We start from the raw sequence: 144,179 nt of genomic DNA on the forward strand, positions 1-144,179 counted from the left end.
CTACCAGTTAGGCATGTCAGGTGATAAACTTACCTGCTCGTTTTAGTCATTTTAAAAATACTTGAAATTTTTAGCAATTTTGAGAAATTACTTGTTTTGCTATATCAACTATGTGAATTTCTGTGAGCTGTAAATCTACATAGGTCATCTTTTAAACATGTATTGCTTTAAGTGGTACAGCATTCTTGAACTCACTACTGAAATAATGGGAAAGCATGGGAAAGTCTCATTCTCTTGCTGAAAACAAAGGCTAAAGCTCCCTCTCTTTTCATTAGTGGCAATGACTCATGGGGTGAGAAAATCTAGAGTGAGAGAAGGAGGGTGCCTTTTTTTAATGATCTTCTGGCATTTTTGCTCTTCCCAAATTACCGCAGTAGTACCATGACATAATGATATTGAGAACATGTCTCTACTACAGCATTCTGTGAGGTGACTTCTACAATGCTTCCTTTTTCTTTCTGCCACTCCTTTCGGGGGGGGGGGGGGGGGGGGGGGAGGGGAATCACAATACACAAATAAAATTATTCCTATGTGGAAAATATAATTTATAAATTTAATTTAGATGTCTTGAAGGAAGAAGAATTCCTCATATCCTGTTTCCTTCATCCTACCTTCACCAGTAGCCTCTCTGAAGTCAAACTAGTACCCATTGATATGTCCTGCATCAAATCTTAACATTTTAAAAACTTACTCAACTCCACTGACATATACTTTGTCTGTATCTGTTCTTGCTTGGGGAGAGATGTATTTTCATTTTCCTCTGTCCTGCCATTCTGCATCACTGTGTGATATTCAGATTTCAGATGACAACTTACAAGATTGCTAAAAGCTCTCCTCTTAGTCCAATCTACTGTGTTTGTCACTGGAGATGAAGTTTGGGTGTACAGTTGTTTCTGTAAGTCAATGAAGTTTTTCCTATATTCTTGTTTTGTTTCTCCTTTCCCCCCCTCCCCGCCCCCCCCAGTCACTTCTCTTCAGGGACATAGTTGTTTTATCGTCCATTTTTTTCCTCCTATCCCATCTTAAGACAGTGCCTTAAAGTTATGAAAATTGTATTGAAAGACTAATGCATTGCTGCGTACTTTCATTTTGCCAGCAACGCTGTTGAGAACATACTTTCCATCAGTCTTTTGCTTTTACTGTCAAAAGACACAAAAAAGAAATATGCATTCTTACGGCATCAACCCATACGCTGGTGTCTTGTTACTACATCACACCCGTGTACATGGCTGCCACATGGTTGCAGGTTATTTTGACTTTTTTGCATCACTAAAGTTTTTTGCTCACAACATAGCATTGCAAACCTGACGTACAGCTCACAGTGAGCTGTTCAGGTGCTTGTTTGGACCCCTCACACACACACACACACAGAGTTCAGTGTCAGAAAACTTGAGGTGCATCCTTGGGCCCAGCAGAATAATATGGTAGACGGATAAAATAAATAATAGCAAAGAGATCTTTTTCAGAAATAATCTGAAAGACAATATAGTAGAGAAGAAAATATTAGGCAGGAGTGTGTTCCTATGTCAGGGTGAAGTGACCTTGTGTGTAGCCTCTTTATTATCTTTTTGGTAAGTGCCTCAGTAGTCCACATAACATTGCCAATGTGTATCTTAAGTTTCTTTCTGAAAAAGCCTGAAAAATAACTAAAAGTAATCTAGAGAAAACCTTAAAAAAACCCATGATTAGTTTGGACATCTCTATGCACTTGGTTTTCCCAAAGTCAATATTAGAAATGGAAATCCTATGTATAATGTACATCCTATATTGTTGACATCGTTGATTCTTTTTCACACATTTGGGGGTGTGTGGTATTTTTCTTATTTTTTAAACAAATGTGGATAAACCATGCAACGTTCAGTTAGATCACATGTCATCCAGGCAAATTGCTCCTATACTGCGTTGTGAAAAAAATGTGCATTGCATAAAAGCACAAATGCATAATTGCATTTGATCCAGCAAATAGAGTTTAAACAGAAATATATACTTGAAGATTGTCATTAGCACTTTAGGAAATACATAGATGTGTATACTTCTTTGAAGGAAGAGCATACTAACATCTTTAATAAAATGTTAGTTGGACTTTGTTTTTATTGCCTATCTCACTTAGATTTAAAAAAGAAACTATTAGTAATATGTCTGATTTGCCTAATTGCCTCAAAACCCAAAACCAAGATTATAATACAAAAGCCTTCCTTTCATTATTGGTTTGCTTAATTATTCCAATTTTTTAAAAGGCATATTATAAAATTGTTTTCATATCTACCCAAATAAACCTTCATGGTTCCTTAAATCCCCAGGCATATATCTGTTAAATCCTCTCACTGGTCACCTGTTCATATAAGAACATACTTGGGGGCGAGTTTCACAATGAAACTATATTATCATGCCATATAGTAATACACATTGCAAGTCAGACTGCATTTATTTATAAGCACTTTTTCAAAATAATTTTTCTTTTTTCTACACTGCATTTCCATTACAGAGCACTCTCTCCATATTGTTCTTGCACAGTACATTTCAACCACTAATCCAATATAAGAAGATGCATTCAAAAATTAAGTATTGCACAATACGCAGTTTCCTTTGTTCAGAAAGATTGGACAGTTCCTTATGATTAACAAAGTACATGATTAAGTAGTGTTTTTATAAATACTAATTTATTTAATAAAAATACAAAAATATAAATATACATATATAAAAATATCATGATGAATCGACACACAGACATTCTTTAAATCAATAAATATGGCAGTAATATTAATCTTTTTTAAAGTATATTTTTGAGATTATGTTACAATGTGGGTGCACACTGTCCCAGCTAGTAGGAAAGATAATGCAAAGCAATTAAAAAAAATTAAGTTCCCATCTCACTATTAAAGGCACAAAAAGCCTTTTATTGTCTTTTCATTGTCAATGAAAACCTTTCATCAGAGGTTTCTAGGCAGAGAGGGTGAATTATAGATTTTTAAAAATCTAAATCAATTGTATTCATTCACGTTGACTTATTGATTAAGCAAACCCTTACTAAGACAACATCTATTTTTTGTAAATTTTTTATTCCCAAGTAAGAGAGAGTAGGCCACTTTCTCTAGTAACATAGACATGAATTCCACTAACACTGACCAGGTCACAGATTACTTTCTCAATCTCGATCGCTGTCCTCTCCGCCATACATATCTGCTAGTTTTTTAAACCGAGGTCCCCAGTCACTGAGGTAATCATAGTCTTGGTTGCCCTCCGTGGTAAGCGATTCCAGGGAGCTGAGTGAATTCGCTATGGAATCATTTCCCTCGTAGGCGTATGTTGCTAGTGAATCATAAGGAGGGGCAGCTGGGTCTAAATCATTTTCCTTTAACCTTCTGTGAATAAAATCTTGGACATCGATGTTTTCCCAGAGAGGTGCAGTCCGTCGTATCTGAAATATAGTTTCTGGGATAACATCTCTTCTCATCTTACTTTCCTCCCTTGCTTCTGGATTTCTCAGTGTGCCAATGTCAAATGCCTGGGTGTCTTCTTCCCCACCTCCTTCATCATTGTAGGTCACAATGTTGTCCCGAACATCATCCTTTGAGATGATCAAAGGTTCTTTCTTCCTTTGTCTCTTGAGAGCCGTAAACAAGACAACTAATACTGAAAGGAAATAAATGATGAATGAAGAAATGGATAGTTAGAAATTAAATATTTTGCATTATCTGTTGAACTGGAAAAGTTTTAAGGCTGGAATGGGATTTTTAGTAGGACAATAGTGATAAAAACTATCTCCAAGTTGAAGTTAAGAAGGAAAAATATTAATGATTTTACAGCAGTCAAAAACTTATGTTTTTTTAAACCTATGGGAGCAATTATTAAAATATTATATATTTGAAATAGATCTACAGTTAATCTGAAGTTGAAGAGCAGGCAGTCTTAAAATATATCATCCTACTATAGTTTGATTTTGATTTTAGTTTTGTGAAATATTGCCTTCCTGGAAGTCACTAAGGGTGATTTCACCAAAAGTAGGTGAATCTCCTGGGCAAAAGTAATTCACACTCTGGAAAGCTAGTGATTTAGGTATTCCTAAGTGCGTAATTCGCTTTTGCAAACGGGATCTACAGGTCCTTATGAAAAGAAGAACCTGAAGACCTTCGGCTATCAATATTATTGACAAACTGTTTTTGGCTTCAATGACTGCAAGAACTGAAATCCAATCTTTGCTACTAAATGTTTCTTTTTAAAAACATGATCCTCCTAGTTTAAGGAATATTAGTTGAATAACTTTCTTTTGAAGAAGTAAGGATTGACACGAAAGTGAACCGCTACAGAGGGAGATGAAAAACTGGTTAGATTTCTAAATACATTCTGGTGTCTAAATGCTATTGATTTCAGTAGGAATTCAATGCTTAAATGCATTTAAAAATCTGACCTTAGCTCCAGCAGCTGGAGTAAACAGGAGAGGCCAGCAAGACCATCTGTCAATGAGGCATAAGAGTGGTTGCTGACCACTTTTGTTGAGGCTTAGGAGCAAAGTTTTTACTCTGAGTGACTTAAGTATTGGTGAATAAAAGGGAACGCTGGACATGCTGCAGGTAGGGAGAGGGGCACTGAGGTCTTCCACATGCCATGGTACAATGCTATGAATGTAAAGGCTGTTTTGTTCTGTTAGTGGTTTTGTATCTGCACAGGAGCCATTCTTTTCAAGTTTTCCTAATGCTAGACAAGTAATAGCCCACTTAGGTAAGTCCAAGAACTTCATATACAAGAGTAGGGCAGATCACTAAAAGGTTATTATGAAGTGTCTTTCACAGCCAGGTATTTAATATGTCTCCCTTATTTTGGGCACAATGGTACCAGTCTACTATCCTAACACACTACATCTTGCTGAACAATTAAATAAGGTGCCAAGAACCACACCAGCTGTGGACCAACAATTATGTTTAGATGCTCTTCAGTCTTATGCTACTCTGGCTTCAGCTATGTCGCACTAAGTAGAGCAGGGTTCCTGACCCTGGGGCCAAGAGACGAAAAGTGGTCACACTTGTTTTGCGCAGCACTGGTCCCTGAGCCTGTTCTGAGTCTCATGTGCTATCACTGTGGTCCTAAGGCACACTTCGATTAATTTTTTTAGTTCAATGTTTCTGTATTAAAGTATTGCAACCGATCAGTGATGTTTTCATAGTGAACGAGTAAGGGCATGTGTTTCATGGCATATATTTCATGCTCTATGTTGGGGCATAAGGGTGGCTTTGAAGGTGCGGAGCCTGTTGACATGGTGTTAAGAACTATGCAAGGTGGAGAGCCAGATCCGGCAGAGTTTGAACAATAATTGTCTGCTGCAAGTGGTGCCCTGCAAGTTCTGCTGTTCAGACTATGCCTGGGCAATGTCCTGAGAATCCAAGATGGCTCGTGCTGAAACCAGGCCAGTGGCGATGCTTGAACCTAAGCACTGGACAATCAGTTTTTCAGAGTTCAAGTACCCTCCCTTCCCTATGCCCAACAGTACAGATACAGTTCCTACGTATTGTCCCTCTCCTAACAGCCTCTGTGGTCCTCTCAATATTTACTCGAGGTAGCTTGAACCCAGTCTAAAATCTGATAAAATACTGATCTCCCTAGAAATATGTAAACTGACATCTGTAAGCTTGTCACTGACCCCTTGGCAAGCTGTGTTTGCTAGGACAGGGAGAAAGGGAAAGAAGTTTTCCACAGAGCTTGACTGGAAAGTACAGATGTTGGCACTTTTAAGGAGGCACTTCTCTGTTAAGCAAAACACGCAAGTTGCAGTTTTGATGTTCCTGACACCAGATTATGAGCTAACATTTATTCTAGTTCCTTCATATATCACCTCATCTTTCTAATGCGTCTGCTCTCCTACCACCCATCTAATTTCTGTGCTCACACTTTATTTAATCAGCTGCTCTTGCTACTGCTTGCAAGCAATTGAACATTTCTTTTCTATGCTTTTGAGCTAAATATTTCCTGAGTATAAAAATTACAAATCATTCATGATTAAATAGCTAGTATAACTGATAATTTTTTAATCACTGAGAAACTTATCACTCAGCTTCAGGAGTATGATTTTAAAGCCCTAAATCTAAATGAAAATCTGTTTATAACATAAAACTACTCAAATGAGCAAGATATCTAAAACTGACCCTAGATTTTCAAGTTTATTTCATCCAAATAACATTGATAGTCTCATTCCTTTTGCACATTCTTCTGAACAGAAATGATGACAAACAGCCCATAGTAGTTCCCTCTCCCACTCTCCTAGCTCATTTTCCATCTTAGAAAACAGTTGTTAAAAACAATATAAAATAATAAAAAGACCACATCAGGTATGAAATATTGTTCTGCAGAGACATGTGAACAAGGGGTTGAAGAATATCAGGGGTCTAGCAGTGACCCAGACCTTTACCTAGTCAATTAAACATGTCATCACAGGTACTTGCCTAGCAGGATGATGATGCAGAGGAGAATGGCCACCAGTGCCCCCGTGCTGAGGCCAGCAGGGAGGAGCAAGGCCTCCGCGTTGCAGGACTGCATGTTGCCCCGGCTGTCACAGGCACACACGCGAATGGTTAGCGTGCCAGTGCTGCTCTGGATCGGGTAGTCATTGTCAAATATTATGATTGGCAGGAGATAAGTACTCGTCTTACTACGGCTGTATCCATTTCTTCTAGTCATAATTCCTGCTGTGTTATCTAGAATGGAGAAGCAGAATAAATAAATGTTGCTCGATGAAGTTTTATGTGGTATGGGGGTGGGGAGGGGATGGTGCCAGTCAGAAGTTACCTTTGTTGTCTACAATGGAGAAGTTTGGATGAACAGCAAATTCTGGCACCAACTCAAAGAAAAATTTGTGTCCTCGAGGAGGCTCATCTTTGTCAACTGCGCTCACAGTCTGTATCAGCTATAAAGAAAATAGTATTTCATGCTATTTTAGAAATACTGTGTTTGAAATAAGGTCTCTGCTTTTCATGTCCAGTAAAAATCCAACAAATCTCTACCTGAAGACACAAAGTCATGTCCTAAGCCTAATGTTCCCCACATAAACACAGGAGAGGTTACAGTAAGCGAATTGTTGTTTTATTGTTTAAACACATAATGGAGGATGAAAAAGGGGCCAGTTCTCACTGCGAGACAGCCATGTGCTTTGATTTGTACTCAATATTTTGCAGTGGTACAGAAACAGTTGCCCTTCTGAATAAGCCATAAACCTCCTGTGGCCTCATGTAGCAATGACACAGAGTAGCGTGTAAACCAGTTGTTAAGTGGATCTAATTCCCAGACCACCTCATCTGCTCCTGGCGATAAATTGGAGTACTGCACTGGCAGGATGCTCAGTTCTCTCAAGGTAATAAAAAGAGATGCTTTACTCCCTCCTAAATTGAAACCTCTGGCTGTGGAGCTTTATAGCTGCCCTAACAAGGCCACTCAAGCCCAGCTGGGAAGGGGTGAAAACAGTGCCAGCATAGGGTCAGAGTAGAGTCGACCTAAAAAGAGGCTTCAGCAGTACCTCTGGATTGCATAGGCATTACATGTGCAAATATGTGTACTCACGTGTATTTAGACACACGTATACACTAGCAATTTGGCTCTTTTTCTATCTATCTACTGCTAGACTGATAGAGACGAAGGAAATCAGCTGCGGAACTGAGGAAGGAAAAGCTACCTGGGAACAGCTGTGGTTTGTGAAATGAGTTAACACCATGCCGGGTTGCACGAGTCATGGTAACCCCAGTAAGCTGTACGGATGGCTGCTACGTCCTTTGCCCTCCCTAGCGGGTATCGCACTGGAGAGCGACCCATACTCCACCTTGGCTTGCACGGGCGCGTTTGAGTTCAATCACAAGATGAGGAAGCTTGGTGGCATGAGAATGGGAGTAGGCTTCAACTGAGGATGCTGCAGCTCAGCACAGGTAAGTTTCTACAGCACCTAAACGTACAGGCAGGAAGAGCTCAGCAGTCAGACTTGTTTCTTTCAAAGCCATGAGAGATCCAATGCCTGTCTTGAGGTTTTCAAGTGTTTCCAGTGTGTAGGGTGTCCTGAAATCCCACAGACATCAAAGCCACTTGCTATCAAAGACTTACTTTGCTGCTTGTTTTTCTGATATTTCCAGGGAAAGTACAGCATGACTTCTTCAAGAGATACAGTAATCGACAAGTAACACCAATACAATTTTTAATCTTTGCAGCAATCAAATAAGGAATAGCTTTTTCTTATGTATTTTCTCTGAACATCAGCTTGAGTGGGACTTGAGCGCACAGTTAAATTTTGGAGGGTATTTAACATGTCTTAGGATGGAACACTGTATTAGACAAACATAGGGTTACCATAAATACTAAATTTTTTTGCTTACTGTATCATTCAGAAGCCTGCTGCTGCTAGTCCTATACTGCACAATGAGTATTTGGCCCATTTTTTTCTAGTTAATTTTGGGATACTTTTATTACAGCTAATAATATTAAATTGTTATTAAAAAAAAACAATAGAGAAGGTCTGAGTTTGGCTCATTCACTTCCTAGCAGATCCTTCTAAAACAACCACAAGACTATTTTTTTTAACATTTTCTTTTTATTTTTGAGGCATGTTGAGGAACTTGAAAGGTAATTTGTGATCAGCCTTGTACAAAATGATATGACTATGCTGAAGGCAGGATTATACAGTTTTTCTAAGTGCGATTAGAATAAGAACTACATATTAAGGTCTCCACAGATTTTTTTTATTTTTTATTTTTTTTTTTTTTAGTTTTAGCTGTTCCCCAAGATTAACCAAATCCCTGTTTATGGCAAAGTAGCCTGTTCAATATGTTGCCAAGTCTCTGATTATGCCAACATTTTTCCGATGTCCCATTGCTTTTCTCTTTGCCATAATCTGCCTCTGAGTGTGGCGATACAGAGAGCAAGGCCAGGATGGTGCTTAATTTTAGTTCTGCATTACTTAATGCAAAACTATAATATTGCTACCAAAAAAAATTTTTCTTCTGACAGCACTGAAATACCGAACTGAAATGAGAAAATTTTCCTCTCATATTTTTACAAGTTTGAAAAGAGAGAAAAAGGGTAAAAGTACCAGGGAGAAGAGAGAGAATTAGAATAAGTGATAATATTTGTGCAATTACTTGCTGAAAAACTCAAGGAGAAAATATCCTGATACAATAGCTACCAGAAATTGCAGTTGAGTATCTTGGGGCTTTTTGAGATGTAATCAGTGGGATGTTTGTAGGATCTGGATTTGATTCCCTTCATGTGTAAATCACATGGAGTAGGACAATTGTGCCAGGCATAGAGGAACCTAATTACACTGAAAACTTATTGTTGAGGGTAAGGCTGAAAAAAGAAAAAAAAGAAAAAAAAAACCCACCCAGAACTTATTACCTGCTCTAACTGTTGGCTGCATAAATTGAGAACCAGCTGTTCTTCCACCAGGAAAGATGGGAGAATAAAAGAACAATGAGAAAGAATGATTGCAGGTGAATTTTTTCAAATGATGAATAGGTGAGAGGAAATTAGAAATGTTATCTAATTAAGGGTTTGGGGTTTTTTTTCAGTTATACAGCTGTAAATAAAAGAGAATTATGTTAATGATAATCACTGCAGAAATGGGAGAGAGGTGGCTACTTTAAAGTATCACAGCTATATGAAAAAAATTAGTACTGTTTCATGTATATTTTGTAATTTCATGTTGGAAATGTATTCTTCTGTTTTGAAGTAGCTATGGGCGTTGACTTATAATCACTCTTCACCAGGAGTTCAGAGAAAGATCTCTGACACTGTAAGATTTATGAGGGAAGAGTTATTTCAAGAAAATGACTTTTACTCAAATATGTTTCAAGCATATCAGGCTTAGAGAAGATAAAAAGCATTCACCTTTTTTTTCTTTCACCCATAGTTTCCCATGCAAATGAGTACAATCTGGAAAATACAGCATTATTGTCATTATTTTGAGGGCTGCACGTGTATGTGCACTTCTGTCTGTTTAAAGAAACAGTCTCATACTCTTGAGTTGATCTTACTGGGTAAATTTAATTTTTTAGGGGTTACTTGTCTTTGAGGGTACTGAAAATTTAAACTTAGGCATTGAGATAGTTTTCTCTTTTACACTCAGGACAAAGTGGTTGCAGCAGCTTGACAATGTAAGATGAGTAATGAATGAGGAATTATTCCCACTGGAAAAATTTCTTGAAGAATTACTTTCATGATGAAGCCAGAGATTCTGTTAAAGGGTTTGGACCTATTTCCCATTGGCATATTTTTTCAAATGCAGAAATGGATCGATTATAATACTGTTTTGTGGTTTGTGGTTTTGGTTTTTTTTTTGTTTTGGTTTTTTTTTTTATCCTGGATACTGTATTTTTAAGGCCATGACTTACACCACAGTCAAGACTGTGATTATAGTTTATATTCAGGCTATTTTATAGCTATTCATACTCATCTGTGAAAAAGTGATTGGGGATGAATAGACTGCCTAGCATCAGATTCCTGATATATATCTGGTACATCCTTAGATGTAACCTGCTCTCCAGTTTTCTTCAAGCTCTTTTAAAGACAGTAAAAGCTAGGTGGGGGGCATTCTGAAATAACAAGGGTCCCTGTGCACTTCAGAGCATGCCCTTACTGTTCCTGAGGCTGCATTTGTGGACATGGACAGCTGCACAAGTAGGAGAATTGGATCATGGACTCAGCCTTGGGGCTGCCTTTAAAAGGAATACAGGAACCACTAAAGCAAACGTTAAGCTAGTAGTGCATCTTTAACAGAAGAGAGGTCAGCGCCAGCTAGCCACTTTTTAGATGGACTTTTCAACCTGGGCTGGCTTGGCATGTCATGCAAATAAACCACAGTTGCACATTGACTCCAGGGTACACTCTTTAAAAATGCAGCAACATACTTCAGACAGATTCTTGAAAGGTTCATTGAAGAAAGCTGAACAAGATGAGGTCTATGGGTGGACGGATGTAATATATTTTCAGGTTAAAAATTTCTATTAGTAAAACAAAATTTGAGACAAAAATTGAGCCTGCAATGTAATCTGCTGCTGCTTCTTTTCAAACAAGCTGCATATCGGCGTTTACTATCGTATTTTAAACTTTTTTTTCCAAAATTCCTTCTTTTAAAATTCACTATAAATATGACAGTAAAAAATAATGTCACTTTCACTGGAATTTAAAGATGGTCTGCTGTTGTAGACAGTGCCTTTCTGAAGTTTTAAAAGAATGTAATTGTCATATAGCATGAAAATTGTAGTTCCAGTCTCAGAGAAATAAGACCACTGGAGACAGACATTGTTAAGCTAGAGACAGAGTAACAGCTGCTGAATTTTGTTGTTTCTTGTTTGCAGTTATAGATATGCAGAGGAGTAGGCCTTCAATCCACTTGAATCATTTGGGCTTTTGTTCTTGTTACGCTCTTAGTTAAACCTGGATATTGTACAACAGAGAAATTTCTCAAATCTCATTTATCTACTTTCAGCTGCTTCTGAGATAAGACTTAAAAAATATCATTAGGCATTTGAGAAAGGAATGTTTGGACACTTTACTGTTTGTTTTTGTCTGACACTTTTTTCAGAAGTGGTATAGGAGAAAACAGAACAAATCCTAGATCTTGGAGCACTGGCTTTGTCATTCTTGAAATTTATTAAACTTATTTTATGCTGCAAATGTCTCTCAAGGAATCTGGAAAGATCTCACCATTTTGCCTGAAATAAACTACAAAAAACCACGTGGGCGAGACTGCACTTTTGACAATCATCAGAACATAGCAGTGTGCAAATGCTGTGGGGGAACGGTGGAAGAGCAGCTTTGTGTTTCTCCTGTTCTTTCTTTCTCTTGCCCCTTTGCCTGCCTGTACGATCTGGTAGGGCAAATCATTAACTACTCTTGAAGGTATTAATAACATAGCACAGTGTAAGTGGATAGGATGAAGATTTTCTAGAAGATTTCAAAGTGGCTACATTTCTCTAGGAGTAAAGTAATAATATAGTTCAAGCGTCCCCAGACAGAAATGTTTCGAAATCAGTCCAGCTGTCAGTGGACGCCCCTCTGGTCATTCTGCGGCTTGAGTGGTCACACGCTTTCAGGCACGGTTCCAGCCCGTACACCTGTACGGCGCTAGCCGCAGAAAGCAGCCTCCATCACGTGTGTGTAAACTCGAATACACCTTTGATCTTGATGCTTTATGTCTTAAGAAGTGTTCTAATACGCCTGCCACTTAACAAAGCCTCACGTTTGGTAATGCAAAACAGTTTGGTTTTCAAGTCTTGGCTCTGTTCCACAAATGTGTTGGCAGTTTTAAAGCAGGACTGAATGCTTATCAGAAGTTGGAAAATTCTCCCTTGAACTCTAATTCTTACTTCAAAAGAGAGACAGGCTGCTAGCATTGGTCTCTCGCTAAATTAAGCCAATAGGCGTCTACCTAGAAAAGGCTGCTACAATGTATAAACAACTCATGACTGATAATTAGCGGTGGCCACATGAAAAATGTGATCTCTGTCTGCTCCATCTGAAAAAGGGAGGGTGAGTATGGTGACTAATGAAAAGAAAAATCTGCCGGCTTTCTGAAAGAGGAAACAAACTCTCTGTTCTGATGTCTGAGAGCCCCTGAATGGCAGGAAAGAATATAGCATCAGTGCAAAAAAAAAAAAGCCACCTAGGTTATTTTCTTAAATATTATTATTGATGGGTGTTGAAATTAGCTAAATTATTACTAGCAAATTGTTCAGTGAAATCAGTCTCCTTTTCAAGTAAATCTTCCTGGTTTCCATGGAGAGGACTCATCCTCTAATCCAGCTAAAAAGACCCAATTAATTCCCGCAACAAGGGCATGAGAGAACTTGTACCAGAGCCTTCCTCACAACAGTCCCTGGGGCTCTAGCACGCCATCAAAGGATTAGGGATTTCTAAATTTTGCGAGAGGAAGGCTGCGTCATACTTTTCGTTATCCCATCTATTAGCCGGTGAAATGGGACTCGCATGGTGACAAATCTGTTCCAGCCTAATGAATGTAGTTGTTTATGCACCTCTAGTGATAATATTTCTTCCCAGTCATACCACTGTGGTTTGGAGAGAAAAGAGTGGCACGAGAGGAGGAGAGACTCTGTAGGGTTTTCTTTCCTGTGACCCTCCTAAGGCTATCTGAAAAAACACAATGAATGCAGCCCCTAATATCTGCTGATGTTGAGAATGAGTATTGTCACTTGGCAGCAGAGAGCAATATTTGATCATTCTGACTGCTTCCTGATGCACCTGAGATTTAGAGAGCGGTGTGATTAATAGCTGGGTCCAATTAACAAAAAAAAAACAAATTCAAAAATTAACTAAATGTATTTATTTTCTCAGTCTGGCTCTCCTGCTATGGGCACCAGATGTAGAAGCACTGCTGTGAAGTGTCAAGAAGCAATAATGATTCTAATAAGACAGCTGCTTTAGGGGAACTCTAAAATAAGGTGGAGTAGTACTAAATGAATACAACATGATTCTATATCTTGTATTATAGGAGGACTGCTAAAGATGAACAATACAGGCTATCTGGAACTTGGACAAAATGTTCAAGTTTGTATCTCTATATTCATTGCTATTTTTAGGCACCAAAATAAAAGTAGTCTCATGTACCAAAAGTAATCTCTTTTCTGAAATGCTAAGTCAACTATATGTAAATGTCCAGATATGAACTCAGATGTCTGTCTTGAGGAACCCAATTGTTAATAAATAGAAGAACGGTCTGGATTTCTCATTCTTCTGCAACTATACTTGATGCATATTGTCTATCTAATATTTTTGAGGATTTTTCCGATTAGGAATAATAATTCCTGGAATTACATTGGTATGCTAGATGTAAGTGAGGTCTGAATAACAATATGCCTATCTTATGGGCCTCTGTCATCTCTGGTGTTAGAAAAAACCCAGAATTTACGAGAAAGGTAAATGAAATTTTATACATTAATGGATATTTCATCAAGTATGCTAGACTAGATAGAAATTGGGTTAAGGAAACTGACAAGCAGTATGCCGGGATTGAACTTGGTTCAAATATATGACAAAATATGTTTGCTGGTTGATAAAATTGCACATGATTAATTTCAATGACATCTTCGTTTGTAAGCTTTGGAACCTTTCTTTGTGTTATGCAATTAAAGTACATGACTCACTTTTCTATCAGTCATTATACTAAGTTTTTAAGGTTTATTTGTCTCAGTTTCATCTTATGCAAAGAGATTTTGTTGCACAGACAGAATGTAGGTCATATGCCAGCTGTCTGAAAATAATGGCTAGAATCATCTGAATGTATTCCACCTGGAAAAACAGCTTATAAATCATAAAACAATACTATGAAGGTACAATAGCCAGAAGTTTAGGGATTTTTTTTGCTCATTCTATAAGGCTTGAACTGCATTCTTACGTGACAATTTATGTCACTGGTTAAGACATAATGTTCTGATCATAAACCTCAGTTGTTTTGAAAGGTGCTCCTTGTTCGTTTTTCTGATATTATGATTCCTTCCACTGTTTTAATTTAATTCATCACTGCCTTTGATATGCATATTCCTCTATTTATGTCATTTGCATCAAAAATAGTAAGTCTTTCTTGAAAAAAGAATTAAAATAACGGTCAAGCACTTCTTCAAAGCCAACTGATTTCACTCAAAGTATCCTCTGTCTTTCTAACCCACTTACCTAAATTCTGTTATTAGGTGCAATGAATGAAAAATAAGTAGAACTGAATACAAACTTCAGCAATCCACTGTATCCTCTTTTTCTCCCTTTTTTGTTCTCTCTATATTTTTTTAATCTGTTTGTTAAACCATTCATAAAACATCATTTGAATTGCAACTGGTAAATTGCGTGTTCTTACTCTGTCTAGAGTTCTGCAGGACCTGAAATTCTAGACTCATCTCAGGTACCATCTGTGCTTCTTTCAGTGCAGTCCCCATGACTATGTTAAATACAACATTGGGTAGTGCCCAAGGTAAAACATGAGCATGCTTCCTGAGGTGTATTCATATCCCCCAGTCCTGTAAAGACTTTGAGTGTTGTACGGTCACTGTGCTCTAAGGACAAACAAAATATCTTACATTGTGATCCTTTCCAAATACTTCCGTGAAGTCAGCCAGTATTGGTTGGATGATGGCAACATAAAACTAGTGAGACACAAGGACAGACCTTAGATGAGTTTAGGGCTCCATCCTCACCTCTTTCCATCAGAGCAGGAACTCACTCAGATTTTTGCTAGAGAAAATAATGATCACAAGCTTTTTCTTCCACTCAAAGATGCATCAGTCTATAGAAAAGGCTCATGCATGGACTTAGGCCCATGCTTGAAACACAATCTGGAAGTACCTGTTCTGCTATTAAATCCAGTTCTTTAGTAAATACTTTCAGAATTAAAAATCAGATAAACATACATTTTTTTCACACAATTTAAAACTGAAAGGCTGACTGGCATTAGCATAAATAGATGTTGGTTGTAGTGGCAGTAATATTAAGAGATTTCTGTAATATCCTGCCTCTGAGTTCCGTTGGTCTGCCTCCTTTCTCAGTTCCCAGTCATCACTTTATCTTCTCTACAAATCTTGGTTTTTTTCTTTTTAGATTATTACAGAATTGCTCAGATAGTTTAGAAAGGGATATACATGAGCTTTCACCAAATTCAACTCAACTCCAAATTCAAGTTTAACTTACTTGCATTATCTTTTATTTTTGTAAAAGTTTGTTTTTCACATCTCCTTTACTGAAGCATAATAAAAGATTTTCCTGCTTTGTGTACCTGAAGGTGTGGTTACATTACCTCAGCTTTGAAAAAAAATCTAGAAATAAATGGAATTATCAAACAGTATAAAGGGTTTTGTAGCATTATGCATAACTAGTTCTGAAAAAAATATTTTCTGATATTAGGAATGAAAAACCACCTGAAAGTATGATTTTTTTATTATATGTTATGTTATTATACTAGGGTAAAATCTTGCATCTTTTATCTCCTTAAATCTTTTTTGAATCAACTGGCAGTGTCTGTAGAAGGCAGGGAATGAAGAGGTTGTTGGTTTACAGTTGTTCAAATTAAGATACGTTGAAGTCTTCATGATGGTATTCCAGAATAGTTTCATTACAAGTTTTTCAGTAACATAAGTATTTTTTTACCTGTCCTGCTTTTGCATTTTCACAAACAAATGTCTCGTAGTATTTGGCAAATTCTGGTGCATGATCATTTATGTCTAAAATCCGGATGAAGACAGGTATCTGGCTACTTTGTTTAGGATTATCTGAAACAAGAAAATTATTTATATTACAATGCAAAGATTTACAGTCTATGACTATGAAAGGACCTGAAATTATCTAATATACATTAGATATGTTCATTTATATTGATTATATTAAAGCTGTATTTCATTTTCTACTGATATACATTCCATATGCATAAAAGCCGTATTTATATTTTAAACAAATTGTTCTATTATGGTATATGTATTTTGAAATAATAGAAAGTATATTTAAATTGATTTGCATTAAAAACAGGTCACTGAGTTGTTATTGACTTGTATTCCATACATCAGTGCAGTAAATGATTCATTGCAAAAGCTTTTTCCTGAGGTCGATCTGTCAAGAACATTTACTTGTTCAAATCAGTAAAGCAGTTAAACAGCGTCAGTCACCACCACTACCACCAACACACAAAAAACCCCAACAACCCAAAGTTCTCCTTTCTCTCCAAAATGTAAAAACAAAATGAAAAAGGGAGATAGGCAGATGTTATCATCAATTGGTCTTCACAAACTTGACCTGCAAGGTCAAGCTATTGCTGGAGATGAATCTCGCAGTACACATACTGAAAATGGAGACCATATTTGACCAAACAATGAAAAAGCATTTAGAAGGAAAAGGTATCAGACTTTCTGCAAATGGGGATATAACTCATCTCTCCCTATTACCTGACTCCCACACTGTTAAGCACACAGACTCCTGAGGAATCTATAGGGAGAATGAAAGAAGGGAGAAAAGTTGTTCCCTAAAATTGGTGTCTCTGTTTCCTCTCTGATGACTGTTATCAGTTGGCTGGAAAGAAAAGGCAAGCAAGAGACGTCCAGATCTAAAAAGGTCCAACAGAAGAGTAAAGAACCCAGGTGAAAGACTTAGTGCCAGTGCTTGCTTCAGAAATGGAAGGGAAAGAATTTCCTGTAGTCTTGGCTTCAAATGAAGCCATTTCCTGGGATAAGATAAAGCAGTTGAGGTAAAGCATAATTTCTTCCACTGTTTACAGTGGTCATTCTGACAAGATGTTATTTGTCCATCATGGACAGCTTTTTTCCCAAGGATTCTCCTAAAGACTTAGCTTAGGATAAAGCCAGTGCATCACACCTGCACCAAATTATTTGCTGGGAATTCTCAGGGAACCAGTTAACCTGCCTAATATATACTGTACATGGTTTTGTCGAGCCTGAGAATTCCAAATTATCTTTTCATAAACAGGAAAAGATAATCCTAAAGTAGTAAATTGAACTTTTAGATGTGCATTTAAAGATACTCTGTCTACTGATAATATCTGAATAAGGGCAAAACTAACGAAACAAGATAATTCATAGATGCTGTAAAATTTCAGACTTTTCTCAGTTCTAATGTTCTTCCAAGATAAATGATCTCCAACTTACTGATTTCAGTTGCTATGACAGTGATGTTGTGCCAAGGAGTTTCTTCCCGGTCAAGTGGCTTTGAGATGAATAAGGATCCATTTCCTGAATAGATGTTGAATATTCTGTCAAGGTCAGTGTGTCGATCCACAGAATATCTGTCAAGACAGAGTACAACTGAGCATCACTATTTCCTGTTACAGTCTCTACTTTAGCTCACAGCCACCTCTAAATTTTAACTGTGGTTAATCAAGAACGTTTTCTTTACAATTAACCTAAGCTTTCCTATAGCTGCCTGAGGAGTGCAGCATGTTGCAAATACTGAAAAACAATTTTTTTAATACTAGTGAGCGGGATGAAGAGCAAACTGTTTATGTGAGCAGTTTGTTAGACTGATATTCAAAATTGCATTTTTAGCTTATAAACTGGATGCTGGAATAACAACTAAAAATTAACATTCTTAGATAATTTTTTTTTCAAATTAATTGTTTCTTTGACAACTCATAGGACACACATTGCAGATATAATTAAGTATCAATTTATAACAAGATATTTTTGAGATGTCACAAGGACCATCAAAATCACCTGAAAAATCTTTGGATTAGTTGTTTACAATGAAAGTTCTTAAAATTTGATTTTATAACACTTGCTTTTGCTTTGTTCTTTCCCAACAAATAAAAACTTGTTTTACAAGTGTTTTTTTAATTGGTCTACTAGTTGCCAGTCACTATCAGGTTAAATTGAGATTTTATGCATAGATTACTTAAAAATATTTTATTTTCTTTCTCCTTTCCCACCTCCTACCCCAAACTTTACTGCTGCAGGCCACAACAGACTTGTTCAGAAATGCAGAAATCAGGTTTCCTAATCAGTTGCATGGTAAATACACAAATTTCAGTGCTGTGTTTGTTACTGCAGATAATAATAGCACATGTCTAACAATTACAACAATTTCAAAGCCCTGAACTCTTACTTCTAATGTTATGACTTTCTCACAATCATTTCTTATTTAATATAATGTGATCATTAAACAGTTAGGCTATGGAACATGGTAGACAGTGTTATGTCTAGGAGATTATAAAGGTAGATAAGGCTGACTGCTATCAACCAGCAGGGAGTGTAGAAACACACCATTCTGAGTATTTTTTAAGTTTGCCATTAGAAACAAGCATAATCTGATGAACAATTTTGTGGAAGTTCTAGAACGTGATGCCAGTTAAACCCTGATCTCTCCTTTCATTTTACCTGGTGGCTATAGACTGTCCTTCAGAAGCATACCCTGCGCTGTTAACTGTTTGCTTTCATAAGCTCCCATAGATATTTCTCCGCTTGAGGCTTTTCAGTAGCCCCTATGGCCTTAATTACGTAAGTGGCCCCCTATTACATTGCACTCTGACTACACTTTGTGCATGAGACTTGACCCACGTCTGAAGCATTTATATTGTGTAATGGCTTACTTTATTGCGTTCTTTGTTATATCCGGATCTTGGGCTACAACCTGCCCAATAATGCTTCCTTCCTTGGCATCTTCATCTACCTCTATTAAATACCAGGGTCTGCTGAACACTGGAGGTTCATCTATGTCTTCCACAGAAATTTTGACCAAAGCTGTGTCTTTGAATGGCCCCAGCTGAAGAAAACGAGGATCAGGATGAGTGTTGGTTGCTTCCACTCTTAAGGTGTATAACATCTTGTTTTCAAAATCCAGATGCTGGGGAGCAAATAATAATAATAATAATAAAGAAAACTATGTCACTTTGCAAGAAATGTGAGTCAGGTTTATAATGTTGAATTAGAAGTGTAGGTATTTTTAGGAGCAAAAGCTCTAAAACTTAATGCATCTTGGAGAAGATGGAGTATATTAGGGCCTGTTCTAGGTATAAGAAAAATAAGGAGTATTATAGGGCAGCAAGGCAATTATGATCCCTCTGCCTGCTACTTAGTCAGATTCCTGGAAAACCAGGAGGGGTCAATCTATAGAAAAATAGAAAAAGTAAGCAACATGGAAGTTGGACTCAATCCACAAGTAGGAGTTGCTAAAGGTCTTATTTGTCTCGCTTCATTGGTAGAAACAATAACAGTTGTCCCAGTTCTTAAATGCTCTCTGTCCCATTTCCTTACTCCTCCACCACCACCATCTACCCTTGACTATTTTTGCATCAGGAGCAACCCAGACCTGTCCCTTGCCTCTACGTTCCAGAATGAAAAGAAAAGCTATGAAGTCTGATTTCCAATCTATGTGACATTTATATTATGCATATCCATATATGCATATGTATATATACATTCATATGTGCACACGTATACATGCATGCACATACATAAATACATGTATATTTCCAAATATATGTATACAGATCTATATTTTTTTATATATATACATAGATAGCACTTAGTTGTTACTGATGTCTTCAATAAGAATAGAACTGAAAACAGTGTTCACAGTTTAACATTCTGAACACTAAAAAAGCAACCAGTACATCTGTCAGAGATGGTATTTTGGATTAAATTTCTGCCCATGTCTTTGCTTTTTGGACTTCCATTGACATCATATGTAACAACTTAAGTTTCACCAAGGTTAGACTTACACCAAGACAGATTTTTAGGTGCTGGAGATACCTGACTGTTGGACAGATTAGAGAGGGACAGTTTAGCCTTGGAGGTGTAAGTTCATCAAACTTCAGGTGAGCTTCCAACCCTTGTGAGCCTCACTCCAGCATTCAGCTGACAAACCCCACTGTGAACTGAACCCCTCCAGGTTTTCACAGCCCTAATCCAAAAGTATTGTGTGTGAGAGTATATATATTGAACAGACAGCAGCCACTGAAATATTGCTTTATGTGAAGTGACATGCCAGTAAATTTCCCTTGAGACTTGAAAATAACAGATATCTGCTGAAGAAAGAGAACAAAACTAATACAACAACTCCTTGGCAGCCTGACCCCTTGTGAGATATACCCTCCCTTCCCCTGGAAAAAGAAAAATAACCATAACACCTGGAGAGCTAAGTACATATAAAAGAGAGGGAGAAAAAATAAACCTTTTTGACAGTTATAATCCCTTCCTGTGTGTCCTTGTCAGTGATGATATCAAACATGTCTGATCCATCCCCATTGGAGATGCTATACTCAATCTCTGCATTTTCACCCACATCGGGGTCATTGGCTTTAATTCTGCCAAGAGGAGTCCCAGGTGGTGCAGACTCATGAGAGCTGAACTGGTAGGTGCCTGGAAGAGCGAAATCAAGCATTTATTATTTTGAGAAGCTTTGTTCTTCTGAGTAATAAACATCTTCATTTTCACCTGGGTGTTTTAAGTAACTTGAAGTTTGAAACACTTTAAGAAAAATGATGTTAGTCATCATACTAAACTTTAAAACAGAGTTGATTGACAAACTGTCACAAAAATTTCAAGTGATTCTTCAAAGCCATTTAGTACTGTGCTTTTAATAGTTTTTTATTCTTTTTTTTGTTTTTGTTTTTGTTCTTCAGCTATAAGGAACAGAGAAGCTCAATAATAAGGCACCAGTTCTAACCTTGATTATTTAACAGTATATATATATATTTTTTTTTTTCCTCTCAGTTTTCTAGAAATGTTCCCAGATATATTTAGAAGTAGTAGGGGATTTTGTTTTGCTTTCTCAAGGCACAAGAGTTGTAAAAACCAGTGTGGATTTTGGAAAGAGACTAAAATAGAATAGGCTTTTTTTCTTAATTCTTTTGAAAAATATATTCAAGATTTGTAGGTGTTCTGTGTGAAAGTAATTCATTCATCCATTAGTGGTAATACATACTAAAGAGTCATGGCAAAGAGCATTTGGATACATGTTCATGTTAATTGCTATAGTTAATTGAAATGCAGATACATTCAGATTTTCTTTAATTTACTCTGCACATACTTTTTGTGCTCTTTCAAATGGTTGGTTTCATTTAATGTTTTTATAATTAGGGTTTGCTAGAAAGAATTCTGATTACACATGAAAAGTGAATTTATATGTATTTTCTGACAGCATTTGCAATAAAAATCTAATAATAAATACATGCTGTTGCAGAAAATGTACTAATCAGATGGTTTTCTTGACCAGTCAGAACTAGACAATGAAGACCTTTCATCACTAGCAAGACAGAAATATTTCTAAATCAGTATTTTCAGTTATTTGCTACCAAGAAAATGTAGAACAGATTCTGATATATTCAACATTTTACATGTGACACTCCAGAATCTGATGTTTCTTTTGATGTGTTTTCTCATGTAAATTACACAGATTCACAGAATCACAGATTGGTAGGGGTTGGAAGGGACCTCTGGAGATCATCCAGTCCAACCCCACTGCTAAAGCAGGATCACCTAGAGCAGGTTGCACAGGATTGCGTCCAGGTGCATTCTGAGCATCTCCAGAGCAGGAGACTCCACAACCTCTCTGGGCAGCCTGTCCCAGGGCTCGGTCACCCTCAGAGTAAAGTTTTTCCTCGCATTCAGATAGAGCTTCCTGTGTTCCAGTTTGTGCCCATTGCCCCTTGTCCTGTCACTGGGCACCAGTGAGAAGAGTCTGGCCCCCTCCTCTAGACAACCACCCTTTAGATATTTATAAGCGTTGATGAGATCCCCTCTCAGCCTTCTCTTCTCCAGGCTAAACAGACCCAGGTCTCTCAGCCTTTCCTCGTACGGGAGATGCCTCAGTCCCTTAATCATCCTTGTAGCCCTCCGCTGGACTCTCTCCAGTAGTTCCCTGTCTTTCTTGAACTGGGGAGCCCAGAACTGGACACAGAACTCCAGATGTGGCCTCACCAGGGCAGAGCAGAGGGGGAGGATAACCTCCCTCAACCTGCTGGCCACACTCTTCTTAATGCACCCCAGGATACCATTGGCCTTCTCGGCCATGAGGGCACATTGCTGGCTCATGGAGTCCACCAAGACTCCTAAGTCCTTTAATATTATATTAATATTAATTAATATTAATTAACTGAGTGAAGTAGCAGCATTGGAAAAATACCTTAAGAGTCTGGACCTGACAAAATTAGCACCTGATAAAATGCACGATCCTTTTTTGAAGGGTGCAATAAGAACCTGCATAAATTGTATTGACTTGTACAGTCAAAGATCTTTCTTGCAACTAGCCTCTTTCCTATGTTTACATGTCCTTTCCTTTCTTTTAAGACACTTAAAGGGTCCTGAAGGTTCCTTTTAAGTACAAGGATTAAACCAAATGTCTGAGTGTTGAATGAGTTTCTATCCCCAATTGTACAGACTAAGTACAAAAGAGTGTCACTGCAAATACCTTATATTTATATAGATGTGTAACAAAATAGAAGCGAATGCTTGATGCTAAATTGTATTTGCTGTTACAAATTCAAGGTTGTAAGTGAAAACTCAGCAGTAAATTGTTTGGCTGCAATCCGCACAGACTAAAATGCATGTTATTCCCTTAAACCAGGCTGAAAATGGGACAAAAGTTAGGATTCCTGGCAGCTAACTGTAAGTTTGAAGGCTTGCTCAAAGTCAAGGGCCTGGCAGGTGAGCCAGAAATACTGTAAGAACAGATTTAATCATACTACTTATGACTTCTTCCAGAATAAATAACTCCCTTGATTGCTTTTGCATCTAAAAGCATTCCTTATTTTTGTGGTGCTGTGTGAGTGCTATGCATTTTCGGCATGCGAGATGGCTAATTTGGTTTAGAGTACAATTGAATTCAAAATGTGTAAGATTTTCATTATAGTGCCATTTAAATTCAGTTTAGGCCTATGTCTTTTAACTGTCCAGGATTCCTTCCAGGAAACAAAAAACCTAGAAAATCAGTTCCCTCTTAATGCATTCTGAACAACCAGTACTTCACAGTGCACTCTGCCATTTTCCTGTCTTCTGTAAGAAATCAATCTTTATTTGTTCGATACCTTGACATTAACTCCTGTTGCTTCCATTTGCAATTCACTCTCTGCTTTGGGCCACATTTTCACTTATAGTTGCCTTACATAAGAGAAAATGGGAGATAATTGTTTTTGGAAGGATCAGACTTCCAGAACTAGACAGTTCTTGAAAGATATGCCTCTCTTCATAACTGTCTAAGAAGAAATTAAAGCCTCCAGATGTTTCTCTATGTTTGATTTCCTAGAAAGTGTTGAAAACCACCCTGCTGAGGAGAAAGAAAATGAGAGGGAAGGGTCGTCAGCAAAATGAAAATTGCACCATTGAATAGATCCCACAGCAGGTTTCTATAGCCCGTCCAATGTGTTTCAGTGATGTTCAAAGTAGAAAGCTACAGAGAATATTGTATGAGGCATCAAATTGTGTAAATTTCTCTATAATTAAGTACCAAACCCAAAGTTTATTGAAATAATCAGAACTTCCATAGATTTCAGGCTTCAGCTAATCTTGAAAGAACATCATAAGGAACAAAGGCTGAGACTGAAAACCCTGTTATTTTGCAGTTTATGCATTCTTCATTCATTATTTTTTAAATTTAATTTAATTTAATTCAGCAGCAAATCTTACAATGCAATGTGGTACTCTGCATTCTAATTTAGGTTCAAGAATTCTCATTTGCCAAAATATTATGGGCTATCTCATGCTATATGTGTTTATAAAGTATCCCCCTCCTGAAGTCAAACGGAAAGGCTGGTTAAAAATTGCTGTTTGAGTTTGCCATGTGAAGGTGATTCTCAGCAAGTAAACTCTGAGTGTGAATTCAAATTATATTTTCTTTATGAGGACTGCAGTACTTCCCCTCCCCTCTCTTTTTAAAAAGCACTCTGTTATCACGAACAGAGATAAAAAAAGTTGTATGCAATTTCAAGAATCCTTTCTCCTACACTGTCAGAGTTTTCTAATGTTTTTAAAAATCTGTTGTAGGTTGACCTGTTTGTACTGTTCTGAGTGTACTTATTGCCATGGTACTGAAGTGCTTTTCAAGTTTCTTCAAGTCCAGGAGAGCATTTTCTAAATCAGCTCTGTTTGTTCGGTCCTTGGTGAATCAGTAAAGAGAGCCAGTCAGATCCCTAATCAGTGCCAACAAGTAATTCAAATTTTATAATGTGGACATTTTTCCAGCAGGCACTGAACTGAGGCTGAAAATGTCTTATATCTGCAGCCTATCAAACAGTTATCAGACACTGATTATAACAACTTGGGATTGGATTTAAACCACTGGCCTAGGATGAAAGGATCTGTAGTATGCTGTGAAGCTTTCTGTATTGTGCGGCTTTCTGTTGTTTGCCATTTTTTATTCTACAGAGATATTTAAAAAAAAAAACAACTTAGTGTGTCAAACTGGTCTAGGTCATCAAAATCACTTAACATCAAGAGCTGAACACAGATTACAAGTACCTAAACCAAATGCTTAGACTTCCAGCAGAGCATACCACCTGACCAACTCTGCCTGTTCAAGGTGGTACATTAGAAAATTTCCTGACCTATTTGCTTGCCTAAACATGTGGAACTACAAGTGTCTTCAAAAACTGAACCCTAGATTTTGTAATTAAATTCCTGTAAATGCTTTCAAGTCCCTGCAGTTGGCCTAGGTTATGGTTACAGCTCACATTCCTGTAAGCAGAGTAAGAATGGGAAGTAAGTTTATCATTGCAAGAAATATTTTGCTATTAAAAAACCGGAGGCAGATTTCCATTTTTCTTAATAATGCTGCAACATAAACACACACAGCAGAAGGCTAGTATTTATATTAAAAAAAAAAAAAAAAGGAGAAGAAAGAAGATCCCAGATGGTGACAGTGAAACAGTTGATTTTAGAGAGATTCTCTGGAAAACAACAGAACTGATAGATGCTCCATACTCTGGGGGAAGCGAGGCGGATTGTCATTGACATCAGTCAGCGTGATGTTCACGGTGGTGGTCCCTGATAGTCCTCCCATCTGGCCTCCCATGTCTTTGGCCTGGATGACCACTTGATACTGTTCCCTGTTTTCTCTGCTCATATCCGGTAAAGCAGTCTTGATTATGCCTTGGAGAAGAGAGAAATACGAGAGACAGAGAGGTGAAGGAGAAGAAGCACCACCCACTTTAATCTCAGAGTTTTAAGCTGTATTCATGTAAGATATACTGTGCAGATGTTAATCCATAGCAATCGATACAAGTTATACTGCAATAAGCCTTTCTATCTATGGTGATTTAATGTGATTTTAAGAAAAAAGAGAAATAAGTGTAACAGAGAATTATTCATTGTTTCTGATGTGCTAAATCAATTTAATTATTCTTTCAATGACAAAAATATAAATATGTGTGTTGAATTAATTAATTTTTTCAGTTACTATTCCCAGTTATTATTTTAATGCATTATGTAATCTCAAGCCCTGGTGAGGTTTTGACATTATAGCACAAGGCTGAACTCTAACATGCCCTGGATTTATTCTTTTGGACTGTAATAGATCATAGATTTTAATGCTCAGTGATGGCAACTGTAAGTCATCTAGGGCTATACCTAATAAAAGAATTGAAAAAGACTGTAAAATTAGTGTCAGAAATTCTTTTTTTTGGGCGTCCAATCTCAAGAATTTCATAAATGTAATTTAAATGTCGCAGACTCTTGTACAGCACACAAAAAGAGCAGGGATCTCAGGTGAGAAACCCAAAAATCCCTTAGCCAGAACTGAGAAGTGACCTCAGTCCTCCTGGGATCCAAATCCCAAAAGACCTTTTCATTAAAGTGGACACACACGTTTTCTTTTAGAAAACCAAGCAGAGCTCTTTTTTTTATTTTTTTATTTTTTTTTTATTTAGAAGGGTGGTGGCTTTGCAAGGTTGAAGTGATGAAAGCTTTCTCTTGTGAAGTGGGAGAATTTAAATACAGTGTCCTTTTTTGCTTGTAGGATTCACACCCTTGCCTTTCATTTCTCAGAAGGCGGCTCTCATTACAAGCTTGGCTTGATATGGAAGCTGTCCTATTATGCAAAAAAGCATCCCTGGAAAACTCCTACTCTTAGAAAGAGAGTGAAACAAAGAAAAAAACCTCTGTAGTCTAGTGGTTGTGCCATTTACATCCGATCCAGGATCACCAGGTTCTGACTACTGTACCTAGGCTTGTTATTATATGTAACATTAAAAAATTGGATAACAATGAAAGACAATTCCAGAACCAAAGATGAGAGCCCAGGTCTCCCCCAAACTCTCTGCCTGCCTAACCACCTACTGCCATCAGTTAATGACCATGTGATACTGGTGCTGTTTCCCTGCTCATGCCGGGTAAAAACAGTTTGAGTAGGGGGTAGGAAAAAAGGGAAAAAGGACAGAGATAATAAAAGGTGAAAAAAACCCCAAGACTTTAATCCTAGGTAAAAACAATATGCTCCCTTTTAAAACTGTAGCCATGTGACTCTTATCTGTTTGCTATAATGCCCTTGCCATATTTAAAAAAGAAATTGTTTCAAAAGGAATTTAGCTATCATGCTTAATGGATTAGGAACTTTAGGGATTCTTTGCACAATTGCACTTAAATTCTGAATCCTCAAACCAAAACAATTTTGATAACGTGCAGGAACAAGTGCAATGCCTGCTAAGTTCTACGTGCATTAGGATTAGGTATCTGGAGTGGGGGAGGGTGTTGTTGTTTGTTTGGGTTTTGAACCCCAATTTTGGATTATAAATATCCAAAATTCACATAAGATTTTCTTCTTTGTGTCTGTCTTATCTGATTCTTGCATAACAGTTGAAAGGGCTTCCATTCATGCTTTACAACTTGAATGCATTAATGCTTCTTGCTTCAATTCTAATAGCTGTTGGAATCAGAGCACAGTTTCAAAAAGTATCTTAAGTTGAAAATTGTCAACAGTCAAGAATCTATCGCAGACTTTTAGAAATAATTAATTTACCTTTGGGAGGTTTTTGTTTTTGGTTTTTTTTACCTTATAGTCTGAAATTGTCCAGCTCCTTTTTTCTTTTCTTAAAGACAAACAGATGAAATTCCCAGAAACTGGTGTAAAACAAGCTTTAATACTTTTATGATTCTTTGGACCCTTTACAGTATGTTACACCCTTTCTGAACTGTTGACCTTTACAGTTAATAGTCATCTTCCAGAAGTCTTATTCATACCAAGTAAAACAATTCTTTGTCTGCAATATTATTTTAAGAAAAAAGGCATACTTTTATTTGATTCCATTTTCCATTTAGAAAAAGTGTATCAGCTTCATGTCGAGTCATATGATGCCATATGCCTGTTCCAATGTTTAAATGCAAGTGAGAAGTGTCTTGATTCCTGCATCTTGTCTCTGTCATTGCAAAATTAAGACTGCGTGAATTGCTAACCTGTTTCTGGATCCACTGAGAAATATGGCTGTCCCTGGAGGATGCTGTACACCACTTTGGCACTGTTTCCATAGTTGGCATCATCAGCATCTGTGGCTGTTACTTGAATAACAGGTGTACCTAAATGGGTACCAAACAAGGAATCAGCAGATTTTAAAAAGGCAACTACTTCTTGTAAACCACGTACAGTAGTTTCAGTACTGAATTCAGTAAAAAATCAAACAGTATCTGGTGGACAAATCCAGTGTTATCCTACCCAAGCAAACAGCAAAATAAAGTCTCATCTTCCTCATGACTAAAATCATTATCACTTAAGTTTCATGTTTCAGTTAAATATGAATAAATGTGTAGGGATTGACACGTCTTTTTGAAACCAAACACCGCATTTTGGTTTTTTTGGTGATGAAACAGGGTTGAAGATTGTTCTCTGGTAATAACATGACCTCAGTTGAAATTAGTCACTTAAAAGGCAGGTAGCTGCTGTGCGAAAAGTACCATTATGATTCTTAAGTTTGGCTTAATCAGTAAATTACCCTAGAGCACATTTTCCCATACTCATTTTCTGCTTAGATGACAACCTCCAAATGTCTGAAATCAGACTGAATAAAAAATTTGGTCTCATCCTAACTAATTTTTCAGATGCTTTTTAAAAATTAGCTTAGTTTTGTAATAATTTTTTTTCTCTTGATCTAAATTATCCACCTATTTGGCAAATAGTATTCATTAAATGATAATAATATATTTTTCAGCATTCACTTATTTTCCATGAAAATGGCTTACCTGTGTCCTGTGATCACAATGAAGAGAATATAGGCTATATGGGATTAAGAGCACTGTGAGCCAATACACTTGCTATAGTTTATGGATTAGAAGCAAATGAAAGTTTCTGTAAAGCCTTTCTTATAAGATAAATAAAAGGACAAAACTGTTCTTCACAAGCTTTTATTTCTAAGCAATTTTCAGGATGTCAGGATACATTTTGCTAACACAATCTAGAGCTGACAAATGTCTGGATAAATGCAGGCAGTCCAATAGCTAGAAGTGCAAAGGTCCTTAACTCCTTGCCAAGGGCAGAAGGCTGACTGAGAAGCAGCTCTTTACCCTATTTTTGACTGGGTATTTTTTATGTATCTCACTTTTCTTATACGAAAAAGGTCTAGTGAGCACCGTCCACTTAAATGATATCATTTCCTATTCCTTTTTTTCTTCACACTTAGCCTCTCTGGATTGAAGTTCACCCAGATAACTTGCAGTCAAGTATCTGTCTGGACTATAAATTTAGAAGATGCTCATTTATCTGTGACTAACGGAACTGTGGTGAATCACCTCTAATGTAGCTTGTCAGTGTATATGAGGGATTGGGGAAAGTAGAAATCCAGAGTAACCAAAACAGATTTATGAGAGCACATGTTATTATTTGGTCCTGTTAGATGCATCTGTTTTCCCATAGTACATAATACTGCTTTACACATAATAGTTTTACCTACATAATAGTAGCAATTCCCACTATTTCAGGCTACCTGAACAGCATGACAAGAGGGGAGGATTACTTCTTTCTCTGCAACAAACCAGCAGAACAAAGTTATAAAAATGCTTTGTCACAATTCATCAAGCTCTGAAGAGCATTTTTGCCATCAGCAATCTAGATTTCTTTTTGCCTGGTTAACAGTTAGAGGTCATCTGTGTGCCAAGCTGAGCTGTAAAGATAATCCTGAAGAAGTCAATATTTAAGGACAATTTTGTCACTAACAGTGTCCAGCAGAACTGCTCATCTGGACAAAAATGAAGACAGTTTTCTAAGAAATGTAAAGTTCTATGAGGCCTGTCTGCTTTCAAAAAAGCAAAAAAGTTAAATCCCATGCCTCCACAAGACTAACAGGGAAAGGAGAGTCAATATCACTTGCCAGCCTATAAACAATGCAAAAGTCATCAGTAGAACCATATGCTTATACTGTGTGCCACAGTAGCATCTAGAAGTTAAAAATCAGGGGAATGTACATGTCCATCCCACTCTTCCCCTGAAAAAACCCTGAAATATCTTCATCAGGAAAACTTATTGCTGTGGCCTCCCAATCTAGGCACTGTCTTAGGACTGATACAGAAGTTTGAGTATGGTCATGACAACTGAATGCACATTAAGTTTCTCTTCCTAGAATACTGTCTTGTGGGTTTTTTTAAGAAAGGCATTTTAGAGCTCAGAGCAGTCTGTGGGAAATTTCTGTATCTGAATCATTGAAATGTGTATCTTTGCTTCCTGAGGCTCAAATGCAATATAATTATGGTTGCTGAGGAGAGTACAGAAGCTGTAACCCTACAGAAACTTCAGAGGTCACTATCAGATAATTCAAGTGGATCTGATATAGAATGAGATCTCATTATAGTTTGCAAAATATTGATGTTTTCTTTTATTTGTCAAATTCTCTAGAGTGGTGAAAGAACAGTGCTATAACAGCTGCTGCTTCCAAGTAAACTAATAGTACAGTCATGAAAATTATTTAAGAAAGGTATATCCTCAGAAAATTGTCAGCATGCACTTCACTGTCTTCTCTGCCAACAGTCTGCTGTGTCATAAAGGAGGATCCTCATGGATGATAGGCAATGCTTGTGCAGCTTTTCTTTATGAGGAAAGAAACTTCTCTTAGCTTTTGGGGTCTGAAATTAAACCAGGAAGACAGTGAAATAAAGCAACTCAGCACTCAGTGACAGAGTGGCTGGGTGGGCCTCTGGCAGCCAGACAAGATGAAACACACCACTTCAGCACACTGGTGTGAAAGATGGCAGAGAAAACTACAATATGACTACAATACCAGTCAAAGGAGTAATATCATCACTTTTCTTTAAAATAAAGTGAATTTCAACCCAATCCTACCCAGCAAGCCTATCCCATCTCAGGATGGGAACTAAATCTCAGAGTTCTCAAGAGATATATCTTATTTTCTTTTCCTTTTTTTTCCTTTTTCTGTTTTATCTTGGGGTTTTTTTATTTGTTTTGTTTTGTTTTGATGAATTCTCAATGTTTCTTTCACACAACTTGCAGATTGTTTTGTTGGCTTGGTCTCTCGAAGATTTTCTCTTTGTCTGCAACAATGAGCAAGGAATAGCTGTTTGCTGAGTGTGTTGAATTTGCCAAGCTTTATGAGTGCTATAGCATCAGCATTTTTTCCCCCCTTCTTCTTTGCTTAGATGTACATTTGAGTCTTGAAGATTAAGCACTTTGACAACATCTGTGATGGCTGGGGTCCTAATGTAAGGGTGGAAAAATGCAGAAGGATAATTGTGAAGACAACCTGAGAGAAGATAAATCTAGACTAAATCTGTGTAAGTAGTGTCTTTGTGTGTGTGTTTGTGTGTATGCATGCACGTGCATGTAAGAGTGTAGAGTCCAAAAAGGAAAACTGAATTAGAAAGAGCATCACTCCATATCTAGGACAGTGGAACCAAGTCCCACTAACACAGATTTCCAGAACTCATGAGGACTGAGACATAAATTTGAAAAAGCATGTGAAATGAGAATGCTTTTCTTCACTATGTTTAAAATATTTTCTAATTTTTTGTGCTATTCAGTCTTTGAAAGAATCCGTCTGGTATAATTAGGTCTCCTAGTACAATACCAGAGTGCCTTGCAAAGCTGAAGTAAATAGCCTGCAGAGGATTGCTGTAGTGCAACAAAGATCCTCCACCAGTTGAGATAGGCACGCTTTTTGCTACCTTTTCATGTAAAGTCATACTCTTCTGCATGTAACACTTGTTCCTACTTGGCTCCATTTGTTGATATGAATTAAAACAGCTTCTGCCAGTCAGAAGAATATATCTATGTCTATTTGAAAATTCTATTTTACTGATAACTTTTTCTGTAACCTTCATTTTGAAAAGTAATCTCCAGTTGGGTGAAGAAAATGAGCAGATTATATGGTTAGCATAGTATGTTTCAAGATTCCACCATGAACGCTGTATCAAAAAATGACAGATAGTGATTTAAATATCATTCAGAACCATGAAATTTCTTTTCCAAAGGGAATTCTGTAACTTGAAAATACATTTAGAGTTTGATTCTGACATTTTTTTATAAAAGTAGGATTTCAGATGAATTCAAACTTTTGATTTTAAGAAAAAATAAGATGTTTGGTTTAGACTTTGGCCTTCTAATATAAAGCTTTCAAAAAGTAATTTGGAAATAAAAAATCTGAAAATGCTGAAACAGGATACTTCTATCAGACAGCTTCCTTTCTATTTTTTCTCAAGTCAACTTCTTTCAAAATTGGCAATTATTGAAAAGTTCTGATTTTTACAGAACTTGTATGTGTGTGCGTGTATCTAGCTCTGTTTAAGAGAGAGCTCCACTCAAAGTAGAAAGGCTGTTTCGTTTTCAGAAATAGAAGACCAGCTGGGTAAGTGGAGAGGCAGGAAGGACTTTGTCTCCCTAAAGGAGAAGCTCTTGTGCTTGCTTCCTGTTTTCAAGCACAAAGTCAATCTGCTGTTCATCAAGTTTATTCATGGAGGGAAGATTTTAGAAGTGGATTACTTTTACAAGCTGAAAAGTTTTGGGAGAGGTCTGGAAAACCTCTGGAAGCAAAATTAGGAATTTTGTTTGGCTAAAAGCCTAAAGAAGATAAGTGAACAGCTAGTTTGCTCAGACAGCATGGCTCCATGCGGACATACTATGGAGATGCCCATGATGAATACGAGTAAAATTTTAAGTAAGTAAGCTACAGAAATATTGAGAGGTATTAAACCACTTCAGGTTTTGAGACCAAGTTTTTCTCTCTGGACAGGAGTCTGTGCTTAGGCAATGAACTGGAGAAATTATGAACTAGGAGCAGGCATATGGCACTACCCAAGCCTAAAAAGTTTAGGAACACATAGAATTCACCACCAAGGATCTCACTACCACATCAGTTGGACCACATCATTACTTCAGACTGCTTTCTATACAATGGGCAGGGCTAAATAAAGTTGAGATATAACATGTTTTGACTGGAAGACTACCATGTCTAGAAAGCTGAAGGAATAGGCAACGGCAAAGTTAACTTTGCTCTTTTGCACATGACCACAAATTAGCAGAGATTTCACTGGACCGCTTTTTCTTTGATGCAGAAAAGGCCAGAAGGTTGGTAGCATGAAAGACTTGTAAGAGCAAAGGAAAAGGAAGAGTAAAAGCAGAAAAGAAGCAAATGTCAACAGGTAAATACATAAATGATCCAAGCTAGAAGAGGAATAAATGGGCATGACTTGAGAAAAGCAAATAAAGCCAACTTAGAACAAATAAGGAACCTGAGGAACCAGACTCAAAAGGTTCAAATTTTCCATGATACTGGAAAATTAAGAAGGAACTTAAAATGTAGTTCAGCCGTATATATTGAGCAGAAATTTATAAAAAAGAAAAGAGAGGAGGCAAAAACATGGCATAAAACAGGAGATGCAATATCTCAGAAATTATAGTTTACTGAGTTGATGATTTTTAATAGTCCACCATGTAAGTATGAAGTGAAACTTAATTACACTTGAAAACATGATGTTTCTTATTTTTGTGTATATAGTCTCACAGAACGGCTGATCAAGAAGTCAGTTGATGTGCTAGCTCCTGTAGATGAGTACTGTACCTTTGCTTTGGCTGTTCAGTGATCTCCCATCCAGGAATCACAAACTTTGCACCACTGTGGTGTACATACACAGTCACTATAATCCCTAATGTGACTAAAGGTAATTTATGAGAGATGGAAGAAAACCAAGCTATGCTGCATGGTATAGTCCTACTTCTTACCTACCTTTTCCTCTCCTTGTCATTCCATACCAGTAAAAACAGATGGGCCTTACCACCCATTCTGGAAATATGAGATGTTATTTTTATGCAGCTTTACTCTGGAAACAGTCCCTTGTATTTTCATAGAATCATAGAATAATTTACGTTGGAAAAGACCTTTAAGATCATCGAGTCCGAGCATAAGCCTAACACTGTCAAGTCCACCACTAAACCATGTCCCTAAGTGCCACATCCATGCATCTTTTAAATACCTCCAGGGATGGTAACTCAACCACTTCCCTGGGCAGCCTGTTGCAGTGCTTGATAACCCTTTTGGTGAAGAAATTTTTCCTGATATCCAGTCTAAGCCTCCCCTGGTGCAACTCAAGACCATCTCCTCTTGTCCTATTGCTTGTTACTTGGGAGAAGAGACCAACACCCACCTCGCTACAACCTCCTTTTAGGTAGTTGTAGAGAGTGATAAGGTCTCCCCTCAGCCTCCTTTTCTCCAGGCTAAATAACCCCAGTTCCCTCAGCTGCTCCTCATAAGACCTGTTCTCTAGACCCTTCACCAGCTTCATTGCCCTTCTTTGGACAAGCTCCAGCACCTCAATGTCTTTTTGGTAGTGAGGGGCCCAAAAGTGAACACAGTACTCGAGGTGTGGCCTCACCAGTGCCAAGGACAGGGGGACAATCACTTCCCTAGTCCTGCTGGCCACACTGCTTCTGATACAAGCCAGGATGCTGTTGGCCTTCTTGGCCACCTGGGCACACTGCCAGCTTCTATTCAGCCGGCTGTTGACCAACACCTCCAGGTCCTTTTCTGCCGAGCAGCTTTCCAGCCACTCTCCCCCAAGACTGTAGTGTTGCATGGGTTTGTTGTGACCCAAGAGCAGGACCGAGCATACATAAAAAACATATATATATTTTGTGAACATATTGAGGAAATAATTCTCATCATTCTTGTGGGAGCCACTGACAAGGCCTGGGCATTGCCAGAGCAACAGTGAACGCCCCCATGTCTGTAAAACGCAGCCTGGGGAGCACAACTGACCTGGAGCGCTGCGAACAGAGCGGGCAAACAGGGTGTGACATGTCAACCAGGGTGTGGTGTGGCAGTTTGCGTGGCAGTGTGCGTGGGAGGGCATGCAGGGAGGGCCTAGTCACCCTACCAGCTCAAGAATTAAGTTCCACCCCCTCTCAGAAGGAGCTTAGCTAGGGTATCCACCCAGAAGAAAGCTGTGTCCTCTGCGCTCACCAGAATGGATGGGGCAACCCAGACAGAGCTCCCACGAAAACCTGCAGCCTCCCAGGTCTCAGGCTGCAGGGACTGCCAGAGCCTGTCACTGGGAAGGGATGGCAGTAGTGAGAACGGCTGTGTGAGGTGTGACCAGGTGGGCGATCTGCTCAGCCTCGTGGCAGAGCTACAAGAGGCAGTAGAAAGGGAAGGAGCATCAGGGAGTCTGATAAAGAGACAGACTGGTGGAGCGAAGCTCTGTCCTCCCTGAGACAGAAACAGGGACAGCCACCAGACAGAACCCAAGATCAAGGGGATCCTGTATCCTCCCCCTGCCAGTATGAAGGCAGTAGCTTAAAAGAAAAGAGTGAATGGAAGCAAGTCCACGCTCAGGGTGGCAGGTGAACCTCCTCCTTGCCCACTTCACCCTCACAGGTGCCTATGTACAACAAGTATGAGGGTCTGGCTATGGAAGGCCAGTCAATGGATGATATGGATGACAATCGAGCTACACCAGAGGTGTTGCCAAGGTCAGAAAGGCCCACCCCCCCATATCACCACCACCTCCACGAGGAAGAAAAGGCGAGTTATAGTTATAGGCGACTCCCTTCTGAAGGGTACAGAGGGTCTGATATGCTGGAAAGACCTTCCTCTTAGGGAAGTCTGCTGCCTCCCTGGGGCCTGGGCTCAGGACATTACTAGGAAACTTCCTAGCCTGGTATGGCCCTCAGACTATTACCCACTACTGCTCTTTCATGTGGGTGGTGATGAAGCTGCAGTGTCTAGTCCAAGAACAATCAAAAGAGACTTCAGGGCCTTGGAATGGTTGCTGAGGGAATCTGGTGCACAGGTTATTTTTTCCTCTTTCCGTCCAATTGTGGGCAGTGACATTGGGAGAAACAGATGGACCCAGTCTATGAATATACGGCTCTGTGGCTGGTGTCACCACCACAATTTTGGTTTTTTTTTTGACAATGGGATGGCTTACACAGCACCAGTCTTGCTGGAATCAGATGGGATTCACCTTTCTCACAGGAGAAAAAGGGTCTTTTCCCAGGAGCTTGTGAGGCTCATTGATAGAGCTTTAAACTAGTCTTGAAGGAGGAGGGGGATAATATCAGGCTTGCCTGCAACAAGCTGTGGGATGACATGCCAAGGTTAGAGGGACAGGGTGCTAGGCCCTCAGCCTGTTACTCGGAGACATGCCATATACACTGCAACATGCTTGAAGTCTTATGGAGATGAGCCAGGGGCTTCTGAGGCAATAGGAATCAACAGGGAAACACCAGCAAAGAACCTCAAAAGGAATTCCAGCCACTCCATCAGGAGCCCAACTTAAATGCCTCTACGCAAACACACATAGCATGGGGAATAAACAAGAGGAGATGGAGACGTGCACACCTGCCAGGCTATGATCTCATTGGCATTGTGGAGACATGGTGGGATGGCTCTTATGACTGATGTGTTGGAATGGAAGGATGCAGACTTTTTAAGAAGGACAGGCAGGGGAGACGATGGAGGGGGGTGTTGCCCTCTATGTCAATGACCAGCTGGAATGCATGGAACTCTGCCTGGCAATGGATGAGGAGCTGACCGAGAGCTTATGGGTCAGGATTACAGGGAGGGCAGACCTCTATAGACAGACAGGAGCAGCCTCACGTTCACAAGCCCTGGTCCTCATGGGGGACTTCAACCACCCCAACATCTGTTGGAGGGACAATGCAGCTGAGCGCAAGCAATCCAGGAGGTTCCTGGAATGTCTTGATGATAACTTCCTTCTCCAAGTGACAGAGAAGCCAACAAGGAGAGGTGCCATGCTGGACCTTGTTCTCACCAACAAGGAGGGGCTGGTGGGGAATGTGAAACTCAAGGGCAGCCTTGGCTGCAGTGACCGTGAAATGGTGGAGTTCAAGATCCTCAGGGCAGCGAGGAGGGTGTGCAGCAACTCACTACCCTGGACTTCAGGAGAGCAGACTTTGGCCTCTTCAGGGATCTGCTTGGTAGAGTGCCATGGGAGAAAGCCCTGGAGGAAAGAGGGGCCCAAGACAGCTGGTTAGTATTCAAGGACGACCTCCTCCAAGCTCAGGAGCAATGCATCCCAGCAAAGAGGAAGTCAGGCAAAAACACCAAGAGGCCTGCATGGATGAACACGGAGCTCTTGGGCAAAGTCAAAGACAAAAAGGAAGCCTACAGAGGGTGGAAGCAAGGGCAGGTAGCCTGGGACGAATACAGAGAAAAACTGTCCAAGCACACAGGGATCAAGTTAGGAAAGCTAAAGCCCTGATAGAATTAAACCTGGCCAAGGATGTCAAGGGCAACAAGAAAAGATTTTATAGGTACATCAACGATAAAAGGAAGACTAGGGAAAATGTGGCCCCCCTCTGGAATGAAATGGGAGACCTGGTTACCTGGGATATGGAGAAGGCTAAGGTACTCAACAACTTTTTTGCCTCAGTCTTCACCAGCAAATGCCCTAGCCACACCGTCTAAATCACAGAAGGCAAAGACAGGGACTGGGAGAATGAAGACCTGCTCACTGTAGGAGAAGATCAGGTTTGAGACTAAGGAACCTGAAGGTGCACGAGTCCATGGGACCTGATGAGATGCATCTGTGGTTTCTGAAGGAACTGTCGGATGAAGTTGCTAAGCCACTCTCCATCATGTTTAAGAAATTGTGGCAGTCCAGTGAAGTTCCCACTGACTGGAAAAGGGGAAACATAACCCCCATTTTTGAAAAGGGAAAAAGGGAAGACCTGGGGAACTACAGGCCAGTCAGTCTCACCTCTGTGCCTGGCAAGATCATGGAGCAGATCCTCCTGGAAACTATGCTCAGGCACATGGAAAATAAGGAGGTGATTGGTGACAGCCAACATGGCTTCACTAAGGGCAAATCATGCCTGACAAATTTGGTGGCCTTCTATGACGGGGTTACAGCGTTGGTGAATAAGGAAAGAGCAATTCATGTAATCTACCTGGACTTGTGCAAAGCATTTGACATTGTCCCACATGACATCCTTGTCTCTAAATTGGAGAGACATGGATTCAGTGGATGGACCACTCAGTGGATAAGGAATTGGCTGGACTGAAAGAGTTGTAGTCAACGGCTTGATGTCCAAATGAAGATCTGAACTGGAAAATAAAAGAAAGAAGGGAACAGGGGGTAAAATGAGATTTTTATATTGTTTCCCTTGATACAGAACAGAAAACAAAATTCTTAGTTTAAATAGGCATATATGGCATATGTGGAATTTCATGCATTTTATTGGAAATTATACCTGGAATGTCATTTTAATGTCATTTTATTTGGAAGTGTGGTAATAATGTAGTTCATATTTGAAAATCCGCTGAATGCTTTTCCTAGGCTTTTCTGGTACCTAAAGAATCTTTCAGAGACTGTAAACTGACTTAAAGTTAGCACTTTACTTAGTAAGATTGCAAATTTTGCTATTTGAAATTTTTTATTCCTGCAAACTCTTTCTAGACTTAGTGAGCTGGTCATCTGTGGAAAAGAGGTCCGATATACTGGAAGATGACAGATGCAGATGAGTAGCAGAGATGAACATGAGCCGGCAGTGTGCGCTTGCAGCCCAGAAAGCCAACCGTGTCCTGGGCTGCATCAAAAGAAGCGTGACCAGCAGGTCGAGGGAGGTGATCCTGCCCCTCTACTCCGCTCTTGTGAGACCCCACCTGGAGTGCTGCGTCCAGCTCTGGGGGCCCCAGTACAGGAGAGACATGGAGCTGTTGGAGTGAGTCCAGAGGAGGGCCAGAAAGCTGATCAGAGGGCTGGAGCACCTCTCCTATGAGGACAGGCTGAGAGAGTTGGGGTTGTTCAGCCTGGAGAAGAGAAGGCTCTGGGGAGACCTTATAGCAGCCTTCCAGTATCTGAAGGGGGCCTACAGGAAATCTGGAGAGGGACTGGTTACAAGGGCATGGAGTGATAGGACAAGGGATAATGGGTTTAAGCTGAAGGAGGGTCGATTTAGATTAGATGTTAGAAAGAAATTCTTTACTGTGAGGGTGGTGAGGCAGTGGAACAGGTGGCCCAGAGAGGTTGTGGATGCCCCCTCCCTAGGGGCCAGGTTGGATGGGGCTTTGGGCAACCTGGTCTAGTGGAGGGTGTCCCTGCCCATGGCAGGGGGGTTGGAACTAGATGATCTTTAAGGTTCCTTCCAACCCAAACCATTCTGTGATTCTATGATTCTATGATTTCTTGTCTATGCTGTGTTTTGATGTTTTTGGTTTTGTTCAATGCTTCCTTTTTTATGACAAAATGAAGTGACATTTTAGAAGGTGTTATCAGAACTTGCATTAAAGAAGTATGTATGTACTAATGATTGTCTCATCTCAAAGAAAAATGCAATATGACTAAACTACTCTGTCTTTAATCTGCTTGAAATGCTGTGTGGGGTAGAGGCTTTTGCCGGTGAATACAATACATACACCATTGTAAAACAGTGTCTGAAATTGAACTGGAAAAGAATGGCTAAAGCTGAACAAAGCCTCTAGCCCTTGCCCTCCCGCTGTTCAATACCTTGGTATAGTAACTTTAGTTTTCCTTTGGCAGTAATTGTAACTGTGCAGTGCATCATATGCCCTGCATGAGAATTTGAAAAGCATTATGGACGCCATAACAAGTGGATAACAGTAAAAAGAATGAGAAATAATTTGAAGTATTGGTGGCTGAACAGCTCTGTGTATGTTTATTCTTTTGGGAAGCTTCTTCTTCCCCGTCTCACCTTAAATAAAATCACCTCTGAAACAGTGATACTGGTGCCATCAAATGGCAGTGATAAGATAGAGAAAAGAGTAGTCAGACTCTTTCAAGTGTTAATGTTGACTAGCTTTTACATTGCATTTTCTAGTGACTAAAGAGGTACAGTATAAAGTGATATGCCATCCATAATAAATGAACTGTAGTTTAGAAGTCTTTTTCATTTTGTTCAACATGCTGTACATACTTACAATTAGAAAACACACTTCTTTTAGGCAGGGCAAGTATCTGCAGTCTATGTTCGAAACGAAATTAAAATAAAAAATGAAAAGAATGAATCACAAAATTATCCTTAAAATTTCTATTCAAAATAATGATGAAATTCACTGGTAGCATGTTTCTGGCCCTGGAGCTGCTATGTATATTGTTAAGCTGTTCCAACTAGAATTATTTGCTAATGAAACCAATATGTTGAAGGAGCAACAAATAATGCCATAATATGGCAGTTAATTACCTTGGTTACCCTTTCTCTGACAGCACGCGGAAATAAGCCAGCTTTACCGACTGACAGCTGCCCTCCATGGCAGGTCAGTCACAGGAACTCCATCACTTAAGAATCCTTGAAGGCTTGTTTCCTTTTTAAAGATGAGAGTTGGTGATCTTGGCTCTTTGCCCTATATTAATTTCTGGAATACTGCAAATGAGAAACAGCATTCAGCTGTTTATATGATAAACTTAGGAAGAGCTTGTACCCATTGATCCTAATAGGAGAAGTAGTAGTTCATAAAGGCTGCAATGTGGTTAGCTATTGATTAAAAATCCCAATTCCTAGCTAATAGTTCCAACCAAGTTTTTAGTTCTATTTATAATTTTTAATTTACAAAATAATGAAGAAATCATAGGGATGTTATTTCTTCACTACTTTCAGGGCCCTTTGTTCAAGTAGCACAGCTTTAAGAAGCATTCTGCTTTGCCCTTTTCTTTTCTCAAAAGAAGTTACCTGGGGTCCTCCATACAATCTCTAAAGGTTTTACTTAAGAGCAAAAAAGCAAGCTTAAAAGAAACAATTTTCAATAATTGCCATTTTTTAGGACTAATCTTTGAGTTTCTGGTATACATACGTGTACAGTTCTGTATTTTACAATGCAACACAGACAGGTTTATGGTTTTTTTTGGGGGAGGAACAAGTTAGCTTTCTGTACCTATTTTTCATTTGTTCTCTTATTTTGTGCTTAGCTTTTGTATCTGTTTATTAGATTTTGGAGAGTCTCTTTACTATGAATTTCTATCTATGACAGGGAAGTAGAACCTCACTTTCATTTATATCTTCTGTAATACAAGTAAATAGAAATCTTAAAAGAGTTTCTACCTTTTGCCAGCTCTGCAAACCGGTGCAATTTGAAACCATATGTGAATGTCTATTAAGTCCATGAGAATGTAGTACATTATTGTTAATACAACAGGCTAGCCTCATATTTATTTTTGGGGGGGGCATTTTCATCATCTGAGGGAACTCCTGTTTGGGTGGTGATAAAGTCCATCTCTTTAAACATTAATACAGCTGTGAAAAACAGCAATTTTCTATGCAAATTCAGTAAATGAAGATATTATTGGTAATCTCAAATTTACATTAGTTTATAATATGTGATTCATGAAAACCTCTTGCTCTGTCGTGTTTGGATACTGTGGACATTGTCTGTGGAAATGACAATAAAGATCTGTAATTTGGAAGAGAAATGGAGTCTAAAGCAGAGAAAATGAAAGAAATTCCAGCGTTATCTTAGTCATGAGCTTTTTTAAAATTACATTTGTTAGAGTACTATTTTTAGACAAAACCAAAACATTTCTGGAGCTTGCATGGCTACACATAAGTAAATATAGATGTAAGTATATACTTATGTGTGTATATGCACATGTAGACAAAATTAAGATATTAAGTAGGGTAACTCTAGGAACTTTTCTGTTATTATTTCTAGACATTTCATTTATCTTCAAAAGTGTTCAAATATCTTGAGTATAATCTGTCAAATGATTCACATGCAGAAGTGTTCTGCTAAATACCATTGAGTTTTCACTACATTTGCAAATTGATCACAAGTGCATTGGCTATTGATTGCAAGATTACAGGCACAGTAAATGATGCACATCATGAGAACTATCTCATTTGGACAAATCTCAAAGGTTTGAAAACTTCTGGTTCAAAAAGATTAAACGTATCGATTCCAAATTGCTTGTTTGTGAAATACTGTTAGAAATGTCTGAGTTAATTTCCAAAGGTTTAGACACTGGGGTATCTATGTCTCAGTGAAAATTAGTTGGACATATGCTCTTAAATAGTTTGTTTATCTTCCTCAGGTAAACACATGTTCCTGATAGCCAAGGTATCTTTTAGAATCTTATTCATGAAGTCTTCTGGACCATGAAATGTAAGACTTATTTTTATTCTGTCGTCTCTCTTAACCACCTCAGTGCACTAAAGAGGTGGTTATTATTTAGGTGGGTTTTTTTCCACAACTGTCACATATTTTGACTTTATGAGGAAATAAACCTTTCGATTTTTTGTTTATGTCTCCAATATAGTGTGTCTATAGCCTTATTTATCACAGGCTATTTATCATTTTCCTTGGAGCAGAGTGAAGTTACTGTTATTGAGTTGGCTTTCTGACAGGAAGCTTTGATGAGAATTTGCAGTTTATTGGCAGCAACTCTGCTAAATGCAGGATATTCACACACATGTGTACGTACTTCAGCAAGTTACATTGTTTTGTTTTAAGTTACCAATTAGGTGTGAGCAATATCTGTTTTAAATATGAAGATATGAACAACTTTCATAAGGAATAAAATTGATACTTGCACGGATCTTAATCGTGCTTGATCTTAATTTCACAGTGTCACATATCTATGAGGTTGTAGGAAAAAGCTATTCTGGAAAGTCTTTCGAGACATCTGGTTAGATAGCAGATAATAAAATAAATGCAAGCATCAGGATTGCTGTCATTGTGAAAACTTGCAGATGTGCGTTTTGCTAGATATTATGAAAAATACAGTGATTGCCAAGAGAAATGCTGTAAGCTATATCTTGTTCCATGTACTTAGTAAAAGATGAGTATCAGTGGGAATAATACAGAGTAGTTTTCAAATAAGCAGGAGTTAGAAAAGATAGTCCAGGATAAGCCTTTTCTTACCTTCATTTTCTTGACTCTGTGAAGGCTGTGTATGACACAGAAAAATTCCAAAATGACTATGTGATTGGCAAGAAAGAAAAATGGTGATGTAATATAAAATTCAAATGGAATTGTTAATTCACAAAGAAAACCACACACACAGTAACTACCATTTCTATAATTCATCTTCTATGTTGCTAGAAACTTATTATCAATTCTCATACCTATTTTCATTATTTAATTGAAAAAGTTCCTATTTTATTTCTGTAATATATATAAACATACATATATATGTGTGGGCACATTTTAAGTGAGAAATTTGCTTTTACTTATGGGCAGGCATTCATAGTCCTTCCATCTCAGTAGAGATGGTCTCTTTTAGGGAGAATAATAGACTTCTTTTGGGAGAGTAATGTTCCTTTCCTAAGCTTACTACTCTTAGGCTGGCGGAATGCTGCAGCTAAATCATTTGTAATAAAGTAGTTCTAATCATTCAGATTCATATGAGATAAAGCTTTCATTTCTCAGTAGCTCTGCTAAAACTGAGGGTTGGGGGTGGAGGGGGATAGCTCATGAAATGAGCTGCACCGGATAAATAAAGATGTAGGGGTCTGGACCTTTGTTTTGTGAAAGATTGATCTGTTTGATGAGACTGTTACCTCTATGGAAGACTGAAAACTATGTCAAAGCATCCTTATGTACATTTTACTTTGTGTGACATGTAGTTACTTTAATTTGTATTATATTAGAAAAAAAAGTTGTGTTTTATCTTACACCCGAATATGATCCATTGTGTCTTATTTACCCATTTTGGAAATACTTAGAATTTATAGAGAAATCTGGTGAAAAAAGCACCAACCAACCTGCCTTTGTGTTTTACTTTCAAAATAGATGCCTGTATGTGTCAGCATGATTTTAAAAAATAAACCTGACATTTTACACTCAGCTGCATAATGTTAGCAACTAAAATGTATATTTGAGCACCCAGAAAGCTGCCTTTGCTTTTAAAAACAACTGAAGAGAGTCTGTGTTCAGAAGATCAGACTAAGTAAGCATCCCAGATGTGCTTTGCTTTAACAGAATAAAAAAATGAAATAATACTTCTCAATATAATTTTTGAATTTGTTTTATGGCTACATATAACCAATTCTCAAACTGATTTAACTTATATCGAGTTATTTACAATTCCTGACTTAGATCTCTGTGTCCAGTCTTTCCAGCCTAGTACAGCTCCAACACTTGAGAAATCCCATTCTCAAAAATCATTTAAATGAAGAAAGTTATTTTTTTTTCAGACACTTAAAACTACACAAGTAACTTAACTACATGGTGTCAGGAAAGAACCCTGTGCATTAGCGCGATATAGAGACATTAACGTTAGCACTTTAAGAGCAAGATCTGCCCTTAGGCAACAGATTACCTCCTCTCCACTATTAACTTGCTTATTTTAGTGTCTGCCATGCTTTAGTTTTAATAAAGGATATAGTAAGGAATTCCTTCTGATAAAGACGCAGGTGTTAGTAATGTTAATTAGTTCCAGCTATTCCAGTCCTTAGTACCAGCAGTTCAATTGCCACAGGCTCCAGTATGGTCACATAAATGTGAGAAGGGGCTCACCACACCTGTTATACAGTAGCCTGTCTTAAAAGAAACAAAATTATTTGCTGGCTAGTAGCTGCAAGAGCTCATAAGGGAATAAATTAGGTGCCTGCATACTGGCATCATGCATAGGAACTCAGTACGTGGCTCTGAAAACAAGTTGCACATGGCTGTGTATTGTAACATGTTTTTACCACGTGTATAAAGAGTGTATGTTCATATCAGTAAGTATATATACTGGCTGAAGCAACATGGCCGTTCCTTAAAATTTTCAGAATGTCAATGAGATTCTTGCTTTTTAGATGTGAAGTCACAAAAGATGAAAGGACCTTGGTTTAACATCCTGTCTGAAGGACAGCATCTCTAACAATGCAGAACATATCCCATTGTACTGCACTGCAGCGTGAGCAAAAGTGCTGATGTAAAGAATTCGGGCCCATTATGCTTTTGTTCAAAGATTATAGTGTTATAGCTGAAAATCTACTGAAATAAAAGGAAGGAAAATGGATACATCAAACAATTTTTAGTGTAAGTATGATACAGGCGCTTTTAATGCTAATTTCAAACTCTAGTCTAAAGAGGTCCAGACCTCTGGGTTTTCTTGTTTTGTTTCGTTTTCAATGTACACAGATAATGGGAGATAATAAATTTGTGGCAATAAAGTAGCCAGGGAAACAGCATTGCACTGAATCATTTCAGACAGATATAAAGGGGAGCCGTGTTTAACATAACCCAGGCCTGAAAATTCCACTTGGGAAGAAGACTTGTGACTCCAAGGGCACTGTGGCATCTGTTGCTGCAGTAGCTGAACACATTTTGACGTATCTATGGAGTAGAGCTGTTCTAGTCTTCCACTAATTGGTGAGAAATTGAGACATATGGAGATTAAATGAGTTTGTGGTCACCTTAAAATTGCATCTCCAAAGTTTAGGCCAACCAGTTTACAAACCCTAAAGCCTTATATAGTGCTTTAAAAGTCATCCACCCTGCTTACTAATTGCTACATTTCAACTGCAGCCATCTTTTTTCTTCCTACGAGAAATAGTTTAGACCAGCACGTGATGAAGGGTCAGCAGGTGGAGGTTTATGGGAGCTCAGAGGAGGTCACAAACTTCTAACAATGAGTTGACTGTGGCTAAGCTCCCACAGGACAGAAATATGGAAATTATTTATACTTTCCTGTGTTTATAGCAAGCAGTAGCTACCTTTACTTACTCACAGTAATCCTACAAAACCCTGATTTCTTCTAGCGCCAAGAGTGAGCGGTTACTCATAGAAGGTGAATAGATGGTTCTGGTTTTCCCATTATGCTGCCTCAGTCTTACAATGTCTTAATAAGAAATCAAACTTCCTCCCCAACAAAATATGAGAAGGGAAATGAGGAGTCCTGTTTAAAAGATATGAGGATTTTGTAGCTGAAGAAAAATGAGTATGTCAAGTGATATTTTTAGCGGAGGTTAGCTACTGCTGGATGGAACAGTGTCTCCTGCTTTTACCTGCTATACTTCGCATGCTGCTGTCACTTCCCCAGCACCCGCCCTGTGGTCTGACCCAGGGAACAGAAGCAGCAGCAGAAGAATATTGGCCTTGAACAATCCATTTTTTTCTGATGATTTAGATCCTTAAACTTCCTTCTTTTGGGTGTACGGGGACAGTGGGTAAGGCATAAGAGAGCACAACTCAGAACAGAGAGACCAAAAGAAGAAAAAGAGCCACTCCTTTTGGCTGTAGCTTGAGATCTGCTTATCTGCAATGTTAAAATTTTGGTAAATCTTAAATTTGTGAACAATTTGAATTCTTCAGAAATACTGTTTTAATCATTAAGGTTGATTTTTATCCCTCATTTTTCCGAATGTACAGTGTGTCTCTGTTCTTTCAAGTGTGACATTAATACATTCTGCATAAATTTTAAAGGCACTATGGTATTTCTGATGACGTATGATGAATTTCCCAAATTTTATAAACACGATTTACTTATTTAAGTTTCCTCTTTACCTTCATATACATAATATATACATATTAGTTTTTATGTGATTTCTGATATTATTTTTTTAAGTGTTTACCTTTTCTTCTGTCAGTAACAAAAAATAATACAGTATCACTAATAGATAAAATTATTTATGTAAAGATAAAATTAATAAAGCTGTGAAAGAGAAAAAATAATATATAAATTCAATGTTTACTTTTAATTTCATATGTTATGTTTGGATGTTGAATAGAGCTGTACAACAATAATCATGCCAAAACTTTATTGTTAAAAATTAGTTACATCACTCGGTTGGATCCTAAAAAGAAACTATTGCGTTTCATTTGAATGAGAGTGTATATTTTTTTGTTTCTTGAGGTCACATAATTATTTGGGTGTGTTGCAAACTCATAGATTTTCCCCTGAGGATGTTTTCATTCTGCTCCTTGAAAAACCAAAACATCTACATTACGCAAGGTTTTGTTTATCTAACTAAACATAGGAGAAACCTCAGGGAAAAATAGTAGTTGTAAATGAACATTTAAATTTTACAGAAATTATATACATTAATCATGAAATAACGCCCATGTAGGGACACACTAACAGTTACATAACATCCAGCTTAAAGTAAATGGAGCTGTACAAATTCAAAACAACCTGGTTTTAGTATCAGAGCTCTAGCAAGTAAGTTTCTTGCAGAGTAGACCTCATTTTGAATGTACTTTCCTACTAAAAATGTAGTGCAAGCCTATCGTAAATAAAAATGCTATGCATGTATCTAACATAATACATGTCCAAAACTGATAAAACCCCAAAATATCTCAAATTTATTGGAAAACTAGATTTATATTTTTAATTGTTTAACAAAAATAAGTTTTTGCCTTTTTCACCTTTATGGTTTATTTTAAGAAATCATTATGAGTCATTAAACTCTTATTTTATATTTTCACTTTTTGTTGAAAGGGATAGGTATTTTTTACTATAAAGACTTGTATAAAAATGATAAAGAAGATAAATTTAAAAAGATAAAGATACTGCCTGTAAAAAAGAGAACCCTATGCAGATTCTGACATTTATAGAGGTTTTGAAATTCTTTAGTTATGGTGGCAAATGCAAACAGAAATATAGGAAGTATTCTAGCTACAGGACTTCTGCCATCATGCTTAGTTTGACTGAAAGGAATTCTAATACTATATTTTAACTGTGGAATGTAAAATATGAACTTGTGGATAAAATATTTATTTGAAATATATCTTTCTCTTAAAGCTAAGTCAATAATTCATTTTAAAATAGATTATATGTTAACAATTCGCATTCTGAAATTTTGCAAGTTAGCAAAGTAGTGTTCATAAGCTTATGGCAAAGTCAAGACAGTCATTCATAGCTTTTTTTATAAACATCTGAAACCAGGGAAAATATGCAGAGGAGAAAATATAATTATTTCCTGCTGAAATATGAAAGATGAGAGCTGCCTCCATTTAGTCGTTTACACACATCTGTAGATTAATGCTTACTGACATAAGCAAATTCAAAAATAGAAAATGTGATGGTTACTGTGTTTGGTTCTGGTTTTGTTTTTTTTGTTTTTTTGTTTTTTTTTTCCCCTGTAAGGCCTACTTGTTCTTGTAAGGGCTTCCTATACAAAATAACAAACTGTTCTTGAGAAATATGTGTTTATGATTATGTGATGCTAAAAAATCTTATAACTAGAACTAAATATCAGAATGCAGTCTTACTTAAATCCAGTGGTAGTTGTGATGCTTATAGATTCCCAAGAGATAATATAGAAATAGCAAACAATGATAATTAAACTTCTAACACAATCATGTAATTGATGTTGCAGTATATAGTACTGCCCTCACAGACAAGACCATGGTAATAAAAATGGTATTATTAATGCATATTACCCTGTGTGTTTTACTGCAATTTCACCTCTCTTTTTCTCTCTTTCTCTTTGTGTGTATGTATTTTATATACATATATCTTTTATTTAAGGTAGCTGTTAAATACAAGGCACGTTTGATGTAATCCTGTATGCCTGAATTGAAAGTTGCCATATCTATATTTCATATATAATGATCTTCTATCAAAGTTCACTGTTCAGCTAAATGAAAACTCTTTTAGTCTGACCGTATTTGCAATAAAAGTAATTTAACGGAAAAATTATAAATTTAAAATTTAGCCATTTAAAATATGGCCCTCTATACTTATACATTATACAAATCTTATGTAAAAATTCTGAATCAGGAGGTGCCTTTGGTTAGATCCATAAAATCTAGGAAGCAGCAGTTAAGCATGAAGAAATGAGTGCTAAGTTAAATTAGACATTATCCCTTCTCTTAATAGGATCAATTAAAAGATTAAAAATATGTTATAAAATACTCATCAACTGCATGCTAAAAATATTTAATGAGAAAAAATGGTAAGCTTTACTCATTAAAATTAGCAAGACAGGTGTAGGAAGTTGTAATAATATTGACCCAGGAGTCAAAAGGGATTGAACTGCACAGGACATCTCATTGCTAACTTCCCTTTGTAAAAATTTCTTAATAACCTTATTTATATCCTGAAAAAAAGTTGTTTTCATAATGAGGTGTAGGATTAGGTTTTATTTCATTTTATTTTGGTTTTTTAGCAATCATCTTTCACTTGGAAAAATACTTGGATCACAGCTTCTACTTGTGTAAGCCTTGAAGATGAAATGAGTAGGTTTTAAGTATGATCTTTAAGTATGTACTTTTCCCTCTACATGAAGAGGAAATGCAAAGACTGTTCTCAAGATGTATAATATTTATTTTGCTTCTCTGAAGTTTCCTCTTACAGTATTTCTAACATATAGCCAAATAGGTCATGCTTCAAATCCACCTGCTCTTCATTGTGACCAAGATTGTATCTTATAGCTTTGGCATTCCATCAATTCAAAATGTTGAACATCTTTTGTTCCTTTACTTTCTATGTTATGTTTTTATTAACCTTTATGGGTCTGTCTAGCATCTTCTTCTCATTTTTTGAGCTATTTTTTATTGAATCAATTTACCTAGTCTGACATAAATTTCATGATTCTTCCAGTCAGCTGTAGGACTCTTTAAAAATATAGCCACAGCAGTTATTATCCTCCAATTCTTCAGTATAGTAGCTGATTTTAATGAGAAATTCTGTGTTATTGAGTTTTAGAATCTCTTAAACCAACTTTCTCATTTAATTTTTTAAGTTAATGTCACTGTGAGCATTTAGCATGATCATTTCCGTAAAAGCTATCTGAAATGACGCTGCAGTCAGCTCACTTCAGTGGTTTTGATTGCTTCCAGTACTAACTTTGCTACACAGCATTTTAGGTATACCCATAATGCTGTTGAAGATATGACTGGATCCCATTTAGGCATAGCAAGGCTAATTTATGTATAGACTGATGGCTGCAGTCTAGATATTACAACATAGCACAAACTAGTGCACAAGTAAGCATTCGTATTTCCCTCCGGGCTTGGATAGGTTGTGCTGAAAATGCATGTTACGCTTTCACTGTTCTTGCTATCAAACTAGTTAAACATGAGTGAGGTTCGCCTATTGGTACTGAAAATCACACATTCTGTCAGAGGTGTTGACTTATCATTTTTCCTTGTGTGCTCTAAATCTAGTTATTCCAAGAAACAGTCAGTAACACAGTGAGAAATATGTAGTATAATATGTCATCTGAATAACAGATACACACACAGCAGGAAACATTGCTAGTGATGATTCCTCTTCAATTTCTCAATCTTAGTGACATTTTCCTGAGCTTTCATAAATATCTGCTGTCATATTTGTTGAACTTGGCAAATATAATAAATATAATATTTAAGAAAAAAAAAAGTATTTTAAGACACAAAATTGGGAGGAAGTGAAGGATGGGAAGAACTTGAGATTTTACCACAAATTTTTGACCTAGTCATCATGAGTATATCTGTTTCTTAAAATGTGTATAGTGTAATTATATAGTTCTTTCCAGTCAGAAAAGTTATTTGTTTAGATATGCAAGAATCTGTGCATATATAGTTAAAACAAATAACCTTCATCATCTTAAGTATTTATGCAGGTAATGCAGCACTACACTGACCTTTTAATTTGATGTAGTCTTAGTAAAGATGATCACCCTGTTCCAGGGATTCTTGCTTTTATTTTATTGGTCTCATTTTCTTCCATTTGTTATAGAGGAACATACAGAATTAAGGGGAACTGATTTTTTTATTCTGAAATCTTCTGGTTTTCTGGAACACACATTTGTGATTTCCGTCTTTTTTTTCCCCTTTCTTCTCATTTTCAATATACTTTTGTCCTTTTCTTTCAGCTGCACTTACTTTCACAGTAGCAATAACCCTACCATGCATTGCTCACTTCTTAATAATTCCTGTTTGTTCCTTCTTAATGACTTATTTTACCCAACCTTCCGATCTCAAATTCTATTTTAAATTCTACAGTCCAGAAACAACTAAAAGGTTTGGCCTGACTTCCTTACCAAATTTAGCTTTTGGACTTCTATTTGACACCTATCTAATCTGTGAACAGCAATATATGCAAAAATCACTGAAGAGATTAAGTGTTGAGGTGTAATGAACTTACTTACATAATTGACAATTCTGTAAATTTGTGATGTTCTGCAATAAACACTACGTTCAGAAAAAAATTCTTTAGACTGCATATCCAGGCAAAAGAAAAACTATTAGTTTTTCATCAAATCCTACCTATTGAATGAAGAATAGTTACACCTGCTTAAATGACATTTTTGTAATGCATTGGAGATTTTTTAATGGATAGCTTATCCACTCTGGAAAGTACGAACCAGGAGATACTTACACAGCCCATTGCCATGCTGTATCAGTTTTGAGTTTCATTTTTGTCACTCTTCTTTTTCTTCCTTTCCCTGCATTTTGTTGTATGTGCTGCTGGCTTACATTCATATATCTTTCTTTGTCTAGATATTTCAAGAACTACACTATCCTCATTCTGTATTTTATGTGTTCTCTTGTGTGCTTTATGGGAAGGTTTACAAGAGTACCTCTTGCTCACCTCCAAGTCGTATTCCACTTACAGCAAGAATCTCACCTTTTCACTCCCAAATGATTTTCTTCATTTATGGAGGAATGGGACAAAGGGACTCCAGGAAGGAATATATTTGTGTATTCCTTATTTACCTATATGCACATCCTGACTATTGAATTAGCATTCTTATGACTGATTTCAGAAATACAGGATTACTGGTTCTTGAATGGACTGATCTGGATTTGGGTTCTTATTCTTTGGTCCTTTTAGAAATTACAAACTACTTTTACTTATTCAAATTCAAATGCTAAAAATTGCCATTTCAGAGTAGTTTTTTTATCCCCAAATGCAAATGGCAACTAAACAGAGCAAAGAATAACTCAGATCCCTTTTTTGCCTTCATATCGGAAGCTAGGGTTTGGGTTTTCTTACTATTTAAATCCTTTTCCTCTAATTCTTTCCTCACAGTAAAACTCACCTTCATTTGGGTCTTGTATGGACACTTTCTCAGCTTAAAGTATGTAATGGTACTTATACTATCATCATCCTCATCAAATATAGACATTTCATAGACTTAAAATTTCACAGGCAGTGTCAAAGCACTGGATCTTATTCTGTTCTCTTTTATTCATGCTTCTCCATTGATTCTAATGAAGTTGGACTAAGTGATAAGGTTAAACACGGACATCATGCTTTTTATCCTATCTATTCCCATAGAGTTCCTTCCTTACAAATACATTTCAAATTAAATATGACAAGTGCACTGCCAACACTTTTCCTTCACAGATTATCAGTGAAGTAAATTATGAATGGAAAGGCTTTCTCTATTTTCCATTATCTTTAAAAGAACCATTCTTCAACTCTTCGCATTATACATAGTAGTGTAGGTATTCCCTTCTCATGATTATAGAAGAGAGTTATAAATTACAGTCCTGTTACGTTATATTTCTGCTAATGATCTCAGAGACAATAATTAGCTTCTGGAAATTATTTTGCAAAGATACATATTAGTCACAAATGTTGATTGGTATTTCATTGTCTTTCTTAGCAATGCCATCATCCAGGGCTGATTTTGCAAACCATTACAGTAATTCATGATAAGTAAATAACTCTTGAGGATTTATCTGTCGTTTGTTTCCCATAGCCTATGTATTTTATGCTTACTCATCAGTGAGATTGTCTCTGCTGTAAAAGAGTGGAACATTTAGGAAATCATGATAACTTCTGATGAATGTGTGCTGGTCAATATTATCTATCACTTTATATTATTTGAACAAAACTCAGAGAATTATTTTCCTTTGATGCTATATTTCTCACCTGTCTTCTACTGTCACTCCACATTTTTACTTTTCAGTGCAGCAGCTGTGAATAGCTGTAAGTTTTTATTCATGAAGAAAAATATTTTTTAAACAAGAAGAGTTATTCCTTTGGAGAAGGGGTTCATATGTTTGTTATCTTAAAAAATAAGCAAACAAAAAAACCCAAAACCTAAAAACCACAAACCCCAAAACCCCAGACAAGTCCATATTAAAAACCACATCAACAACCACTACTAATATTGATACTCAAGAGGAAAAAATAATTAAAAACCAAACCAAAATTTTAGGTATTTGTAGGAACATATTTTGCATCCTTTTGATACATTAATTGATTTACATACTTACGTGCTTAAAGTTGATTGTGTCTAAAGGTACAGAAAGGTTTGGTAAGTCAGACTTTAAAAATACAAAAGGGATACATTTTACACAAGTGATATTCTCAGCTGCAGCAAAACTCTATAGTAACTGAGAACACAACCATATATGATACATTCCTTGATGTTTCCAGTGGGCTTGAAAGAGTAGAGTAGCTTATAGTGTGGAAAAATGATTAAAAATTGGATTAAGATGAAGCAAATAAATAAAAGCAGGAGCCAAGCATTTATCATACATTACTGGCAACAAAAATTGGTCCATGGATATTCACAGAAGCTAGTATTAAGTGCCTCAAATAATAAATGACTTATAAGTTCCAATCAATTCAAACCCATTTGTATTTTACATAAGGATAAGTTTTTACCTACCAACTCCAGACATTTCCGGAATACTGGCGGTGTACATGTCCTTGGTAAATTTTGGTTCATTGTCATTGATATCGTGGATTTTAATGATAAATTCAGACTCTGGCTCCACTTGTCTTCCAGTTTTTCTGTCTATAGCCTTGGCACGTAGCACATACAGGGACTTTTCTTCTCTGTCCAATTTCTTTGCAGCATGAATATCTCCTGTATTTTCATCTATAATGAACAGACTGCCAGCCCCATCTCCTGTTAATATGTATTTTAAATTTCCATCTCCTTTATCTTGGTCAGTGTGTAGCTTCAGGGAGGTAGAAAAGAAGAATTCTATAAATATATGTATTGTTATTACAGACCAAATCATTCAGTATATATGAATAAGTCTGTACAATCTTGACTGTAATTGGGGTCAGCAGTGGTTATCTTCTGTTTCACTGTTGGAAAAATTGCAAATTTGAGACTCAGTCATGCACAAAAAGTAGCTCTAAACAAACTCATAAGGACATAGGGATGTAGAAGATTTTGAACTTAAAACGAACAAACAAAAAAGATATTTATTTTAATATTCTGTCCAAAAATTACTAGTAGTCTCTTTTTTGAAGATGACAGGGGGTGTAAAATTCCCAAGTTTCTATTTGCAAAATAACACTTGTATTCCCATTTATTCATTGCTGATAAGGCAACCAGTTACCTTGTAACAACATAGAAGAAATGGATTTTAAGGATTACAGCTTCTGAACTTCCCAAAATCACCTATAAATGTTCCAATTTAAGCAACTTGTGTTTCTAGTTGTATTTTTTTTTTTTTCTTTAGGAACATCTTACCTCAGTTAATTACTTCCTTCCTTCTAGTCCTCTCCACACAGGAGAAATAATTTTCAAGAACACTAGGAGGTAAATTTTCAAAGCATCGAGTGGGGTTTAACAGTCCTTTTCCTACTACACCTCTTCATAAGAGTTCAAACCTCTATCCCTGTGAACTTACAGGCACTGATTAGTTTGCCATATAGCACCATTGTGAAAAAGTGCCTAAAACCAAAGCCAAACCAAGCCATTGAAGCTGACCCAGGCACTAGAAATTCTCACATAATACACTTTTTCAGAAGTCTATTGCTCTAATTTCATTTACAGGGTCCCACAGTTCCTTTTTATGAGCATCTGCAGTATATTTTCCTCAGATATATGCTTACAATCACATCTGGCCATAGATCGGTGACCTTAGTGTTTTTCAAATGTAGACAGTAAGAATCTTATCCCAGCATTTTTTTTTTTTTATTTCTCTGAGTAGAAAAATATAGTATATCATCCACCTGAGAAAATATTGTTCAGTATCAGTAAAGGTATTACTCCGGATAGTCCCAAGAGCCAGATAAGTTATTTTATGCCACTTCTTTCCTTGTTTCCTCATTTCTGTATTCCTGCCAGTGTTTATCTCCGTGTTTTCTAGCTGAGCCATTGCATCTTTTTATTACTCCACCTGTATGAAGGATAATTGTGGTGGATTTTGTTAAATTACTTCACTTTGATTTTTTTCCTCCGGTTTAACACTGTAGCCTAACAGCAGTCACCAAATGTGATCTGATTATTGTTACGGTCTTCTAGATGTAAGACTGGATAAGATCACTATCCAAACAGTTTTAGCGCTTAATATATTCAGTGTATATCTGTAATAAATATCTGTGAAAAATCTTAAGGATTGCATGCAATGTGTTGAAATAATTATATACAACATGCATACAGCACTCAAAAAAGTCCCTGTCAACTTGCCAGCTCTGCAGGTAATACAGAGAACATAAATATTGCATGGGTATCTTGACACAGAACGTGGAGCTTTATGTAATCAATACACAAAATTCGTTAAAAATATTTGATTCTTATTTTTATATTTTAACTTATTTTTGTATTCAATTCTTATTTTCAGGAAAAAAAAGATTAAACTTATTTGTATGTCAAGTACAATATATAGCATATTTCTTTCAGTCAGATGATTTTGTCTTGTGCCACACAGGACAGTTTCCTGTCCCTAAGAAACAGTGCATATTCATTCTTGTTAAGACATTCCTTACCTTGTGGCATAAATATAGCTTTCTCCTTTTTTCTTGAGGTGGAAGCTTTTTAAAATATGCCAGATAAGAATCAGATCTCATGACTGACGACTAGCACCTGAACCTAGTTTTCTCCTGAAGACAGGCCAGCTTCTTTTTGAGTCTTTAAAATGTCTGAGTGCCTGTTACGATGCCCTGTGTTGTTATGTGCCTCCTGACCAACTCCTCAGCCACCAGCCAGGCAGCAAGCAGAGCAAGAGCCATGTCTGGGAACTTGGTGAAGGATCAATCTCATGGGTCAAGAGAAGGGAAATCACTTAACATAAGGCGTTAGGGAGGCTGGAGCCTCCGTGAAGCTAACATCCTTTCTCAACACTGAATATGAGGAAGTACTTCTTGATTCCCACACAATAAGTCATCACTGACTGATCAGTAATTTGTTAAATTTGTTACAATACCAACATCAGTCATTTAAGTGCTTACATTAGACATGTAAATTCTCAAAAGGTGCGTAGCTGCACATTCTGTCCTGTATTTACAAAGTTACTTTTTGTATTTTTGAAATAATTTCCATCAGTCTCCCTGGGGCTTTTTTTTCTTTCCTGCACATGTATATACTCCAACACACATTGTTATTGATGGACATTTATTTATCTTCCTTATTGTTATATGAATTAAACTAGAGTCTGGCCCACAGGTATTATCTCCATAGCAGCCTGCCTGGCAGACTGCAAAGAAAGAGATTTAACTTACAGGAGCCCTGGTCTTTAATTGTCAGGACTGCTATGCACAGGACGAATGGAATATGTCCAGAGACACTAGAAGTTTCCCACTTTACAAACAAGCAGCCATTACTAAAACAAAATATCACACAGTTCCAAACTGGAAAATGAAAGAAAGAAGGGAACAGGGGGTAAAATGAGATTTTTATATTGTTTCCCTTGATACAGAATGGAAAACAAAATTCTTAGTTTAAATAGGCATATATTGCATATGTGGAATTTTATGCATTTTATTGGAAATTATACCTGGAATGTCATTTTAATGTAATTTTATTTGGAAGTGTGGTAATAATGTAGTTTGTATTTGAAAATCCGCTGAATGCTTTTCCTAGGCTTTTCTGGTACCTAAAGAATCTTTCAGAGACTGTAAACTGACTTAAAGTTAGCACTTTACTTAGTAAGATTGCAAATTTTGCTATTTGAAATTTTTTATTCCTGCAAACTCTTTCTAGACTTAGTGAGCTGGTCATCTGTGGAAAAGAGGTCCAATATACTGGAAGATGACAGATGCAGATGAGTAGCAGAGATGAACATGAGCTGGCAGTGTGCGCTTGCAGCCCAGAAAGCCAACCGTGTCCTGGGCTGCATCAAAAGAAGCGTGACCAGCAGGTCGAGGGAGGTGATCCTGCCCCTCTACTCCGCTCTTGTGAGACCCCACCTGGAGTGCTGCGTCCAGCTCTGGGGGCCCCAGTACAGGAGAGACATGGAGCTGTTGGAGCGAGTCCAGAGGAGGGCCATGAAGCTGATCAGAGGGCTGGAGCACCTCTCCTATGAGGACAGGCTGAGAGAGTTGGGGTTGTTCAGCCTGGAGAAGAGAAGGCTCCGGGGAGATCTAATTGCGGCCTTCCAGTACCTGAAGGGGCCTACAGGAAAGCTGGAGAGGGACTGTTTATCAGGGAGTGTAGTGACAGGACAAGGGATAATGGGTTTAAGCTGAAGGAGGGTCGATTTAGATTAGATGTTAGAAAGAAATTCTTTACTGTGAGGGTGGTGAGGCAGTGGAACAGGTTGCCCAGAGAGGTTGTAGATGCCCCCTCCCTGGAAATGTTCAAGGCCAGGTTGGATGGGGCTTTGGGCAACCTGGTCTAGTGGAGGGTGCCCCTGCCCATGGCAGATGATCTTTAAGGTCCCTTCCAACCCAAACCATTCTGTGATTCTATGATTCTATGATCCAGGCTGTGAATGTAAATTGTTAGCTTGCCAACCTCATTTTGTTTACATGTATAAGCAACTCTGCTGGTAACCCAGGGTCAATAACCTCCTGAAATGGGGCAACAATGACCAAATAGTGGGAGCAGTGATCTTTTCTGCACTAACAAGTGGTTCTGGAGAAAAAAATCACATCTGTCCATTGCCATTCCCTTACCCTGCTCCTCAACTATACATAGATCCTAAGAGAATAGGTTCATTTATTTTATCTGCTTGTACAATCTATCTACAAAGATGTCAGGTAGCTCAAACTGTGATGGGTATTTTAAGCTTCCTACTTATCGCATGTTTCTACCAAATGATAAACATAATTTTCAAGCACGATAAATTTGGGAATAGAATGTGATTTCCTAGCAATGAAGAGTTCCACCTTCTATTAGCAAGATCACTTGAGGTACAGTTGCAAACTATAACATATTCTATATGTAACAATTTCTATTTGCTATGTATGTTTTGTTTTGCACTTCGCATTTGAAGAATCTTCATTAATCTGTGGAGTAATTTTGCAACGTCATAGTTTGTGAAAAAAATGGGACCATTTTCATTTTTAAGTACAAGTAAATAAAGCAAAAATTATCCAGCATCTTATAGAAATAAAATACTAGTTCTGTAAAACAGAACAATCAAACCATTCTCTCACTATATTAGAGTTACATAATTACAAAACATGCTTCTAATTTATGAGACAGAGTAACTCCTCGTAAGATTGTAGATGTTTGTGCAAAATAACTATAGGGGCATACACATTTGTAAAAAGATACAGCAATTTAATTTAGACCAAACAATATTGTGTTTCTGTATGACTGATAAACTTCTATAAACTGCTTAAATATTTTGAGTTTATAATAGAAAATATGATTTCAGCTTTTCAATTTTAATTGTTCTACAGAGAATCTACAGAAAATCACATGCAAAAATGTGGTGTGTTATAATATGTTTACAAAATATCATGCCCTTTATCCACTAAAACCAAGGAACAAGAACAGACAAATTTTCTAAATGCTATTTCCAGTTATAGTAAATAGTTTTACATACAAAATAGTTCATGGATTTTTTTTTTTTTAATTAGTAAACTGTTTATGTGTGTGAAGGGGGCTCAGATGTGCAAACTGGAAAACTTCATACATTTGATCTGAAGTAATCTTTGCTGTGGTTTGCCTATATATTTTACATACTCAGCAGGTCTGGGGAGGTCCACAATTTGCTATCACCAGAAAGTCATTCCTGTTGAAATATTTTGGTTTGTTTTACTCTATATGATTTTTTTTTCATTTGTGGTGGGGTAGATTAGCAAGCAAAAACCCTACATGGGTGGAAAACGAAATCGTCAAATGTGTCCTTTCTCATATCATAGTTTGTTCTGTAATTTCTGTGAAGAGCTGGCAGGTCAGAGGAGAACCATGAAATACTTTGATAAAGGAAAGCAAATGAATAAGCACAAAAAAACCCCAACCAACCAACCAAACAAAAAAAACACAGGTAATATATTAGATTACTTAGCATATAGTGACCAAACCAGTAACAAATACCATCCCCATTCCATTCAATATTCAGCATCAAGTAATCTGAAACACATTGGGATGAAGACATAATTTAGAACATACACTGCTGAGTATCTTGATTTCTTAGTATTCTTTTGCACACATTTCATTTTCTGTAGTCTTCTGTATGGCTGGCTAAACATGTTCTCAACACAACTTTTCCTAAGAATCATCAGAGACAAAGACATCGGTAATGGTTATGGGAGTGACAATTAGCTATTTCTCTAACAATGTATGTCTTATAAATATGGGCATATTTATAAAAGCTCTCTAAATCTTTTTTCTTTATTTATGTAGGAAAAGTGTGCATCTCAAATTACCCTGTCTATCCAGTTCTGTGAAACTGAATTTTTATGTGATGTGATAATTGAGATCTTGATGTTCTCAAAAGAAATCTTGACATAAATTTACATGGGTCCCTGTTACTGTGATTTCCAATAAGTAAATGAGTAGGCAAACAACAGATTATCTCAGAGTTCTGTAGCATAATTCTATTTCCCCTAAATTAATACCCTGCTCCTTTGGTTTATACTTCACCCTCACGTAGCACTCAATATTTATCAGCAGATGGTGGTTATAACACATAACTTCTTGGTTTCAGGAAATATTTTATTTGACTATGCATTCTCGGTATCTCCAAGGCTAATGCATAACTTCTCTCAAAACTGCTATTATTTTACACAGTAGATATCAGCATTCTTTGGAGGGAAAAGATATCTCATAAATTGTCAAGTTTGGGAATTGGTATGGAATGGCAAAAGAAAATATGGAGGAAAAAGAAAAAAATAGTGCCTTAGAAAAGAGTTCCTCAAAGGCCCGTGTTTAAAAGGACATGACTGTTTCTTATTAATTCCATTTTAATTTACTAAATTTCCTGTAAACTGTGCAGCTGATCTGGTTCTCAGCTCTTTGTAACAGAGAGTAACTCTTTTCAAGTTAGGCAGACATATAATCAATGGAAGAGGGGAGAATCAATGGACACAGTTTACAAATTATATAGTGATATGAATGAATTTTCCCCATTTAGAAGCAAGCAATTGCCAGACTTCATTTAGATTTCATTTTATTTGCAATTTATTTCTGTTAAACTATTATTGCAGATGAAAAGGGGGAAAAAAGAGCAAGATGAGCTACTTATGGCTAACAAGATTGTTATGAATAAATACACTGAAAACATTTATTTGGTTGCCTAAATTCAGAAAAGAGGTGTGATGTCTCTTGTGGAGAGGCATGAGGGGAAAGAAAGGACAAAGACACATCAAGGAGCGGGTAGATCCATGTTTACATTTTGGTAGGTAATGTACTAATGCTTATAACTTAGATGGATTACAGTGTGCCTCTGTATCATGGTATGGAAAAAGGGCCATCACTACAGATTTCTTACCTACACTGCCTCCACCCAGACAGTCGTCTCTAGCAGAGGAATCCTGATATACCATAGTCTTCTGTCTCACACCATATTTACCTGTAAATGCCTTCTAGAAAGTGTGAACAATGTTCTTTCCTTACTTTTTAAGTGAACATACATTGGGGGATTATTGTAGTCAAATGAACTCTTTTTAGTGTCACTAAGTTGGTAAATCTGCATATTTTAGTTGGAGATGAAGACCATGTTGATTTCCACATTGTGGTGAAACTACTACCAGAAAACACATGAGCCTCTTCAAGGGTATGCTGAGGATATAGGCTTGCGTGCAGCTGCAATCACAGCTAGAATGTAGATGCACATGGGAAGAACAAAGGATGCAAATACGGAGTTTTGAAGTCAGAAATCTTCCCCCCCCCCCCCCCCCCCAGATGTGTCATAAACTTACTAGGTGATTGATATCTGACCTGGATGACAAGTGAATTCATGGGCATGCCCACTCCCAGGCCCAAACACCTGAAGCTCCAAACTCTCTAACATCCTGGGTACACATTAGAGAGAGTGGAGGCTCCTATCTGTCTCAGCTATTTTTATTTGCTCTCGTCAAACCAGGACAGGGAGGAATATGCAAAACTGAGTATTTTCTTGGTATGGGAAAGCAGTTCTGGGACCCACAGGTTAGATACAGCTATTGTGTGTTACCTTTCTTCCTTTGTTCACTGTCACCAATGTTGCCTTGCATATTGTGCAGTACTGCACTTGGGTGTTCATCCTTACTTGCTATTTACTGTTGTATATAAGTAGAAGTAAGAAGTTTTTTGACTAAAAATCCTACAAATTACATTAGAAAATGTTAATGTCCTTACAGTATTTTTTTAATTCATCCTGTAGAATTATGAAGGTATTTTCATAATTTCTGTAAATTTGCTATAATAATCTAAAGGGCTTAATTCCTCTTTCTTATGATAGTTGCATGAAGCAATTTCTAAGGAGTCTCCTGTACTGCAGTCTTCTCTGTTACTTCTTTGCACCTTCTCCAGTAAAGTTAGATTGTACTTATATTTACACAAAACTCTGAAAATACCAATGGTAAGTTTGTGTATACCCGTATATTTATTTTGGATGTTTGGAGCAGTAGCCTATTTCATGATCTTCATTAATTTTGGCTGGAATGGGGTCTTGTTTCAATGTGTGTAATTCAAACGTCTTTCTTAAAGGAGGACATTAGACTTTACTTGCTGGTTGGTTTGTTTTGTTTTTATTCCAGATGCTGGAGGCATAACAATAAAAACATAAAGTGTGAATGGTTCTCATAATTTTGGTTTGAGGCTATCACAAGTCAGCAGGGGAAACTTGGAAGCTATAAAAGACAAAGACTGTTTTTCCCCCTGTGAAAATGAAAGCTGAACCAAGAGTTACATTGGTATTGTCTTTTTATACCAAATGTATTTCTATTTAAGGTTTTGCTAAACTGTAACACGGCTGTCTTGAACACATCTCTAATCTTCTTATATTTCATGTGCAATTTATGCTTCAGATGGAAAACATTCCCCCTCCCCTCCAAAATGCTGTATGTTCAGCCTCTTAGTTCTTGGTACAGTTGTTAAGGTGCTTTGCACATGCCAGTCACAACTTTGCCTTTACTACAAAGTCTTTTCCTTGAGTTTACCTTTCATAACATTGCTTTCTATATGGGTTAAGGCAAAAGACTCAAGCCATGTATAACTTCAGACTGAAAAACTTTTCCATAAAATTAACATAATGAAGTATTATATTAATAGTTTGACAGCTAGAAAATGTTGAGTTTTGGCTGTAAAATACACAGACCTACTGACTCTGGAAAATGTCCAGGGAAACCATAACAGACTACTGTACATGGCATAAACGATCAACTTGGCAAAAGGTCATTAACTGTCAGATTTAGTATGATTTTTTTAGACATACTTATGTCTTCTTAAACATGAAAGCAATAAGCATAAATAGTAAGCAATGGGAAGGAACAGGGAAGCATAAACTATTCAGGTGTGTTCAAAGTCAAAAATGAGAGGAAAAGAAGAAAGTTTCTGTACTTTTAGGATTCCGCGAACATCTTCTAATCACAGTTTCTAGCTAAAGCTCCTGGGCTGAGGGAAGAAACATGCAAAACACAGGAAAATACGAGCTCATGCGTATGTTACTTTTACAAAGTCATGTGCCTATTTGCCTCAAATTTCTATTCATATATGGTGATTGTACTATGCTATTTATTCTGAAGCTGTGGTACACAAAAAGATTGAGTTTTCCAATATGTATTAAAGCACAAATTGATTTGACCCCAGGAAATTTGACTGTAATTATCACTCTAAGCTTATTCCAAGTAAAGAAGGTTATGCAGATAGAGGTGGAAAAGACAACAGTATTTGTGAAGGAGAATGGATGAGTATTACCTAAACCAAAATAAATTAATTCATACCAGAAATGCAAGGAGTGTACTTGAAATAAGAGCTTGTAGCATCCCAGCCAACCTTAAAATCCCACAGAAAATATGTTGAGTTCCAGTGACAGATAGGATATTAACCAGTGCCCCTACTGTATGATTTCAGACCTTTGTGAGATTTATAGCAGCTAGGATACAGCACTGGCAGCAGCTCAACCAATATTCTCCTTCATTAGCATTTTAACTAATTAAAAACTCTAAAGATATCTTAATAACTGCGGTAGTTCTTCAGTGTGGATTTCAGTAGCAGTATCTGCATTGCTTTAATTTTCTATTTATGTATGTTTAATCAAAAGTTTTATGTATGTGCTAAATGGCAATGTATTTACCTGACTTGAATTTGTGACATCAGCACAAACTTCTTAATTAAACAACCAAAGTCTGTGTGTGATGGTAACCTAAGTGACTGTATATTAAACAAGGCAAATGACATTTACTTTTCTTATCTTCTGTTTTCCAGCATCTGGTTCTTGTGTTCAGCTGTCTATTGTTACAAATTCTCTAGAGAATGATACTGTGAAAAACACTGCTGACATCAGCTGCAGGTGCTGATTTTGACTTAGTAGGTAAGGGTAAATGTGGTTTTCATTCAGGAAGGGTTCAGCAGAATTCTTACTAGTCCTTTGGTTCTGCTGATGCAAAGACAATATGGGGAAATTAATTCCCTCCACGTACATCTCTACATACCTATGGGGGAGTCCTGGAAACCAGCGCAATTTTGTCAAGTGCCTCCTTCCCCTGCATACCTTCTATGTCTCCTGTGCTCTATGTGCTAGACTGTAGTCAAATCTGGAAAGGTGGTCACATTCTTACTTCTACAGAAAAAAAAATGAATTTCAGAGCACATAGAACTTGTTTGTTTGTTCTCCTCCCTCTATTCTCCAAATCAACAGCTGGGTTGCAGGTTTTCAGCCTGATGCAAAGAGCCAAACTCTTTGGTTATGGTTTGCCATACCCTGTCATTTGGCTGTTCCATAACATGAGATATAGCTTTATAGAAAGTGACTGTAGTCATCAATTACGTCCACAGGTCAGAAATTATCAGTCACAACATCAAGCACTGTCACATTAATCAATCTCCAGAACAGGTGGTAAATCCATCATTATTTTAGAGGCTTCCCAATAATTATTTCCAATAATATTTTTCTCATAGATTTTTCTCTCACTAGAAACTTCTGAGCGACATCTTTCTGTGTGTGTGATATCTCTTGCTGTCTCAGAGGCACTCAAAATGCACTGTAGTTCCAAAAGATGTGCACAGAGATAGGCAGGAATGAAAGCTCTGGCCCTGGAAACAACATGAGTTTGTCATATGGATGGATTATCCCTTACCCTCTGCAGAACTAATTGATCTGGACTCAGCTCTACACTAATAAGCGTATAAGAAATACTCTAGTAGGGGAGACCAATGGTTTGTCTAGCCAAGTACTTTATCTCAGTGGTAATAGGAGATACTGGTTTGAGAGAGCGTGCAAATCTGTCTGCTATAATTTCTTCTTTTTTTACACTCCCTGCCACACGTCCCCAGCGTCTACAACTGTCAGATTAGAATAGGCATGTTGTTTTATTTTGTTTTCTGAATCTGATGTCCTTGAACTTGTCCAAAGTTTGGGCAATGAGTAACTAGACAAGTATTGCATTGACTGAAGTTAAACTGAGCTGACCAATGTTCTACTGTGTCCAGCTGTGGGTCATCCACAATGATCTGAAGAATACATCAATAACAGGAGTATTTTACTACCTTTAATCACAATCTTATGTGTGTATATGTATGTATACTTGTAGACAGATGTCTACGGATCAGGACAATGGTTTTCAGAAAGTCATGCAGCAAAATACAAAAGTAATAGTGTAAGATATCGAGATGTGAGGCAAAATGATCAAAGAGTCTTTTTTTGGCCCAAAATATGTAAACAGGCTTCCAGGTTTGCAGCACCAAACAAAACCAGACTGTAGGCCTGCTGACTCAAAGGAAGTGGATCCCAAAATGCATATTTGTCCTAAGCTGTTCAACTATATGTTATTTTCAGAAATATTAACAATATTTTAATTTACTATCCTTAAAACATATTTACTTTTACATGAAAACATTGCAAGGCTAAAGATGTGATGATTTTGAGTTCCATGCTTATTGATTCACAACAATCTCTACCACAAAGCTTCAAATCACAATTTTGAAAGATGTCTTTTTCCTAAGATCCTACTTTGCAAACTGGCAAGCTAAATATTTTGTGGACACTGTACACACCTCACAAGTAGAAATCTGTTCATTCCTCAATACTCAATTCAGAATGTGATTGTTAAATGGTGATTGTTTAAATGCCTTAAATGTTTATCTAAAACTAAACTTTCAAATGAACAGTAGTGGAAGGTAGGTAAGGCCATGGCTTGACTTAAAGCATCACTAAGGTCCTTTGCTACTGCTTATTTATTGAAAAAGTTAACCAAACAAAAAAAAGAACAGAGGCTGAAATTAATTTAAGGTATTATACTGTTTCTCTATTCTGCAAACTGTATTGGAAATGTAAGCTGTCATACCAACTGAAGGGTACTCGCCAAATGTGTACCGTAGATGTATTTATCTCATGCCTTTCTCAGTCTGAGTGCAATTCCCCTGCCCCATGCCTGCTCCAAGACACATAGGTACATGCCCAATTCTTGGTTAAATCTGAGAAGCAGATTCTCAAAAGTAGGTATATCAAAGCATAAGGTTTGAAATCAGGATGGGGCATAATAAGCACCAGTCCTTGAATCTCTGTTGTGATAATATAAGTTCCCAAGTGAAGTTATTGTTTCAAGAAGAGTATGCTGAAAACCAGTAGTTAGGAAAGAAATATTTAGGGTAATCAGTTTTGCTTTTTCTTATTTGTCACTGATTTTATGTTTGTTGAAATTTGCATTACCTACTTGTATGGTTCTTTTAAATCTTATTTCAAAATACCATCTTTGGAAGGGTATAACTAATGATGGCAAAGACAAGGCGGTGGCTGGAACAGTTATCAAAACAACTTAATTATTTTCCTGGCACAACAGAACTTGATAAGTACAATGCTATTTAAAGGGGGCCTGAGATGGGCTTCAGGTTCCACATAAACCACAGGCTGATTGTACCTGTCTGATTAGGGATGAAGACTGTGGCTTAGAGGACAGCCAGGATAAGGCTGCCTGGGCCTTCATATGAAAACTCCAAGAAAGAGAAATAGTGCCTAGAGAAGCCAAAGCGTAAGGCCCAAACCAAGCATAAAGCCATGCAGACCAACAGCATTGCTTCATCAAGGGTATGTTTGATTTAATAGCTGAATCTGCAAGCTGATCAGATGAAGTGAGATTAATATGGAGACATTAGACAATGCAGGAGCTATTTAAGAGGGATTTTTAATTTTTTTTTTTTTTTTTTTTTTTTTTAGATTCTCAGAGCAAATATTAATGAAAAAGAAGCCCAGCAGGAGGTACATAAAGGATGAGTTAAACTAATCTTAGTTTAACAGCATGGATAGTCAAAGCATTTGCATCTCGTTAAAGTAGATAAAAATCTGAATGTATCAACGCTCATTTTGTATTAATTTTATGAAAAACTTTAGACTTTTTTGGGGAACTGGAGTCTTCAGTTCTGACTGTCTGCATCCTTTGCTGAAATCTCTTTTTTTTTTTCTATAGAGTTACTCTGTACTTTGGAGAAGCACACAAAGTAAAACTGATTGTTTTGCTAATTATCCTCTGACTTCATCTGGAGTAAAATGTTGATCATGGTCTTGTTGACTGTTTAGAGATAGATTTTAAGATAGAACTTGAGATTTTGCTAATATTGAAAATGAGGGGTCAGGAGTGCTCCTTTTTCAAATGCTTTTCGCTCTTGATGTGTGCTCTCCTTTCTGCCTTGATCTTCTCTTCAAATCGATAAGCCTTGCCATTATGCTGAATTTGTCCCTGTGCAGTGGCTATTTAGTTCTGCATCTAACTGACTGGCCCTGTGACTTCAAATCACTCTTTCAGCAACCCTGCTACAGTTTTCTCCTCAGAACAGATATTATGTCATTGCCTGCCTCACTATAGGTACTGTTCATTTAATATAAATTAGTTTGATGTATTTTATCAAATGGTACTTATGGAAGCAGAAATCATTATTAATCGTCATAGCATCATCAATATTAGGTTTTATTTAACCTTTTCTCTTTTACCCTCATCAAAGAAATCAAAATAAATCTTTTCTTTATCCTGAAGAAAAACAATGATTTATACACACACACACATTCTCATAGCTTTTTAGAAGCATGAAAATATTTTAAACTGTGGGAGTTTTTCTTGTTTCTTTTTCTTTTACACACTTTGAAGTGAGACCAAATTCAGCCCCCTGAAGCACAAGGACAATTCATTGCAGTACCTCTAATACAATGCAAACAGAATGGGTCAGTCCTGTTTCCCTCCATTAACAGTGTTTTTGAAGGACTAAAGAAATTCTTCTGGGATAGATTCACGTTTTGCGGTTCACTTCATGCCTTTCTGCATGTGATTCTAAATCTTTCATATGGAATGGGCGGGAATCATACTGTGACCTCTTCCACTTCACAATTACTAGCCTGTACAGAGATGAACGTATTTTCCTGTTCTGTGAAACTCAGAGTGGAAGTTAAAAAAAACTTTAATAATATGTTTTGCTTTCTTGTAACAACCCTGCTTCCACTTACTTCAGCAGCAATATATGAAGAAACACTTGCTCGCATCCAAATTCCTCTTTACATTCATTTTGTTCTCTGCAGCATTTGTTTATATCAAATTAATATAGGTTTAAAATTAAAGATAAATATACATGGTTATATCTTTTAGTTACTTGTGTTACTTTTTCCATTTTTTAAAAAAAATATTGATTTAAAGGATCTTTACTCTTAGCATTTTAAATGTAAATGCTGCAGTGGTAGAGAGACAAGGTAAGCAAATACTTTCTATATTTTATTTTTCATTTGTTAATTCAGTCCTATCAGTCAGCTACCTGCCCCAGTTACATTTGAACACTTAATGCTCTGTTGCCTCCTGGTATTTGACAGTGTTTATTTATCACAAATGCTGATTAAAAAGAAAAATATGCTTACTTCCACAATCCGTGTAAGATTGAACTATCAGAAAAGCATCATTTTTAAAGCTTGCATCAGTAGTTGCAACATTTTTAACCGGGTGATACAGTAATGTTAATTCCACTGAAGCTACATAGAATTTGTAAACCAGAGCTTTTTTATAAGACCTAAATTTGCTCTCAATATTTCAAAACTAATTCTATTTCAGCTCTTAATTAGAAATATGTAGCAACAGCTAAAAGTTCAAGGGGCTAAAATGGCTACAGGTCGTGATAGCAATCACAAATTTTAAGTTAGGTAAATACATTTTATGAATGCTTGAGTACAAGTATAACAATATCCCACTTAATACTTCTGTGTTTGTCATTTTTATGCATTAGGAAAAGTTAAAGCAATCGTTTATATCACGACTTCAAGCATTCAAGCACTGTTCACTAGGTAGGTCTCTCTTAAATATTTAGTGTTGCTTTTTCCTCCTTTTCATAGTGTGTCCTGATATCTTATTCAACCCAATATTTCCAAACACTGCTTTCAATCAAATGGCTTATTCAAAGCTGTTTTCATGATATTCCAGAGCACTTTTTGTAGTATTGTCTGGGAACACTTCATACATAGACGTGTTCTGAGGAAAAGCTTCATTAGGATAAGTGTTGGTAATTACATTTTACAGATGGAAAAAATAAAGTAAAATGTACATAAAGCAAACATTCAATTAAATTTTATTAATAATTATTTCCAGCATCACCAATTATTTTTATGGCAGAGTTTGGGCTAAAACTTTATTCTTGTAGCTGAATGAACCATTCAAAAGACCTCTTTGAGATTTTGTTAAGAGTTCTATAACTTAAACAGAGAGGAATTTATGTCATTTCTCCATAGGATTCCTTTATGGAAATGGAGAAAAACAATTTCTCTTCAGTTAAGGCTAAAACTCATTTAATATTATCAGTCTGGTTGTCATTTCCTCACACTCCCAATTTGACAAAAAGAGTACGATGGCTTCCATCTGAAATGGCCATGCTCGTCCCTGAAATGTGAAGCAAGAGAGGGAGGAATTTGTAACTTCTGAAATGTTCATGGAGGCCGGAATGCTTTCTCACTCTTTTCATTACACTCTGATGTGTAAAAACAGAAAAGAGAGATTTCAGCAGAGTTTCTTGACCACAGATTGGTATAAGAGAGAGCAGAAGTTAGTCCAGTGTGTTTGTGTTGCTACGGCAATACATACAGCAACGATTTGACCGTAGTTATGTATTTCTATAACTGGGAAGAGATCACAGATTCTTCTTTTGATTGATACCCAGCATAGTGTTAAATTGACTGATTACATTGGCTAGACTAACATATTTTTCAGTTTCTAGAAGGCTGAAATGTGTGATGATTCCTGCAATGGACAGGATTTGATATATCAGATACATACAGAAAGAAAAGACTTGCTGTTGTTGACAGTTGCTTGTTGACAGCTCCTCTGTTTGTCTTCAAGGTGACTATTCATAAACCTTTCTCTGACAGACAAGATGTTGCACAATACCACCCTCTGATGCAGTCAAATCGCCCTTTCTAAGTAGTCACATATTGATTTGCTCTGATGGGTTTTGCACTCTTTTTATCACCAGGCTGGCAGGTACCACTAAACCACAATACACTCAAAACACTTCCCCTTTTCAGAATCGCTCCCATAATGTAATCAATGCAATAAATATACAACATCATGAGAAGTATCTTGTGAAATACATTTTCCTCACCCTCCCACCTTTTCATGCACAATAAATGATTGCCTGATAACAGATAATGATAGGTCTGCAGATTGCCGCTAGCCTCATCTTCTCTTCCCACAGGCTTAAAGCTGCAAGGCTGAGAAATACCAGCCGATGAAGTTGTAATAAGAAGCTAGGGCTGTTCTATGAATAACGGTTACGTTTTGTGGCAGGTTCCTGAGCCAGCCAGATCTTTGAGGCCGACCTGCTTAGCCCTTTTAGCATAAGGAGCTTGCCAAGACCAAGAGGCTTTTAAGCTCAGAAACGTCAGTTTTTATTAAAATAAAAATGGTATTTTAAATGGCAACTGGAAGTTACCACTGGAGACAGAAGAGAACTCTCCATGCCCACTTTGTCTTTAAATCAGTTTTTTTTACTTCGAGCCTTGGCTTTTTGTTAGCTTGTCAACACCCTCAATCCCAGCAAACTCCATCAGGGGGATCTCCACTGTGCAGGCCCCAGACCCCCATTACTGTTGTCCTGAGCACACTCAGGAGATCCCCTGACTAAGCAGAGAGAAAGCACTGTAGTGAACAATAAACTAGACTCCACAAGGTAGCCTTTGTTGCCATGTCGGGTACTGGGTGAGTGTAATTTTTCCACACCTGAGAGGAGAAGCATGGAAGGAGAGAGGGAAAGGAATTGAGAATTATTATTGTTTTGCCTGTATTGTATTGTCTTGTATGGGCTTTGGCTTTAAAATTAGCTGGGTAATTTTTTACATGCCTGTATTTATGCTATGGATGAAATTTTCACTTAACCTTGCTAAATTCTCAAAAAATATCTTGCAAATTCTCTTTTTTCCATTAAGAACAAAGGCTTTATAAAGGCACATAGTTGGCAACTTTCTGCTTTTTTTTTTTTTTTTAACTTGAAAATCATTGCATACTGGATGTTCTGTCTCTGGAGAAGAGGGGGAGAGGAGGGGAAGGGAAAAGGGAAGGGAAAGGGAAAGGGAAGAGTTTGGAATAAACAGTTTGAGCATTTCCTCATTTCTTATGTCTTTGGGGTTTTTCTTGCTACAGTCTTGTTTTTCACAAGCAGTTTAGCTGATTTAGCATTTGAACTTGAAAAACACACACAGAATCCTTGAAAACAGAACAGACAGGGACCTGAAGAGATTATCTGTGCCATCCTCCTTCCTCCGGGTATGGTAAGTGTGGACTTTCTGGCATGTAGGTTTTTTAGTTTTTCATTAAAACCTTTGCTATCAAGACAATCCTGAATCTCTCAGAATGATCCTTACCTAGTACTTCACTGTATTGACTGTATATAACATCAAAAACTTTGATATTGAACGTAAATCAACCTTATGACAATATGAACCCAATTTCTTGCCCTGAACATGACAAGAACATGAGATTTTTTTTTAGTAGTCTTTTATGTAGTTGAAGAAACAAAACCTGTCAGATCTCATGACAGCTGCTCTACCTGTACCAAAGAATGTCAACTCACTCTTGTTATTCATGTATTTGTAGTTTATGATCACTGCAGTTTTCTTCAGAAATGATTCTTTATTTTGTGAAATACGATGTCCAAATTTCATTGTAAAATTCAAGGTTAGGCCTATCAGTGCGATGTAACATTCAAGATATTTCATATTTAAACTGTTTATACTTGAGTTATGCATGATGTGATTAGATCTCTTCACTGTTTTTGAAATTTCAATTAAAAATGTGTTTAGTGTGTTAGAAATTAGCAGCTCTCCTTTCTCCAAAAGAAAACAGTCCTATTGGTTTTGGAAGATGTAGCATTTCTTTTTCACCATTTTCTTCCCTGACCCTCCACCCTTCTTTTTAAAAGTATCAATCAAATTTTACTGAAAACTTTGATTTTTACTATTTTTTGACAAAAATAAATTTTACTTTCAGCAATTTTTCAACAAAGTTTACTTTGGATGCCTTCAGAAAATTAGGGGGTTTTAAGCAAGTAAAGCTATGGCTCTTCATTGGTATTTGTAATTAAGTTATGTATGTATCTAGAGACAGGGACTTGTGGCTTTTTTTTAAACTTTTTTTCTTGGTTTGCTTGTTTCCATTTTAGTTTTATTTTGGGGATTCATCTGCCTAGAGACATGGCTGCTTGAAACTAGATCAAATGTTTGTTCAAAAAATGTGCTAACTGAAGAATGCAATGTATGTGGAGATAATTTACTAATTTATTAATTTTGGAATCAAATTGGCTTTCTGTTTCTTATTTTTTAAAGTATTGGTCAGACTCCTTTTCTTACTTCTTTGAACTTTTCTGTCCTTATGACTTTTTTTCTTTCTGTTTTGATACATCATTATTTCTGCAGAATTCATTGAAAGATAAGGAAAAACAGGGCTTGAGAGAGGAAAGCAAAGACAAAAAGAGGAGACACAGGGGACCCCACTAATTTTTCTTCTTTTATTTAATCTTAAAATACTGATTTTACTTTAAGAGCAGAGATTCTAATGAAAATATATTATTAAATTTTCTTCAAAAGCTGTCTTTTAAAAGATGGCTTTGGGTTATAGCTCATGCTAGATGGAACATGTTAAGGATGTGATGAAATCTTCCCACAGTTGAATTACACTTCTAACTGATTATATGTCAGCGACATACAATTGTTCATAGTTCTGTTGGTTTTTTGAAACTTATTATACTGCTAAGTCAAAAGATGGCAAACGCGCTGGTTTTAGCAGCATTTAGGTGCTGTACTGAATGCAACAGTTTTTCAAATGAGGCAAATAGGATGCCTCTACAACAAAATGGAGGGCACACTTGAAACACTGAAAGGATAGTGCACCTGTATGTTCTCTTATCCTAAGGACAGGTGGTTCTTAAGTTGACTCTGTGGAGGGAAAATAACAAATGCTGTAAAGAAATCCTTATGCATTAATTGCATGAATTGATTAAAGGCACAAGTGAAAAAGTAAGTTCTCTCACATATTCTAAAGGCAAGATTAAGATAAAATTCAATAAATAAAGAAAACCATATTAAGTTATTCATTAAAAAATATTTTTGAGATGGATGAGAACATTATGCTTCAGGATGGAGAAACTAAGGTTACTGCAGAGTTTGGCACTGCTGTGTTGTCAAGCGACAGCTCAGTGGGTCACCAGTTTGGGACATAAGCTTCTTCGTCCCAAACTGCTCAGAGCAGAGGCTGAGAATGGCCAAGGCCTTGGCAACATGGTTGAGAGGACATGGATGAACCAGGATAAGACTAATGGAGTCAGGGCTTCACTAATCCCATTTTCTGACTTCTCTGTTGCTTTGCATATTAAGAGGGAGCCTACTCTGGACTTTGTGGTGTACCAAAATGCAGCCAGCAAAGTAATTAGAAATAATATTTCCAGGCATTAGTACATTTTCGGTCTATATTTGCAAGGAATACTATGCAATTCCATTAAATAAGAAAAAACCCTATACAGTATAATGGGCCAAATGACTGAAGTTTTGTATTAAATAACAGCAAATCTGGTGAGGTTGGTAATTCAGTGAGACTGCTTGAATTGTTACACGAAGTTCTTTTGTTCTTGTCTCTCCCTTTTCTTATAAGGAAGAATGCTAGAGTGGGCAACCTCACTTGTAGATGTCTGAACATTTGTAAGTGCAGACTTAAATAAAGAAATAAATAGTTGCATTTGAACATATGTTGTACCTCGCTCCTCCCTGAAAAACAAAACAACACAACAAACCCCCCCAAACCTGACTATATTTCTTTTCACTTTATCCTATTTAATAAGACACACAGGTAAATGTCATGAATCAAGCTCACTGGTTAACTGGAGGTAGAACGGAAATTTTTCTTCAGATTGCATCCAATTTAAATGATGCTTATGACATGCAAAGCCTAGTTCATCTATTTTTAAGGAAGTTATTAAACATGAGGTTATTTATGGAGCAGCTAATTTTGAGCAGTGTCAGTTCTTTTTTATTTGATTTTGTATTTCCCCCCTTAATAAGAAAAAGAAAGGGTGCAGGTGGTGTTTTTGTTGTTGTTTGTTTATTGTTTTTAAATTCTGGGATATGACAGGTGTGTGATTATACAGTTTATGATTGGTCTAACATACATTGCATGGAACTTCATACATTATCTGCCCATCAAGATTAGCATCCTTTGATTAGCAAACTGCCTGTTTGCTATAGGGAGAGACTAGCTTTAATGTAAAAAAATGTAATCAAGTGACTTAAATGGAGGGGAAAATCTCGTCTCTTGAAATCACTTCAGTATAATGTTGCAAAACATAAACGACTGCATTTTCCAAAATGGCTGATGGTTTTGATAAGGCCTATTTCTTCTCACCTAGGGATATTTCCTAAGGTTAAATTAGAGTTAATGAGACAGGGTATTTGGCATTTTCCACAACTGATGCCCATTCAGTGGGTATCGGGTAAGTTATTTAGAAATGGAGGCACATAAAATCAGTATTAGCTTTGCAAAAGAAAACTAATCATCCCTAAAGGGCTACTTGGTTAGAGCCTTCTGTACATTTTATTAGCTTTTTCTTTAATTACAAACATCGTCCCATCAATATTTTAATACTTCCTAAATTGCATGTCTTTTTTTTTTTTAAGATTATTATCTCTTTGGATTGTTTGTTTAGGAAGTGAGTAAATTTGGTAGACTTTTTCTCAGGAAGGTCAGTGGTATAGATTCTATTTCTTAGGTTCTGTATCAGGCTTAAAGTTAGCAGCGGCTGAGAAGTTGGCTCTATGGCCCCTCCCTAGTGAAAGAAAAGGACATCCCAGAAACGAAGGAACGCCACAGTATGATATAGTCAGGTGTTCTACTTTCTCAACCCCTTTATATTTCACAAAAAATTGCCAGTTGTTTCTTTTCCTTCAAAAAGAAACTTCTCTTATAAATTTAACTCTGAATGTTATATTTTAACCCACTCTTTCTTTTGCTTTTTTTTGTGAATTCTTAGTAGGCAGAATGAGTTTTACAGTTCTACTCACTACATCCTCTGAAAATTCCTCACACTGATAAGCTCATTGATTTATTCAACATTCACACTAGGCAACAGGTATCTTGAAAGAATATGGTCATTTTTTATGTTTTAGATTTTTTTTTTTTCTGGGCCAAGTTTTTAAACAGGACTCTGTGATACTGCTTACCTTACCTGTGTGTGACTGAATATTTCAGCTGGAAACTCTCCAGGGCAAAGTTTATCTCCCTATGCATTTTTTATACAACACTTAGCATGATGGAGCCACAGGTTTCTCTAAGCATTTCCTAAATATAATTTTAAAAGATAAGAAATTGAAAGATGTCATAAGCAGTTCTTGTACTGTTGCAGGTACAAGTAATAGGACCTAACAAATGTAAAGACTTCTTATGCACTTATTTTTTATGCATGCACCAGTATATGAGACAGATGGGTCCTCTGAGTTGGGCAAAGAAAGATATGTGATGAATATATTGTAGATTGTCTGGATTTACCTTGGCTCCCATCACATTCACAAGACAATTGTTCTGCATATATGCCTGGTCCCTCAAGGATGGTTGGTGATGTAGGTCTGTTCTTTGAGTAATTTCCTTACCACAATTGTTCTAGCCATCAAGCCTTTTTGCAGCTGTTGAATGCTAACTTCCTTTGCTCATCAAAAAAAATTTTCTGTTTCTGCTAAGTGCATTAAATGCACTTACTGGTCTCCATTTTATGTCACCTATCATCACTACCACTGCCTTTGTCTAAAATCTAACTATAATTGGCAACGCAAGTTCTGTTCCAGCCATTCAGAGTCCATTAACACCGTGTTACCTCTGTTGGCAGCCTGGGAGCCATGTCCAAGGTTTGCATGGAGCTGGTTTCTTCATCTACCTTACAAGTACACCAGACCGCTTTTTTAGTTACTTTTTGTCACAGGGTGAAGATTACCCACAAGCACCACTCACATAAATATGAATGTGATTGCATCTGCCAGCTCTAACTGCTTAAATTAGTCTGGTGTGTGCAGGAAAGAAACAAAAAGTCAGGGATGTTGGAGCTGTCAGTGACTTTCCATTCTTGGAAGGTGTTTGGGAAGCAGACCAGAGGGCGAGAGTAACCCAGGTAAGAAGTGCTATTTGGCCTTAGATATGGGGAAAGAGATCTTCCCGGGATTACTTGGCTAGTGAGGCCATTGGCTGCCAACAACCTAATTTTAAAAAGCACTACTTAAGACGGTAACACCTCAGATGTGGGGGAGAAACTCCTCTTTCCAGGGACCTCTGACACCGAGTGGGGCCTGAGCCCAAGGCAGAAGTGGCCTCAGGGGCCAGACTGCCAGCCAGGACTTGGGCAGCCCAGTGGTCAAAGCAAGTGTCCGGTTCCCCTGGTCCCTGCTGCTGGTCTAAACTCAGCTGGGGGGTCGCGCAGTGGGAGGGAAAGGTGTGTGGATATCACAGAATAGCTCTCCATCCCATGTACCTATCCTTCTTAGTAAATAAATTTTATCCCTTTATCTCATACCGAGTGATCCTACCCCACTGCAAATAAAATAAATAATTTTAAAAAAGCATCAACAAAGTAGCATCACCAACAGAATACAAACAATGACCTAACAGATTAAAATTGTTTGCAAATTGAACTAGGGAGGGAAAACTAATTTTTTAGTATTAGTATATGATCCCTTAGAAGTTTATTTCCTGATAAAGTTTCTTAATTCAGTTTATTTAATTTTTAGTACAATATTTATTATTCTACTCCAGTAATCCATCTGCCTGTGCATATCCATATTAAAGAGGGACTGGATAAGAATACTTGCTATGAACTAGTTCCCATGGGTTGGAATAAAAGTGCTCTCTCTTCACACATACCAGTTTGCTAATTACCATCACTTTGAGCAGAAGAATACTAAACCAGAGATTTAAGCCTTTCTCAGAATAATATTGTTCAAAAAAGTTGTTGCTTTTTTAAAAAAAAAGAAATTCCTTAGTTGACTTCTTGTTGTAGCAGCTCCCTCTTGGTGCTGTATGTCACGTGTACCTAGGATAATTTGAACTAACTCAAATGGATTTACTGTAGTTTTATACCACTGAGGACAGAACTATGATCATTTTGCCATGTCATAAGCTGTTCCAAAATTAATGGAACCATATGGAGTTTATCTTCAATCCAGCTCCATCTCTTTGCAACATGGGGTAATATTTGGGGTGATTTCCATCTGTTTAGAGAATCAGTAATGCTGACCCCTCCCTCAGGACCTCTGGACAACATTTTGCGATGAAATGTGAAAAATCTCAATGTGTTATCTGAGTTGTAAGAAATGAATCATCTCAGATCCAACTGCTGTACAGCCATTTGTTTTCCTTCCTGGACTTAGCTCTATCGTAATAAGGTCCAATGGCTTTTAGTTAGTTTGGAATAAGTGCAGAGTAAGTTTCCATCTGTTGCAATATACCATGTAGGCATTCCTTGTGTGAAACAGAGATGGTGATGACAGTCTTGATGTAAGCTTAATTTATGTGATGTTTAGAATGGCATAGATGGTTTGGAGTTCATTAATCTATAGCAATGGGAGTGAAACTAGAATAAATTCTCATGTTTGATACTTCTTCTCTATGATAGTTTTCTATTTTTACAAAAAAAATAAAGTTCTGTGAGTCTAGATGGAACTTACAGCTATGGAGATCTATAGTATTGTGTACCTTATTGTATGGTTTCTTTGCAAGTTTACTCAATACTAAAAGATACTTCCAACCAAATTTTGTTTAGAAATCTCTCTATTAGGTTAGTTCACCCTTTATTGAAGATCTCTTTGCCTACAACAAACCTTCCTATTTTACACACCGATAAACAGATCTAGCAATAAGATTATTGACTCTCATCTTATTTCTGGTACTGCAAGTCAGAATTAATTTCACTGAAAACAGAATTGTATGGGTGTAGTGTAGGCATAAATGAGGTCAGAATCAAGTTCATAGTCACCATGGTTGGCTTCTTTGACATTTGTTTCTTAATAAGGAGAGATGATTTCCATATTTTCCATATGATCGTGCCTTCCATGACCAGAGATATTAGCAAATATTCAAAAACATTTTTGGGTCTTTTAATTAAAAATGTCTCAATCGGTTTGGTAGTTAGGCACCAGAAAGTGAGAGAGCAACCTGACAATCTGAGCTAGTGACAACATTGTGGATGAATGACAGAAGCTGGGATGGACATTTATTAACTCAAGATATTAAGATGAACATTTCTTTAATTTGTTAGACATTCTGGGTGGTGGTTGTGTGTATTCTAGGTCTTTACCAAGATTGTTTGGTTATACCAGATGACAAAGCAGATCTGTGGATGATGAGACACCACAAAGGACTAAAAATCTGGAAATCTTTGAGTTGTGTGTTATCAGAAAAGGTAGGACTGCAGACAGCTGCAGTTCGGAGGTGCTGTTGTTGGTAATAGCTGATGTAGACAGGTTTCAAAGAATGGAAAATCTTTCAAGCCATTAAGTAAAGACCTCAATTTATTGCAGAAATGATGAAAACCAGATTTTTTTCTCCTTGAACACTTTATCCATACTTAGAATCATGCATAGACAGCAATTTTATTATTAATAAATAGAATTCTATATTTCACTTGAGGAAGTACACATCCCAGTATACTGGTAAATGCCATGAGGTAGATGAGTGAAGGCACAACTTCTCTATTCCTTTATCTAATATCTGTGTTTAACAGTTGAAAACTGAAAATGATTCAGTGATAAAACTTGCATGGGGCACGGGTATATGTAATAAGAAATTGGAACATTTTAGTCTGAACAGTTTCCTTTTTATTTTTTTTTTCTCCTCACTAAACTACTTCATTTCTCCCACAACTTTGAACAATCATGGAAGCCTCAGGTGGTTGATGACATGCTTTGTTTGACTTTTAAATGAGAAATTGGGACCATTGCTGTATAAAAAGCAAAACAACTGTGGAGGAGGGAAAATACCAAGGGTGTCACATGCATCATATCTAAAAAATCCTTTAAACACAAGGCTTACCTTGCCCACATATTGAGTATCTGGACCTGTGTACTCCTCCAGCAAGAAAAATTGATTCCACATCCAACCACGCTTGGTGCGGTGCAGTGTTTTTCCACCATTCTCTGAGAATCCTGTTATCCTTTCAATGAGTGAGTGCTTGTTAGTCCTTTTTTGGGATGGCATCATATGAATTGCATGAAACATACAGCTCCAAAGCAAAACTGTCAAGAAGGAGTAAGTCCTCATCATTTACAGTGATGCTGTTAGCCTCCACTCCTCTAATAATTCACCAGAACAAATATTTCAGATGTTATATTCCTCTTGTAAGTAGGACCTAGAGGATGGAGAAAAGTATTTGATTAATTTGCAATTATTTTGTTTCCATAAGGCCACGGTCTTAGGGAAACAGGAATACCAATAGTCTAGTGATCACGATAATAACCCATGAAAATTACATATAGCCATAAAAATAAAGACCGGTTGTATGTTGGAACATTTTCTTGAGAAAACTACATGCAAGAATTATTCAGAGATTTTTAAGTCAAGATTTTTAATGTCTCCATCTTCCTCAATTTCACTTTCTCACACTGTATATAGACATTAATTTAAAACAAAATCTGAGTAAAATACTTCTTCATCTAAAAACTTTAGCAACCAGCAGCATCCTGGCACAACAAAAAAGCCCCAATAGTAAGAAACTTTCCAATCTAATCTCTCCCAGCTCAGCCTGACAGTATCCTCTCTTACTATCTGTTCAGAATTGTCTGCAAATCTGAATTTTCTGTTACTTCATGATTAATACAACCTCTTCTTCCCCTTTGTTATCCCCCAGTTGTCCAGAGGATCTGCTTCTGTTTCTGCACAAAGGAACTCATAACATAAGATAAAATTTAAACTATTATTGATGCCTTCAACAGATTCCTTATTAAAGAAAGAAAAAGTACTTGTTAGATAATTTTCAGTTCATAGGAATCCTGCTGGGGTTAACAAAATTTTGCATTTGGGACAGAATTCTGCATTTGGAATGTGTTTTATTTTTTCCCCTCCTAAATCAATGGGAATTTTCATTATATAGAATCTTATTGTTGTGTTTTGTTTTGTTTTCCTGAAACTGGCACTGAAGTTTCATGTAGAAGTTTGTAAACAGCATTTAATCAAAACCAACAATTTTTTAATTTTGTTTTAAACCCATAGTCTTTACTTGGCAGTAAAACTGAAGTGCCTGATGTCCCAGTCTTTTCCATAAACTGGGTTTCCTGTGAACACTGCTTTTGCTTTAGGATATCGTTAGCTGAGGTGTCACTGTATATTACAGAAAGCATAGGAAAACAATTCAGCAGCAAAAGTATCATTTGCTTTGGGAATCCTAGTCCATGAACAGCGATAGTAGCATGAAGCCACAACACCTAGAAATTTTAGAATACTGAAATTTTAAAATTTTAAGATATATACATACCTATCTTCCTTTCTCCTATAACTCAACATTACCAGCAGCTACTTTCACTTTGTTTTTTTTTTTCAGGGGAGGGAAGGGAGTTTTTTTCTGTATAAAAAGATAGAAATTTTTGGAACTAAGATGCTTTTGTGAAAATTATTAGTCAGTTGAGAACCAAAACTATTTAACAGAAAACATTCAGTGAATTGTACTCTAAAGGCCTTAATGATTAAATTGATAGAATTGTGCCCTTGTGTGAAATTTTCCTTAAAATGATGATATTCTGTATGGTCTCAAGATCTTAACTAGCAATCCTGAAGGAGGATCAAAGTCTTAGCGTTTTAGTAACTTCAAACAGAGTTTTAGCTGAGCAAGAGTTGAAAGCTTGGAATATTTATCACATTCTAACATCATGTTCAAAACCACAAAAGAAAACAATTTAATAGGTGTCAAATTTATGCAGAAGATCATGGATATAATGCAGGAAAACTCTTATTTTCTTCTACTTCTTTATTTTAATTGAAGAATCAAAGCATAAAGCAAATTAATTCTATTTGCATAAAATCATGCGTGTACATAGACCTTAGCATACATTAGTGGATGTATTGTCTTTGAATTCTGTAGGTATACTCAAAATCTTATTTTCTCCCTTGTAATGCTCAATATGTTCCTGTTGCATGCAGAGGGGCAAAGACGAACTCTCCTGTGCCTAATTTCACACCAATAAATTTTGACATTAACTGGAAAACACATTGTGTACATGATGATCTTGCCTTGTGATTGAAACTTACTGGATACAGATCAAAAGGAAAAAAAAACCTCAGCCAACCTTTTATCCATGTCTATATTTGATGATTCTAATTCCCTGTATAATATAGATTGAAGTAGTTTTTATCACTGAATAAAACTATTTGTTGATGTAGAACACAAGACGTGATCATCCAGATCCTCAAAACCAGCCCACTGCACCATCTGAGGCAGATTGCAGGCCCTCTTCAGACTTTGTAAATTAGATCCTCGTTCAGGTATTGTAGAATGAAAGTAAACAGCAATAGGAACTACTTTTGAAAATACTGTACTCAAAAGGCAGATTATCAAGTTTGTCCAATGGCTCTGAAGTCTCTTATCTCTTCTTGAGATACTCTTGCTCGATGTGTCCTCAGAGAGTGGTCTTTCACAGCTGCATTACAGCACTTTTTGTTGGACTATAATTCAGGAATTCATTTTACATATATTCTGAATTATAACATGTTCAAATATTCATATTGATCAAATTTAGGATTTGATTGCTTTTGCTTTGTGTAAGAATGATATGTTGCTACTTAAGTATTCCAATAAATGTTATGTTTTTATATATTTAAGGTCACGACTGATTTATTTCTCTAATTTCTTGGAACATATCAGCTCTTCTGCATTAAAGCAAAATAAATCACTAAACAAACAAAAAGCTCTGAAAAATACACATGTATTTGGCAAAATTTTGGCAAAATTTTAAGACATAGTTTATCTATGAAACTACTGAAGATCCTAAAAATATATTTTACAGAACCTCTCAGCCTTGGAAGACTGCTGTGAAAAATGAGATATCCAAAAATGTCAAACAGTTTAAATTTTCTCTTCAAAATGTCATTATTTCAAAACTTAGACAAATCTAACATTCAGATGATTTAGTCTGGTTTATTTTTACTCTTTTTTTGAAATAGAGGGAAGGATAGGGGACATCAATATATTTTCATTTGGCCATTTGGAGATGTCTGATTGTATGTTCAGTTTTGTGATAGTTTCAAATGGAAATGAAATTTCAAATTTCAAATGCTTCACTTTTGCTTTTTCAAAACTACACATTTTTAATTCCTTGAAATTGCCCTCATTCCTTTCTGTCCAAACGCTATTTGCCGTACTCATTCAAATGCGTAAGATTTACTCAAAGAAATACTTCAAGGTGTTCATTGGCTTCTGCATCTTGTCTTGTAGTCAGCTGTTCAAGCAGGTCAGGAGTTGTGTTTGGTAGACTCAGAAGGTATATTTTAATGCTGAAACAAAGGATTCTGGCGTAGACTGGAAAAGTAAGAGCAGCTGTTCAAGGGACCACAATGCACTGTGCACAGATGCTCTGAGCCTGCTATAAGAAATTATTTCTGTCTGAACACCAATTTTTTAACAGAGTTCTTTTCTCGGAGGAATCTAGGTTCCCATATTTTATCCCAACCAGGGCAGAACTTAGCTGAGCTTGTTTAAAATGTGTGGTTTTCTGTGTAGTGCTGCCCTCTACTGATTTCCTTGCTAATTAACAGAAGGACTTTACTACTACTGAGAAGAAAGGTAATATCCTTCCTGTCAAGAAGGATAAGAATCAGTTTTTGGAATGACCAAAAAAAAAAAAAAAAAAAAAAGGAAAAAGATACAGTCCATCATTTCCCGCTTTTTCTTTTTACAATTGGTATTAGGTGTAAAGAGAGAGTTATTAGTCTGGATCAGTCTGGATCTACTGAACATCATGGTAAATGTCTAATTTGATTTCTTCTAAGAGGAGCAAAGATCTTAAGTCTGAAACCAGAGAGAAGAATTTTAATGGGGTTTGTTCTAAGTGATCAAAATTATATATGCAATCTCTCTTGCTTCACTTCTGCTTCCACCATTTACTCTGTACAATGGTCAACTTGCAGCTCTTGTCGAACAATGGAAAATGGTTTTTTTCCTAGTTGAATTGGAAATTTCTTTTAAGGTGAGTTATTAATGTATGAAATATTTCAATGTCCCAAATTGTGGAGTATCTGCATTCTTTCCCCACTTGGCAAATCAGAGGATCTGTGTGGAGGCAATAAATGTGGGGATTTTTTTAATTTTTTGAGGTTTGAGGGATCTGTGGTGGTAGCCTAGAACCATTACAGTCTCTCCTTCCAGTAAGGATTCTGATATCAGAATCCTACAACAGCTCCAGGTGAGTGAGTTATCTCTGTATGAAAGACATTCTCCTGAGCAAATTAGCAACTGGAAAAATGTATCTTTTAAAGTCCTTTTGAATGTAAAATATTCTATTTAGATTCTTCAGGTGTAGAGTGAAATAAGCCCTGCTGGGATCAATAGCACGGATTTGTTAGCAATGATGCCAATTTAAATGTTTCTATAGCAATTGCCATGGCAATGTTTTTAATTAGTGCAGCACAGTCTCTCACAAGCGTGACATGAAGAAAACCTAACCTTCAGCAACTTGATAATGTATCCCACATTAGTTTGTTTCATTTGTTAATAGTGAAGTAAAATTCTGCTCTAAAAGAAAAAGGCCCTAATGCTCGTGTATAGCTAAAAATAGCAGAGTTAACTGCAGCAGAAGTGCTTCATATTGTGCTCACTAATCTTTAAATAGAAAGGATGCAACTGATGTTCAGGATGATCTAGACAATCTGTAAAACTAAAATATGTATTTTAACAGGATATAGCAAGTATAAAACTTGTGTAGCTTGCATGCATGGTAGCAGTCTCATTGACTTTGGCTGTGTTTCTTTTGGAAAAAAAACAAAAACAAAAACAAAAACCAAAAACCAAAATAAACAAAAGCCCAAAAAATCTGAATGTAGCTTTAATCTACCTAGCCTGAATACTAAGAACAGTGAAGCTGCAGCAACAAAAGGCTGTGCTAAACTGCACACTACCACCAATAATACCAAGACTTAGCTAGAGGCTATGTCTGTGTGACTGTAGGTTCACTTTTATTACTCCCCTAACTAATTAAAGACAGCCCAGGTATGCATACACATGCTTCCCTCTGACTGCAGCACTCAAATATTCTCTGAGTGCAGTCACGCTACGAGCATGAATACAGACTGTGGATGTATCACTGATGGCTGACGTTCAAAAAGCAAGCTCCTTTTGTTTTCATCTTCCTAATTTTTTTCCTTTCCTTTCCCCTCTTCGCAGGTAAAGATAGGGTTGGGGGTAACATTGAAAGGATGAAAACAGTCAGTATGCATCTTGACCAACCTCCCGTGCTGAACCTGGGAGAATCAAGAAAGGTGTTTTCATTTGGTATGAGCTGAAGCAGCTTTTGAGGCATCCCCAAAACTTAAGGAGTAGATTTTTGACTGATGAACACCCATCCTTTGAGTGCAAGTACTCAGATCCCATTCAGGCACAGAAACATGGGCCACACTAAAAAAGAAACCCTTCCCCACTCAGCAGCTCCTGCTGCAAACCTTTCGGAACAGATTTTCAGAACTGCTTTTTGCCCATTGGGTTGCTGATCTGTTCAGCAGTATATACAGTGGAGATAAGCTCAGCTGAAAATTTTGCCAGAAAAGAGCTGAAGGCAGTTCTTTATGTCTGGGACACCAGTGCAGGTTCCCTAAGCTACATGAGTCAAGGAGTCACATGAATATAAAGTTTTAGGGAAAGTGAAATGTCTGTTGAATTAATGTCTTTAGGCAAACAACTCTATGGTTTGTAGGTACATTCTAAGAAACATTTATCATGCCGTGACAAGAGTTAGCATTTATTTTAGAGTTTTGCCAGCCTCTTGGGCATGTACATTGGAGACGCTGGTCCAAATTCAACTCAACGTGGCTTGAGTCACCCTCTCTACAGCACTCGCAGTGAGTAACGCCAGTCCCCCAGGTGGGTGGATCTGGCAAGAGAATGTGTTGATTCGTGTTTGGACAATCTCCACTGGCAAAGACTTGTGCAGAGACACAGCTGTGATTTAAAGCAACTGTCCCTGTGCGGTGAAAATACCATCTGCCCTTCTCTGGAGCAAGCCTCTTCTGAGGTGCAGATGAAACTGTTTCTGGACTCTTTCTCCCCCAACCATCCTTCCGTCAGCTAGTGAATGAAGCCTGCAGCACTTCCAACCCATCCTGTATAAGGGTCTCTCACTTCTTAGCAATGATATTCAATGAAGCTAAAAAGAGACTTTTAAAATATCTACTCCTGAGGCAGCTGCTCAATGTATTACAAAAGCAAAATGTGTATTTTCACATTAAAAAAAAATAGAAGACTTTTTCTCCAATAATGAAGCTTTTTACAGGATCTGCTTTTCATCAACATGAGGGGAACTAGGAAATATAGCACTTGTAAATCCTTAACACAAGGCCTTTTGAAGATATTCCTTTGATCTTTAGTATTGATTTTTCTCCGCAGGGAATACATTTCACTCTTATCATATAATGAAGCTGCATTATATGTTTTTATACCACACCTTATTTACAAATGCAACACATTCATCACATTCATGGTTTTTAAAGAATAGCCTTCAGAGACAGGAGGAAAAATAAATGCTGTCATCAAAGCAAAATTCTTCTCTTTGCTTCCCCTTTAAGATTGTCTCAAGTTCTGTTACTTATAAACTGGTTGGCTGTACTTTGATATTGATACCCTGCAATATTTAAGGCATGTTTTTTTATTTTTTTTTTTTCTTTCCAAAACAGTATAGTCCTCTATCTGCCTGATACGAACCAAAACATTATCTGGAGGTGTAGGCCCCTATTTTCCAGACACATAGATTCTCATCAATGTCTCTGCATGAAGCAGATGAGATTCACCTATGGCAGCACTGTTAATGACAGGATGTACTTACCAGTTCTCTTGATAACTGGGACTACGTGCTTTTGCCAAATGCCTCTTTCTTGATGCTTTATTATGCAGCAGTCTGGTCTGGTCACATAGCTAGGTCCTAACAAAGCACTCTGAGATTCCTTGTCAGGTGCCTCCTACCTCAGCATATCTCCTGAGCATAGCATGTACCAGGATCAAAGACTGCTAAACTTTCTGGGTCTACAGCTTGTATAATAGTCCAAGAGGTTGTTACAAGCCAAAATTTCTCATAATAAAGACATCTTCAAGTTAGTATTTCCCAGATTTTTAAAAACCATTAATCTCTTCCATCTTCCTTTTTTTTTTTTTTTGTTTTTTCCTCATTTACATCTGAGTTGATAGAAATCTTGCTCCTATATAGAAGGATCATGAAAATCAGATTTAATTACTGCCTGCAAGGTAATATACATTCACTTCTCTTGACTGGAAAAACTCAGTTGCTGACCAATTAAAGGTAGTTAGCAGATTTGGACTGGTAATTGCAGCCTGTTGTTGCTGCTTCCTTCCTGAAGGAACTGAGCAGCTGCTGTATGCTGTCATTTATCAGAGCTCAACCCCTTTTATGCCCTTCTGCTGTCTCCAAGGGGATCACAAAATCAAGAGAAGTCTCATCCTCAGAGCTGAGCAGGACCCTTGCAAGTATAGGAATTTGTGCACAGAAACAGTGCATAGGTTTAACATAATTTTTTTGCTATTTGTTATCTCAGTTAATCTGAAAGGAGTTTAATGCAGCTGAGGCTTCAGATTTTATTTCCATAATAAACACCCTAAAATACCTACAAGTGGTAATTCTACCACTTACAGGAACAACAGAGATCTCAGAAATATAAACTGCAATTACTTTCCTTTTTCTTATTTCTAGGTCTGAATCTCTTCCTTAAAAACAAAACCCACCAGGCCCCAAACAACCAAAAAAGCACTTGACTTACATCTCATTTGATTTTATTAATGAAAGACAAATGCAAAACTTGAACAAATTCTAAATAAGTGTAATAAAGTATTGCTTATTCTGTTAGTATCCTGATAGTCCAAGATGAGGATGTCTTCAACAAGCAGACATCCATGATAAACATGGAGAAACATATAATGATTTTTCTCCTGAATGTTTTGTCAGTCTCCAAATGTTAGGTATTTAGTAATCCCCATGTCCTGGTTTTGGCTGAGATGATAGAATTAATTTTCATTCTAGTAGCCAGTATAGTGCTGTGGTTTGGATTTAGTATGAGAATAACGTTGATAACACACTGATGTTTTCAGTTGTTGCTGGGTAGTTGCAGTGCCTACACTGAGTCCAGGGCTGTTCGGCTTCCCCCGCCCTGCCAGGTGCAGCAGAAGCTGGGAGAGCACAGCCAGGACAGCTGGCCCAGGCTGGCCACGGGGATGGTCCCTGCCGTGGAACATCATGCTCTGGATATATATATAACTGGGGAAGCGAGCCAGGAGGCAGATTGGCTACTCAGAAACAGACTGGGCATTGGATTGTTTTCTTTTCCTTTTGCATGTGGTGAGCAACTGCATTTGAGCATCACTTGTATGATTGTTATTATTACTATTATCTTCCTTTGTTATCCTATTAAACTGTCTGTATCTCTACCCATGAAGGTTTTTTTTCCCATTCTCCTCCCCATCCCCTTGGGAGAGGACGCCTAAGCGAGCGGCTGCATGGTGCTTAGTTACCAGGGTTAAACCATGACACCCAAACAGATTTTCTTTGTCATGACTTTCTCCACTTTTGCTTTGAAACCATATAAGCTTCTAGGAGCCACAACATTCTGCAAGGAGATTTACAGTTTAACAATCTTGTGAAAAGAATCAACTTTGTTTGTTTTTGAACATTGTAACTGACAGCTTCATTAGACAACTAGTACTGTCATAGGGAGCCACAGTAAATAGTCATTCTCTCTTCACTCTCTTTTCCACTGATGAATGTGTAGACTTAAATCAACTTGTCCTTCAGTTGTCTCTTTTTCCAAGATGAAAAGTTCTGGCACTGCCTGTTTAATCATTCCTTGTCTGGAAGCTGTGCCATACTTTCGATAGCACATGTAGCCCTCCTCTGAATCTCTTCAATTTTTTTGGTGTATCTTTTGAGATTGTAGATCATAATTTGTTGCAGTATTCAAGCTGCAGGAGCTTCATGCATATATAGACAGCAGCTTAATCACATTCTCTACTTAATTTCATCATGATACATGGCACTTTGCTTTTTTTGACTGCTGCAGAGCTCTGGGCTAATGTTTTCCTATTATTATCTATTGCTACATTATGGTGTTATTCCCCAATGGCAATAGTCAGACTTTATTTTAAACTTAAAATCTGAGGTTTACCACATATGTGGCTTTAGATAATTTCATAACAATTTCACCATCCATCATTTTGGTGTCCACTCACTGTATTGAATAGACTACAACTGTATATATAGCAAACGACTATAATTATTAAGCCATTGTAAGGTGGAGACTGGCCAGCATGGCAAGGCCAAATCTATATGGCTAAACTCTCTTCTCTTCCCTGCCTCCCTCCAAAGCGGAGTTACCATGTCCATATCATCCATGAGGAATCACCCTGGGCTTGGTCTTCAAACACTGTCAGGAATGTTCTGGGAGAGTGCCAGTTGGAACGGGCTAAACTGATGTTAGGGACTGTAATAACAGTGAAATCGTATGGCCTATTATGTTGCAAAAGCGAGTTTCCTTGCCAGATGAAGTATATTAGTATAATCATAGCTATGTGATCCTTTTGAAAGCTTTTGCAAAGGCCCCTTGGCTTTATTATGCTGAATGTCAGTTGCAAAGTTTTTCACCTTGATATTCAAACCTGTTTTCGCTTTATTTATGAGTATGTTGAACAGTTCTGGCCCTAGTACAGATCCCTGTGGAACACTACAACAGACCTTATTTCAATGTGAAAACTCGTTATTTACTTCTTCCTGCTGGCTCCTGTCATTTAATCAATTACTGATATACGCAGGGACCTTCACTTCTAGCTCATGGCTGCTTAAAAGCCTTTGGTGAGTGACCCTGTCAAAAGCCTTCTAGAAGCACAACTAGATCACATCAAAGAGGACAAAGCTATCCATAAGCTGGATAACTCTTTCAGAGGTCCCGAATAGGTCTGTGAGGCAGTACTTCCCTTTCTAAACCCTATACTGACTTTTCCCCAGTATGTCATGTGTCCGACATGTATTCTTCACAAGAGTTGCTAGCAATTTCACTGGTTTAGGCCTTAGATTTTGTCCCTGTGACCTGTCCCCAGTCAAACTCAAACTGTTTTTTAAAAGTTGGCATCACATTTGATACCATGAAACACTCAAGTATCAAGAAAATTGAAGTTAAAAGTTAAAGAAAACAATTAATATTTCAGCAGTTTCATCACTGAGATTTTTAAGATTCCTGATAGTATGCATGAAGTTGCTGCCATTTACTATGACTTGAAATCCCACTGTACTGAAATTAGATCTTCCGATGAGTCCTTGGTTAAGTAAATAAGTAAAATAATACAACAATCTGGCATTTAATCCTTAAAGGTTTATAAGCCTTTCTGTTTTCTCCTGAAAACTGTGACAAATGAACCATAGAGAAGTAGGTAGCGACAAGCATAGCGCTGATGGCAAAGATTTTCATGGAACTTTCTAAACAAGTTTTCAGGTTTTAATTATAGCAGTTTGTTAAAATCAAAATGTTTCCCCAGCCTCTGATGGAATGACAATAAGGTTATCACACAGATACATGGCACTGGATGTTGGGTGTATATACTGTTCTAGTGGAGCCTCTCTCTGCTATTTATTTCCTAGGAGTTTATGCACTCTCCCAAGAACTAGCCGAGATGTGGTCAGTCACACTCCCAATGGTGCTTGACAGTCCTGCAGAGAAGCTTACCAAGAACTCAATAGCTCAGAGTTTTGCTAAATTTCATATTGAAATTTTGATTACTTCAAGTTTTAAAGCCCTCTGGGGAAAGAAATCCTCTAAAAACTCATCTTTTTTTTTTTTTTTTCTCCCTTCCCTGTTGAGGTTTCAAGATTTCCTATAGGATTTCCTGAATTTCCCATCCTCAAAGTTCTACTCTTAGTGCAGACTTTATAATGTGGTTTATTGTTGCTACCATGATAGGCAACTTCAGAAGACTTCAGACCCATCTGGAGCTGAGTCTAAAGATGGGGAAATATGTCATCTGCATATGCATTTAATCATTTAATCGTGATCTGATGAGACTGCAGTTGTTATTTCTGATACCAACTGTTTTACTATTTTGTTCCTTTGTTTCTAGCAACCAGAGACAGAAATAACTAGTTTATTTCTCTTCAGATACCAGTTAGCTTTAAAATGACATGTGAAATGTTTCCTTTTAGTAAAATCTGAACCAGACTTGAGAGTTTAATAGTCTATATCTCAGTATAAATTTCCAGAGCATGCAGATTTTCATGCGATTTAACACATATAGTACCTTTCAGATAACATTCCAGAATTACCCTCTATATTTTCATGTCCTTTTCATTAAAACTCAGTAAAAAGCAAAAGATATAGCTGCATGAATATATATGGTTCCAGTTTCAGAGTGAAAAAAAGGGTAGAAATATACCTGAAAAAAGGTTGAAATAACAAAGCATTTGCTTTATGTTGTCTGTTCTAGTATTTTTTGTCTAGCTTTGCCTGCAGTGGCAGGGCATAGTCAAGCTTTAAAACTTTCTCGCGCAACTCCAGTCCCTGTGACTACCTCCCTTCCTTCTCGCACTGCAAAAAGATGAGGGAAAAGGGTATATGAGGGACCATAGCTATGTTTAGGCTCCATACTGCTAAGACAACCCATAAAATATCTGGCTTCATAGAAAACAAACCAATTCAGTCACATAACAGGAAAAAAGAAAGTGCGTACATAATCTGTACATAGAGATGTGTATGTCAGTCACTTCTTTTTTTTATCTTTCCTTGGTTTATGTAGTAATAGATATTTTACATGAAATAAAATTATACTTCCTACAAGTGAATTTCCTCCCTTCTTGTTATCTTTCTGATTCTGCAATCATTATTACAAACCAATTTTGATGTAGCTTTTTAGTAGTATGGTTGTAAAGTTAGTGAAGTAGTGGTAGTATCAGTGAAGAACTTTCATTACTACTGTAAATAAAGCGTGCTAAATAGCCCTTTTTTCCTAACTCTGAAGAAATGTCATAAGAACCATTCACAGGCAGTTCTTCATGGAAAAGAATGTACCTTCATCTACACCTCATTTCTACAGTGTTGGTTTTAAAATAAACATTTTAAAGTAAGAGTTACTAATAAATAGAGCAAATAATAATGATCTAATATAGTCAAATGCAATTCTCCTATTGCAATTCTGGATGCCGTGAAGGGAAAACATGCTGCAATGGTATAATTAAGGTGATATCATGATATAACAATTTTAAGTTAGTTGATATAAATCCAACTAATTTTTTAATTGTATAGCACAACATCTTAATGAATGTTGAGAAATGGCTGTTTTTAGTAATAGAAAGTGCTAAACAAAGCCTGTAGAAGAATTCATTTATATATACCTACCTAACATCCATATTTTATATGAAGGTAATAAGAAAGAAATAGGAAGGATTTTTGCGTGAAATAAAGTCTTCTAGCTGACACAGCTGAAGTCATTGAATAGTGCTACTGAATTTTTCATGAACATTTTTTGCCAAAAATTTTATTTCTAATTGTCTCACAGTAGCATACATGGAGACATGGAGAAAATGGAACCTGTTGTGTAGTGTGGAATTATGCCTGGATATTAATGTAGAAGAATGGTGGTATGCCTCCAATACTTGGGAAAGCAAAATTCAAATTCAGAATTAAATATAATTGTATCTGTAAAGCCAACATACTTCAATTGTTTGTCTCTGTAAAAAGTGAGATCAACAGAAAATATCACCCTTAATAACTGATGAGACACCCGGTTCTATGAGACCTTTGCTCACTGTTTGATTACTAGTCTTATATTAGGAAGAAATCTTAAACCATAGGAGTTCAGGCTCTGTCAGGATTCACTACTTTGTTTTGATTGATACCTTTTAACAGTTCTACTCTTTCCTCACCTTTCCCAAGAAAATACCTTTTATTTTACAGGAATTCTTTTTTTCCTTTTAAAAATGTTATATGTCTTTTAATTCTTCAAGGGTATGTTCAAAAACTTCCTGAAGCCAATGCATGTAAGTCTATGGATTTCAGCTAGGTTATCGTTATGCTGAAGATTTTAAAAGAGCAACCTAAATGACCGTTTATTTTATTTTTCACTCACAGTTCCTAATGAAGTAATAATAATGTAGGAACAAAATTTTTTCCTTTCTGGTCTCTTGTCCAGAGAGTAAGTTAGCTTAAGTGCTTTCCATCAATCTTCTGTTTATTGTTTTGCTTCATTTTGTATTAACAGCACTGCTAAAATAAGCAGCAATCCATGAGAGAATTTTATGTTCCTGTTTTTATAGGTATTGAGAGACTAATGTTTAACGTATTTCAAAAATATTCTAGCTACAGTCCTAGCTGGGAAATGCATGTTTGTTTTTTTTTTACAGAACGTAAAGATCTGCAATATAATTGCATTTCGCAAGAAACTTATAAAAAGCTTGGTTTTATTGGCTGCATTTATCACTGTTAAGCAGGATCTGGGGGAAAAACAGAGAAGCTTATGTTATTTTTTTGGTGTTAAGGACATGATGAGTTTTCTTATTATTGCATACTAGATATGTGCTATCCAAAAGAGGGAGCCATAACATTATACTATATCTTTCCACTTTATGAGACAGTGAAACTGCATACATTCTTTTATTTCTTTTTCTTAATTGTACTTAACAATGATGTTTGCTCTGAGGTGGCTTTTTTGGGTGGGTTGGGTTTTTTTATATATATATATGAATAAGCAATGTAGTTCTGAACTAGATAATAAATTCTAATAATCATATTGGAGCTGAGTGAAGTGGTTGTACTAAAGTCAAACATGCTCAAGCAAGAGAAAAACATCCTGTCATAAAAAAAAAAAAAGGTCATAGTAATTTCTCTTGCTCTTGATTCCACCACATGCCTTTTTACCAGTTTTGAGCAAAGAGTTTAATCTCGGTACTCATTTCCTACCTTATGAAATGTAAATAATTATATATAACTATCAAAGCAGAGTGCTTGAGGTATTTGCTAAATATACTTCAATCGTTTGTCTCTGTAAAAAGTGAGATCAACATAAAATATCACCCTTAATAACTGATGAGACACCCGGTTCTATGAGACCTTTGCTTGGAGGAACACAGTGAAGCCATTAACTATGTTTTGGAAAGCATGGACTGGACTGCCTTCATACCTGAAAGGTCAGTGAACTAGGATGTATCTGAAGGAGTAGAATAGAAGAGCGCAGAGTGATCAATAACATGTGCTTTACTTTTGTAATTTCTTTAGAGCATTTTCTTCACCTCTTCCTGAGAGTTTTTGGTACCACATGGGGAGTCCAGCACACCCCAGTAAGGGGTGAGGAGGCAATTCTGGTATTTTGGCATCAGAGGAGCATTGATAGTTTTTAAATCCCTAATTTGTCTGTTGCTTGACAAAAAAAGCTGGCTTGCTAGTTTGGTTATAAACTTATCTCATTATTTGGTAGCGATGTAACTGGCAGAAAGTAATGTTAATGTTGGTATTATAGACCTATTTGGTAAAGAAGAAAAGAAAGGCCAAGATGAAACCCATGAGATGGAAGTCCAAACACAAATTCTGTGGTTGAAATAACATATGCTCAAATATATATGAAATTATATATGAAATTTATGTGAAAATATATGTTACCCCTTGTATGGAATGTGATTTTTTTTAATTGCTTCTGGTATTTTACTTTCTTATTCCTAAGCAAAATTAAACTTCATAGCCTGCATACATGCATACACTATATAATCTAAACCATTACGGGTTTTTTTAGTGAAATTAATACTGATTAAATAAGAAAAGAGGAAGGCATATATAGGGAAGGCACAGTGCAAGTGTACCAAGGAGGAGAGGAAAAAGGAGAAGAGAGAGGATACAAACACTTGAGAAGAAAAAAGCTGCAGGAAAGGAGGATAAGTGTTCTTCAGAGAAGTATATAATGTTAAATGTGAGCATTCAATTTATAGCATATATTTGTTAGATAAAGTTTGGCTGTCCATTAGAATCACTGCTTTCAGTTACTCAGTTCAAGAAACATGGATCTGACTTTTTCAGAGCTGCTGAGTATCAGCTGGTCCAGGAATTGAACCAGTTTTACAAATGCTCAGCAACTCCGAAAACAGCCTATGTTACCCTGGGTCTATTGTTTCATTTATTTTGAGAGCCACTAAACTTTTCTGTCCCTAGCTTTTTCCTCACTGGAGACATATATAATAGTAGTACTTTCTCCATGTGTTTTAAGAGCCTCCGTTACTTTTTGTGGAACTTCAAAGATACACATGTCTGGGAGTAAGCATTGTTCACAGAAATCAGTATTTACCACAGTGGTATCTGAAGTCACCTAACAGTTTCTACTGCAATATAATATAAAGAGAAATTTAAGGAATACTTCTATATTATTTGGGTTATGATAAATTTTGAGTGACTCCACTACAAAGTAAACAAGTAGGACTGCAGATTTTTTTTTAAAAAAATCAATCAACTGAATAAAGCATGACAGAATAAACATCCCACCTTAAAATAGTTTAGCTGAACAAAGCATCTAGGCAGTTTCTTCTTCAGTCTGAAATTCTTTAGATAGTTTTTGCTTATCATGTATCTCTTTATCACTTAAGGTCAATACAGCCTATGATGCACCTTGTTGGAACAGCTTGTGACTTGCCCTCCCAATAATTTGCTCTAACAATATATTTGAACTCAAAACTTGAAAAAAGAGAAGATCATTTACAGCTCTTTATGTTCAACAAAATAATTATTTGTGAAGAGTTGTTCACCTTCCACAATTTACTCTCATTACCAGTATTTTTTTAGTTGTGATGTTTTAAATTTATGCTTTTCAGTTTTAGTATTAATATTGCATGAGCTTTTATTATATTGCCTCACAATATGTAAACAGCTTTCCACTCCACCACTTCTGTTGTGACATGGTATGTTTTGGTAATTATTACGAAATAATAAAACCACTTTAAGTTTTGAAGGCCTTGTAATCTAACGGAAAATGAAATACTTTATCTTAACTTCCAGATTGAACCCCTCTCCCACTTGTGTTATAATGAAAGTAAGTAATTTTGCACAGAAGTTAATTTCATAAAATAGTTTAAAAAAATGTTATCAGCTGCCATTAAGTGTCTTCATAAAAGAAATTATGAGCTTGAGGTTAAACCAATTTCTTGATCTTTAGCTTTCCCTTTTGGTCTTGATGAATAAATAAGAAAATACATTTTTTAACAAGCTTGTGAGTGTTGAAATTATAACAGACAATGCATTGAAAATATACTACACGTGAAACTTTTCTCATTTGGATGTGAGCCTTGTGAATGTAATTAAAAATAAAAGTGCTTACTCCAGCCATATTTTTACTTTCTGTTTACCCTGTTGGCATTTGAAAATATGTTCGCTTTTTCTCCAATTATATTCACTGAAGTTCTTTTATGTGCCATCAGGCTTACTTTGAATACTCCACTACCAAGTCAAAAACATTCATATGTTCCATTTATTATTTTGTTTTAATCATGTAAGTCCTCTGTCATACAGTGAATTACGATTAATAATTTATTACTGTTTGTTTTTAACACAGGTTGTACCTGTACCAACACTAGAAAAGGTGGTCTTAATAAGAATTTAGGTTATTAGTTCATAGTTGGAATTCCCAATTTCTGGTGATTTCTCTATGACATGCACATTATAATTTTGCTTTTTCTTTCAGAAAGCCAATGTTTTCCAGATTTTTCTGATGTGTTTATTTCAGTATCATCTTTATTTTGTCATGCATTCAAAGCTTAAATGTGGTAAGGCACTCTATATTTCCATTCTTCTTTCCTCCATCACTTACACAGGACATTATTTCAATAAGCAATTAATCTTTGGGGGGTGGTGGTGGGGGATTGTTTGTTGTTGTTTTTCTCTTGCCTACCTGCACTGTATCTGCTCTGCTGAGGTGTGCGTCATAGTGCTCATATTTTTTGCTGTTCTAATTTTGCAGGAAATTTTAGGACTTTCTTCCAAGTCATGTAAGTCAGTAAAAAGATTCTGCTAACTTCAGTGCCTTATAGTTAGGTTTTTGTTGCATTTCTGTAGTTTTTCTGCTTTTTGTCTGGCATTAGTCATTTAGTGTCTCTGCCTTTTAATGAAATTTTCTTTCATTTTATATATATATACACACACACATTTTAATGCCTTCCAAAGCAACGGCTTCTTCAACATGTTACTAATGTATTCATTTGATTTTGATTTTTTAAACCAAAGATTTCTTAGACATCTGTATAATTTTAAAATCTGTACTACATGTTTATCTATTGTTCTAATTATGCAGTACTCAAGTATAACTATTTATTTTATCTAATAAAAGAATTTATTGCTTTCATGAGCTACATGTTCAATATGTTCACAATATTCTATTGATCCCATTTTAAGTTATACTGAAATTCTATTTCAATCTCATTTTGATAGCTGAACAAGCTATAATTTCCCTTTCTCTCCCAGCCTTTGCAAGAAGAAGCCTCTTTACACTATCTTGGTTTTCCTCTAACTTTATCCTCTGATGTATCAGAAATCAGTATTTGTTGGCATTTTTGCAATACTGTTTCCTCTGACATTTACCTTGCAAGGAACATGGAGTTATTCCACTTATTTGTTTGAATACTGATGACTTATTTGCAGAAGGTAATGCATTTAAAAAAAAAATTTTTTTTCACATATTGCATATAATTTGGCTTTGCCATTTAATATTATCTACCTAGTCACATTATATTCACATGCACAGTATACAAATTAATGTAGATTCTGCACACGTACCAACCCCTGTGTAGGAGGAAGGGCATGAAGAGGCTGAAAAGAAAAAAAAAATCTTACCATTTAACATTAGTCCTGATTAGACAATAGTTGACCATTCCCCCTAGGTTGGATGCTATTGCCCAGGCTGCGGGCTCTAGTGTGGGTCAGGCACTTCAGGCATTCCTGAACAAGCTGGTGCTCAGCACTGCATAGCGAATTCTGCCCTTTCTGTCTCTTTGCAGCTCTCAGGTCCTCTGCTCTGCTTATTAATGACCGTGACAGTATTTCCTCCCTTTATAAAGATTGAATCTAAATGTTACCAATGTCCATGGGACTATTCAGCTAGACAATGTTGAGCTTTCCATCAGGACGATGTGCACTTCTGTTGTTTACCTGGAGCTTACACTTAACTCCTTTCATAGAACACTTTGAAATACTTTGTTGTAATTACTGACTGGTAATTGGCAATTTCTGAGGGGCACCACATGAATACCAATTTATTTGGTCTCTAATACAACACTGATCTTCTTTCAGTTCAGACATAGTGAGATAGAACCATATCGTTACAAAGACTACTTATGATGCACTAATATTATTTGCATAATTTTCTCAGGTTCTAGTATTTCTTCATCAAGATTTAATTTCAATATTTTATTCTGTGCTTAATAAGAAAATCTGTTATTCAAGTTAGTGTATTTTTTTTTTTACTGAACAATAAGCTATGAATCTGTCTGTACTCTCCTGTTGTATCAGTAATGTAACAGAACTTCAAATTCAGTAGTAAAATTATTCATTTATCTCAGCTGAAGTCAAAGGCAAAACTTGAACTTAAGCAATGCAGACTTATATCCATGCAAGTTTCTGAACTTGTTAATAGTATATTAAAACTGGAATGGTTAAAACTTCTGATTTTTAAAACTGCACTGTGCCTTCCTATTCTCCTGTCCTCCACATTTATTAGTGATATCAAAATCACAACAAAGTATGAATAAAAAATTCTCCACTCTCAAGTCCTTTCACAACCTCTCCCTTTGTGTGCCTCCAGTATTTGCAGTATATGAACAGAAGGTTGCTTAGGTCACATATCTTTTTTTATAAACCTCAAATCTGTTGAAAATGCAGCAGACAAATATTGTTGTAAGTTGTTTCCTTTTTGATTACTACGGTTTACAGACACCCTCTTTTTCCTTGCTTCCCTCAGAATGAGAACCACTCAGAAACCTCTGTCCCTTCCACTGTCGTCTCTTCAAACTGGCAAATCTCTCTGACCCCACAAACTCAACAGTCCTCCAGCTCAAACCACAGCAAGGACACAGCAAGGCCAGTTGCTCCAGAAGGCAGTGAGGCCAGGTAGGCCGCACTGGAAGATAAATGTTGGAAATGTTATGATACTGCTGTCATTCTGGCAGATAATAATTTTGGTAATTGGCATCATGTAAATTAAGATTCTACTGGGATCTTGAGGTATTCCTGCTCACTAGCAGATGCACTCTATGAAAATATAATGCACCTGACTCTCACTGGAAAGGCAATTCCAACGTTCTAATTACACTTATTTATGCCCATAAATACCTATATATACATAAGTAAAGCATATGTATGTTCTCACACTTAAATATTTAATTTTTTTACCCTGATTATGTTTAAATTTCTTTCACATGTAATTTCATAGAACTGTGGACAATAAACCAAACGAAAACTGACAAATACTTATTAAATTTTCAGTGAGATAAACTGCAAGTTTTAACATCTATTCCTAGCATTAATGAATATGACTGGCAAAGTATTAAGATATATCAATTCCCAGACACAACAGTTTAACATACCATATGGTAACATTCTAGTTCTTGAGGGGGAAAAAAAAAAAAATTACAATACATGCTGCCTCCAAAGATGAACATCATTATATTTCAGGGCAAATAACAGTTCTTAATCTTTTGAATAGGATAGGTGCTGTTGTTTGTCATCTGCACCTGAGAAAACAATTGCTTGTAAATGGAGGTGGTAGTTTTGTCCTTTGACTACCTCTTTATTTCAATCTTAACATCTATAAATCTCTTTTTTATAGAGTAAGAAATTTTGGCTGCTCTGTGGCAATCCTGAAAACCTCATACTTCATTCAGTGTGCCTAAGAATTAACCACTACAGACTACCTGGAAAGGCGGAAGAACATGTCTATATCTTTCTTGTCTTTCCTGTCCTTGAAATACCCTATAGTGGCCACTGGGATGGAAATTTCTGTTTAAAAGGAGCATGCTCACATCACTTGACCTGTGAATTATCAGGATAAAGCTAAATTCCAGGAGCAACTAAGTAAAGCAGGAATAGGAAGTCAACTTTGTATTTTCATTGTAAAGGGACATTTAAATGAAAGTTATCAGAGGTATTACTTTGTCTACTTTGGGACTGATAATTTTCATGACCATATAGTAAGGCTGAAGATATTCCTAAAACTGCATTGTAGCAACAAGATTCCAAGTTTCCCGAATCTTTGTCCTTTGAGATGAAAGACAAAACCCCACTTTGAAATAATCACTTAAATTTTCTGAAGGTCGGAATTTTGTCAATACATGTAATCAGGTAGAAATTGCATGGGTATTAAATACAAATATTTCACTGCAAGTAGTCAGTCACAACATATAATTGTATTAAGGTGGTTTAGTCATCAGTTCCTCTTCCAGGGAATTCTTGCCTCAATACAAAGTTATTGAATGAAGTGCTGAAAATCTTGAAAGAATAAACTGAGGCTGACTGGTTGGTGGACCCTGGGAACCACCAGCCAGTCAGCTTTACCTCTGTGCCTGGTACGATCATGAAACAGATCCTCCTGAAAGACACGTGAAAACATATGGAAGGCAGGGAGGTGATTAGAGACAGTGAACATGGCTTCACCAAGGGCAAATCCTGCCTGACTAATCTAGTGGCCTTCTACGATGGACTGACTACATCAGTGGACAAGGACCCACAGATGTTATCTACCTGAACTTCTATAAAGCCTTTGATATGATCGCCCATAACATTCTTGCTACTAAAATGGAGACATATGGGTTTGATGGCAGAACTGCTAGATGGATAAGGAATTGGCTGGATGGCTGTGTCCAAAGAGTTACAGTCAATGGCTCAATGTCCAAGCGGAAACCAGTAAAAAGTGGTGTCCCTGAAGGATCCATACTGAGACCTGTACTATTTAATGTCTTCGTTAACAACATGGACAGTGGGATTGAGTGCACCCTCAGTAAGTTTGTAGATGACACCAAGCTGAGTGGTGCAGTTGATACCCTAGTGGGAAGGGATGTCATCCAGAGGAACCTTCACAGGCTTAAGGAGCAGGTCTGTGTGAATCTCATGAAGTTCAACAAGGCCAAGTGCAAGGTTCTGCACCTGGGTTGGGGCAATCCTTGTTATCAAGACAGGCTGGGAGATGAAAGGATTGAGAGCAGCCCTGTGGAGAAGGACTTAGGGGTACTGGTGGATGAAAAACTGGACATGAGCCAATGGCTTTAAACTGAAAGAAGGCAGGTTTGTTATGGACAGAAGGAAGGAATATTATGGTGAAGGTGGTGAGACACTGGAACAGGTTGCCCAGAGAAGTTGTGGATACTCCATCATTAGAATTGTCAAAGGTCAGGTTGGTTGGGGTTTTGAGCAACCTGATCTAGTGAAAGATGTCCCTGCCCATGGCAGAGGAGTTCAACTATATGATTTTTAAATGTCCCTTCTGAACCAAATCGTTCTATGATTCCATGAATCTGTATTGATGGTGTAGGCAAAGCAGCTGTTTTCCTCTGATATTTACTGGTCTGTGTCTGCAGCTAGAGAATAGAAACTTGAAATGGCCTGCAGATTTCTCCTCAACTCAGAGCACATAAACATCTTACCTTACCTGATACTGGCTAGAACATATAACACTGGAGACCTTACGATGCAAGTACATGCATGGGTTTCATGACACTGATGCTGTCCAAATAAAAAAATGTATATACATATATCTATATTTATATAATTATAGATACAGATATAGATACAGACACAGATGTAGATATATAGATATAGATATCTCTAGATGTCTTTATCATCTCTATCTCTAAAATGTTATTAATACAGATACAGATATAGATATATGTATGCACATAAACACATGTGCATGTTTTCACCACAATGAAATTTCAAGATTTTTTCATTGCCTACTAAACTCACAGGCTGACTAGCATGAAATTTACTTAGTGCTAATCAACTTGAGGTGAAGGAAGCAGAAAATTAATGTGACTCATTTATTTTCCATTCTACAGCAATGTCCCCCTATTTATGTTCCTTAGAAGAATGTCTTTTCAGATTTCAGTTTTGGGTCTGTACAAATTAATGATTCTGATGCTATTTGCACAGAAAGGATATAGACAATCTACAACATTCATTTTGTATTGTAGTGGCCCACAGTACTGCATTTTAAAATAGCTCAGATCAAGTAATCCAGAATCTTACACTGGTTTATACAAATCTTTATGCTGCTTCAGCTTTGTGAATCCATGTGTTGGGTTTGCGTGGCAGGGTTTTGGTAGCGGGGGGGCTACAGGGGTGGCTTCTGTGAGAAGCTGCTAGAAGCTCCCCCTGTGTCTGATAGAGCCAATGCCAGCCGGCTCTAAGATGGGCCCACCGCTGGCCAAGGCCAAGCCAATCGGCGCCTCTGTGATAACATATTTAAGAAGAAGAAAAACACTTAGGGAGAGAGAGCTTTTGCAGCCGGAGAGAGGAGTGAGAAGATGTAAGAAACTCTGCAGACACCAAGGTCAGTGCAGATGGAGGGGCAGGAGGAGCTCCAGGCGCCGGAGCAGAGATCCCCCTGCAGCCCGTGGTGAAGGCCATGGTGAAGCAGGCTGTCCCCCTGCAGCCCATGGAGGAAGGATGAGGGGGTGTAGCGATTCCACCTGCAGCCCGTGGAGGACCCCACGCCGGAGCAGGTGGAGGCACCTGAAGGAGACTGTGGCCCGTGGGAAGCCCACGCTGGAGCAAGTTCCAGGCCGGACCGGTGGACCCGTGAAGAGGGGAGCCCACGCCAGAGCAGGTTTGCTGGCAGGACTTGTGACCCCGTGGGGGACCCCATGCTGGAGCAGTTTGCTCCTGAAGGTCTGCACCCCGTGAGAGGAACTCCATGCTGGAGCAGGGGAACGATGAGAGGAGTCCTCCCCCTGAGGATGAAGAAGTGGCAGAAACACCGTGAGATGAACTGACCGTAACCCCCACTCCCCGTCCCCCTGTGCCGCTGAGGGGGGGGAAGGGTTGAAGCCGGGAGTGAAGTTGAGCCCGGGAAGATGGGAGGGGTGGGGGGAAGTGTTTTAGGAGTTGATTTTATTTTCTCATTCCTCTACTCTGTTTTGCTTAGTAATAAATTAGATGAATTCCCTCTCTAAGTTTGGTCTGTTTTGCTCGTGACAACTATTAGTGAGTGATCTCTCCCTGTCCTTATCTCGACCCACAAGCATTTCGTTATGCCTTTTCTCCCCTGTTTAGTGAATGAGGGGAGTGAGAGAGCGGCTCTGGTGGGCACATGGCCTTCAGCCAGGGTCAACCCACCACAGTCCACTTTTGAAGAGCGAGCCTGCTGCCTCCCTTCCTCCCTTCCCAAGAAAACTAGTGATCCTTTCTACCAGGTTTTCAGGGTTTCTTCTAGTGGCTCTAGGCATGTCCTTTAACAATTGCATCGGGTTACTCAACGTGTGTTTCTGCCCTGGCTTTGTATTGTTTGTGACCCCCATGTGTAGGTCTTAGGGCCCTAAATTCCCAGTGACATGCATAGGACATAGCTACTGCTCAAACTACCTATCCTTTCAGAAAAAAATATCATTTAAATAGTCATCCCAAGTTCATACAATTTTCTGCCAGTTAAAAAGTAGTGAAATCCTTTTGTAATAGAAGTTGACATCCTTTTTATGTCATGAGACCAGGAACTTTAATCCTGTGCTGGTTAATCCTTAAGACCCAGTTCTGTTCTGTTCAACACCCAGGCTGTGAAAATAGGCTACTCCTAGTGTGTTACACACACAGAGCTGTACACAACCTACACAAGAACTGTCTGGTCTCATCTCCAATTGTTTGGAAATTTTCACATGTATGTTTTCTTTGAAATCATCATTTATATATTACTTGCTATTACTGAGTATATCTCTTGAGTAATCAAAGGTAACTATGGTCCTGTGTCTGTGTATAGCAGTGCAGTTCACTATTTAGTCAAACAAATGCTTAGGAAACATACTCCTTAAAGTAGTTAAAAAAATATATCTATTCTACCTGTAGGCTTTTAGTTTTGGGAAAGTGTTATGAACTAGAATCTGAATATTTTGGGGACAGAAAAAAACACTTGATCTTCGTATATTTGAGAAGTTTATTCTTGTGGATCTATATACTAGGGGGCTGTTAGACAAATTTGCTCTAAAATGTAAAGGTGAATTGGATGAGTGTAAAGTCAAATGGGAAATAAATAAATAGAGTGAGTACCACTGGCAAGAGTGCTAAATCTTTCCTTCTAGCAGTGCTAACAGTTATGTTTCTGAATGTGTAACACTAGGTACATTCCTAAATCATTATCTATTAGATCAAAGTTTTTCAGATCTATGTCAGACAGTATGAATAAGCATCTTTTATTTTACTTGTTCTTTCTTTTTTTTTCCCCAAAAAACCTTCGATGTATGGTACAGTCTAGCCAATTCCTAATTTACTCCCCTTTTCGACTTCCCTAGTGCTATCTTCCCCTTTCCTGAATGAAAGCTTCAGGGAAAGGTTCTCAACTAGTAGGTTTTTTGGCCACTTGTAGCTGAAAGCAGATGTACTAACTTTTTGGAGAGTTTCTTCTCTTTAATTGACTTAAAAAGTAGTTAGTACATTAAATACATGACATACCTTTCTGTTTTGTAAGTCTTGGTTTTTTGCTGCAGGGATGGTTTGCCATCACGAGTAGTGAGGATTTTTCAGTAGGGCTATGACTGGAAGAGCAGGCAGCACCAGAAGCTTGGATTTTATTAAAATGTGGCAAATGCTATTAAAACATTACAAAACCCTGTCTTGAAGTGATATGTGAGTTCTCAGCCTTGATACTACTACCATTACCACTACGACTACAACCACTCCTGCTACTGCTACTACTAAGCAAAGAACAATATCTTCAGTATCATAGATAAAGAGGTTCTATCTCCATGAAGGAAAATGAAGAGACCTGTTAATTTTCTGTTGAACACAAGGGGGTTTAGTTAGTATCTTACCCCTAGAAAAGATATAAATGCAATCCAAAAACATGTCTTGACTAGAAAAGAAGGCAGGTACCACACAAATTTAAAACCATTAGGAGCAGGATCTGGATCAATTGATGGTAATCTTTGGGTTGCAGATAACAGCAAGGAATGAAGAGTCTACATTAGTTTTTAAATATATTTCCATTTTTCAGCAAGTCTGAATTCTCATTAGGGGTGAAATTTCCTTTTACATTTGCTTCCCAAATGTAAGGATTATTGCAAATCTTACAGGAAATTAGAAACATTTTCTACAACATAATATTTTTATTTTTACTCTGAGGAAAATACATGTTTTTATCAGATAGAGTCATTATAAAAACACATATTCAGCACTCATTTTTACTCTGGGTAAGGGAAATACACAAAAGCAATTTCACTGGCTTCACTGGGACTAGTCTTATTGCAAAATGTTAGTCATTCTGAATAGGGGTTCCAGAATACGGCACAAGCCCAAACAGCTCTCCTAACAAATAATTTAAACAACTGCAAGATTTTCCTTTTCAAATAACTGTATTTTCCTGTTGTTTATTTGGTTCGTTGTTTTTTTTTCTGTTACTACACAGGCAGAATAATTTCCATGAGATTTCCCACAACCAGCACCTATGTATTGAATATCAGAAAACAGAACTTGTTTACAGTAGTTTCCCACTACAAAACTTGATATTTGAATCCATTATTACAAAGTATTATGATGAAGAACAATGCAAATCACATGAAGTATTATAATAAACAACAAAGTAAGCAGGCAAACAAATTCAGCCAGAAAGTAACATTGCAAACTTGAGCAAACCCTTTTTAATCCATTCCTTTTAAAAATATTTTATCATACTTTTTACAGTTTACCTGAATTATGCTTGGGTTTATGTCTGTATACACATATATATATATATATGAATGTATGGATATATGAATATATATGAAGAACTCTGTTCATGAACTGAGGCTACTTTGATTTGTTAAATTCAGGTATGAGTAGTTTACTGGCACCTTCTAATCATATATAACCTATAACTGCTGGATTTTAAAATGTTAATTTTCATTTGCACTATGCCTACTTTTTCTTTCAAAACAGAAGCAATGGGATTAACTTCACCCTTATCCCCACCTCACACCTTTTTCGCTATACCTCTTCGTCATCTCCTCAGGAGCAAATATTGAACGATGGAATACAGAGGAAATAAAGAACAATTATTTTGGTAAGATCTTCAGCTGAGGATTGTTATACTTTTTAAATTTCCTTTATTGAACACACTTATACACCCTGATGTTTTATTGAATTCTTTTTAAGAGGTGCCAAAATATAAATGTCAAATTCTGCACCACTGATTATCAATGTAATTGATCATCATTTTCTGAAAGTAATGGCTAAATGTAATAATGTCTGTATACATTGCTAGACAGTCTTGTATACATTATTAATTGCTTTCAATTGAACCATTAAAATATGCAAATTGATATAATCTCCTTATGAGAGTTGTTGTATAGTTTGTCTAAAATGGTGCAAAGGCCTGCTGTTTCCATCCCCAAACTTAAAAGCTTTATCTACATTTTTCTCTGTTTCACAGAATGATTTCTTGGGTATCATCAATAAAGAACATCTTTTGAATTTGGACAAGTAATTTAGGAGCTCTTTCTCAACATATTTACATATAATAGGAAAATGCTTTCAGTATTTTATTTTTTTTTAAATTGGAGTCTCTAAGCAATGACATGCATGGTCCAACACTGTAATATTCTTTCAGGCAGAATTTCAATGAAGCTGGTGGTTTTTTCCCTTGACTAGGGTTTGTGAAGATGAAGCAACCTGAACACCATTTGGCGCCTAGAAAATTTGTACTTACATAAACCTCTCTGACATTTGCGTTTTCATATCAGGAGATTCTAATATGAAAACTCACATTTCAGGGTCAACTGAATCTGATGTGAAGTTGTCTTGATGTTGCTATTACTCTTACTACTAAAAGGTGTGAAATTTAAATATAGAAATTTGCATTTAACTGGCAAAGAAATACACTGGTCATCACTTGAAGCATTCCATTTTGCAGTTGCAGAAATATATTTCCAGAGAAACACTCATGGCTACTTATGGTGTTATTTAAGTATTCGAGGCACATTTTTTTTATGAACATTGGTGCATTCCTGCAGAGAACTGGAGGACTGGGAAAGTAGAGGCCCCATTCTACCCCTGGCTCTGAGCTACTCCGTAACTGAGACCAAGTCCATTGAACTCTCAGTGCAATAATCTCTGTGTATGCGATGAAGACAATGCTACCATCTCCTTTTGTAATCTTTCTGAGATTGCAGGATGAAGATTATAAATTACATGCTTCACTTCCTATCTTTTCTATAATTACATTACATACTACGCATTAAAAAAAAATTATCTCTAAAACATAATCATTTCAGAGCTTTCTTGTAAGCCACAGTATATATATCCATTATTTTTCCTTTTTCCCGGAAGTTAGTAACAGCCTTTTCCTTGAAGTAACCAAAGCCCAGTTGTGCTAGGATTTTGCACTGCAAACACGTAGTATGATCTTGTCAAGATATGTCTCTCCCGTTCAGTCATGCTTGGCAAGTAGGCCTCAATGCCACCGGGTTTTTTTAATTATGATCAGTCGCTGAAAGTCAGGACGGTAACTCGCCTTTTGCCATTCAGCAATTTCCTATTTGTTTTAAAAGGCAAAAGGAGAAAGTTATTAAAATGACGCTTGACTGCTCTTACAAAGATTCTTCTTGTTCACAGCTAAGAATCATTTCCTTTTCCTTTATTTTCCTTCTCCTCCCACCCCTTTTCAGTAAATTTTTGGATTTATTCCTACAAATGACTTTTCATAAACTCTCTCACTCACATGCAGAATGCAGTTAGCTTTCACTCAGACATCCCTATTCATGTTCAAATATTTGTGCTTCTGCAGATAGCATTTGCATGTAACACCTGCTGCAAGCCTTAGAAATTCAGAAGGCATTCTGATATGAGTGGGAGAGGCATTTTTGTCTAGGCTTTTGCTCCAGTTGCCTTCTGCAGTTAAATAGCACTGACTGCATGAGAGAAACATAGAAAATTATATATCGATATTGTCTTATGTCCAGGTCTATACAGCCCAGTTTTCTTATAAGCACAAGATTTGTGCCGGAACTGGGAGAATTTTTAAACAGTGGTCATTGCTGAGTTTTGATTTTCAGTAAGGTCTTGCTGTATCTCCAGAACAGTTTGCAAAATTGGGAAAAGAAGGGGGAGGAGGAAGGAAAGAAGAGTTCTGTGTTTCTGTTTACCTCTGAAAATAGGTGCAAGATTCTATGTGTGTGTGTTACCCTATAATAAATGAAAATTCTGAAATAATAACTGTTTTTTTCATGTGTCCTGTTATCATGAGGCTTTGGACAGAGAACAGGAGACACAGTTTACCTTGTTTTATCTCCTGAACAAACTCGTCCTCAGAGGAAATTGTCAGCCCTGTTACTTTCTAGCTCTACTTCTCAATGCTTGTGCCAGAGGATTACCTGCAACCCTTGTTGTGCAGCTTCAGAAACCATGTCCTGATGACAAGGCATAAGTGAATGTCAGAATTAAGCTGTGCGGTTCTTTCTGCAGCATTGTGGGTGATAGCGTTTAAACTAGTGGATTTAGACTGTTACATTTCGTTTGGCAGGTAAGTTGGGGAATGAAATCATCCTCATTGGCTGATCCAATGATGAGAGGGGGTCTCTGCCAACACCATGCAACTGCCGCTGAGATCAGCACCCTTGTGGAGCAGCAGCCGCACGAGGGGACAACGCAGATCCCTGCAAATGGGCTGCTGCCCACAGGGGAGGACAGCCTTCTCGAAATGGTCACTTCTGCAGACAAGTGTGGAAATGTTGAAAGGCAGAAGCACTTTTACCATGGAGCTGTTTCTCTCCACATTTTCTCTCCAAATTGCATCTCCAAACTGCTTCTTGTGTTTAGGTGAGGTGTACTGGTTACTTATAAAACATATTTTTTTGCAATAACGTCTGCAAGAAAGCCTCTGAAATGCAATACTCTTCTTTGTTCACGCAAATAAACATATGAAAAACTTTGTTGAAATCACCCCATCAAGTTTGAAAAGACTTGACAACTATTTTAGGTGCAAGTTTAGTATGTAGTACTGATAGTAGTTACATTTCCTCATTTAAAATTAATCTTATTTATCTAAATTAAAACAAACAAAACAAGAATTATTTCTTTCATAGTCATTTGATTGTATAACATGACCTTGTAAAAGTTTTATGTTTTTGATAATAGAAAATCACATTAGCTGTAAACATATTTAATCCTATCTTGAATTTATGCTATTACATAGTGAAGGACAAATGACAGGACAATGTATTTTACCTGTCAAATTGATATACAGATAACTACACCTTTTTTAAAACTAACAGCTCTTCTATAGAGTTCTTAATAATCATAGAAAAAAGATAACACAAGACTTCTAAATATTTAATTAGTCCATTCTCACTTTTTGGAACAAAAATTAACATTTTAGATGTGGAAAATGACTTGGGAACAATGATTTTTAAAGATCTATCATTAGCAATTCTTATAATTACCACCAATATTAGTTATTAAATAAAGCCTTTGATTCCATTAGCGAAACTATTGCAAGTATTACACTTGCTTTTTTGTCCATATTTGTCCTTACCATGAGAAACTAGTGTAGTACTCAGCAATGAAACATAATCCTGCTGTGATTTAAGTAAAATATGAGTTTCGTCACCGACTTTAATCAAAGCAAGACTGATATGTTGGTTGTAAATTTGTCTACTGAAAATGGAAATTATCCTAAGAAAATACCATTCTATTTTCTGACCTACTGCTTAAATCTGTGAGAAGGCAAGTGCCCACTGTTTGCACATTGCCGTACAACTGCAAGGGATATACATTTCTTTATAGTTCATATTCATCATTTTTGTTTGAAGCTTATACAGTGAAATTGAGTGGATGTGACTGCACGTTTCGTGCATGTGAAAAGAAAAAGCAAAATGTCATTCATTGGGCAATTTTTTTTTGCGGGTTACTTTGACCTTTTATGCTTTCTGCCTTGTTTTCTGTGCTAGTCTCTGATTATATATATTAGGCTGATAAGGGTGTTTGGTAGCACTTCTGGAAAACAGCCTTACACTTTAAGCCTGTTGAGTTTGACTTACTGCTCTGAATATCCAAAGGGACATCTCCCTCAGCTCTCTCAGTCTTTCTGAACCCTGAGCTGCCACTTCCCCCTGTAACACACACACACGCACACACACACACATATATGTAATAATACTAATTTTGCTACTTTCACTAAAGAAAAACAAAACAAAGCAAAGGTACTTCATTCTTATTAGTAGTAAAGACCTCTTCCTTTTTTCATCCTTCTTAACTGGCTTTGTTTTGATTAGACATTTCCAATAAACACAAATGTGAAAGACTGAAAAGGAAGGTAGCTTCTCTCTAGACAGGTAAAAAAGCATCTTGCACAAAAGTTAGACTATATTGTTACAGCTACACTGCAGTAGAAACTGAATAATGTCTAATAGTGTTGCCAAATAGCATACACATTGCTAGCTTTCTAATATGCACAAGCAGTTGTCATACATATAGCAACAGAAGTTTAGATGTCAGCAGTTTAGTACAATTATTTTCTTTCTCAACTGCGTAAAAGAAATCTCCCCGAAGTGCTTTGCTGACCCTGCCCCCCACCCTCCTTCCCTAAAAAGTATCTGTAAGGCATCAGTAGCGCTTTAGACACTTTTTTTTAAAAAGCATCTGCTCTTTCGCTGTCAGCGATGTCCATGCTCGAGAAAGTTAATCATCTGCTCACCGTGCCCGCCAGCGTGAGCCTCGCCGTGTCGGTCCAGCGCTGCTCCTCTACCTGCTTCCTCCCTTCTGCCCGCTCCCGTATCTCCAGCGCTGTGCGCGCTCGCATCTAACTAGGGCTCCCTTCTCTCCCAGCAGCACTTTTAAGTCAGGCAGGCAGGGAGCTGAAGCCAAAGGGACTCTCTGTCTGATTGGTTTCCATTCAGTGCCCCTGATTAATAAGAAACGTCCCTCACTGAGAGAGATGTTGCTGCTGATAGAGCCGCAGTGCTCAGCGTGAGGAGGTTTGGGGCTGGGGGGGCACAGGACGCCGGCTTTGCCAGCCATATAGTGATTTGCAAATGAATGCAGTGGGAGGGTTCAGAGAGGAGGGCTTTGTTAAGGACCCTTTTATTAACTGAGGCTTAAATAGGGAGACCCATGCTACCAGCTCAGTTTGATCTGTTATCAGTTTTAATAATAAGGGTAAAGGCATGCCCGTAACCTGTGAATTAAGTGGAGAAAAAATTTAATTGTCTATGCTAGCAGTACAGTGCTATTTGTGTGCACATACTCATTGAAGAATGCAAAATTATCCTGTAACACTACAGTGACAAATGATTTTAAGTTGAAAGAAGACAAGGTGTGGGAGATTTCCCCTGGTACCCAATAGGTTTACAGCACTGGTGTCACTTACAGATATTGATAATGATGGGCTTGTCACTTGACCTGAAAGTGGACATTATACAAAGTGGCAAAGTATATTTCAGGAATTATGGATAATAATGTTCAGGTCATTCACAGAAATATATGGTTTTGTCAGCAACAGTAATGAATTTCCTGTTTCCTGTGGGTGCAAGTAATCGCTGCTCCCTACTGTGTCACCAGATGTGCAATATTACAGAATATTGTGGTGTGCTTGAACCAGCATCTTCAACTGAAGCATAAGAAGTTGCCTGTTAAAATGGGAGAACTGGTTTTGGATCTGCTAGTTTTGCATGTGGGTTTCTCGTTACTGATGACTATTTCAGCCACTGACCTAAGATAAACATTTGCAATGGGACTTCTAGGAACTGGTACTTTGCAATCACTTTCTGTAACAACAAACCCTGAAGATGGCTTTCATCAGATGTCTGTTGTGGTCACCAATAGAAGAGCATGGAATGCTGCAAAGTGTAGTTCTCTGGGCTTGTAGCGTAATTAATTTAGTACCAACATGTCCTCTTGGAAAGATGGATCATGAGGCTAGTTTCTAATTATGAAATATCATTATGACTATGGTTCAGTAATTGGCGTGAAAGGAGGAATTTTTATTCTGGCAGACAAACTTTACTATAACAAAAGGAATGTTTACATTAAATAGCCAATTGAGAAACCTAAGTAAATTATTCCTTTTTCTTTATGCTCTTATTATTGCTTTAATACTACCATTGATGAGCTCAGCAGGCTCACATTCACAGTACACTGTTTTTAATGAGAACCATTTCACCATTAGTTCCCATTTGAAGTGATTAAGGGATTGATACAATTTGTATAGACATCAGTCAGAGCCTTTCCATTGATTTCAATGGCAGTTAAATTGGGCCCTGAATGAACTAAGTCTTCCCTGAGAATGCTACACATCCATTAAAACAATATTTGCCTATGTGTAACGGAGTGCAGAATTTGGTCTAATATTTTCAAAATCAAAAAGCAAAATCCAGGCCCAGAACAAAATCAATTACTGTACCTCACCTAAAACACATAAAGCAAAGTTTTAATTAGTATTTTCATCCCACATTCGGTCCACTTTAGCAGTGGAACTACTGGAAAAAATATTTAGTGTAATTTTTGTCTCAGTAATTACGTGGGAGAGTAAAAAGAAAAGCTGCAGACAAGTGCCTGTCTCTGATGCCACATAGTCTCAGTGCAGCCTTAAATCTTGGGGATCCTAGAAGATATTTTCTTAATAGGAAGATGTCTGGATGATAAAAAGCATGAGGAATGGCTCTACTTTTTTCAGTATATTGGCTTTTTTTCACTCTTTTGGCTGCTCTTTGGGAACATTGTGGCTACTCTAATCAATATTAGGAGACCATCCAGGTACAGAGGAATCCCTGAAACTGGAGAGATGTACAAAGCATCTTTGCACAATACTTCCTTGAGCTTCAGAAAGCATTATTCAGCAGCAGCTGGGGGACTGGCCTCTGCTTTAAGGGCAGGCATAGATCTGTTCAATACCAGGCAGAGGACACTCAGATAAATGGGAATGGCTCCATTTCTGTTGATGCCATCTACAAGTTTGTAGTAAAAAAAGCAACATTATTTAATGCCTGCTCTCTCACATGTATTTTTCATGGTGCTGTAAATACGGCACAGTAACTACTACAGGGGAAAAAAATTGAAATTACATGCTATACATTCACAAACAAGAAACACTTCTAATGCAAACAATGCATGATGGGGGTAAAAAGTTCTGCAATATACACCGTAAATGGAATATACATCAAAAGTAGGCCAAAAAGGAAAAAGTGTAGGTGTGACAGCAAATAGGGAGAGATGGATAGAAATCTGAGGCTGTGCTCTACCACACAGAAGGCTACTCCATATAGGGGAGGAAAATAAAATGCTCCTTCTGAAAAAGAGTGGGCAGTAGAAAGAGATATGGAAAAGCAGAAAGTGCACCAAAAGGGTAAGGCAGGATTGTTTTTATTGCAAGACAGGCTGTGCTTCAGTTTTATGTTTTATGAAGTCTTTTTTGGAATCAAGTCGTTTCTCTTTTGACCCCTATTCATCTTCCTTTCTTTACCTTCCTAAAGATTTGTCTGCTAGCGTCCATGGGAAGCAGTGATTACACACCCAATCTTTGTTGAAATTCTGAGCATTTCCTTATTTCTCAGAGGCTAAGATCACTCAGCAGTGCACGGAGTTGGGCTGTTTGCCATGTTAAATCATTCTGAGTTCAATCCCCGGTTCCCATCACTTTTTCTTTTCCTGACATGTTTACACTTAACTTGTTTAGGCAAAACTAAATGCAAATAAAACTTCAGAAGAGGAAAGGAATAATCTATTTTTATCCCTGGGTTTTTCCACCTATATCCAGTCAGCAGATGATGTCTAGAAATCTGCCAGTAGGGCTTTGATATCTCATGCAATTTCTTCCCATGCTTCTGATAAGCCAAGGCAGGCCTGAATTCTCACAAATTGGTTTTCGCACAGATGTCCTAGGGTCTGTAAAGAAAAATTGGTCTGGGGTTTGGTAGTAACAACTTCCCTTCAATATGCCACTTATATGAGCTTTTTCCATTGTCGGAAATGTTAAATATGTATTTAATCTTTCTCAAATAAGAGACTCTATGTGATGTCAAAAAAGAACAGAGCTAAAAAAAAAAAAGAACAATCAAGAAGCACATAAGTAAGAAAAGCTCCCCAAGATTCACAAGAACAAAGCTAACAGTTGTGCAACTTCAGCTCTGTTCATTTTCACCGGAGCCTTTAAGATTCTGAAACATAAAGAAACTGGATCAAATAATTACCACTAGTTGAAAAACTAGTTCTAAACACATCTGTATATTCACTTAGTCAATCATTTCAAAAGAATGCTATTAGCTTCTTTTCCAGCTTTTCCTCAAGCTTTCTTTTTTCTTTCTGTGAAAGACTTTAAATGATTAATTTGTTAAAGAACATGAGGAAGTGTATAACTTTGAAAGATTGTCAGAACATTACTAAATCAGACCTGACAAGCACTAGATTTTGGCTTCCCTCCTTTGATATGTATAGGATAGGGCATAAGAGAGAGAATAAGAAATCTTCTGCTCCTTTCTCATTTTTGAACCTCTTCCTTTGGTACAATTAGGCAAGGAACAGCCTCTCCGTCTTGTCTGAAGGAGAATTGCATTTCTGTATGTGGTTCCAAGTTCACAAAAAAGATGTGAGAAGAAGGAAGATGTGTGTGTGTGGGAGGGGGGGAAGAACATGTAGCAAGACCAAAACTTGGAAAGAACAATTATACATTGCTAAACTTTGAGCTGTTTAAAAAAACACCTATGTAAGGCAACCCTGTGCCACACAGACCATTGGATTAGGTTAACAAATCTCCAGACTTATTTGTGCTTCTGCTTTGAGAAATACAATAGTAAATCTTTAGTTAAGAATATATGCAATAATCAGTTTCATAGCTTAATCTGTATACTCTGTTTACAGCATTTTTAAGTAAATTAAATCCCTAAATTTGACTTTTTCCCAGCTTGGTAAAAACCCAGTGATTTTTTTTAGATAGCTGGCACAAAATGCTTGCAGTTATTTGCATACACACACACACGCATATGCATATTTACGTACATGCACACCCTCTCCATTTATTTCTATGACAAAGTTTGTTTATCTGAGTTAGTCAAGATTCAAAAGTGATATTAAATTAACTTGATTTCATGGGTTAAATAGGTAGAAAAACATTTTTAGAAATCCTTAGCAGCTTCATATTTATTAATTTGTTTTGAAATATTTTTTGTCATTCATAAATCAGTGGTATTGATCAATTCAATCTTGTTGTCTTTCCTCAGTCTGCAGATATACTATTTCAAAATATCAAAATAAGATAAATCTTGGTTAGGTTTTGCTGAACTGAAGTTTTAAAACATCAGGCCAGATTTTACAGCAGCAAGGCTTTAATGTTGTCTTAGCATTTAATCAGTTCAAAGCTAGTGAAGATTTTGAAAGTACATAGTAACCAACGTAACTATGTATAAAAATTATAATGTTCTAATTTTCAATCAATTTACCAAAATAATACCATAGAAGCATGATTTACTGCATACACAAAAAATAAAGTGCAGTATACTTAAGTAGATGTATTGGGCCTGGCTGAGATGGAGTTAATTCTCCCCACCGCAGCCCCCCCAGCGCTGTGCTGTGTCTGGGCAGCCAGCAAGGTGTTGGTAGCACACCGGTGTTTTGGCTCCTGCTGAGCAGGGCTGGCACAGCACCAGGGCTGTCTCTCCAACATCCCCCTCACCAGTAGGCTGGGGGTGGGCAAGAGCTTGGGAGGGGACACGGCCAGGACAGCTGACCCAAATGGACCAAAGGGATGTTCCATACCATGTGGCGTCTGCTCAGCAATAAAAGCTGAGAGAAAATGGTGGAGGGGATTCGTTATTATGATATTTATTTTCTGGAGCAACTACTACATGTACTGAAGCCCGACTTCCCAGGAAGTGGCCGGACGTCGCCTGCTGATGGGAAGTAGAGAACAAAGCTTTTGTTTTCTTTTGCTTCCGCATGTGGCCTTTGCTTTCACAGAGTCATAGAATGGTTTGGGTTGGAAGGGACCTTAAAGACCATCTAGTTCCAACCCCCCTGCCATGGGCAGGGACACCCTCCACTAGACCAGGTTGCCCAAAGCCCCATCCAACCTGGTCTTAAACACTTCCAGGGAGGGGGCATCCACAGCCTCTCTGGGCAACCTGTTCCAGAGCCTCACCACCCTCACAGGGAAGAATTTCTTCCTAACATCTAATCTAAATCGACCCTCCTTCAGCTTAAACCCATTACCCCTTGTCCTGTCACTCCATGCCCTTGTAACCAGTCCCTCACCATCTTTCCTGTAGGCCCCTTCAGGTACTGGAAGGCTGCAATTAGATCTCCCCGGAGCTGCCTTTTCTCCAGGCTGAACAATCCTAACTCTCTCAGCCCCTCTTCATATTAAACTGCCTTTATCTTGACACACAAGGGTTTTTCCACCTTATTTTCTCCCCCCACTCTGTCCTGCTGAGGAGTGGACTGATAGAGCAGCATTGTGGTGACTTGGCATCCAGCCAAGGTCAACCCACCACAATAGAAACAACAAATATTGGATGGAAGATACTAATAGTTGAAGAGAAAGTGAAGATAAAATTATGTACATGAAAGAGTGAGTGCCAGGCTAAGTTTCAAGTCCTAACTCTATAATATGGCTTATTTAGCACTTTTATTTTTCAGTCTTATAAAAACATTTCTTTACATGGATAATTAGACCTGGTTATAATCTTTAACACAGTTTTTTTCTTTGAAATGTTGATTTACTGAAACTTTAGACAGATATTGGTTGCTTCTTTTTATTTTGTTTATCAATTCTTTTGAGAGAAAATTGTGATCACATGATTCCTGCAGGAAATGAAACCTTTCAAAATTATTTAAATGCATTATTTTAATGCATTGGACATAATCCAAATAGATTTTCTGGAGGGTTGGGGTTTTTTTGCATCTCAGCCTGCAAAATATTTTGAAACTATTTTACTTGGGGATAGGACGTCTTATTTCTCATAAATTTGAAAAATCACATTTAATGAAAAATTTCTTGACCTCCTTACTGTAATTATCCAATTAATTGTAATAGAAATACATTTTTATAAGATGCACTTATGAAAAAATTATCTTCAGCTGCAAGGGTGAAATAGTCAAGTTAAATATTCTTTTGGTACAGGAAATAAAATTAAGGCAATAATTTGATTTGAGTATCCTGAATCCACTTTCTACTCAAAGCAGCATCATTGTAACCTCCAAACATTAAGTAAATAGGACTTCTCTTATATTAATAAAAATATGCAAGACTCCTGACCAGCCCAACAGAGCATATGTTCCAGCACAGGGTGGACCTATGCACACATTACTTACAGAACAGAAGACCAGATCTACTGTGGTATTTAAGTACCTTCTAGAGAAAATAAATGTATAAACAATGCATGTAATTCCTTTTAGAAACCGCACCACTCCCACGGACACACATAACCCACCCTCACTTTTGTATTATAGAAACATCCTTCTGATGGGCCACAGCAAAGCCCTCATCTTAGATCAGACACTTCGTTCTGAAACTGCTCCCATCCTCATTCATGTGTGTACACACACACACGCACACACCAACCAATTAACTAACAACCTAACCATTTCAGGGCAGCATGGTGGTCCTTGTGGTTCGGAAGAGACACAAGCAAAGTGCTCTGCAGTGTTAAAGCCACCTGCTTGCTACAGAAATAATGAACCCTAGGCAATGAGGGTGCACATGTTGATGGTAGTTGGACTTGTTATTTATTTGTAGAGGTATATCCTAAATTATTAAAATTAATTTTCAAATATAATCCACAAAAAAAAAGAATTAATTTGAGCAGAACTTTAGAATATCAGTAAAATTTGTGATTTTAAAAAACCCCACACTGTACTTTAGCTTTACATAAAATTTCTATCCTTAATTCCATAGCCAGAGACCATATGAGCTTCGTATGTGGTTCAAAAATTTATTTAGATGAACCAGTAACCCTTCAGCTGCCATTGCTTCATAAGCTTGATCCCTAAATTCTTTGCTTAAAGTGTGTGACATATGACAGTTGTGAAGAGTTACTGAAAAAATTGTGGGAGGAGAGTTGTTTCCCTCTAACATTGAAGAAGCTGATTTAGAATAAAGAAAATAACAGAAAAAGCATCATTTTGGTTTTGTTTTCGGGTTTTTTTTGGAAAAAAAAAAAAAAGATCTGTCTGATGATGTTTTCCGCTTGATATGACAAAGGTAAAGAATGATCCCAAAACTGAATAAATTAACTTTCATTCTTTCTACATGGGGAAAAATATACGTGCATAAATAAGTCTATTAAGAGGGTGTTTGTCTATGTAGAATATTTCCAGACTTCTCCCATGTTGCTCTCTGTTTATGGATGTAAAATAATGCATAAATGCACAATCTTCACAGTCCATGCCGTTGCTGCCCTCCACCAGTTTGGCAAATCTCTATTCTGTCTACATCAGGTTATTTAGATGAACTACTTCATCTTCTGCCTGGTAATACTCAAGTTCCCTTCCACTAGAGTCCTTGCAGTACAACCAAAATCTGTAATTGTGCTGTAATTGGATCTTGAGATGGAATTAATTTCACCTATTTTACTGGTCCGGAAGTTAGGCAGCCACTTTAAGCTATTTCATCTATAATCATTGGAAGGAGAAAGAGGTCTCCAGAGGAAGATTCATCCCATTTTAAGATAGCTGTCTAAGATATTTGAAGAAAATTGGAGTTGCTAAGCAACCTCATCTGGATTTTTTTTCTTTCTCTCAGCTGACTATGGAGGGAATCCTGCTGAGAAGCTCAACTGTTTGCCTAACTTTCAACTGCTGATGATAGGTGAGATGAATCCTGTCCTCAAGTTCCAGCTCCTGGAGTTCTGAAATATCTATGAATCATAATACCAATTATTCAAGATTCATGTTTCCCCCTAACTTGTTAAAGTATGTTTCTAGTCATCATAATTGGGAGGAAATAATGAAAGTGCAACTGAAAAAGAGGGCAAGAAAGATTTTAGCATGCTGTTTTTTAAAAAATATGATGGCCTCTCACTGTTTTCTCAGAGCTTGGCTTTGCCATGCTGCTCAATTACAAAAAGTACCTGTATAGATCATATAAATGTAGCAATATTGAGAGAATAAGCAGTGCTATTGACCAGATTGACCTGGTCAAACCAACTAGATTTAAAGGATCCATAGACAGATCCTACTACTCATGCAAGCATAGGAAGTACACAGACGATTAAGATTTTTCTGATTAAAAATAATTTAGAGTAGAAAAACAAGAAAACGACAACAAAACCAGTTTGGCAATACGAATAGATTTCAAGGAAACATTTTGAATTCTTCAAGATTTCACCAAAGTAGCATCAGGAAGTTAATGAAACCTGATTTTGCTTTTGGGTTGTTCTTAGGATAATCAGCGAGTTCCTGGGCTTTGGTAGTTGGTTCAGATTGGAGGACTCAGCAATAGTTTTGGAGACAGCAAGGCCTAAGAGCCCCACGCTGGAGCTGTGGTGCTGAGGGAAGCCAGTGTCCATGCCTTGAGCTGGGGTATGTGGCTTGAGGGACAAGCAGTATTCTCTGCAGACAGCTCTTCCTGGTGCCTTGTGTAGGCTTCCCCATTGGGAAGATAGTTTAAAGCACATGGGGAAAACACTTCTCTTGCCTTTTGAAAAAATCAGGCCACTTTGATATTCTGAAGAGTCTGTGTTTTTTTTCAGAATATTTCATCCTCTTGATTTTTTTTTAGCATTTCTGCCTTTATTTTGATTTGAAAAAAAAAAAAAAAACCCAAACCACCCTAAACTACTTAACAAATTCTGCTTCAGCCAACTCTAATAGCATTGATCTCCCTAATACAAGAGGAAGAGAGAGAACTAATATTGCGCTCTCATGGTTATATGCCTCTTGTTTTATTATGCAAAACCCTATGCCTTGTTTTATGGGACTATGATCTTACACAGTGCTTAGTTTCCTGGCCTTTATTTTCATAATGCTGTGATTGACTTAACGGGAATTTATCTTAACTAGAAAAAATATGTGGTTTCAAGTCCCATGTAATCAGTTTTCTCTAAACAACACGCATTTTTGGTAACTGTTGCTTTAACCACAGCAGGATAATTCAAAAAGAGAGACCCTTACAGGGGACTCTCTGTGTAAGATCAACCACTCTTTATAAATATCAGAAACAATACTGTCTAGATCATATTGAATTTCTGGATATTTCCAAGAGGTTAATGGAAAATCCATAACCATATTTTGTAAGTGTGCACACAGTGACACTTGAACTTATAGAAGTTAGCATAAAAATACTATATTTTTTTTTATACTTATTGTTTTTGCATGACCTGAAATCAGTGACTGTTTTCTGCTCTTATCTAAGCACCTTAAGTTAGGTATGGAGATGGCAAAAAAATAGCAGGAGGGAGCATAGCTCACAATAAGGATAAAAAGAAAGGAGAGAAATGAGAGGAAAATATATTAGAGAAATGCATCCAAATGTGAGGCCAGATCGTCTGGTTATTTTGTTGTCTAGTATAGCATCCAAAATTTATTCAGAATCAGAATTTATTCAAAATCCAAAAGATATTTTCATGTTAGTGAAAAACAATACACAATGCTCCAAAAATGCATTATCCTAAGAGGTACAGAACAGCTCAAGCTTCAAATTATTATCCTGGAGTGAATAGGTATCCTCTCAGGATGAAGAGCAGATGGAGTAGTGGAGTACTTTGTTTCTGAGTCTCCCCAAATGGCAAAATAGTCAGGTTACTTCAGCAGACGGACAGCACAGTGGTTTAGATGTAGCCAGCTTCATACACTTGTTTTTGAATAAGTCTCCAACCCTATGTTGTGACAGGCGGTCTTTATTATTATTACCTAATTCTATTTTTCTTGTGAATAGAGGGCTTCTGTAGAACTGGGAACAATATACTAGATGCTTTGAAATCATGCCATAAGACAGTGTTTTCACATTATCGAATGTACAGTTTAAATAGCCAAAGACCTCTTGATGTGAGTGGAAGGGATGCAAAGGAACAGTACATACTAAACTGCTGAAATAACTCCTCTCAGTCATACAGCAGCTTAGGGAAGGGATGGGAGGACTCAGGTCTCCACATTCTCCCCTGAGTGCTGTGTCTCCCCTAGACCACAATGCTGATTTCAGACCACTTTACCACAATTTGTTCAAAGCTTAATCATGGCCACATTGCCCCGATTAGTGGGAATGGAATGTGCACCTTCTGCTCTCTGATGCATTATCAGTCAGTGCTTCAGCAGCACTCTGCCTGCCAGTTGAGCAGCAGCAGGTTTTGCCATGGATAGCTTTTGGAATTTTCTGGTTTTTCGGTTGTTGTTCTTTGCGTGTGTGGGTTATGTGTGTGGCCTTTTAGTGGTACAATCCAATGGACCACCTGCACTTATATGAGGGGTCTTTCCTCAAATAATCATAGATCATCAGACCACCATCTGCGAAAATGTAGCATACATTGGACAATATTGAGCTATCTTCCATCTTGTCAGGAGACATTCAGTATTTCTCAACTTTAATCATTGCATTCAGTGGCCAAATGACTATGACACACATTATTCAGGAAGCTAAAGTTGTGATAACAGAGCTCCATCTGCTTGCACATTTTGGCCAGTTGCAAATCACAGCGCCCACACGAATATACTCAAATCCTACCAGCTTCCCATTTCTTTCCCTTTGGAGCCCTTCTCTTTAGGGACAATTATTTATTATTGAATTAAAAGAGTGCTCAGAAGCACTCCCACCCCCCAAGATCAAAACTCATGAAGCCAGATACTGGAATTAAAACACTTCCAAAGAAATCACTCTAAAAAGATTAGCCAGACAAACTAAGTGGTAACATTTCCGAGCTTAGCTGTTGTGCACATCACTTTTAGAACTTTGCTTTGGAACAAATAAAGAAGAGAACTTAAAATTATAGCTACATCAAGTGTAGCCGTAGGGAAAATTAAAAAACCAAACCAAATCAAACAACCTTTCTTGAAAGCCTGGGGTAAAGTATGGGAATAAGCAATACAAACCCCAAATGATGTGTTGCATTAATTAAGCTGTCAGTAACATTATTTTCCTCATTTTTTTCAATATTTTGTTAGCAAATAATTTATATATAGTATAAGTAAGAGGACATCATTTTCCAATAGTCTTACTTATTTCTGAGTACTGAGATTGTAATTTTGATTGCAGAAATATATTGTGGTCAATTCAAATATTAATGTTTTTGAGTAAGAATCGTTATTGCTCAAATTTCAACAAGGATTTTTGTTATAAAGCTTCAATGACAATGTTGTCCAGTTGCTACCTAGAAACCATCTTCATTATATGAATAAAAATTATTGTGTTGTCTTGAACATAAGCTTAGCTACTTAGTGTATGTGATGTTAATAACAGCAAGTTATCTTCTACTTCTCAAGCCAAGTCAAGCAGAGAGCTGAGGCCATTGTAGTAAGGAAATCTGCAGGTTAGAGGCCTTCATAGCTAATCAAATATATAGCAAATAATAAATGTTTTTATTATAGTGGTATCATTTTACTGTTTTACATAGGATTTGCTGACTTTTCTATTGCAAATGTAATTTTGCAAGCTTATCCAGTTGTTTAGAAAAATTACTCTGAGTAATACTTAGTTTGAGTGTAAGAGCTCCGCAAAATAAAAGAAATGCCTGTGTTTTAATCTCAGTGCATTCAGCTTCAGCCACAGTGTACCATTAACAATTCTCTTGGTATAAAAGATGCAGATTCGGTCACTGACCTGATCTTACCACACTGCCAGCAACAATTCTTCTCTACAGGGACCGATATGGGCCTAGCTGGGGAGACTAAAAAGGAGCAGCCACCCTTTTGTTGGCCCCTTCAAACCAGAGTGCCAGTGGGATCCTGCCTCAACGCTTGCTTTCCTGTTACTGCTCTGCTCTTCTCCACCTTCACCGGAGAAGCTACGACAGGACTTTCGTGCTCCTCCCCAGTGTCTGAGCCCTAAGCACCACTTTGCTGCCCTTTAGCTTGAAACTGGATGTTTTATAGCACAGAAAAACAAACAGTTGGAGGGCTGTTAAAAGGGGGGCTCTGAATTAAAGGAATTTCCTCTGCAGTACGACTCTGAAGAGCTTGTATTGTAAAATTAATTCTCTCCTGCTAAGCTACAAAACTAGTGCAGCCAAAGGGTCCTTCATGACTGGGATCTTTTATCCCTCAGACCTGCGGTCAGAATCGATACAGGGACTAGCTTACCAGTGGCTGCTGGATTGCCTCAAGTGTAAGTTGCATTCTTTTAAAACTACCCTCTGAGATTTTTTTCCAAGACTCCCTTCTCTTTTATAAGTTCTAAATTATTTGTCTTGTTGCCTTTCCTTTTATATACCTTCTGCCAAGCTTCTTAAAAGATTAAATTGAATTTCCTTCCCTTTCAAGTTAGGGATGTAGTGAAAGTGAGAAAATAATTTAATGATATTCTACATGTCACTGATTAGCTTTAAACTATGTATTTTCACTGTTTTTAACCGCAATGCCATTCATAATGCTGATGAAAAAAGGAAGGGGAAAAAAAAAAATCTATGTGCAACTTTCCCCAAGGACAAACACTGTTGTTTGCGTTAAGGGGAATGTAAATCCTAGAGAAAACAGACCACTGCTGACACTCAGCCTGCATCAAGCTGCCTAAAACTGTTTGTGGTACTGTAGACCAAAGCGAGGTCTCCTGGGCAATCGCTTGGTGTGTCAGAAGAAGCACGCGGTCTGCGGACACTACTGTTCCAGAGACGCTAAGGACCTCCGTGATAGATTAATTCAGCCCAGACGCTATGCCAGCCTCGCTGTGATAATTCTGACACATTTCCCTTTACCCCACACTCATTTACTCAAATGTAATTTCTCCTCTGACTCACGGTTGTTGCATTTAGAGATTAAAAATATCCCAGACCTGCAACACTTCAGTTGTTGACATCTTAGCTCAAGCAGCAGGCAATCATAAAGCCTCAGATTAATAGGGCTTCAGGGCAAATTTGCTTTATTCTGACAGCCTCTGTTTCATTCTGGTGTGTTCCTCTGTTGCCATAAGGTTTGCTTTCATTAATTCATTTTTAATAAACAATTAGATTTTTAATGTACAAAATGTAAATAATAAACATGGGGTAAACATGCAAATAACATAATATCAACAGATGTCCACATTTTTTAAAAAATAACGTTTTTGTTTGTCTAAAACAGACTTAAGGAACTGTTTGTTTAGGATTTATTATTATTACCATGATTAGTGTTTGCTAGTGATGTACTGAATACATAGTATCGCTTCTCCCATCTTTCGCAGAATGAATGCATTTTTTAGAATTACAAACCCAAGGATATAAATATTAGTTGGGCTTCAAAAGAGTGTAAAGTCAAACCAGATTTTTAATAATCAGACAAGAATTTACTAATCTTCTGATTTTATTTTTTTCATAGTTTTCTGGGGAAGCCTTGTATCTTTAGTTTGCGTGTGATATTTCTTAAGTTCAAAAATTACCTTTAAGCACATTTACAGATGCACGCCTCTCATCTTCTTACTGAGAAGAAACCAGTTTGTCACGGTTGTTCTCCATGTTCATTTGGGGATCTAGTAAATACAGCTGACTCTATTAGAGCTGACTTTTATTTTTTTTTCTTTTCTGGTATTAAAACTATATTAATTAATATCCAATGAATATTTTAAAAGAAAATTACCAAAGTAAATAAATGTATTTTAAAGTAACTGGTGGTATGGGGTTTTGTTTTTTGTAGTTTTGTTTGTTTGTTTTGTTTTGTTGCCTATGCAAAACACAATATGTGAAACTAAACTGGGTGTGGACTCAGCTCTCACTATTTTATTTTGGGGATTTTTACTTTTTTGACCTCATTTTAGATGGGAAATTTTTTGATATGTCAAAAATTCTCACAGGACAGGAAAATTGCTTCCTGACAGCTGTACTGATATGATCAAGTTTGTATAGCTTCAGGCTATAAATTAAGATATTCTTCCAACTGTTTGAAACTGATGTATGGCAGAATATTATAGAATATTTTTCAAAGCAGCATGGAAAAAGAGTAAGTATATTTGTACTAAATGATATTTTAAGCAAAGTATATGTTTAAAACTGAACGTAAACTTCATCGCATGATAGTGTTATTATTTAAGCCTATTGGATAAGGCAATACAATAACAGGTTTTTCTTTGCAATTGAAACATTAGCTCATTCTCCTTTTTATATGTACTAATGTTGTCAGTGTGTCATTACCCTTGCTTTCCATCTAAATACTTGTTCAAGATAATAATAAAACTGTGTTCTCACATGCAAATATATTATGAATTATTGCCTTTTTTAGACACAAAGCAACCTTTCAACACAGCATGAGCTTCAAAAGAGGAAATAATGCATGCTAGTGAAGATAGATGGAGCAGCGTTCCGTGTGGTGAGAAAGTACATCATACTTTTAGATCTTTCGGTGAGAAAATTCAGAAGTTTTGGAACGTGTGTATTGGAGGTGGTGGTGTTTGCTTGGGTTTTGTTTCTGGTTTTTTTCAGTCTTCTAGTCGTTCAGCAAATCAGGTGGTATGCTTCAAACAGCATTGGAGGAGGTGTCTGAAGATACCATATTGTGATGTATACTACATGATTTGGCTTTCAGGATGCTTATGGTGAAAACACCCCTCAAGAATGGCAAACCTGAAGGAAACCAAATAACTCAGCAAGATCACACTGCAAATACAGCAAACAGAATGAGCAGAGAGGTGCCAGAAGAGACCATCTTTCACACTGGGCAAAGACAGCAGTCCATACACTTTGAGAACCATTAATTTATTTATGAATTAGTGAAAACTTGATACTTACTCACTAAACTTTAAAGAGGCAACTTGACACCCAATTCTTTCTTGAATATTCACTGGTTAATGCTTTATCGCCTAAGCACATTAGCACCTTGTAGCATTGCTGTGGATTATAGGGTGATACAAGAAGTACGTTCCCCAGTAGAAAAGTTTGAAAGTTGCTCAAACGCTTTGATGTGTACTGCACAAAATCTGCAACTGCAATGTGCAGAGCAGTTCCAGATTCCCTGAAATACTAGTGTTCCAGCCTGCTCCTTTCCATCTGTAATCACATTCTTGTACTAAATCCTTGTTCAAACCACCCCTTCTTTTTACCAAACACGGGAACAACTCATCTATGATATTCCTAATGTTAGGAATATAAAGCCTGATAAACCATAATGATAGAAGTTGAAGTGTCAATGACTTGTCTAGAGTGCATGATATTTGTGATAATAGGAAATTTGATGCCTCTCTGTTGGAGAGAGCCAGATATCTATGTTTCTTGTCTTTAACTTTGTTTCCTTGGTTTTGCTTTCTGAAATAAACTATGCATCTAACAACCTTAACTTCTTCGGAACAAAATACATGCATATGATCCATTGTAAGTGATTGGATTTCACATCTTACAATTCTTTTTCTGAATAAAGTGATGCATGTTTTCTCTTAGTTTATGGATATATTAGGACAATTGCATGCAGGACAATTATGCGTCGAGATCTGTCTGTGGTTTAGGCTATTAAAAAATATGCAAAATTTGAGAAGTTTAGTCATTTGTCCATGGTTTCTTGATGTCCTGAAGCCAGTTGGGGTAGGCACGCCTGCTATAGCTTGGTTGAATGCTTCAGTCTTATTCTTCACAAGTAGATCAACAGTACAGTAGGTGCAGACTGGTTCCAAGGCTTTCCAGATGCATTTGAACTGCTAATGTATGGTGAATTGCATGTCTGAATAGGGGTAGTATGTGTCATGTGCATCAGTTACGCTATGCGTGCAAGAACTGGGTGTACAGCGCATGCATTAGAAAGCAGGGTTCCCTAATCACAAACAAAAATATGGGAGTCTTATTCATTTAGGCAGGACAACTTACACTACTCCTTTCTACAGAAAAGTACTAAATAAGTCCTTTTTTGAGTGAAAAACAGCACCATTAAAAAGTAGTCTGAAAATTACTTCGTTTTGACAGAACGTTAAAGTGACAAGCCAAACAAGAACTTTTTTCCTTTAATTTAAAAATTGAAAACAATTTAACAAAGAAATTCTGATATTTTTCTGAAGCTCCTTTTCATTTCCTGGTTTTTAATTTCTTTAAATTAAAACTAAAATAAGTATCCAGAAGGCATAAATTCTCCATAGAAACCACTTTTGATTCAGAACAAATTTTGTATGCCAGGCAAAACCGATAGAAAATTTCAGTTGTCCATAGCAAGGAGACATCCCAGAGTCTAAACTAACATAAAACCTTTTCAAGATCCTGATTATATAAACCATTTACTTTCCCAAAGTTCGACAGTTTTGGTTAGGTAGGCTAAACAATTCAATAGTTAACTTCTTCACAAATATATAAATGTCTTGTTTACAGAGACGTCAGATTCCCTAACATGCTATCAAATGCCACGATGCCTTCGTGCTGACGCAGCCCTTCCCTCTGGTGTGACATCCCCATGGGCCACTGTTTACCAGTCTTTGACAGATAAATCAAGAGATAGGGATATGGGGCTCTGCTGGCAGTTGAGCTCTGATTAATCCAATTATCTGTGATACAAGAGGCATGTATGTTCCCATCTCACTAGCAAACCAGTTTTTTTTCTCTTCTGCTCCTCTCACAGCATCAGTGACACTGCCTTCAGCAAGCATTTCATTAGCCCAGCTTCCCTATAATCAGTCTGGAAATCAGAGAGCTAATGCTCTCTCAATGGAAAACTCCATCTACTTCATGATACAATTGCTCCTAACTGAGATGGCATTGCTGAGCTCACAGAATTGAATATCTCTGTAGAGGAGACCATCACTTTGTCTAAATTACATGTAATATCCCAGATTTCAGACAAACAGAGGGGGAGGTGTTCCCTGCTACCTGTGGTTGCAATGCAAATCACCTTATAAAAGCCATATAGTGCAATCTCCATTGGTTGAAGAAATACACCTTTGTGAGGTTTTCTAGTGCAGTATACTAGATTTTTCAGCCTTTAACTGACAGGTATGCTTGGAAATCTAAATCAGCTGTAAATGCTTTTTAATTTGATCAGCATGCTTTCATTGTTTTCCATTATTCTGAGTTAAACAAAAGATCCAGATAACACAGGTAAACCAAAAGCCAAAAACAGCAAGGTCTTTTTTGATGTTCAATTTAGCTTAACGTTTTATAATACAAATCTTTAAGTTGCCATAAACTTTCTATAACAACTTTTCCTTCAAGAATGTCTTTGATTTGTATTTGTCTATGATTAAGATATTTTCATAGGAGGTTCTCAAAGAAAAGTAGGAAAAGTTAGAAGTACATATTTATCCTTCCTGAGCAGAAAGGATTATAGTAGTATAATTATCACAAAATCAAGCACTACACATTCAGAAAATGTAGTTCTAAGATTTACTTAAAAAAAAAACAAACAAAAAAAACCCAAACAAACAAACCACCACCCCAAAAACTGATGTTAAAATACACAAGTTGAGACTCTAAAACTGCCAAAACTCTCTTTTTCAATGATGCCAGAGAGGGAAAACTGTAATGAATATCTCATGAGAAGACTCCAACAAACAGTCATTACTCCTAATGTATAGGAGTATTCCTGTTGTATAATTAATAAAAAGAAAAAATTAACGTTGTTTAGTGGCCTTGATTATACATTTTTATGTAATAATCTGTTTCATTTTTTTACAATCACATTTATTATGAAAATCTTTTTAAGAACATTCAAACTTCCTGACTGAAATCCTGCATCCATTGGAGCTCATGATAAATCATATAATGACTACTACAGAGCCAAGCTTTCACCTTTCTGGCGCATTAACCTCCAATTTTTAAGGATGTTTTGTTTTGTTTTTCACTTAAATCCCAGATTACTGATCAGTGCTTTCAACTCATTTTAACACTCTTTAAAAATATGGATTGTTTGTCACCACAGGATATATTTTCAGGCTTTGGGAATACATTTAGTATAACCTATTCTCACCTGAAAAGAACTTTTTTTTTTTTCCCAATTTTTTATTTACTTCTGTTTTCTTCTGTGGAGTCAATCTTGTGTAGCCAACAGGTTTCACTGGAAGAAGTTGGAGTTTCTACAAAAGCTCCCCCAGAAAAGATTTTGAAATAAATTCTTTGAATGAGGAGTTATAGGAAAGAAGTTAGCTAAATTACATCTGCTAACTTTTTAAATCTCAAACATTAGGCTGCTAACATAAGTCGGTCCTTTGACTTTGTGGGATGACTCAGCTGTATAGTCACATGTATCCTTGCCAAACTGATATCCTTGAAGTCTTTTTCTCTACTTTATATTCCAAATTCTTCAATAAGATCCTGTTGTGGTTTTGCCCCAGCTGGCAGCTTAGGCACCCACGCAGCCGTTCGCTCACTCCTCCCCTGCTGGGATGGGGAAGAGAACCAGAAGAGTCAAAGTGAGAAAACTTGAGGGCTGAGATAAAGACAGTTCAATAGGTAAAGCAAAAGCTGCACACGCAAGCAAAGCAAGACAAGGAATTCATTCACCACTTCCCACGGGCAGGCAGGTGTTCAGCCATCCCCAGGACAGCAGGGCTCCATCACGTGTAACGGTTACTTGGGAAGACAAACGCCATCACTCTGAACATCCTCACCTCCCTTCTTCTTCCCCCAGCCCCTTATATGCTGATCATGATGCCATATGGTATGGAATATCCCTTGGGTCAGTTGGGGTCAGCTGTCCCAGCTGTGTCCCCTCCCAACTCCTTGTGCACCCCCAGCCTCCTCACTGGTGGGGTGGGTTGAGAAGCCCAGGTGGCCTTGGCTCTGTGTAAGCACTGCTCAGCAGTAACGAAACCATCCCTGTGTTATCAACTCTGTTTTCAGCTCAAATCCAAAACACAGCCCTATACTAGCTACTATGAAGATAATTAACTGTATCCCAGCCAAAACCAGATCCATTCATTCTCCAATAAGAATTTGGTGGGAAAAGTAATTATCTTTACATATTTGAGTAAGCAGACTAAATTTCAAGGGCATTTTCCATTATTGTAATTGAGTTGCATTGTGGAGAATTATGTGAAAATTTTTCTATATTTCTCACCTACATCATATCTAGCTATAAACAACTGTTGCATATGTGACCATGTCTGGTCCTTCTATTTTCTGCTGATTTTAACTGTTACACCTCCAGTAACATCAGGATTTGCATCTGAGCACATTCATTCAGCAGAGCAGTCAGTGTGTGATTTTTTCATACAAAATGTGACTCTAAAGAAATAAAATGACTTTGGGACAAGGTTTGCATACCAGGTAGATGAATTTGATGCAAGTCTAAATAGATTCTGGGTTATTCTGTTTCTTAAGGATTGCACAGGTTGACATGTTTCCTTGCCTTTCCTTCCTCATTGAAAGTTAAATGCTGGCTTTTGTTGTGTTTTCTTTGGAGCTTGGGATATCTATTTAAACACCTGCTTTGGTATTTTGAATGAAATTCACAATATGCTTCTGCCAGACACTGGGACATTAGAAATGCAGCATTGAACAGAACACATTCTGTTATATTGTAAAAAGGAATTTAAAATGTCAGTTTACTCAGTCAGGTGAAAGTAATCCTATTCTAGGAGGTAATTAGAAGGGTTTACAGCTATTAGTTGTCTCAGGTCGGTATGATTACAGAAAGAATCCTATTTATTTAAATAAGTATGGGGCACTATTATTATCTGTACTGCCAGGGTTTAAGACTTTGCTGTCACTTTATAAAAGGGTTTTAAAAAACTACTCTCCTATGCTAAATTATTTTATATATATTAGAAAAAAATCTTTGCTTGCATAGAAATTACTTGGTCCTGTATAATCCTAGATTGCATTTCTATTTGTTCCTATCCTAACGTACTTTTCAATTGTCCTTCCCATTTCTTCTTCTGCTTGAGTTCTCTTCAAATTCAAATGTGGCTAAGGGACAGAGTTGACAACCTGCCCTTTGTAAAGCGCCATCTCATAACTGAATATGTTTTATAGTTGTATTTTTTGCTCATTTCAGCTGTTATTTGAGTAAATGTGTAGTGCCTAACTTAGGATTATGAATGTTTGGGTGGCAGTAAGTGACACTTACTAATTTTTTTGAGAGAAGGAGATAAATATAGGCTGGAAGCACAACAAAAGTCAAGAAACAGGTGACCCAGGAATACTTTCTTCTCTTTAAGACAGTGCTGAAGCTGTCCCCTTAGAATAAGTCTAACCTTCACATAACTAATAAAAACTGTTTCGTGTTTCTTTTTTAGTTTGAAGAAATCAAGTTAAAACAAAAATCAGTGAAAACAACGTGGTTTGTTGTTTTAATCTGAGTTACTAGTGCAAGTTAAAGTCTTGAAGAAGACGAGAATTTACTTTGACACGTTTACTCATGTGAAAATTACAAGTTGGGTGGCTTGTTCTCACATTAGTTGAACCCTGTAGTGAAGCCACATAGTGCTTGCTGGAAGGCAAGTAGGGATGCAGTAAGATGCAATCATTCTTCACAATATACGTTATTCTCATTGGAAAATAATTTAGTGAAACAAGGTTTTTTGCTAAAAAAAAAAAAAAGTTTCTGGTGAACTATAGAAAGAATGATGTAGCCAATAGCAAGCTGGAGGGAAATGAAGGATTTTTTTTAGGTTTGGCATTTTGAGATGCCTATGCTTCTGTAATTATGCTAGGTTCATCCTACAGGTCCTGGCTCTCCCCATATTTAATAGCTTTGTGAGTTTTCTTCTATTTTTGAACTAGAAGAAGTGACTCTTCTAGTCACATTGACTGCTTAGTTTTCCAACTGAATTTTCTTCTAGTGTCTTTGGCTTTCAAGGAAAATGAAGCATTAGGTCCTTAGACAGTTTAAGAATAAGCAAGAAACTTCAGTTTAAATAGCCTATCTTGACAATTTCCAACAATCCACACATTAACTGCTTTTGACCACAGGCATCTTCAGTATTCACATCTTGTATTTAGTTATTTATAAATAAACTTCCATGAATCCAATCAGGAGCCCAGGGGGCCTTCTTACATGAAGCAAAAGCTGTGAGGAAAAACTCATTGCAATGTAACATTTTACATAATTCTTGATCACCATGTCTTGAGGAAAAGGAACAATCCAAGAATATACTTGATGCTCTTTTTTCCTTTTAATTAATTTTTTAATTTAGTCATGTAGAACTTGAAACAAGATGGGGGGGGGGGGGGGGAAGCACATTTTCAGTAAGCAATAAAACCGGATAGTCTTCAGATTCCCGAAAGCCTCTTTCACTCATTTAAAAATAAAAAATAAATAAATAAACACCCCCTCCCCCCCCAAAAAAAAAAAAAAAAGAAAGAAGATATATCATTTCAGTGGAATGGAAACCTTTTGGATTTGATTCTCAGGCTACTATTTCACCAATTATTGGTTTTGATGCTTTAATGTCAATGCTCACTTTCCATCTAACAAGCTTGTTTCAGTAGCAGGTGAAGTCTAAGGGCTTTCCAAGAGCTCTAGGGTAAGTAGTATAAGGCTGACAGATCATTTTGTCAACAGTGTTATAGGACTCTACAATGAACTTCTGATATGGCTTATCACTGTTTCAACTGCACCTCTGTTTCCTTATCTCCAGAGTTTGAAGTTAATAACACATTGTAGGTAAGGAAGTCTTCTGGAAGGTCTTATTTTGGTAGGTCTTACTGACAGGTCTTATTTAGAACTTGAATGCTTCACACCTATATATTTTTAAATCCCTATATCAGGGCTATAAAAGAAGTGAACAAATCAGGATGATGGAGCTGGATGAAGTGTGCTTTTTGCAGAGTCAGTAATATGGAGATATTTTTCCGCATTGTGGTTCATTTGCTTTTGTGACTGTAAAATCTAGGGGAAAAACCACCCTATATATTTGAAAATATTAAGCAGTTTGAGGAAATTGTCTGCTTCCTTACTTAGATTCTTTCTCCAGTAACAGATGCTTTCACGCTGATGTCTTATTGGAATATTCATTTTCTACATACATGTCAAAGGTGGAATTGTGGTGCTATTGTTCACTCTGTTGTTACTTTATTTTAATTTGTTTTTATAAGGTAATGCTAAAAGGCACTGCAAGTGCCTTCTTATTCTCTTATGACTATTTATCAAACCATTAAAAAATGTTGTCATCTAACTTACTCTTGGATTTCTGTAAAGAAGATCAGTTCCCTGTGTGTTAAAGTTTACTTATGCCTCATAGTACTAATCATTACACACAGTAATTCCTAGATAGTATTTCTCTTTCAGGTGACTCTGTGATTCTTACTTTATGCTCTGCTGGCAGTGGAGGTGTTTTCAGAAGATTCTTTTCAACTCAATAAGTACAAGATCAGTTTTATGGGAATAAATTCAAGGAATATGTTAAATTCTGGAATGTTGGAACAACATGAAAGCTGGAATGCTATATAGATATGGTTGATCAACTGACAAATTTGTGGCTCATAAATTTAGTCAAATCTAGAGTTCAATTTTTTTTTTTTACAAAATAATGACTGTGGAAACTGAAATTTATAGGTAAAAGGGACAGAAATAAAGATATGTTTACAAATTGCTGAAAAGGATCCTATTGCAATGATTGCAAAATATTTTTTAGAATTGAACATTATTTTTCATTTTGAGTGTGATTTGAAGTTTAGTCAAAACAAAAATAATGATAAAATTATCAATCTGAAGCTGAACATTTTGAAAAAGAACCAAGAACATTTCCCTTCTGTTTTGTTTTGGGGTTTTTTCAATGAATTGAAGAAAAAATTAAATGGAGATATTAATTAATAATAAAAAAAAGTTTTAAAAATATTTTCCAAACTTGAAGTTGATCTTTTTTTGAAATTCGAAATACAGTTCATTTATTAGGAAGGGGAAAAATATTTCCTGTCTAATTTCACATAAATGTTTTGAAAAATGTAAAATGTGTATTACTGAAAGGTAAGTTTTATTTTATAAATATTGCATATTTTCATTGATAATTATTTCCTTAGAGATAGGTGTAGGCCTCATAGTGCAGCTGTGATTTCTTCACACTTACCAATTATTGTATAAGACTTTAAATGTCATCTCTCTACAGCTGCATTTAAATCAAGGTTTCCCTGATATATATATATATATACACACACACACATATATATATGACTGGCTTGTGAGCTTGTGAGATCAATACAGCTAAACAGGGAGTTCATCTACCTAAATGGCAAATTTTCCAGCCACCAGTTCTGACATTGCCAAGTAACTGTTAATTTTCTGATTCCACCAGTTCTGACATTGCCAAGTAACTGTTAATTTTCTGATTAACACTAGTTTATTGAAAAGGTTGCTCTCATTTATATCCAATTACCTACAGAAGCAGACTGTTTCAGGAAATAGTAATAGGCAGAGAATAGAGGACTTTCCCTTTTCTTTAACCCAACAAGGAGGGCAGGGAGGTCACAACATCCCTGGTTCCTCACATGCAGGGAAAGTACTGCAAAAATTTAAACCAACTTCCTAGCAGGCAATTGACCAGATAAATATTCACTGGAGGGAGAAAAATATAAAGGGGAGAAGGAAACATTCTTTGAAAAGGGCTTTTAAGTATCACTTTGCTGAAGACTCTTGTAAATTGTTTTCTTTCTGTCCTTTCTAGTCTAGTGGAAAAACAAGAAAGAAAAAACCTGACAAAACCGAGGAAAGTTACCTTTTTTTTTTTTTTTTGCTTTATAAAATATATGAACATAAGTCCAAACATTAATATATCCTTCAAAGAAAAATTATTAATTTTGGCCTCATTATTAAAAAGAGTTGAGGACAAAGAACTCTCACAGTCTTCATCTTGCCATGAACCTTTGATCCAATTCCACTATAATCAGTAGCAGGCTTTCTCTTGACTTCAGTGAAAGCTGAAGTAAGCCTTGGCTAACAACCTGACTAATTAAAGTCTCATTGTACCTGGACTTTGCCCTCCAGCATTTTCATTTTACTTCTCTTCAGCAGCAATGCCACTCTTAAAATGATCTTAAAAGTAAGGGTTTGGTCAGCTATTCAGACAAGAGTCATCAAAGGAATATTTTGGTACTGTGGGAAGTGATTTAATGGGCAGCATTGCTGACCACAAAATTTCAAAGAACATGAGTTAGAAAATTTTGTAAACTGAATAGGGGGTTTTATGTTACATATTTGTATAGAATAAACTGGAAGGTGTTTTGGGAAAGGTTTCACTTGGAAAATACTAACTCATCTATTGAGTCACCCTCATGCATTTCATATATTGTTTTGTTTTGTTTTTTCCTTGGGTTTTTTTTGTTTGTTCTTTGTTTTGTTTTTGGTATTTATCCTTTTTCTCTTGCTGCAGTGCTCACACAGCCTGATTCATCCAGACATCTCCTAGTCATCTGTGCTTCCCTCTCATTTCTTCATTTTCTCCTTTTACCTGATCCTCTTTCTTCCCCTAATGTCTCTCATAACAATTCTGGTTTGCTCTCTAAATCTTCTTGATTGTCAGTTCTTTTCTGGCTCTTTTTCTTCATGATAAAAGCATGCATTCTTCCCCCTCAAAAAGTCCTTCAGTGGCCATTTTGCTTTTCCAATAACCATCTCATCTCCATTTGCTCTTCCACCATTGAAGTCAGTGAATACATAGTATTTTGCAGAGCTTATCTTCTCACAGTCCTTTTTATCCAGAAGGTTTCCCTGAACTGTTCTTATCTACCAAGAGTATTCTTATTTTTGGCTGACAACATGATCATCCCAAATGGCACTCAACTCCATCTGGATATCATTAATTCAGAAAATTACTAGATATTAAGTCTTTCAGTTTGTTCTGTATAATGCCTCTAAGACAACTTCTTTGACGGCTGCCCGCAAAGCTAAACTCCTGTCTCAGCTACTATACCATCTACTATCTATCCTTGATAAATAAATAAGAAATCTTTTTTCTGGTATTCATATAAATCCTGCTGCAAAGTTTATTTATAGTCTCTGTTATCAAGGCCATAAATGCCTCCTTGTTTTTGTCTCCTTCCTCTGGCTTACCTTTCTATATCTTGTCTAAGAAGGCATTGCTTTTAAGGACATCAATCACAATTTCTCACTCTGCTTATCATTCTTTATTCTCTACCAAAAAGTTATGTGGAACCCCTGATAAGATCAAACATTAACTCCCATTGTTACTTTGCTAAACATTGAAATAAACAGCTTCAGAATTCTTTATAAAGTTTGTCCTCCACCTTAAGAGAAGTACAGGTCCAGGTATTGTCCTGCTACTTGTCAAACCCCTCTTTTTCTTTCATTTGTCAAAAATTTCTACAGGAAATTTGACGGTATTTAGGTTGTTAATGTTTCAAAATCACTGCCTGCCAGGACAATACATATCTATGTTTTTTGCCTTATTAATCTCATACTTCTTGTTTTATAGAGTGTAAATTGTGTTGTACACAAGTTTTTAATTATTTTATACCTGTACAGCACTGCCTTCTTTGATGCTGGTTCAGAACTGTGACATTAAAGTAGTATGAATAATTATAAACAGTCAATAGAAATCAAAGATATTTTTTCTGCAGAAAAACCCCCCAACATTATACTCACCAATAACCTTGGTGGACCTTTATGTTAGCCAACCTGTTAGGAAGTCAAAAGCCATGGATTTTAGTTCCTAGAATGAGAACCTAAGAAAAGACCCAACAGGTCAGACCAAAAGGTCATCTAATCCAATATGTTTTATCCATTTGGGGAGAGGGTTAACTGGATTCCATTCTGCATGGAGAAGGTGAAAGGTCACAAAACTTCAGGATTTATTTGAGTCACGTTTGTGATGAAATCTTTACATCTGTCCATTGTCTTGACACAAACCCAAAAATGTTCTGTTCCCTTCATACATAGCTTTTACAACTGGGTATTTTATTTAATTATTTTTCTAGACTGTTGTCAGGAACATCACTAGAATGCTTTTCTGTAAAACATGAAGGATATGATTTTCTTTGGTGGGGTATTAATTCTTTATTAATAAAGCCTCCTGTGAACTACCTTCTAGACTCTGCTGTCTTACAGCTTCTGGACAACCTTGCACAAATTGCATCACTCTGCTGCAGTATGCATTCCTTTTCATTGAGAGGAACTTTCCCCACATTCCAGCTTGTTAATGCTTCACATTTTGTCTTCTAAATTCTAGATGTCAATGACAATTATTTTCAGGCACTTCCTTGGCTATCTTCAGAAGCAGCAGTCCTCTCTGAAACCCACAATAACACCTGCTAGCAGGTGAGATGAAGCCTTCTGATATAGTCCTTTCAGCCCAGGAGGTCTCCTTCCTTTGCAGTTTTTCTGCAAATTATATTAATAAACATTCATGTAATTAAAAATTTAAACAGAGAAGAACCTAGTCTGAAGACATATATATATATATAATTTATTTGGATATTGAGCTTACAGAGGAATAAATTAGCCTGCAATTAGATCAAATGAGTATTCCATTGGTAAGAAAGATGGACAAGATCTGTTCTTCTTAGTGCTGAAGCAAAGGTCAAGCTGTCTTACAAAATTCTGTTGATCTGAAAATGTATTAGAGGGATCTGTCACTTTTGTGTAATCAATAGCCTTGGAAAAGAGTCAAAAAAGTGTTTTGACTGTTCCATGAGGTTTTTAAAATCTCATTTCAAAGCTCTATAATTTGACCTATCATTAAATTTCAGTCATGTCACTCTTGTCAGGGATGTGAAACTTCAGAGAAAATTTGAACCAAAATGGAAAGCAAGGTGAAAACTTGGATGTAGACAATTGTTCTTATCTGACTTCAACCCTGCCTGACAGCTAGATCCCATGTCACTAGATATCATAAGGCTTATTTTCTCCACCAGTGAAAAGCTTACAAGAGCCATTACTTTCATGACATTTCAAACTGCTAAAGTTAAGAACACTTATAAATGCACATGTCCTTGGGAAACACCCTTTCCAAGCTAGAAAATAAATATTTCTCATTTCCAATTCAAATGACAATAAAACTATGAAATATCTCTGACTTCAAGTCTAGTCTTATCTTTAAATGTTAATTCTATTCTCCAGAAGCTGAAAGTTCATAATCAATACTTGGACATATTGACTCATTTTCTATATAGTTGGAGTACTTTCCAAAATGCCTACAAGATAATGAAGCGTAAATCCTATTTGCAGAAATTACTATGGTACTTGGGAGATCAAGAATACAATTTTTCTGACTACATAGGTGAATGAAACAAATACACAGATACCTTAGGAAACACAAAAATTATTCTATATGACTGTGGGAAAAAAATGAGACTAGGTCCAAAAAATGAAGCAACATTCAAAATTCTCCAAAAGAAGTCAAGTTAGCTGCACCATAAAAATATTTGTGTGTGATATGAATGATAACATCTTCTGTTTTGTGTATGCATCTTATCTTACAGAAACAGAACTTGTTCAGTCCCAGAGTGTGGTGGATTGACCCCTGCTAGTAACTGAGCACCCACCAGCCACTTGCTCACTCCCCACTCCCAGCAGGGTGGGGGAGAGAATAGGAAGGGTAAATGCAAGAAAAACTCATGGGTTGAGATATAGACAGATTAATAATGAATGAAAAAAACCACCCCAAAAATCCAAGAAGTGATGCAAAGGTGACACACCACCTCTTGCCAGCACACCGATGCCCAGCCAGTCTTTGAACAACGGCTACCTTGGAAAGACTTCCCCATAAGTTTTATTAGTGAGCATGATATTATATGGTATATCCCTTTGGTCAGGTTGGGTCTACTGTCCCAGCTGTGTCCCTTCCTAAATTCTTGCTGACCTCCAGCCTGCTTGCCGGGGGGCAGAGTGGGAAACAAAGAAGGCCTTGATGCTGTGCAAGTACTGTTTAGCAACAACCAAAACACAGGTGTTTTATCAGCGCTCTTTAATTCACCAATTTAAAACATGTGATCATACATTCTGCTATGAAGAAAGCTACTTCCATCCAAACCAGACCCAGTACACAGAGCTGTGGTGGGCTGACCACAAAAAGCTGCTCTGTCACTTCCCTCCTCAGCTGGACAAGGGAAAGATACATAACAAAAACTCATGGGTTGAGATAAGGACAGGGAGAGATCACTCACTAGTTACTGTCATGGGCAAAACAGACTCAACCTGAGAAAACTAACTTAATTTATTACCAATCAAATCACAGTAGGATAGTGAGAAATAAACCCAAATCTTAAAAAACACCTTCCCACTCCCACCTTCTTCCCAGGCTTAACTTCACTCCTAATTTCTCTACCTCCTTCCCCTGAGCAGCAGAGGGGGACGGGGAATGGGGGTTGTGGTCAGTTCATCACACGTTGCCTCCACTGCTCCTTCCTCCTCAGGGAGAGGACTCCTCACACTCTGCCCCTGCTTCAGCACAGAGTCTCTCTCACAGGAGACAGTCCTCCACCAACTTCTCCAACGTGAGTCCTTTTCCCACAGGCTGCAGTTCTTCATGAAGTGTTCCATTGTGGGTCCCTTCCACGGGGTGCAGACCTTCAGAAGCAAACTGCTCCAGCATGGGTCCCCCACGGGGTCACAAGTCCTGCCAGCAAACCTGCTCCAGCGTGGGCTCCTCTCTCCATGGGGCCACAGGTCCTGCCAGGAGCCTGCTCCAGCGCAGGCTTCCCATGGGGTCACAGCCTCCTTTGGGTGCCTCCACCTGCTCTGGCATTGGGTCCTCCATGGGCTGCAGGTGGATATCTGCTCCACAGTTAACCTCCAGGAGCTTCAGGGGAATCTCTGCTCCGGCACCTGGAGCACCTTCTCTCCCTCCTTCTTCAGTGACCTTATGGTCTGCAGAGTTGTTCCTCTCACTTATTCTCACTCCTGTTTCCTGCTGCAATGGTGGGGTTTTTTTTCCCCCTTCTTAACAATGTTACCCCAGAGGTGCTACCACCATTGCTGATGCGCTCAGCCTTGGCCAGCAGCAGGTCCGTCTTGGAGCCAGCTGGCATTGGCTCTATCTGACATGGGGGAAGCTTCTAGCAGCCTCTCACAGATGCCACCCCTGTAGCTCCCCCACTACCAAAACCTTGCCACGCAAACCCAATACAAGAGCCCATATAATAAACAAAGAAACAAACAAATAAAAAAAATAAAATTAATTGTTAGGAGATAAGGTCCTTTTTCTTTTTCTTTTTTTTCCTTTTTTTTTCTTTTTCTTTTTCTTTTTCTTTTTCTTTTTCTTTTTCTTTTTCTTTTTCTTTTTCTTTTTCTTTTTCTTTTTCTTTTTCTTTTTCTTTTTCTTTTTCTTTTTCTTTTTCTTTTTCTTTTTTTTTTTCCCTTCTTAAATAGTGATATCATGAATTCAAGTCAGGAGGAAAGAATTTATAAGCATAAAAGTTTAGGAAACCTTAAAATATTTCATAAATCACTGTCACAGTGTAACTCACAAAAGAAGTGCAGCACCCTATCAAATCTTTGAAGGAAAGAAATTTCAGATGTGTAAATCCTTGAGGAAATTAAGTAGAGAGAAAATGCAGCTGACATAGCCAGAGATTCTAAAATGGAATTTTAGAATATGATTTTCCATTTTTCCACGTTTTATAAATATTTTTAATATCTGTTAGAGTGACTGCTTCTGCTCACCTCAGCGACACGAAAAGCTTCAACCAGGGCTTGCAACTCAGACACTAAAATCATTTAACTTCAAGACATAAATTTATGCATTCGTTCCAATGTTCATAAAACTACTTGTATCAAGGTTGGGGAGGATATTAACACAGTGTTTCAAGCTCATAGGGAATCATGATGTTATATCCAGGACAAGCTGCAAGCAGCAGATGAGTCTTGCTAATATTTCAGTGAAAAAGAAATCTTAATAAACAAGCTTTGAGGTCACAGTGGCATATGTTGCTATTAGTATGTCATCATGTAAAATATTTAAGTTGACTCACATCTTCTAAATAAATCTCCTCGAAGCATAATACACCAAAGGAAGGTTTGATTATGCTGTGTCTTCCCAAGGTTAAGAACAATATAACCTCACACTAATACAGTCATGCAGACATTTCTCCAGAACTAAGAGTGACCTTACAGGGGAGATTCATCTCTCAGGTAAATATTGTCAGTGTAGTCATTTAGATTTTCCTGTAAAACTAGTAAAGATAAGAAATAATTTCTAAAGCATAATTGACCTGTCCTGCCTTAATAATTTGACAAGTAATGTGGTTTTCTGGTGGCCAGCTGTCTATGGCTTCTTGGATCACCTTCTTCCTTCAGGGGCGTAGTATTCTCTTTAGGAGATAAAGGACATATATCTTAAGTAGAACCACAACCACCCCTTTCAACAGACATGTCTGTCCTCCTTAGAACCTATGTCTCAGTTTTGTCTGTCTGCTGGGATGCAGGATCTCAGTCATGCCAGGAAAACTATATTTCCTGTGGCTGAATGCACCACCGCTAAAGCAAATGAAGGAAAAAGACCAATCCTAGAAGAGTGCAGAGAAAATTGAGCAACATTGCAGTAAAAAGTCTGAGCAGATAAAAATAAAGGATGTTGATTGGAGGCTCATGAGAAAGGGAAGGAAGTGCTGTAACTGTCCATGAAGTTTTTAAACCAGACCAGGACTGTGACTGAAAAAGGGAATGGGGAAGAAAAATATGTAGGGACCAAGTTTGAGCTGAGTAGGGAATGATACCACCTGCCTTGGCAACGACATCAACATAAGCCAGTGGAAACAATAAAAAGAGTAAGATAAGTTTGTGGGACAACTGTGATGAGGCCCTGTAGCAGGAGAGAAAGGATATTGCTGAGCAGAGTAGACTAAAATGAGACAGGGTCCAGATAGTTCATATCTGATACTACCAGAGTGTTGTGGTTTAACCCCAGCTGCTAGCTAAGCACTGCACAGCTCCTCACTCACTCCCTAGGTAGGCTGGAGGAAGAGACCAACAGGAACCGCACATATCTCATTGAGGATGAAGCCAAGCGCTGCCCCCGTGCAGGAAGCGCTGGTGCAAGGACACAGGCTGGTGCCTGGCTGGCTGGGAGCAGCTCTGAGGGAAGGGACCTGGGGGCCTTGGCAGACACCAGCTGAGCATGAGCCAGCCGTGTGCCCTGGCTGCAGAGGTGGCCAGCACCCTGGGAGATACTCACAGGGGCACAGACAGGACATCAAGGGGAGGAATTATTGCCCTCTGCTTGGCATTTGTGAGATCCCATCTGAATACTGTGTCTAGTCTAAGCTTTCAAGAAAACTACACAAAAATTATGTAAAATTTCTACATTCAATATTTATTCAATAAGTAGATGTCTCTTTTTTTTTTTTTAATTAAATCCGCAATGGTTGAGATGTTCAGTCTTCAATGAATAGAGGTGACTGTAAATTATACACTGGAACAACTTTTGATTCAAACAATGTGGGTCTATTAAGCTTGTAATCTTCTATTTGACAGGTTTTGCATATGATGACATTTCCTCCAACCCTTAAGGAGGCCTCTGAAAGATTTCTGGCATATTAGCAAATTAAGATCTAGAGCTCTTTACATAGAGTTTAATGAAACAGACATTTTTTCCTTAGCACAGAAAAAATGCTCATGTCATCAATGAAGAGAGCTCTAGGAGCCCTTCCTTCACCACAAATTAGAAAAATACCAATAAAAATGACATTTGTAGTGAAACAGGAGGCCAAGGTTTTGACCAGCTTTTGCTACATAAGCAGAGTTAAGTGTCCTTTTGTCACCTCACTAAAAAACAGAGTTGTGTTCAGATGTACGCAGGGGTCTTTGTTAGAGGCAGCCAAAGCAGTTTCACTGAAGAACCACACATCATTCATTTCCACATACCAAATTTTAGAGGGATTTGGAATATGAGTATCTCCATAACATCTTTCCAAGTTCTGCAGAAAAAAGTCTGTGAATATTTTAGGAAAATATACAATAGAACTGTTATTTCCTCTTGGCTAACTTCTAAACAGCACCCACTACTGATGTGGAATATTTTCTGTCACTACAAAACAGGGAGTCTTGCATGAACACATGGAAGGGAAGGCACTCTTGAAAATTTGGATTCCTTCAGAGTCTGTCATGATCGTATTACAATAACTTCATGCAGAGGGATAGTTGGCTATTTTTATCTTCTCCTAATTTCTTTCTCTTTTTTCTTTTTCCATGGTAAGATCAGTCTAGATATCCTTGTTAGGAGTTGTTGCGTGTCGCTTTTCAGTAGCAATGTGCATCTTTTCTCTCTCCTGTCCCCACCCCAAGCATTTATTCCTTCAAAGAATATCCAGAGCAAAATTCCATTTCTTTGTTGTCTGCATTTACAGAAGAAAGAATCAGAACCTTTTCCACTGTTTGTCTCATTATAATTTCACTTGTGTCTGCGTAAGTAATGGACTGGGCAACCTTCATTCCTCCTTACCTGATTCAGTCAGAGATGTCTTTTAAGGTGGCCTTGCATGAAGATAATAACTGAATTGGTTGATAATTTTTCAGATAAAGAGTGTTTCATTAAAAAAATGTCATTTGTGGAACTCTCTTCTCTCTGCAGAACAGAAACATTTGAAATTAAAAGGACAGACCAGAATATTCTCCTGGTTACTTCAAGACTCCAGGGAGTTGCCTGGGGTATTTCACAACTCGCAGAACTCTTTTTTTTATTATGTTTTCAGACTCACAATTAGTTTCCATAGCTCATTCCATCACCTTGCAGAGTTGTTACACCTGCCTTTGTTATCTAAGTAGCACTGCAGTGAATCTTATGTTTAAAAGATCTCTACATTAATTGAGTTCTGAATTTTGATAATTATGGGAAACTAACAGAAGATTGGTGAGGAGGATTGTAAACACACTCAAGTGACTTTCAGCTGGGGTGTCGAAAAACACAAATATCATACTAATTGTTGTTTAGCCTTGTGTGTTGGACAAGTAGAACATCTGTGTTTAGATAATATAGGCCTGTGATAGACTTAGAGGCACCCTGTTGAACACGCTCGAGATTCCTGTCCTGCTGTGGGAAAGATCAAAGCACAGTGGTAAACTACACTTGCGTGAATCCTTGATAAACAGGTGAAAACAGCAGGTTCAGCGATCCTCTAGCAGGGACCGAGCTGTGCCGTGCCACCATCCCTGCTTGTGTGCCTCTGCCCGGGTGCTGCTTCAGGGATCCTCTGGTTCACAAGGTAATGGAAATAAATTTACTCCTTGCATTTCATCCGTGGTTTTGTGGTTGTTCCTGCATCCTGTCTACGTTGGCTCACACAATTATTTTCAGTACAGCAGTAAATTTGATGTGCTTGGGTTTATGGCAGATGTTCTGAAACTGGTACTGAGGAAGATTTTTAAGGATTAGATATCTAAAATAAGAGGTTTTGCAGGTCTCCAATTTATTTTTACAATTATACACACTTTTAAAGCTATTGCTTCACTTTAACACTGAAGAAGATAGTTTCATTCATTGCTCTGCCAAAGAAAGTCTGTGAATTTATTAATGCCATATTCTTCTTTTTTAAATTTTATTGTAAAATTAATTACTACGCATATGTGTAAATCCATATAATATATTTTTTGTCTTATCGCCCATTTAATATCTCAAGTTAAGCAAGTGGCATCTCATAATTATTACATTTCATATTAATAATTGTTTTATTAATGTATTTTTTGGCAATTTTTTGGTTCCAACAAATGTTGGAATCCTAAAGGAATTCTTTTATAATATGCTGTTAATCCCTTCTTACTATAAAGTTATTTGAATTTACTTAAAATATAATATCTGGCAGGTGTTTCTTAACCCTAACAGCTGTGATAAACCATTTTTGCCTTCCTGAAAAAGAGTTGAAATAACCCCAATCACTGTCCACCAATTAACGTGGTAGCTCTAATACAGAGTAGACTACAACCATCTTTTTCTTATTTGAGTGATGAGAAAACTGAGGCACTGGTTCCTCATTGAGGTGCTGGAGCATGTCCAAAGAAGGGCAATGAAGCTGGTGAAGGGTCTAGAGCACAAGTCTTATGAGGAGCGGCTGAGGGAACTGGGGCGGTTTCGCCTGGAGAAAAAGAGGCTGAGGGGAGACGTTATCGCTCTTCTACAACTACCTGAAAGGAGGTTGTAGCCAGGTGGGTGTTGGTCTCTTCTCCCAAGTAACAAGCGATAGGACAGGAGGAAATGGTCTCACGTTGCACCAGGGGAGGTTTAGATTGGGTATCAGAAAAAATTTCTTCACCAAAAGGGTTGTCAAGCATTGGAACAGGCTGCCCAGGGAAGTGGTTGAGTCACCATCCCTGGAGGTATTTAAAAGATGCATAAATGGGGTGCTTAGGGACATGGTTTAGTGGTGGACTTGGCCGTGCTAGGTTAATGGTTGAACTTGATGATATTAAGGGTCTTTTCCAACC

General features: G+C 37.2%; 1 protein-coding gene across 1 annotated transcript; it reads right to left on the reverse strand.

The window, feature by feature from the left end:
• Positions 1-2,664: 2,664 nt before the first annotated feature.
• CDH9 (cadherin 9) lies at positions 2,665-109,859 on the reverse strand. Its single transcript, XM_054817848.1, has 12 exons — positions 109,558-109,859; positions 78,525-78,840; positions 53,347-53,641; positions 27,852-27,971; positions 25,386-25,553; positions 20,641-20,828; positions 19,058-19,311; positions 17,622-17,758; positions 16,117-16,238; positions 6,778-6,895; positions 6,435-6,686; positions 2,665-3,633 (listed from the first exon to the last, which is right to left on the reverse strand). The coding sequence occupies exons 2-12, from the start codon at positions 78,753-78,755 to the stop codon at positions 3,146-3,148; spliced, it is 2,373 nt and encodes a 790-aa protein (XP_054673823.1). The 5' UTR covers positions 78,756-78,840; positions 109,558-109,859; the 3' UTR covers positions 2,665-3,145.
• Between the last annotated feature and the right edge of the window lie 34,320 nt (positions 109,860-144,179).

This window comes from Grus americana, chromosome 2 (genome assembly GCF_028858705.1).
Source record: "Grus americana isolate bGruAme1 chromosome 2, bGruAme1.mat, whole genome shotgun sequence".
Taxonomy (NCBI): Eukaryota; Metazoa; Chordata; class Aves; order Gruiformes; family Gruidae; genus Grus; species Grus americana.

What these genes read in the sequence shown, in the direction of transcription:
- CDH9 (XM_054817848.1), bottom strand. Translation starts at nt 78,755, where the DNA reads ATGATGAGGACTTACTCCTTCTTGACAGTTTTGCTTTGGAGCTGTATG. An exon ending in TCCGCCTCGCTTCCCCCAGA is followed by an intron (nt 20,829 to 25,385) that starts GTATGGAGCATC and finishes TCGCTCTTCCAG; the next exon opens with GCACCTACCAGTTCAGCTCT. An exon ending in TGTCATAGCAACTGAAATCA is followed by an intron (nt 16,239 to 17,621) that starts GTAAGTTGGAGA and finishes TTCTTGTTTCAG; the next exon opens with ATAATCCTAAACAAAGTAGC.